Below are 144,179 nucleotides of genomic sequence, written 5' to 3'. Positions count from 1 at the left end.
AAGAAAGGAAGAAAGGTAAGAGAGGGAGAAAAATAAAGAAAAAATGGGTATTGACCTCTGGTTAGACCTGGTTCTGCAGATGTGATTATGAATCATAATCTTTTGACTCATTCATTTTTCTCAGGAGTTTGGGAATTATTTCAGTTCTAAATATATAAATTAAACTTTCAATGTTATCACACCTTCTTACCAAAAATGTAGCAAAATCACACACCAATATAATTTTTTAAAGTGAGATATCTGATCAATAGGCACGAAAAGGAACAAAACATACTAAGGATGCCTATTTTAAGGATACAATTTCAACAAGCAGTTATTTTTCTCAAGGAGAAATGTGCCTTAAGTTTACTAAGTGATAAATTTTATTCCAGTGTCTCCAACTCATTACAGCTTAGCAGGGAATTGTATTATATTCCAAGCCCAAAATAAACTGTATTTCTTTTTTTTTAAATTTCCTTTCATTTTCTTTGTATTTCCTTCAAAGTGACTGAATTCTCAAAAGAGATGTGGAATTCATGGTTCACAACCCTTCTGCTCCAGATAGAGGAATTGTATTTTTAAACTGATCTCTAAATAGAAAGATCCAAAGAAGGAAATATGTGGAATATGAAAATCTCTTCTCAAAATGCATGAGAGTCTCATAAATTTGGAAACATTCTTCTCTCACAAACTGCTCCAAAAAGAAATGTTTAGTATGTACTGCCCATATTGAAGGCAATGAAGCAGGCGGGAGAACATTCTTTCTTGCTTGTGGGAGAGAGACCAGTGAATTATATTTTTAAAAAAGCACTTTTTGTTCTAGAACAAAACAAAACAAAACCTCATGCAAACAATTCACTTAAAAGACCATGATTGCCAACAAATTATCACAGATTTTACTACAATGTTTGTGAAAGAAGAGTTAATAACTAACAGGGTCAGTAATTGCTCCACACTGGTTTTCAATATGTTGCACTGTTTCTGGAAAGCTCTCCTGGTGTGTGGGAGTGTGACCTTGTAGCCCTGCAAAGATGGGTTCAAGTTCTGGTTTGCCATTATTAGCTATGTGATATCCAGCAAATTCTGAACCTGCCCAAGCCTCAGTTTGCTCTCTATGTAATAAAATCTAGCATAACTCACATGATGCAGTGTTTAATATGTGCCAGGTTCTGCACAAAGAACAATCACTACAATCCCTGGATTGTGTGTACTTCTTTTTTTTTTTTTTTTTTTTTTTTTAAAGATAGAGTGAGAGGAGGGAGAGAGAGAGAGAGAGAGAGAGAGAATTTTTAATATTTATTTTTTAGTTCTCGGCGGACACAACATCTTTGTTGGTATGTGGTGCTGAGGATCGAACCCGGGCCGCACGCATGCCAGGCGAGCGCGCTACCACTTGAGCCACATCCCCAGCCCATTGTGTGTACTTCTTAATCCCTTTTTACTGAAGAAGACACTGAAGCTTATTAGTTGAGCCTCAACTTTAGAAGGTTGAGTGACTCAGCCCAGCTGAGACTCAAGCCCTGATCCTGATCCTATGCTATTCATTCCTTTGAAAGTAAGGATAAGTATAAAAACCCCATATGTAGGGTTGTTTTGGATATTAAATGAAGTAACCCAAGGACCTGTCACTGTGTGTATCACAGAACTGAATACTATGCGGCACTGAAAATAAACTGCAGTTCATTTTTGTAATTAAAAGTTTGAATAAACAAGTCCTAGAATGTCACATGTATTTAGTATTATATCCTTTTTAAAGTTCAAAACAACTAAAATGAAACAATGACTTTATTAGCATACTAATATATTTCCCAACACAATTAAAGAAAGAAGCAAGGGACTGACACATGCAACATTCAAGATCATGGTTAGTTTGGAAAGGGGAGTGTGGGGAAGGGTGCAGAAGCAGATGGAAGTGGCTGTCAATGTTCTAGTTTTCCGGTGTTCAAGGGCAAAGACAGGAGAGTTGATAGAAAAACAGAAGAGGACCCACTTTGACCAAAAATGAGTGTACTGTGACCAGACTGATTACACCAATGATGTACTTCCAAAGTTCATTTTAAAAAAGGAGCTTTTACATAGGTAGAACCATAGCACAATGATAACTTCCTATCAATCATTTTTTTCACCTGAAAATGTGAAATTTCCTAGAGTTTGATTTAATATATATCAATAAGCATTGGTTTCTTCTAGCCCCCCCTTCTCTAGTTTGCTAGGTGTGATGAGTTTCCCACAGAATCCCACAGCACCCTGAGCTCATCAGCTTCGCCTGTCCCCAAAATGAGGAAGGCAGGTGGTTTCTAATCCAACCCCAATTACTGATTTCTGAATCCTAAGGGCTCTTTCAAATTGACAGGCTCAGATGGGATGCTGAATAATTGTTGAATTTGATTTCTCAAAATCTCAATGTAATTCAATTAGAAGATTGTATCTAGGTACTGAATAGATACAGGAGACTTATGCACATAAAGGTGCATTAGAAAAAAATCTCAGGACCCCAAAAGTCAGCTCCTCCTAGTCTTTCCCCTTGTAATAAGGAGACACATCTCATTGCTTTAAGGTTTCCTCTATGATACTAAAAGTTCTGCAGACCTCCAAGGACCCAGTCTTGGAATCCACTCCCCATGCCCACATCTGCCCCAAGCCTTCCTGCTCAATCTGGCCGTGGACTCTATCTTTGACCTTTGTTTGAGCTTTCAGTCTCATTTCTGGCATCTGTGCTATGTCTCCGAGTGACAGGAACCTTTCTGTGGCCCTTCACTTACAGTTCTCGGATAGTTTTAGGTCACTGGCATTTCTGAGCTCTACCCTGAACTCTAGCTCTGGCCCCCTACAACTCATTGCCCAAACTGTAATCGGACCAATTTTTCCACAGAACAAAAGTAATCATGTCAGTCCTCAGAATTGAAAAGACAAGTTATCAGCCCTTATCACACTACAAAATGCCGGATCAGGCGCAGGACAAATGACTTAAGCACTACCATTTGGAAGCTCTCTAATAATTCTTTTTTTTTAATATTTATTTTTTAGTTCTCGGCGGACACAACATCTTTGTTGGTATGTGGTGCTGAGGATCGAACCCGGGCCGCACGCATGCCAGGCGAGTGCGCTACCGCTTGAGCCACATCCCCAGCCCGCTCTCTAATAATTCTAAAACTCTGCTGAGCCAACTTCAGGAGTGCTTCCTACACTGAGATGGGGCGAATTCCTTAATTAAGCTCCAATTCTGCCCCTCTTTCCAGTGGGGACTCCTCAATCCGTTTATTTCCATAGCTCTTGAGCAAGGCTTCTGTAAGACTCTTCTTTTTCTGATATCCTGTCTTAGCTTCATCAGAAGTGGGGATTCTTAAATATGTATTCCTCGAGGTTTAGGAAGATTTCTTAGTCCACTTCTCTGTTCATAGAAGGTTGGGGTCAAGAGTTGCTTTAAATTCTGAGCAGTTTCACTTTTTCTAGACTAGTGGACCCTTAAGTAGTTTAACTCTCTCAAAAATTCAGCAACTTCTCATCTGAGTCAGTTTCAATAGCCACAACCACACTTCTTTTCCATGAGTATTTCTTTGTTTATAGGTATAACTCATATACCATAATTGTGTGGTATATGAATTGAGGTATAATTCATATACCATACAGTTCATACAAAGTGTACAATTCAGTGAGCTTTAGTGTATTCACCACTGGATACAGAACATTTTAGTCACCCCGAAAACAAACCCTCCTTATACTCATTAGCGGTCACTCCATTTGTCTCTACCTTCCCCCACCCACCACATCAATCCCCCAGGCCTAGGTAACCACCAGTCTACTTTCTGTCTCCATAGATTTTCCTATTTTGGATATTTCGCATGAATGAGTCACACAATATGTGACCTGACTGGCTTCTTTCACTTAGTGTAATGTTTTCAAAGATTATCCATGTTGTTGCATATGTCTGTACTTAATTTTTTAAATATTTAGTTAGTTAGTTTTTGGTGGACACATCTTTATTTTATTTTTATGTGGTGCTGAGGATCGAACCTAGCACCCCGCTCATGCCAGGAGAGCGCGCTACTGCTTGAGCCACATCCCCAGCCCTGTACTTAATTTTTTTACTGTTACTATTCCAGTGTATAGCTATAGCTAGAGTACATCCACTCTATCTATCAGTTGATGAACATTGGAGATGTTTCTACAACTTGGTTATTTTGAATAGCACTTATAAACATTTATGTACAGGATTTTATATGGACATATGTTTTCATTTCTTTTTAGTCATGCTTCATGAATTTGCCATATTTCTTTATTACTTTTCTCTCCTTCTCCTCCCACCCGTTTTTCAGTTGCAGTTGCTTTGGACCTAACGTGAGTGGGAGAACCACATCTTTAGTTTTTCACTCAGAGCTATTTCAACCTATTAAAAAGACAGAGCAGGTCCCATCTTAATTCATACACAGGTTTTAACTATGTGTTCAATGGCTGCACCTGGACTTGATCTTTGCTACCTTAATCAGACTTTGTGATCAGAACATTTTCCTGTGCTACCTTTTATTATTTGAGGCTCAGAAATTATTGTCTTTTGCAACCCTAATAAATTCCCAAATCTGTGGACATTCTCTATTCCTTTGGCTTGCAAACTGGTTGATTCTTTTCTGAGTTCCTCTTTTTTTATGGAACTGGGAATTGAACTCGGGATGCTCTACCACTTCCTCAAAGAGGAGTGAGAAAGAAAAAATTAGCTTGGACTCTAAAAGTTTGCCCTACCACTCATCAGATTGGAATAAAAGATACAGATAAAGCCAGCTGCAAAGTTAACAGGAAACAATATGTCCCCCCAGGACAGCCTGCAGCTGCAGTGTCATAACAACCCACTTCTTTAAGTGGCTACTGCATTCTTACTGAGAAGCTTTGTTCTCTAAACCCAGAGAGTATCAGAAATTTAAATGATTGGATTAAAATTGTTTGAAATTACATCGGTAAGAAGGAAACATCCCGCTTTGCCTGGGGAAATCTAAGTTCCTTTGACACAGAGGAGCAGTCTCTGTTTACAACCCAGGTGCACAGTTTCAGATAAGGGTTTCTGTACACAGCATTCCACAGCCGTTTTAACTTTCTTTTTTCCAGGGAAGCTCAAACCCAGGTCTTGAATGCAGCCTGGATATGCTATTTACCACTGTACCCAATCCTGCTTTGCTTTGAGCCTATCAAAGTCTATCCATTCCCAGAATTTTATCTATTCTAACTTTGTTGCCTCCTGGTTCCTGTAGTGTGTCTCCTTCATTGCAATGGATCAATGAACCTAATTTTGTCTGACAGACTGTTCACTTTTAGTGGTCTTGAGCTGAATGGGTTAAGACAGGGTATTCAACTCACTGTGAACTTTTGACATTTGAAAATGTGTATTTTATATAATAAAATAATTATAGGTTCTTGTCAGTTCCTGCCTTGACCCTAAACTATCCTAGCTTTTTGAAGATTACTCCTTGCCCAGAAAACTTAAGCCAGATGATCTAAATAATATAAGCTGTCATTCATAAAAAGCTACTGGGTTGAGAAATAACAGTGGCTGAAAGCTGGAGTTCTAAATACTTCAAGGCGATTTAGGTACCAAGCCACCACTAAAGTTTCTGTTGCTATACAACAAAGCTGTCTTTTGAGCCCCTTTCCATCTCTGTCCCTCTAAGACTAATACCCTAGATAGAACTGTGTCCCAAGTAGTTGTCATCTCTCAATAATATTTGAAAAATAAGATAGAGGGGAAAAGAATTGTAAGCATGCCATCTTTTCCCACTCTGATGATGTTGTTATCCCCAGAGACTAAGGAAGGACATCAGAAGTGGGTATTGGGATATGCACCCAAAAACCTTAGGGTTAGAGATACAAAGAAGAGTAGTATATCAGCCATTGTCCCATCAAGAAACAAAGATGGACAGGATGAAAGGAAACTGACAAAGGGTGGTGAAGCATCTGGAACAAGCAATAGCAGTAAGCCATTATCATCCCTTGGTCTGAAAGGGCACAGGCAGGGAAAGGTAGAGGGCAGGGAGAGATGTAGAAGGGGACTGCCTGACAGCAGCTGTGGCACTAGGGGAGTGCTGCTACTGCCAGTATCATACGGGCTGCGACTAAGTCGACGGGAAGACCAGAAGAATAAACACCCGAATCCACCCTCTTTGCTTTCACCCTCCAGTCTGACATGTGGTGTCTCCCTTTGGTCAAACCCCAATAGACTCCAAAAGGTAAGAGAGCCCAGCAGATCTATTGGTGAAGGCCTACCTTCAGAGTCACAGTCCAGGGTGGGGAAAAGGAAAGATAATGGGTTAAATTTGGGAGTGTGGGGGGGGGGACTAATTAGCATGGTTGGGTTGAAGAAAGAGGGAACATAGAGTTGGGCAAATTCATGAAATAGGAGCTAGCTATTAACCATAGCTGATTTTTACATGGAGGCAACCTCTGTCATATCTGGCCTGGTACTTTGCTGGTTCAGAATGTTTGGGGCAGATTGTCTTAGTACATCCTAAGACTTTTGCATTCTAAGACTTTCCCTGGGTAAGAGGCAAATCCCATTTCTTTGTCTAGCCCATATTCTTCTCCGTGAACCAATTGTCAGAGCTGAAGAGCGTGTCACTCACCAGGAGTCTAGCATTTTTTTAAAAAAATTGATACATAATTCATATATCATAGATTCATCCTTTTAAAGTGTATAGTTATATGATTATATTTTTAATGTTGTGCAACTATCACCACTATCTAATTTTAGAACATTTTAAAAAATATTTTTTAGTTGTTGTTGAACACAATACCTTTATTTTACTTATTTATTTTCATGTGGTGCTATGGAATGAACCCAGGCAAGCACCCCAGCCCTAATTTCAGAACATTTTCATCACACCAAAAACACACCCCATATCCATTAGCAGTCATTTCTCATCCTTCCTTCCCCTATCCCTAAGCAACCACTAATCTAGAATCTGTCTCTAAGTTTTCCCTATTCTGGACATTTTGTTTAAAAGAAATCAAATCACGTGTGACCTTTTGTTATCGGCTTCTTCCAGTTATCACAGAGTTTTCAATGTCCATCCATGTTGTAACATATTGCAGTACTTCATTTTTAAAAATTTTAAATTGACATATAATAATTGTACCTATTTATGGAGTCCAAGAGACTATTTGATACATGGATAAAACATGTAATCAAATCAGGGTAATTATCATTTCCATTTCTTTACACACGTATCATTTATTTGTATTAAGACTACTTAATTTCTTTCCAAAGTTGAATATTCCTTGTGTGGATATATTATATTTTGTTTGTCCATTCACCAACTGATAGACATTTGGTTGTTTCTACTTGTTGGATATGATGAGTAATGGTGCTGAGAACATTCACATACAAGTTTTTGTGTGCCACATGCTTTCAATTCTTTGGGGTATATGCCTAGCATTAGGATTTCTAGGTCATATGGCAACTCTTTTTTTTTTTTTAATTTTTTGAGAAACTGCCAAACTGTTTTCAAAAGTTTGAATCATTTTATATTTCCACCAGGAATATATGAGCATTTCAATATCTCCATTTCCTCATCAACAGTTGTATTATCCATGTTTTTTTTTTTTTTAAGTGCTACTCTTTTGGTGTCTTTTTAAATAACATACATAGGTTTCTACTATCAGATTATTGAGGGCTGGGCTCTAAGATATGACAGGAAAAGAGGTATTGGTGGGTAAAGGCATTGGGCAGGGGTTTGATTCAGGATAGTTTCACATAGACTGGGCTATTTGGTTTGGGAAGGTGATGAAGTTGATGACTTCTATACTTTGTTCTTGCAGTTTGGGATTACAGAGGGATATTTGTGTTGGGAGGAGAGTCGAATAGTCTTCCATTTATCTCAGACATTTGTTTTATGCCTTGTGTTCTTTGGACCACTGGATGATATTCAGGAAATTCTCAAGAGTTGTCCATGGTTTTTCCAGATACTGCTTAGGTACTGGAGAAATTTTGATACTGGGGAGTTCAGGAAAGCTGTGGGGGAAGAATGAATAGTAGATGCAGAAGCTTATGCATGGCAGGAGAAGTAGTAACTCATTGGCAAATCCCAGAGTGACTTGGTGCTCAGGCTATCCCAGCTGTCTACAAAGTGTCAAGCAACAAACAGGGCTGCTGTGCTAGGCCCAGGCTAACATGCTCCGTCAGTCTGTGCGTAGTGGATGGTTACTAGAAGGATTTGAAAGAATTTTTTTCAAAACTGGAATGCAAACAGGGCAATCTTGGAGAGATGGAAACTATGAATTAAAAAAAAGTGTGCCTTAAAAGCAAAGTAAAAATAGTGAGAAGGGGAGCGTGTAGATTTGCTCTCTGGGGGAGGAGTGTGTGTATGTCACTTTGGTGAACTAGAGATATTACAATGGTATGGGAATGGCACTGATTTAAAAAAAAAGAAAGTCTACTGTTGTTAGTCCCAGGGTATCAGACATGGGCACAGCATTTCCTTAGGTTCTGACCAGAAGTTAGCCACTAGACAGGTCATCATCAAAAGTGTGCCCACCAGAGAAACTTCAGACTGAGGCAGAAGTTTTAGAACATGCCATGAAGACTTGCAGGAGAGTAGCCATGGGTTCAGATGTCTCTGATCAGGAAAGCATGCAGCTGTCACTGGAGAGTAAACCTCTTTGCCCTTCACTTCCACAGTAGCCCTCAGGCATTGCTGGGCATGGAATTGTTCGGCAATTGTTTGTCAGTTGAAAGGAGGGCTGTTTGCACCCTGGAAGGAATCAGCTCATTTGACTTTAAGAGCTTGTCATGAATTGACTCTGTCTCTTTCTTTTAATTAATTTTTGTTTTATTCTAGAGATTGTGTTCCCAAAGGAGCTAGCAATGGATTAGCTCATTGAGTATTATAGTTAATTTCTGACAATAACTGATAATAATACTGCTTGGCAGGCTAAGAAGATTTATGCTATTATTTCTAATCTGTTTTATAGATTAGAATTTATTTTTCTTAATAAGTATAATTAAATATTTGATCCAAATAAGCTCTGTATCTAATTACATGATGTATTTTTTCCATATATGTAGTTTACTACGGATAATTAAGAAATGATGCCTAGCTTCAAAATATCAGTTGCCATACCTGTAAGATGAAAAACATTCATAACTTAAACCCTGTAATATTATTTCCGTCTACTTCCTTACTTTAGCACATTGATGACACTGTTCATCTTAATCCTTGAAGAGGAACAATGGGGAAAACAGTCAAAAACTCAAATTTGTTTTCAGAGTGCACTTTATCACTGTTTCCCTGTTTCTCAATTTCTGGAAGAATTCATTATTTTATTTTTTTAAAGAGAGAGTGAGAGAGGAGAGAGAGAGAGAGAGAATTTTTAATATTTATTTTTTAGTTCTCGGCGGACACAACATCTTTGTTGGTATATGGTGCTGAGGATGGAACCCGGGCCGCACGCATGCCAGGCTACCACTTGGGCCACATCCCCAGCCCGAATTCATTATTTTAATAAATTGGCCATAGGAAAACAAGACTTACACATACTGGTAGAGAACTGAGGTAGAATTCAGAAGGAGCTTTACTAGGACTCCGTTAGTCAATCTCCTTAATTCTTCATGCCAAATATGTAATGCTGTTTTGGCATCACTCTTAATAATAAGAATTCTTCACCCTCTCCAGGAAACTCTAAATGTTCAGAAAGCAAACATTGCCTCAGAAGCTTCCACGGGTGAGAATAAATAGACAGTACAAATGTTTCCATAATCCTCCAAGCGGGTTTGAGCAAATTGGTTGTCAATGTTCCCTGCTTTTCCAGGAAAACTCTAATTCCCAAGGTGAGGATGTTTCCAGAAAAAGTTGGTTTTATGCAAATAACCTTCAGATTATTTGTTAAAATGCTATAGCTCTTCTATGGTGAAAAGATATAAGAAGAAAGTTAGAACAGTTATGTCAGGGCCCATATATGACCAGCCATGTTTATGTTTTTCTTTATTTTTTTTTAACATCTTCACTGAGATTTAATCAACATAACTAAAAAATTTCTCCCTTCTAAAGTGTATGATTCAGTGGGTTTTACAATATTTGCAGAGGTTGTGTGTATGTATGTGTGTGTGTAAGGGTGGACATAGGCTTCATCTAAAGGGCAAATTTAAAAAATAAAAAGTTATTTAAAAGGGGCTGGGGATGTGGCTCAAGCGGTAGCACGCTCGCCTGGCATGCGTGCGGCCCGGGTTCGATTCTCAGCACCACATACAAACAAAGATGTTGTGTCCGCTGATAACTAAAAAATAAATATTAAAATTATCTCTCTCTCTAAAAAAAAAAAAGTTATTTAAAAGAATTTTAGTTGTAGATATTTAATGTTGTTTTAAAAGTATCTCTTTGATTCTCTGACTTCAGGTCCTTTGGGGAAAACTAGTTTTGCACAACTCAGTCTTGAAAGGCTTTATTTCACCCTTGTTCAAAATAGCCATGTGCTTACTCTGGCCTGGTTTGTAATTATAGGATAAACTCAGGTGAAATAAGCATATTTTTCACTTGCCTATTTCCTACATTTAATTGAAAAATCACTTTCTTTTATAAAATGCATCACAAATTCCCATTTTCTTTTCTATCAATAAAGCAATGCTCTGGGCAAAATTCCCACTCCACATTGCAAAGTGCCCTGGCTGTATTTCACTGATAGAGTCAATTCATCACCAGACAGAATTAGGAAGTGTAAATTCTCTCCCTGTCCCACTGGGACTTCCCAGGATAAGGATAACAACAGGCACTGGTTCTCTATGGGGGTCAGGCACTGTGTTCTTCTTTACCTGTGCATTTTATTATCAGGAGAGACCCCCAAAGGTAACTTACTATCTCTATTTCATAGATTAAAAAAAAAAAACTGAGACATAGAGGATGCATAACTTCCCAAAGTCACTAATGGAGTTCAAATTCAAGTCCAGACATCTCTGAGTTTTAGGTCTGACTCCATTCATAGATGAGGGCAAAGAAACTTATAAGACAATTTGCCAACGGACCCCACCTATTTAGAACTCAGCTATTTGGCAAACTATTTTTCATAAAATACAGTTGAGAGTTGGGGTTGGGGGGAAGGAATTCATAGGTAGTTAAAATAGATTTTAAACTTGATATGCTGAAATTCATACACATGGCTCATAGTATAATTTCTCAAATTCTCACTTGGAGATTTTTCTTTTAATTGTGAAATATATCAAATATAAAATTTATACTTAAGTGTTCAGTTCAATGGTATTGAGCACATTTATATTGTGCAACCATGACCACCATCTCCAAAACTCTTCATCTTAAGAAACCAAAACTCTGTACTGATGAACAATAACTCCACATTCTCCCTATTCCCACCCTGGCAACCACCATTCTATTTTTTTGTCCCTATAATTTTGACTAAGGATCTCATTTAGGTGGAATCATATATTAATTATCATTTTATGACTGACGTAATTTCACTTAGCACAATATCTTCAAGGTTCATCCATATTGTAGAATATATCAGTACTTCATACCATGAAGTGTATTCCTTTCTAAGTATCTAATATTTTGCTCATCTATTCTTCCACCCATGGACACTTGGGTGGCTTCCATGTTTCAGCTATTGTGAATAATGAATATCGGTGTACAATCTCTTCAAGACTTTCATTTCAGTTCTTTTGGGCATTCCTCAGAAGAGGAATTGTGGGATCACATGTTAAATCAATTTTTTACTTATCCACTTCATCCAGGTTAGCCACTAAGTTGCTATATAATTACTCATAGTACTCTCTTAAAATTCTTCTTATCAGCCCACTGACTTCTGGCCTCCAGTTTTGAATGAGAAATTTCCTAATAATCTTAGTGACAAGATCTGGCTATGTGACAAGTCAATTCTCTCTTGTTGCTTTTAAATTCTCTTTTCTTTGTCTTTCAACAGTTTTATTATAATATATCTTGGTGTATGTGTCTTTGAGTTTATCATATTTGACATTTCTAGGTTTTTGGATGCTTATATTCATATCCAAAGTTAGCCAAATTTGAAAATTTTTTGGTACTGGGAATTGAACTCAGAGACACTCAACCACTGAGCCACATCCCCAGCCCTATTTTCCATTTTATTTAGAGACAGGGTCTCACTGAGTTGCTTAGTGCCTCGCTGTTGCTGAGGATGGCTTTGAAGCTCACGAATCTCCTGTGTCAGCCTCCCCAGCCCCTGGGATTACAGGCATGCGCCACCACACCTGGTCTCTTCAAGTGTTTTCTCTGTCCCTTTTCCTCTTGTCCTTCCAGGACTCCCCAGTACACATACTGATCTGCTTGAGTTTGTCCCAGAAGTTCCATACTCTCTACTCATTTTTCTTGAGCATGTTTGTTTCTGTTCCCAAGACTTGACAATTTCCTTTTTCTTATGTTCAAGTCATTGGTTTTTTCTTCTGCCTGCTCAGATCTGTTTTTGAGTCCATTTGGTGAACATTTCATTTTAGTTATTGTTCTTTTCTGCTCAAGAGCTTATTTTTCTTTTTTTCTCTTCCTTTTATTTACTTTTCTTTTATACTCCCTCCCCTGCACCTAGCCCCATTCCTGGGGATTGAACCCAGGGGTGCTCTACCACTGAGCTACATCCCCAGGCCTTTTTATTTTCTATTTTGAGGCAGGATCTAACTAACTTTCCCAAGCTGGCTTTGAACTTGTGATCCTCCCATCTCAGACTCCCAGAGAGCTGGGATTACAGGCATGCACCATCCCAGTATCTTGCACTTTGGGATTTCTTTTGAATTTTTCTGTCTATTAATATTTTAATTTTGTTCATATATTGTTTTCTTGACTTTCCACATGTATTTCTTTAATTCTATGAACATTTAGAAGACAAATGTTTTAAAGTCTTTGTGTGGTAGATCCATCATTAAGTTTTTTCTGGAGAGTTTTTATTGAGTTTTTTTTTTTTTTTTTTTTTTTTTTTTTAATGAGACTTACATTCCTGTTTCCTATATGCTTTGTGATTTGTTGTTGTTTGAAAACCGGCATTTGAATTCAATAAATGTGGTAACTCTAGAAATCAGATCTCCTTCCTCTATAATTTGAGTTTTTAAATTTGGTTTGCTTGTTTAGTTGGTTGTAATATCTCTGTGTTGAGCATCAATCTAAGGCATAAATATGAAGTTTTCCCAGGTTTTTTCTGAGCCTACTCCTGTCCCTGGCATGCACTGTGACTTTCTAATTTCTCCTTTATATGTAGCTGCTTTTGAGAGTTCTAGTCTTTAGTATCTGATCCAAAACAGAAAGAAGAGAAAAATAAAGAGGGAAAAAGTGCTGACCCTTTAAATACCCTGGAAGCCAGGAGGTGGGAGGGAGGAGGGGGAACTTACTAATGAAGGGAGGTGCAACAACTTACTAATGAAGGCTGCCTGCTTCTTTGCACCCACGTGAACAGAAGCATCACTCAGCAATCAGATCCCAAATATTTGGAGCACAGGGCTTCTTTGTTATTGTTGTTTTTGCCTCCATGAACCCCTCAAGTTGTATACAAGCTGCTTCAAGATCAAGGGCACAGCTGCCTGCCGTGGGGCTAAGGGTGGGGGGACAGGAACTTCATTATGTTGAGAACTGCAATGATTGAAATTGACTGCAATTTTCTTTCCAAACCTTGTCCTGGAAATTGCAAGCCTTCAGCAGACTCCAGAGTTCCAAAACAGTTACCAGACAGGTTCTGCCAGTGCACTTGTTGTCTAGGTGGGGAAACAGATTTCCTAGTACTTCCTTTGCTGACATCTTCCCAGAATTCTCTCAGATTCCTTTTATTGTTATTTTACAAACAATTCCAACAAGAATGAGTATCTGCTTTCTAAGCCCATGGTAGCAGCAATTCAGAAAGAGGAAAGCAGACAGCATTAGACCAGCCACTGCCTCAATACTGAGCGGTGTTCGTTACAGCACCCTCCCTGACGCAATGTGTCAGTCATTCTTGGTCCAACTGGTGGCTGTTGCTGTGCTGCCCACAAACCAAGGCCTGTCCTACTCACTGTAGATTGGTTCTCACTTTTCAGCTGGTTGGAGACATCAGCTTTTCCTGATCAGCTCTTCCAGCAAAAGGTTGCCACAGCAGAGATGTGCTTCATGTGATAAAGGTCTTCTACTCTATTAGCACTATCTTCACTTTCTAAGACCCCAGAAAAATACCAACTCCTTCCTGGAACCCAGCTGCTGAACCTAAACCACTATCAGGATATATTTTTACCCAAAGAGAATTTTTCCTCAAAGGCTCCTGAAACTTAATGATTTGTTTTTGTTTTTGTGGGAGGTTCTTTCACTGTTAAAATTTTCTACACATTGGAAACCCCATTTTTTACCTGAATTCTAGTTTATTCTGACTGAGTTCTGGCTTAATGTAAATCAGGAGACATATTGGGGTAACTGTCCTGAATATTCCATGGAAGTTAAATTTCTGGAACTTTTTTTTAAATTTATTTTTATTTTTTATTTTTTTTAGTTTTCGGCGGACACAACATCTTTGTTGGTATGTGGTGCTGAGGATCAAACCCGGGCTGCATGCATGCCAGGCGAGCGCGCTACTGCTTGAGCCACATCCCCAGCCCAATTTCTGGAACTTTTTAAGGGAGTTAGAAAATTGGTTTGCCCAGATTATGCAGATGACCTCTGGGGGGCAGTGCTTCCTAATTCCACATGCCAACCTATCATGCTTTGCTCTGATTTAGCAAAAACATTCTTACATCGTTAGTTTTCCACCAAATTAGTGAGCTTGCACGCATACACACACACTCACACACACACACACACACACACACACACACATTCACTTTAATAGTAAACCCTGACAATGCTGCAATAAAATCATTGCTTTCACATATTGGTAATAATATTATAATTTGGAAAATATTACAAAAGTGATGTAGCAAATGTACCAAGAATTATGAAAACGCTCACTAACATATTTAGATTTAACTATTGAGAGTATATGTAATTCCATCAAATTACATATAGTCTCAATAGATAAATCTAAAATGTGACAAAAACTGTGTCCTGCATTATTTATAATGCTGAAATTATTTAAAAATTAAAGGTCAACAGTAGATTAAAGATAATATAGTAAATTTCTCTGATGGAATTTCATATCAATATTAAAATAACTACTTATAAAGTCTACTTAATGATGTATATATGATACACTAGTCACCATTTAATGAGTGTTTACTGTGTCCCAACCCATAGACTAAATATGTTATGGACATTACTTAATTTCTGTCTCACAATAACTTTGTTAAAAAAGATACTATCCCTTTTTAAGTTTCTTAAAAATGTTCTTCCTTCATGCCTGTGTTGGTCAGATTTCCATTACTATGACAAAATACTTGAGATAAACAATTTAAAAGGAAGAAAGATTTCTTTTGTCTCACCATTTCAGTGGTTTCAGTCCATGGCTGCCTAGCACAATTTGGGCCTTTGGTGAGGCAGAACATCATCTCAAGGAGTGTATGGAGCAGCTAAGTTGCTCACCTCTGTGGTGACTGAAAGCAAAAAGAGAGGAAGGGACCAGAACCTCAATATCCCCCTCATGGGCACACCTCCAAAGGCATAATTTCCACTGGGCTCTGTCTTCTAAAGTCTCCACCATTTCCCAAGAGCACCACAGACTGGCAAACAAGCCTTTAACACATACAGCTTTGGAGGGTATTGATCAAACACAGTAATGCCCCTGCCCATTCTCCACCCACTTTCCTAGTCAATGGCTTCCTTAAAGAAGCTCCTCGATGACTCCACGTCCTGATTTAACAAGTACCTTAAACCGCCTCCCATTTAATGTGAGGCTAAACAGATAGTCAAAAAGGCATCAGAGGGCTGGGGATGTGGCTCAAGCGGTAGCGCGCTCGCCTGGCATGCGTGCGGCCCGGGTTCGATTCTCAGCACCACATACCAACAAAGATGTTGTGTCCACCGAGAACTAAAAAATAAATATTAAAAATTCTCTCTCTCTCTCTCTCCCCCCTCTCTCACTCTCTCTTAAAAAAAAAAAAAAAGGCACCAGATTACGAAGTTCTTTTGGGGGGGGCAGTACTGGGGATTAACTCAGGGACACTGGACCATTGAGCCATACCCCCAGCCCTATTTTATATTTTATTTAGAGACAGGGTCTTACTGAGTTGCTTAGTGCCTCGCTTTTGCTGAGGATGGCTTTGAACTTGCAATCTTCCTGCCTCAGCCTCCCAAACTGCTGGGATTACAGGCATGTGCCACTGCACCTGGCCACTAAATTCTTATATCCACTGAAATTTAAACTTAAAGACACTTCTTCTAAAACAAAACAACAACAAAACCCTCAGAAATGAAATCACAGAATTGATGACCATTGTCTTAGCACAGTGGAATTTTAAGGGCTGGGGTTGTAGCTCAGTGGTGGAGCATTTGCCTAGCATGCGTGAGGCTCTGGGTTCTATCTTCAGCACCACATATAGATACATAAAATAAAGGTCCATCTATAAATAAAAAAATTTTTTTAAAAAAGAATAGTGGAATTTTAAAGGGTTTAATTTCCCCTCAAATTACTTTAAAACCCTAAAGTGAGAATAATTGTGTTCTCAAATGATGGAGTATTCTTTTCTCACTCTAAAACATTATTTATGGTGATTGTGATGTTTCTTTCTCAATTTTAAAATATGCTAGGCTATGAAAAAATACTATTTATGACATTTATGAAATAATAGTGATTGAGCTTTAAAGCTGTAGCACTTACAGAGAAATAATAATAATCTCACATAAACTCATCAATACTGTATTTTGGAGGTCTCAATTATATGTACATGGGCTCACTTGATCTTTCCAGGGCCTAAAAGGTAGAACTTCAACCATTTGACAGTTGCCCAGCAAGCCAGTTCTCTATAGACTCAGTGTGGCCACCATTTTGCCATGTGCACCACCATTACCATATTTACTGGCAAGTCTACCTGCCCTAGGAAAGAGCAATATCCATCTACTCTTGGAACAGCTGGAAATACAGCTGCACACTGCAGCTGGCTGAGTCCTGGGAATAATCATCCCTGAAAAATGCTGGACAGGAAGGCTCCTCTGAAGATTTCTCCTTCACCAAACCCTTTTATGTCTTTGTAAGCTGACTTCCCTTTTCTACTTAATAGGAGGAACTATTTTATTTACTGTGCTAAATAATTACCAGCCAGTGAAGGATGAGGCACCTCACTTCTTCCCTATGCTGAAGGCTCCCCCAAACCAGCTGGTAATACGGCAACTGCAGAAGTCTTCAGGACTAATCCTAATCCCCTGGGCAAAACACTCAGCAAAAACTTCAGCTTTAATTCAGACCAGAACACTTAGGGAAAATGGAAACTCTGAATGTTGCTTGTCATTTGCTTTTTGGGTTTTGTTTCATTTTGGTTTTGGTCTTGGGGATTAAAATCAGGGCACTCTACCAATGACCTACATCCCCCGTCTTTCTTATCTTTTATTTCAAGACAGGGTCTTGCTAAATTGCCCAGACTGTCCTGGAATTTGCTATCCTCCAGTCTCAGCCTCCTCAGTAGCTGGGTTTATAGACAGATACCACCATGTTTAGTACTGTTTATCTTTTTTAAAAGTACAAGTTTTTTTTTCCGATTATAAAATTAACACTTAATGTAAGAAAAATTAAAATGTGTTTAAGAAAATAATAAAGAATAAAATAAAATTGACCCAAATCTTTCACCTAGACATAGGCATAACAATTAAAAAAAAAATTTCTGGTCTTTGGGGAGTGTAGTGGCACACACCTGTAATCACAGTTACTTGAAAGTCTGAGGCAGGGAATAGCAAATTCAAGGCCATTTGGGCAACTTAGCAAAACCCTGTCTCAAAATGAAAAATATAAAAGGAAGGCGATGGTGCTCAGTGGTAAGAGCACCTCTGGGTTCAATCTTCAGTACTGAAAAAAAGAAAAAAATTCTGGCCTTTAAAAGATGAGATACATATGTTGTTTTTTTTTTTTCAAAATGTGCTTATATGCACTTTTAAATTCTTTTATTTGAGAAACATTGGTATATTTGGTTCCTATTTTATTTTCATTTAACATTACTTACACCTTCCCCTTTATTAACTATGCTACAAAAATATCTCAAATGTTTTATGCATGATATCAGAACTTCAGGAACCATTCCCCAGCAGTTTTGCTGTAATATTAGCACCATCTGATTCCTCTTCCTGTATTCCTTAACTCCACTGAATCCTCATGGGCATTTAACACTCTCTGGCTTCAATGAGAATTAAGCACAGGAAGAAGAAAAGCAGGCCATCTGTGCAGGAAGGTAAAACCAGTGTAAATTAAATGGGGTGTGAAAAAAAGGCACTTATGCTCTTTAAATACACGCTACTTGAGAGAAAAGCTTACCTATGTACAGAACTAATCACTGGACCCACAGGCTGCAGGTGAATGGCTAGTTCCGAGTATTCCTTGCTCAAAGAGCAAAGGAAATCCTCTATTTCTAGAACAAATTTGCATAGCTCCAAATTGACCCAAGAGATTTTGATTGAACCTTGAACATGTCAAGGATGTTAAGACAAATGCAAAACACACCTTCTTCTTGGTAGCACTGCCACTGTCCTCTGGGCTCTGTTCATTGATGAGCTCAGAGAAATTGTTGATTTTTTTTTTATATCCATGCCAGGCTGTCTGTTCACATATTGCCACATCCTTCCCAAGCAACGTTTAGTTTCTTACCAATAGGTTTTTTCCCCACTTAGAGTTTTTTTTTTCCAGTTATATGTATTAGTTATACAGATCTGTGGTTTTCTTTGTGGTATATTTATGCATGCATACAACATACTTTGATCATGTCCATCCACCATTACCTACCCTTTCTCTTTCTCTTCTGCCACTGGTAAGGTCGGGCGAGCGTCGGAGGAAGAGACCACCAAGAGACTGTCTCATGCAACAGCAAAGGGTTTATTGGGGGTCCAGCATGCTGGAGCTCAGAGCTCACTTGAAAAGAGCCAAGAGAGCCCCGAGAACAACTTAAGCAGAGCTTATATACATTCTTTGGAGAGGGCAGGGACTTTACATACATCATAGCAAATCATCACACACTGCGGGAAAATCAAACTCTAAAACATGATTAGCACATTCACTGGCGGGAACAAGTTGGCTAGGGATGATTGGTCAGTACAAACAAAGCGGTATACATTCGAACTGATTGGTTCAAACCCTGAGGTGCGTACATGCTGAGCTGCATGGTTTCTGGGAGGGGTTGTTTTTACAGAGCAACCAGATGGTCAGGGGAGATTTCTCAGCATACATTTAACGGTTTTTCCGGGGATTGTTTTGACATCTACATAACTCAACCAAGAAAACAAAACTTAACCTTTACATTCTTAACCTTTCACCCCAATCCCCTTCCTCTTCATTAATAGTTTCCCATTAACAATCATGTGATGCCCCACCCCATGCTAGATTCCGTATGTGAGAAAATATGTGACGCTTTTCTTCTAAGTCTGGCTTAACATGATTATCTCTAGTTCCATCCATTTTCCTACAAATGACATGATTTCATTCTTTATGGCTAAACAATACACCCTTGTGTACATATACCACATTTTCTTTATGTTTCATTTATTGATGTGGCATGTAGGCTGGTTCCATAACTTAGCTATTGTGAATTGTGCAGAGACCACATGCAGGTATATCTGCTGGGTTTTTACTCTGCCTCTTTTCCCTGTTTCTCCCCCAAACACATCTCCTTGTCTTCATTGGAGTCCCTGTAGTGGAATAGCATGGAGATGAAAAGTGTGGCTTTTGAAGTCACACTGAGCCTTTGAATTCTACCTGTGACAACTTCTGCAAGTAATTGATCCACTCTGTCCCTCAGTACTGATCTGACAATTGGCAATGACAGTTTCTACCTTATGAGGATTACCAGCGTAAAGCACTTCTAGAATCTTACCTAGCACACAGTGCGCATTTCATCAATATTTGCCGAAGTCTGGCTGGGCACAAAATCACGAGCCACTCACAGCCTTGTAGATTCAAACAGCAATTCTTTATTCCCGAACTCTCCCCGGCACTCTACACACACGTTCTGGGGAAAATCCACACCTCCACTGGGCTCTGCATCCCAAAATACTCTCTGAATCCCGAGAGAACTCAACGGGAACTCAAGGAGTGGGCACGCCTGAGGCAGCAGGATACGCCCTATTCCCAGCAGGATACACCCTATTCCCAGCAGGATACACCCTAAACCTGGAACCACCCTAATCCAGCAGGATCCTCCCTAAACCCGGATCCACCCTAATCCCTGAGCAAGGTCATCTTTCAAATCAAAACTCTCAAACATTCATGCAATGTCACTGCAAATGACCTGGGTCCAAGGCAAGCCCATTTCCACAATGGAGAGTCCTCCCTCTAAGCAACATGGGGTAGGCTGACAAGGAAATTGCCATGCATCATTCTTACTTGGCTATGGCTCTCAGCAAATATTGCCATTAATTTAGTATAGGTAGATGGAATGTTGGAACAAAACATCATTTTAAGATTTTTCACTGACAAAGAAACACAGTACAGATGGCTGAGGTGCCTATGATGGTTCAGGACAGCACTTCTTGGTGGTGTGCAGAGCAGTCACCTGGGAACCTGTTACTACACAGATTCAGTGGACCTAAGGGCAAAGTCTAAGATTTTACATTTTTAACCAGGTTATAGGTGATGCTGATACCATTGATTTTTGAGTAGCAAGGATTGAGTAGACATTCTCAAGGGAGAAATGGAAGAATTGAGGACCATAGATAGATGTTAATTAATAAAGAGAGGAGGGGCTGGGATTGTGGCTGAGTGGTAGAGCGCTCGCCTAGCACGGGTGGGACCCGGGTTCGATTCTCAGCACCACATAAAAATAAAGGCATTGTGTTGTGTCCATCTACAGCTAAAAAATAAATATTAAAAAAAATAAAATAAAGAGAGGAAAAACAAAAATAATGTACAGAGACAACTTTGGGAAGACCCAAAATTATAAGGGATTTAAGGTATCAGCTGGACTGGATGCACTTCTCTTTAGACCTAACTCTACTCTGTTCTCTTGCACCTCTCCACCACTTATGACTTGTAACCTCCTAGCGCTTTCTGGTCATTCATGTGTTCCATGGTCACCAATATTTTAGAATAATGTTTGGGGTTCTTCAGAAGTCAACACCTTTTACAGGAAGCTGTGGTGGTTTGGACAAGGAGACAAGATATAGGATTAGGTCTGAACTGGACACCTGGAGGGAGTTGGGCAGTGGTCCAGAGCCACATCTCTAAACAAAAAACAAATGTTGGGACATGTGGTCTGACAATGCGATGGCCAAAGTGAGCAGACCACATATGAAATTTTAAAGCACAGGACACCTTGTCAACACCCAGGGAATGGTCTAGGGCATGGAAAGTCCTTATGCTGAGGGTAGGCCTGGGTATATTGAAGGGGAGAGAATGCATGAGGAGCTGCTCCCAAAATGGAATGCCTGTCACGTGGCAGAAGATTGAACTGGGTAGAAAGGGAGGGAAGTGGGAAAGAAGAGAGTGAGGATAAACTGAAGTAACCTGAAATGAAATAACTAGCCTTAAGAGATGAGACCACTTATCAGGAAGTTATGCTAGGAAACTCTCTTGGGGAGCAGTATGTTCTGCGGGGAAATTCCAGCCCTGCAATGCTGACTCCTGTTTTAGCTGATGCCTGAATTGTCACTGGCCAATCCAATCCATTCAGGGACCTCGTCAAACCTCCTGAGGTTCAATTCCCCACTTACATAAACCCCTTTGCCCTTCCTCTTTTTAATGTGTCCTGGGGCCCCTGTCTTCTCCAGCTAAAGTGTGAAAATTTCTTATAGGACAGGAGTGAAGAAAGACATTTTCTAAACCAAAAAAAAGAAGCCCCGCTTTGCTTCAAACTCTGGTAAGGAAGCAGGCAGCTGGCATTGGTCTGTCCCGTGATCCCCGTTCACATAACCTCAGCAGCTCCAGAGAGCAGCAAGTAGGCTGCCACATGCTCACCACCATGAGGCAGATGCTCAGGAGATGGGGAGGGATGGAGGGATGAAAGCAATAAAGCAGACATTGCTCCTTTCTCCTTTAAAAAGAGGAAGACCCCTGTGAGGTTTCATTCTTGAAGTTACCAGTAAATGCCCTGAAGTTCACACTTGAGCAAGGATTCATTGCTGAAATTCACTGAAACCAGAGAGTGGACACAAGAGAGGCCCTGGGGAGGCAACACAAGGTGAAAGAGGCAGAAGGAAGGAAAGGAGCTGGCAAAAGGTGAGGAGGGCTTTGGGACACCCTTTATGCAGAGATGGCTATAACCCAGCCTGGGCATTCCTCCTCTCTTAGCTCATCCTTAGATTCTGTTACAAAAGTTAGCACCCTTTCCCAGGGAAAAGAGCTGAAGTGGAAAGGATTTCACCAGTGCATTGCTGGTCTCCCCAGGGAAGGGGAGCGTCTCTGCATGGACTATTTATAGCATGTGCGTGCACACACCAGGGTGTTCATGTGCATCTGAGGGTTTCTGTTATTTGTAACTTCAACAGATCTGGAGGCGTCCAGATCTCAGAAAAGATGGTGGTAGTAATGGTGGTGGTAGTAGCTAATTGTCACATGGCTCTTCCCCTGTTTAGAGTCTTTAAATACATTAACACACTAAATTTTCTCAACAACACTGTGAGTGGGAACTGTTAAAATCCCCATTCTGCAGACCGGGAAATTGAGAGACAACTTAGTTAAGCAACTTGCCCAGGGTTACATGGCCAGCATTGGGCAGAACCTGGGTTTGGCCCCAGGCCATCTGTTCTAGTGTCCAGTTTCTTAACCACCATGCTACACTGTCCCTCATAAGGATTCTGGTAAAGATATTAATTCTTATTGATAAGTCATAAGTATTAAGCTCTACTCTTAATTGAGCTATATTCTCTTAAATCTTATGTGTTAGATACAAGGTATATAAATAAACCTGTATCTCATGTAATCCACAAAACAATCATACAAGATAGGTACCATTATTATCTCTACTTCACAAGTGAAAAAACCCAGGACTAAGGAGGTTAATTTACTTACCCACATTTGCATTTGGCACACAGGCAAAACTAGAATTTATGTATATTTAGTAGCAAAGCTCATGCTTGTATCCAGGACCCTACGCCAAAGGAAAGAATAACTAACTTACTATTTTAGGTTCTTCGTTAAAGTCAACAAACAAATCAAGAAAGCCTCTCTTATTGAGAATTTTTACTCCCTTTCATTCCTTTTTTTTTTTTTTTTTTTGCCAATATATCCTGCTTTCCATTTCCAAAAACCTACTTCAGGGCATACTCTATGCCTTTCATGTCTCCCAGATACCAACTTGACACACACATTTGTAACTGGACAAATAGTCAAAGGCATTAATTGGATAACTATCTCAGTTACTTTGCCACTTGGATAGGAGTGAAATAGTGAAAATAACACCCCAAAAATGAATAGAACAGATAAGTCAATTGCTGTATATGAGTAAAATTGTATTCTACTTACCTGTTATTAATACCAGTAAATAGTAAAATACCTGATAATCACTCCATGAATGTTTATTAAACCAAAGAATGATGAAAATAAAATTATTCTAATTATTTTGTCCTGTTTTATCACTCATATTACAATATATGGTAGGGAGACATTGAGAGCAGACAATCTCTTTGAATTCTAGCTTAGTGACTGTCTAAGAAATCTGACTAAGTTACAGCCCCTCTCTGCCCTTCAAATCCTCCCTCTGCAGATTGAGAATAACAGATCTATCTCAAAGTTTGCTGTGACAGTGAAACAGGAAATACGCCAACACGTGCCCTAGAGGTGGATGCATGCAGGTGTTCAGTACTCTTCCTGCTCTGCCTTCCCCTGAGACTTTCCTCAGCAGGGACATGTCCACCTGCACCTCTGGGTCTTCCCTCTATCTCTACCTGCTCTGGCCCTTCACCTGGAATCCTTCATCATCAAGGGAAAAAGGAGTTTATTTTTTATTTTTTATTTCTGGCACTGAGGATTGCTATATATACCTCTGAGCTATAGCCTCAGTTCATTTTAATTTTTATTTTGAGTCAGGGTCTTGCTAAATTGCTAAGAGTTTCCTTAAGTTAATGAGGTTGGCCTTAAACTTGCAGTCCTCTTGCCTCAGCCTCCAGAATCACAGCCCGACTGATGTTTTTCTTAGTATAGATATATTACTATCAAAATGACTGTTCTCTACTTAATCTATGGTATATCTTAGTCCCTTGAGATTCCCCCCCCCAACCCGCCCCACCTCTTCCTCTCCTTCTCAGTTTCTCTCTCTAACACAGAATTTGTGCCTGCTAGGCAAGCCCTCTACCACTGAGCTACACCTCCAAACCCTTGTCTTCTTTTTTAATGCTGCTTCACTAAAGAATGGAATGGAGAGTAAATGAAATCAGAGTCAAATTCTTCTACCCTAGATTTTCATTTCCAAGAGTTGGACAAATTAAAAAAAAAAAATGAAAACCCTAGAATCCCTCTTTTTAAAATATATTTATTATCTGCTCACAATACAAAATGTATGCTTTTAGAAACAACTCAATAATTGCGATCTACTTTTACAAATACTAAATACACAATGCTGAAGTCGAAATCGTAAAGACTATTTTAAGTTTATACTCTAGTTGATACTGGGACATGGCCCATGTTCCCCTTGAGGACAGCAGCTGGAATTGCAGAAGGCCTCTTTTAATTGCCCTCTTAGGGAAGTGCATCAGCCAAAGTTAACTGCTTTGCCCAAGGTCACTTTGGCAACCCACACCAGCCACTGGGCAAGATGGGAATAAAATATTTGGCCCCTTCCTCTAACACAGGACAACTGAGCAGCCCCATACTCCCTTTGGGGTTGGATAAGGCCTTCGATGAGACTGCATGCTGACTTCCCTCTCTTCCCCATAAGGCTTTCTTTCCTTCTCTTTTTCAAGTGCAGACCCCAAAGCACTCCCTAATAAATTTTCTGTTTATTAATCTTGACTTCAGAATATGTTCTACAACAGATGCCTAATTGGTTAATTTTCAAACATTTGAGCTGAAACCAAGATTCTCTTTTACTCCATATAGCAAACAAAAATTGTCATTTATGTCTACCTATAAAATGTCAACAATTGTAGATGGTTAAAAATTAAGCACATAAGGAGTTTGTTTTTATGCTTGCCTAATATAGAAATATAACTTACCTAAAAATGGCTGTCTGCTCTACGCATCATGAACACAATTCATTTTTTTAATTTAAAACAAATAGGATTACTTTTCTATAAATTAATTCAGTAAAAATTGATATCTTCAAACTGTTCAGTAGCATGATACATTTTTTCAATGTATTCAGATTTTCATTTACGTATTAGCAAAGCTTTATACTAAAAAAAAAAAAATAGACAGGTGCATGGTACACATCTGTAATCCCAGTAACTTGGAGGCTGAAGCAGGAGGATCACAAGTTCAAAGCCAACCTCAGCAACTTAGCAAGACCCTGTGTCAACATAAAAAATAAAAAAGGGCTGGGAATGTAGTTCAGTAGTTAAGTGCCCCTGGGTTTAATCCCCAGTACCGCAACCTGTCCTCCCCCAACACACACATACACACACAAAAAAAAAAAAAAAAAAAGAAGAAGAAGAAAAGAAAAAGAAAAAGTTAAGAAAGAAAGAAGGAGACTACTTAGGTGTACATTTTTTTTTCTATAAACACTTTATTATAGGTGTTTCAATTGATTTTTAAGCATAACAAAAGCTCAGTTACAATGTTTTTGCTTTATGGCTTAGTCATGATCCTAAAATTCATCTGGAATAATAAATAGATAAGAATAGATAAGAAAAATATGAAAAGGATTTTACCCTCATTGTTAAAACACAAAACAAAAGTGTAATAAATGAATTAGTATATAAAGAATAGATCAGTGAACAAACTAGTTGATCAGGAGCAGAACTTTTTTCTTTTTTCTTAATTAATAACATCTGCTAGAGGAGGTGCCGCCACTGAGTGAGGAGAGAAACGAAGGGTTTCTCACAACTGGCACTAGAATAATTGGTTAGTGATTTGGAGAAAATCAATTTAGATTCTTATCTTTCATTTGAGGGATTCAAGAATTAAATGGAGAGAAAAGAAATCTAAGTCATAAAAACTAAAACCAAATTCTGGGGAATATTATCTCTGTATAAGAAATGAATTGATTGGTTTAAGAAAAAACATTTCATTGACATAACTTTAAACTGTTGAACATAAAAAAATACACGCACATTTTAAAAGTTCAACACAACCAATGAGAAAGAAATGTAAATTAAATACAGAAACTCTTTTTGACCTACTAAATTAATAAAATGAGCAAAATTATAATAGTCAATATAATGCAATTAATTCCATAAGCATCTTTTTATACTGTAAGTGAGGATTTTAATGCATACTCTCTTTCTAGAAAGTAGTTTTATAATTTATCTGAAATATTATTAAATGTTACATTTTTAACACTGAAATTATACTTCTACAAATTTATCTAATGGAAATAGATATGGGGACAAAGTATCATACACATATATAAGAAAAGAAAATCTGGGTCTGGTTGAGCATTGCCTCAAATGCATGAGGCACTGGGTTCTATCCTCAGCACCACATAAACAAATAAATAAATGCAATGAAGACATTGTGTCCATCTACAACTGAAAAGATTTTTAAAAAATGAAAATCTGAAATTAATGAGAACTATTATAAAACCGTGTGATTGATTATCTTGTAGTTATTTTATAATTTGTTTTTGGAAGAATTTCTCATGATAAAGTAAAATGATCATAATTTGATGTCACAGACAAATACATAACTGGACATGATTCTGAATGTCAAAAAGGTGTGAAAGGGTTCCAAAATGAGTGTCAACAGTGTTTATGAATGGTTTTGGTTGTACTGCCTTTTCAAGTTTTCTACAGTGAGAAAACAATTTTGCAAGTATATTTGTGTGTCTAAAGAGAGAATGCAAGGTAAAGAATTAGAAACATTTTAAACAATTCTTCAGAGAAGTTTGCTCTTAAACAAAAGATGATAAAAAAATTAAACAAAAGATGAGAGCTGCTGAGGGAAATGTAAAATCCCCACCCCCACTTCTCTCCTCTTCCCTTCTTTCTTTTTTATTCACGGAAGAGGTTTGAATGCTTTACTGTCCACAAAGGATAATAATACAGAAATAAAAAAATAAAAATAAATGTAGGACTAAGTTTCTTGAGGAGATGAGAACCAAATAAAGAATGCTGCAGAAGAAATTCACTGGGAACACATCCATCAAGTGAATGAATGAATGATGTCAAGTGGTAAGATTCAACACTAAGAAGGAAAGATGAGTGCATTTCTTTTTTCATTAAAGTAACAGTATTGGATACAGAGACAGAATTGTTTGTATTCATTATTAAATTAATATTGCTAAGTGGTTCATATCTGAACTACAGGATTATGCTTAAATACTATTTGTTACAAGAGCAAGTAGAAACAACAGAACAAATTAACTTGTAACTCTTCTCTTACAGCACCACATTTAATGAGACTCCATTTACAAATGTTGGTTTCACACAGAGAATATGGCTTGGAGAATGCCGGCACTTATCCAGATATTTCTGAAACCAAAAAGCACACTTGCTTTTGGGGAAGGGTAATTTTTGGGAAGTTGGGGCTCTGGATTTGTAGGTACTTTTTGTAAGGTAGAAAATGTTAAACCAAATATATTACTTTTTAAATATAGGCTGAGCTATATTCCTTTTTTCTTTTAAAAAATGACATTCAAGGGGCTGGGGATGTGGCTCAAGCGGTAGCGCGCTCGCCTGGCATGCGTGCGGCCCAGGTTCGATCCTCAGCACCACATACCAACAAAGATGTTGTGTCTGCCTAGAACTAAAAAATAAATATTAAAAATTCTCTCTCTCTCTCTCTCTTTAAAAAAATGACATTCAGTAGACACTTAATATTGATGTTTTAAAATTGTAATTTATTTATACAAGATCCCCAAAATAGAGTTCTAAAAATAGCTATTTATTTGATTTGTATATATAGACTACTAAACTTTAAGAACCTCGCTAAATGTAACTTTGATAATTCACATACTTTTTTCATATCTCTTTCATTTGAAGGACTTGAAATGTAAATTAAATATAAACGAATTAGAGCTACATAACTGTAAAGATATATTATCTATTTATTCATCCAACAAGTATTTATTAAACTTCTGTTATGTGCTAGGTACTTGGAAACCAATATGAAGTTGTCATCTGCCCTTACAAAGCTTACAATCTGATAGGGAAGACAGTCTCTGTATAAATAGTTTCATTGTATAGAAACCTTAGCTAATTTGGGTTTCAAAAATGGCTGCCAATGGATTCCACCATATGTGTAATTATAATGCACCAACAAAAATGGCCACCAAAAGAAGTAGTTTCTAATCTGTACTGGAAGGATTAGGTGATCTAGAGTGGGTAGAGAGAGTCCAGTTAAAAGACTCATGGATGCCAAGGCTGAGGCAGGAGGATTGCAAGTTCAAGGCCAACCTCAGCAACTTAGGAAGACCTGTTGCAAAATTAAAAAAAAAAAAAAAGGCTGGGAATGGGAATTTTGCTCAGTGGTTGAGCACCCCTGAGTTCCATCCCTGGGGGAGAGAGAGAGAGAGAGAGAGAGAGAGAGAGAGAGAGAGAGAGAGAGAGAGAGAGAGAGAGAACACAAATGAACAACAAATGACCCGTGAAAGGTTAAAGCAGGGTCACAAAATGGAAGAAAATATTAGAATGCCTATTCAGATTAACAGATTGAAGATGGCCCTGCCTCAGCCCACATTTCAGATAAGCCCCTGTCACTCAGAGCACTTAAGATCTCTCAAGGAATGGGCACAGGGATAGTGATACCTGGTTGATCTGTGACCTTTTGTACTACAGTTTCAGTGTATTTAGTTGTGTCAATTTATAAATCATATTACCTGATTTATCTAGTTGCACTTATCTTTCCAAGATGGTCAATTAGATATAAAAGATTGCTCTGAATATACTGTACATACAAAATAATAGGACTGGGGGTGAGGCTCAGTGGTAGAGCACTTGCCTAACATGGGAGAAGCCTTAGTTCAATCTGCAGCACTGCATCAATCAATCAATCAATCAATCACAGGCATAAGGAAAGAAGCAAAAATAGAGTCAATACGTTTACCCCTAGGAAGAGCTCTTAGATGGGCCACAATGTAAGGTAAAACAATGACCATCTATTCAAATGTGATAAGAAGTCTACCCAAAACCAATTCAGGATTATGAAGAAGGATTCTTGGGTTCATCTCCATTAACGATGGCCCTCAGTTAAGTGCACATTTGTAGACAAATAACAAAAATCATGTCTTAGTAGGTGGATAGGATGGAGAAATAGATGGCTTGATCTGGAATTGGACCCTATGAGGCCCTTTCTCTAATGTGTCTACGTGTCTGTGTGAGGTCTCTTTCTAGCTACAATAGCGGTTAAACTCAAGAATCTAAATAAGCCGAATTTGGAAGCAGACTTGTGAATTGCTGTATCACAGAGCATTAAAGATTTAAAAAATAATAATAAATTATACCAAACCAAATTTATCTCACCCAAACATTAACAATTTAAAAATTAAGAATATATGATGATAGAATAAATTATTATTAACAAACCTAAAATGTAAAATCCTATTTAAACTTTCACATTTTTAAGAATACTTCTAATGTATATAATAAATAGTACTACATACGTATTATTGCCAGTACATGCATAGACATATTATATTGGGCAGGTATAATGAAGATGTTTTTAACCTGGGGTGTGTTTTTAACTCTCTCTGGGGAGTCCTTGCTTGGGAATGAGTTAAAGGAGGTTTACACTAGCAATGATCATGGGCGTGGAGGAAAGGGAAAAATAGATGCCAGAAATATTTAGGAGGTGGGGTAATAGGATTGGTGATATTCCTTTAAAAATGCACATTGGATCATATCTGTCACCTGCTCTCCCTTCACCCTATTTCTTTTTATTTTCAAAGTGCTGGGGATCAAACCCAAGGCTTTGTGCATACTAAATAAGTGCTCTACCACTGAGCTATACCTCCATCCCAATTGCTCACTTTTTGTTAAAACTCAGTATAAATGCAGAGGATAGAGTGCAAACAAGGGTCACTTCTCCGGGGAAGCTTTCCCTGGTTCCCAGGTCAGTACCTAGTCCTCCATCATTACCCCAGAGTCAGACTCCTCCTTTCCTCAGAGCTCTAATCTCCATCTGTAATTAGTACCTTCACTGGCAATATCATCTGAGTAATGTCAATCTCATATTTTAACTCCAAGCTCCACGAAAGACTAGCAGAATGCCTGGCACTTAGTAAATGTTAGAAGAATGAATTAATTAGATGCCAAGAGTAATGGAGAGGAGCCAGGATCCCCCCATATTTCTGGTTTGAGCATCTGTGCCCATGTGGTGCTATTTTCCAAGATGAGGTTTATCAGAGAAGAGGGTTTGAGTTGGGGAAAAGAACAATGAGTTTAATTTTAGACATATTACATTGGAAAAAAAACTTTGAACATCTTATTTTAGAAGCACATAAGTGTGTGTGTGCATAAATAACTATAAATATAGATCAACAGAAGACTATCAATTTTGAATCTGTCATTAAAATTACCCCTTGTGATTTTGTAATAGGTTCATATGCCGCAAATGTAAAAATCAACTGCACTAAAACTTATTTGACGTTTCTTATTTTAAGAATAATCATCTAGAATGAAAGTTTATTTTTGTAAAGCATGTTACTCTACTCAAGTTATAAACAAGATTCTTCCCATTACATACTGTCAGCCATAAAAAAAAAGAAAGAAAAGAAAAAAAACCACAACCTCTTTCCCAACCAAAAGCTACCTTTTTAGCAGAAAATATGAAAACTTATTTCTGCTCAGCAAGATTGTAGTATCAAATAGCACCCCTTGAAATCATGCCTCCCGCATCCTGAAACAGTCAGCCCCATCCTGCCCTGGGATCTCATGTGATGGGTTTCAGATTTCCTTGGGTTTTGATCTTGTCGTTTATTTTTCTGTTTTCTTATCTATATGCTGACTTCCCTTAAGCCATTCATCACTTCCTTGATATCACTTTCAGTTCCTGATCTTGGATGTAGGCTACATTACTTCTGGATGTTCAACCTGGACAGTAAGAGTGATCACATTAGATCAGAACTAAGGAATGGTCAGCCCTGTGTCCTGTTTCTCAAACCCTGTTTCTCAGGGTTTATGGAAGTTTCAGGTTCAAAGCTTTCCCAAGCCTAGACTTCTGAGCATTTAATATGATCTATCATTTATGAATTTGTTATCCTTGTTTTTTTAAAAAATTTTAATTTGTTATATATGACAGCAGAATGCATTATAATTCATATTACACATATAGAACACACTTTTCCATATACACAAAGTAGAGTCACACCATTTGTGTCTACACACATGTACTTAGGTAATGATGTCCATCTCATTCCACTGTCTTTCGTAAGTTATCCTTGTTTTGAATGAAGTATTTAAACATGGTTCTTATCTTTACTTGCCTCATTCCAAAGTCTGTGCCCTTAGCTTCCTTTGTACATTATTTCTAGGGTTCAGATTTCCAGAAGTGATACATATGCTGGCCTCCTTCTACTACTTGCCAAACTGTTTTCCAATAATAATAATTGCTACTTATGAAATACTTAACTATTTAAAGTGCATTTTATGTATTAACATGTATATTTCACAAAACCATGTGAGGTAGGTATTAGCATTCCCTTTTTAAGTGAGGAAACTGAAGGCACAGAGAAGTTAAGTAACTTGTCTAAAGTTCCAGAGCTAATATGCTGTGGCACCAAAACTAGAACTCAAAGATCTGTCTCCAGAGCCCACAGTTACTAAATTTGCTACTTCACAAATGTTGTGTCAATTTACACTGGTACCATTAGTAAGTGTAGATGTTATGCTCTAGTTTGAAACACTTCTACTTTTTAATTAATACATTCTCATGTGTACCCAAAGCTTACTTTGTCACTTTAAAGTTAAGGTTGTGAGTGGAAATGGAGGCCCACCTATTCTCTAATACCTTCTCTTTTCCATTGCCACAGTGGGAAGAGTTTGAGCTGAGATATGGGCTTCATAGTTTCTTCAGAAAGAAGTAAACAGGATCTGGGGATGTGACTCAAGCGGTGGCGCGCTTGCCTGGCATGCGTGCAGCCCAGGTTCGATCCTCAGCACCACATACAAACAAAGATGTTGTGTCCGCTGAAAACTAAAAAATAAATATTAAAAAATTCTCTATCTTTAAAAAAAAAGATAGACTCATATTTGAAATACCTTATTTACATTAAATTAACCACACCATGATTAAAAAAAAACAAAAACGAAGTAAACAGGACAGAATACCTTGTGTCTGTGAAGTTGTGTTTTGACATTTCATTGCCCCCTGCTCATCTCTGCAAAGTGTGCAAATAATGATAGGTACCATTTATTGAGTGCTTATTTTGTGCCAAACATCTGCTTAAGTACTTTGCAGACTTTGAATCGTTTGATTATGAGATGGGTATCACTACCCCATTTTAAAATAGCTAGGGGAGCTGCACTCAGTTGATCTGCACTCAGTTGATCTGCATAATGGTGCATAAACATGCGGCAAATTAGACACTAAACTCCCAGGACTGCTCATTTGGCCTTGGTTCTTTAGTGAATTTGAATGAATGAGATTGTATCACCATACAGTTGCAATAACTAATGAACGTCACCTTCAGTTTCCCCTGACAGACAAACATACGTGATCTAAGAAAGCTAACCTAGGCGAAAACCAGAGATAACAGATTTTTTTTTTTTTTTTTTTTTTTTTGAGGCTCATTCTGCTTTAGGATTTTAGTTTAAATTAAGTTTGGAGGGCTGGGTTGTGGCTCAGTGGTAGAGCACTTGCCTAGCATCTGTGAGGCCCTGGGTTCAAACCTCAGCACCACATAAAATAAATGAATAAAATAAAGCTATAAAAAGATTTAATTAAAAAAAAAAGTTTGGAGTCAGTAAGGGTTGTTGACCTCTTACAGTGCTACCATCAAGGGGGATTAGACCACACAGTGTCATGTATCTGTAGAAGGATGGCCAAGATAGTCGCTGTTTCCTTTCATTGTGAATTTATTTTGTGTTGTGGCTATTCCACCAATTTTAGTGTCAAAATATTGTCATGTATGGATGTGATCCAAAGAACCTTGAGGATGGTAACAAGGATTAATCAGACAAAAAAAAAATGTGATTTCATCAGTCAAGAAAAACCAGGAATTGTAAAAGACCATCTGTTGTTCTAGGGTAGACCATATAAATTGGAACAAAAGAGTGGTCTCAGAATACACAACCTGTTTTTACTGAGGTAGGATTTGGACATCTGGTGGCAGCACTGCTCCTGTTACATACAGGAAATTTGCAGGACACTCATTCCTAAATAACCTCATCAATTGACTTCCCTATTTTTTTCTTTCTTTTTTTTTTGTACTGAGGATTAAACTCAGGGACGCTTTACCACTAAATTACATCCCCAGCCCTTTTTATTTTGAGACAGGGTTTTGCTAAATTGCTTAGGACCTCTCTAAGTTCCAGAGGCTGGCCTTAAACTTTAGACTCTCCCACCTCTGCCTTTTGAGTCCCTGGAACTAAGGTATGCACCAATGAACCCAGCCCTATATTTTTTTTAATATATTGTTAAAATTCAGGTTGCCCTGTGTTAGTCCTTTACAGAAAAACTATATTCAGAAAATAGTTTTGATCCTGGTCTGGGGTTGTGGCTCAGCAATAGAGCGCTCACCTAGCATGTGTAAGGCCTTGGTTCGATCCTCAGCATCACATAAAAATAAAATAAAGGTATTGTGTCCAACTACAACTAAAACATAAAATATTTTTTAAAAATAGTTTTGATCCTGTTACTCAAAATTCTTATACAAGCAATCTACTTAATATCAGATCAGATATATTTGAAAGACTTTGAAAACCCATGGAAGAAAGCAGGTATTTTCTGTAAGCAGCCAGCATGGCCCCTTCTGCAGCTGTCCTGTTGGATAATTCAGGCAGAGAGCAAGTGCAACTGCAGGGAGAACAGGGTGAAGCTGGGATGAGAGCAGATGTGACTTAAGATCACATTCAATCTTTCTTGGGGTACAATTAATTTTCCTTCACAAATCAACTTTGGAAAGTCTCTCTTTCCTAGTGCCATAAAAAATAGCTGATAGGGCTGGGGATGTGGCTCAAGCAGTAACACGCTCGCCTGGCATGCTCGGGGCGCTGGGTTCAATCCTCAGCAACACATAAAAATAAAATAAAGATGTTGTATCCACCGAAAACTGAAAAATAAATATAAAAAAAAATAGCTGATGGTGCTATTGGAGATCACCCAGGTGAATTTATCCAATTTTCCTTTTATGATAAAACTTTTTAATGTCTCCTAAGGATGTTAGGGAAATCTGCTCAATCAGAAAAGGTCTACAAATAACATTCAATACCAGTAACAATGCCCTTGGAGCTCAAAAACCTAATACTGGGCAAACTGACTCCGTGGACTTTGTGAAAACAGTAGTACTTCCTATCAGAAGTCTGAGTGGGTTGGGGCCCTTCCCACCTCCTCACCCTCCAAAGAGGGTTACTCCAGAATTGAGGGACATTTTAGAGTCAGACATAGAAAAGTGGCTTTGGAGTCAACACTGGATTCAGGACTTGCATGTGCCAATTAAAATGTGTGGACTTGAAATAAATCTTTTAACCTCTGAATCAGGGATTAGGATAGTGTGTCCTGATAGAAAGGTTGTGAGGATTAAACTAGAGATCATGGGTAAGATGCTTAACCTGCTGCTTGTCTCTGAACACATTAAGGAGGGGAGCCATGGTCAAGACATCCCTTGAAGACCCCACTTGAGACCACAGCGATTGTGTTCAGGTGCTGAGTTACTGAAAGGGTATCAAAAAGGAAGTTTCACCTACAAGCAGTTCTGAGAAAAGGCTCACAGTGGTGTTACCAGGCACTCTTCCTGAACACTGCCTCTTTCCCCCTTCCACCATAACATCCACATAGCAACAGTCCTTCATCACAGCCTGGGTTTCCTCCAGTTCCAGGTTGTCAATTAAAATCCAGAGGTCGGGTGAAGATTTTTGCCTGATTGCCCAATGGTTGAAGCACTGTGGTTAAGACTGGGCATCGACTTATATTAGACCCAAATGGAACTTGCTTCTCCCTTCACTATTTACAATCTTTTGTAAACATGACAAATTTAACCTCTTGGAACCTAGTTTCTTATTTATCTAATGAGGATAATACCTAATTGAGGGGTGAAAATTATTGAATGAGTAAATACGAACATGTAAAGTGCTTAGTACAATAGCTGGCGAACAGTAGGGCCTCAGGACATAACCACTGAATCCTATTCAAAAGTGCAAGGTAACTGCAGTCTTTTGGTGTATAGGAACTAATAATTAAGTTAAAACTGGAATCAAAAGATATGCTGGGAATCACATTCTTTTAAAAACGAATGTGATGGCTATACATCCTATCTTTATTTTTTTTTTTAGAGAATTATTTATTTATTTATTTAAGAGAGAGTGAGAGAGGAGGGGGGAGAGAAGAGAATTATTTATTTATTTTTAAGAGAGAGTGAGAGGGGGGAGAGAACAGAATTATTTATTTTTAAGAGAGAGTGAGAGGGGGGGAGAGAGAGAGAGAGAGAGAAGGGAATTATTTATTTATTTATTTAAGAGAGAGTGAGAGAGGAGAGAGAGAGAGAGAATTTTTAGTATTTATTTCTTAGTTCTCGGCGGACACAACATCTTTGTTGGTATGTGGTGCTGAGGATCGAACCTGGGCCGCATGCATGCCAGACGAGCACGCTACCGCTTGAGCCACATTCCCAGCCCCATCCTATCTTTAATAAAATTAACATTTCAACAGGCTTGAACTCACAGTTTATCTGCTTTACCTACTTAGGTTTCTTATTATAACAATTATTTGTTCCAGACAAGATACACACTACCTAAAATCATTAATTTCATTCTAAATTAACTTCCTCTAGGAACAGGGTAGAAAGAATCAAGTTTCTGATGACCTACAGATTATTTGTGATGTGTGTACTATTATCTCCTTTTCTTACAAATTAGAAAAACAGCACCAGGACAAAAGATAATCAGGCGAAGGAAGCGATAAGTATCTTCAGAGTTGAGCTCAGGTGGGCTGAGCGAGGCTGAACCTTGGTCCCCTTCAGTTCCCCTTGACTGCCCTTTTACTTTCTCAGGTATAATCAAGAATATGTCTCCTAAACACGGTTCTCAGGAAGCCAATCGAACTAGACAAGAACAACGCCTGCCATCGAAGAGAATGAGAATTTTAATCAATAATGAGAAACTTAAAATCTGGGTGTCATCTCACTTTTCCAGCGGGGATTAAAAAGCGACAGCCCATGCCACACAGTGACTACTCAGTCTGTCCCCATGAACGACTCCAGGTAGATTAATTTCTGAATTATGATTCACCTTCCCTTTCCTGTTTTGATGGAACACGAAGACTAAACCATCTCTGTCAATAAAAAGCTCAAATTTCCTCCCGCAAATTCGCGCTAGAAGGACAGTCTAATTGGCTGACACGCAGGTGGGATTTCCTGTCGCCATTTTAAGGAGACACATCCCTCTGCAAGAAGTGCCCAGCCAGTTAAAAGGGGCTGTGCTTGAAACAAAGAAAAAGCAGGAAAAAAAGGGGGAACGATCTCGGTCGCCCCTGCCTGCCTCCCCCTGCCCCCAACCCATCCCCGATTTGGGCGCTGGGAGGCCCCGGGCGGGTAGGCGGAATCGCATGAGGTCCTCGGGCTCCTCCATACTCGACTCTGGTCTCTTCGCGCCTAGGCAGGTGCGCGCTCGCAGCCCTTCAAATCTTCTGGTGCGCTTCACACCCAGTCCCCAAAACAGAGCTGCACAGAGCAGATCTCAGGGAGGGCTGGCGACGTCTGCGGGTGTAGGATCCGGAAGAGGGAAGGAACCTCTTGGGGCGGGGTAGGGACAAAGGATTTCCAAAGATTCTGCGCTCCCAGCTCCCCCAACCACTCCGGTCCCCTTCCCGCCAACCCGGGCCGTCTACCGGCCACCCAAGGAGCCGACACGCCGCTCCATCCCTGCCCGTAGCTCCAGGCGCTGCCAGCAGCTTTCTGGGCTGCATTCCCGCCAGTCACTCCTGCGTCCATCCTCAGGCTGCATTCTTCCCACAATGCAACTCCTCTCGTTTCTTAGGCCCTGGCTGGTTCTGGCGTACCCCCAAATGTAGCCCTCCGCCCCAAGGGCCCAGCTTTCCTTTCCTCCGCGGATGCCCAGTTGGCCGTTCCACCTTCAACCCCAAAGGTTCCCATTCTCCAACCACTACCGCAGCCGAGTTTGGAGCACGCTGCCGGGCCCCAGGAGGGCGCGGGGCAGGTGTCCTGGCAGCGTGGAGCCTCCACTCTCCTAGCTTTCATCAGTAAGCCCCTCACGCGCGCGCCCCGCATCCTCCCTCATCCCTTCCCCCGAAGCTCAGTAGCCTCCAGCCTCGGTCACTGCAACGTCAGAGCTGCTAGAGGAAGGCAGAAAGGCGCGGCCGCCAGCAATGACACCATGTGACAAGCACCACTTAGTGACACGCAGCTTTGGTTGAAAGCGGGCGCGCAGAAGGGGAGGAGACGGTGGAGGAATGGCCTGACTTTCCCCGTTAAAACATCTTAAGCCCCAGACTGCAGAAGGACCACGCGCCTCCCAGTAGGAAATGACTACGGCTCGAGACCCTGAACGCCAGAGCGTGTCGATGTAAGTGAGAGGCTGGCGATAAGAGTGTGGGTGAGGGTTGGTGGTGGCGGTGGCTGGGGGGCGGGAGGAGATTCGAATTCAATCAGCCAAAAGGAAGAGAGCCAAAAGAACGCGGCCTGGGGCAGCCACGCCATTGCGCCTGAAGGTCGCTGGGAACCTCCGCCCTTCACCTTCCTCCGAAATCTGCCACGCCAAGCTTCTCAGCCCAACCCTCGCTGATTTAGGACCACCTTTTTTCCCTGCCCTGGGAGCCAGACCTTGACACAAAGGACATCAAACAGCAGTTGGGAATATCCGGAAGGGCGGACACTTTGACATCGCCCTTTGCCACCTTTCCCTTTATTTCCCGAGGTAAGGTGATTATTTTCACCCTAGGGAGGGCTGGGGGAGCGGCGGTAGGGAGAGGAGTGATGGTTTGAGCCGCGAGAGGAGGCTGAAACGTAGAAATTCTCCCAGCATGGAAGGAGGCAAAGCGCGGCTGCGCCTGATGTCTTCAGATTTTGCTTTTCGGAAAGGAAAAGTCCTAGTCCCCTGCTCTTCCCTGAGGTGCGGCAATGCGAGGAAGCGTAAAGGTCCCTGATTTCACCTTTGAAGGGGCTGTGGCTTACTTTTTTGATCTGTTTCTATGGTGGCAGAGTGTGGCGTCAGGTCTGGTTACATTTCATTTGGTTCAGCGACCACGCAGGTCTGAAAGGAGAGAGCAGACAATGTGAGGGCGCGGAGTGCCCGAGAAGTATGAATCCCCTTGGGGGGGAGGGTATTTCCTGAGTCGGTAGGGCCCCGAGAAGCGCGTGTGTTGTCCCCAAGGGTGCGGTGGGCGGCTGGCAGGGTCTAGGTACTGGCCACTATTTAGGGAGCCAAGCCGCCGAGCAGAGTAAACAGGAGCACGTTGGCCGCCCCTCCTTCGCGCTTTGCGGGTCTCTAATGAGGACAAGTAGGAAGATGCGGGGGGGGGGGACTATCAAAGGATGCTGGTAGTGACTCATTGTCTTTTCCCGCCCAGAAGAGATTCTTTACAAAATGGAGAGAGAGGGCAAAAGAGGTAGTTCTTTTCCGAGACCGGGATCCGCTGGAGCCGGCGGACAAAAGGCCACCGCTTGAGCCGGGCCCCTCGCGGATTGTGCGCCCCTCCAGGCTCACCTCCTCCCCCCACCCCATCACCTCTCTCGGGTCCCTAAATGTTGCCACAAAAGGCCGTTAAACTCTCAGGCTTCCCTCCTGGAGGAAAACGCGCCTTCGATCTTGCGTGCGCCCCGCCCTTGTCTCCCCCCCCAAATAATCCGCTTCTCTGCGCGCCTGAGCTCTGAGCACCCACTGGGACCCCGCAGGCGATCGCGATGCCTGGGCGCCGCTTGGTTGCCGAATCTCCAGGCCCTGGGTTTCTTCTGAACTGTAGTCACTGAAAGCACGAGTGCATATGGCGGCAAAAGGAATTTCGCGGTAACCGCGTCACGCCGTTCCCAGTGCCTTTCACAGGCTGCCTTTGGCCTGGGAAGGTGGTGCTAACAATTGAGTCCTTTGTGTCTCGCTCTGCGGCGCGGATCTGGAGTTTTTACGAGCCTGTTTCTTCCGTGGAAACCTAACTGCCGCCGGGATCGCGTACTTTTTTCAGATCAGTCTACCGTGATGTACGTAGTAAGAGTGGAAAAACCCGGCCGCTGGGAAACTGTATTCATTTGCATTGGGAAGGGGGTTTGACATCTCTGCAATGAGTTTTTACATTTTTGAATGTAAGGGGGAGTGGGACGTTAAATGTATGGTTGGCAGAATGTGGGGCCTAGCGAGGCTGTAATTTGTCACCTTGATAGAAGAAACTGTGCAACAAACTCGTGCTTTTTCTGACGTCAGAAGGACAACGGAAATAAAACCTGAGCCTGGCAGCTGGCTGGCCTCATTGTCAAATATCTCACACCGGGTGGGTACTCCTGTAATCTATGCAAGACAGTCAAGTGGAGACACTGATCTCGTGTGGGACCCCTGGATTTTGTTTCAACCCCTGCCTCAAAATGGCTTTGCTCTTGAGAGTCTCTTAAGTTCTCAGTATGTTGCTGTGAGCAACTGGAAACCGGCCTATTTTGATTTGAGGTCTTAATCTTGATGAGGTTTATACGCCTCCCCTCCATGTACTGTATGCAATATATTATGAATATATGTTTTCTCCTGAGGGGCTCACTATGTAGCTGGTAGCAACTAACAAGATCAAATTTCTGCTTCTGTGATGCTTCCGTTCTCATGGGGGAAGCACACTATATGCATGCATGTATAGATACGTGTCTGGCAATGAAGAAACAGGTCTTGAGATAGAGTGACCCACTAGAAGGGCCCTAGTGTGTGGAAAGGTGACATCTGTCCTAAGACCTGAGTGATGAGAAAAGATCAGCTGTTTGAATTATCAGGAGAAGTCCAGCAGAAAGAACAGCAAGTACTTCCTTATTATACTCTGCTTTGCTGTAATGTAATTCAGCACATGAGGTCAATAGATTTTAAAGGTGTTTTTTTATTCTTTAAACATATTCTGTTGCATATATATGTGCACACCTGTTTATCCTACTTTTTTCCTCTCTCTGGGTGATACTTGAGGGCAAAACCCATCTTACTCATTGTTCCCCTAATGTCTAGCACATAATAGTTGCTTAATAAGTACTTGCTGGATTGAGACCTTAGTCAAGCCATTTTATCCACCTCTTTATGATATTGTTAATCATCCCTTCCTTTCCATATCCCATTATCTGTTCCTTACTCCTAAGTTTGAAATATTGGGGTTTTGCTTGTTTGTTTTTTGTACTGCTTTTCTTTCTTTCTCTCCATCATGGTCCTGGGGATTGAACTGAGAGGCACTAGACTACTGAGCCACATCCCAGTCCTATTTTTTTTTGTATTTTGTTTAGAGACAGGGTCTCACTGAGTTGCTTAGTGCCTTGCTTTTTGCTGAGGCTGGCTTTGAACACACAATCCTCCTGCCTCAGCCTCCCAAGCTGCTGGGATTACAGGTGTGCACCACCAGCGCCTGGCTTTTTTTTTTTTTTTTTTTCTTTCTTGTATTTTGAACCAGGGTCTTGCCAAATTTCTGGGGTTCTGGGGCTGGCCTCTAACTCTCAACCCTCTTGCCTCAGCCTCCTGAGAGTCTGGGACTATAGGCATGTGCCACTGTGTGTGGTTTTGCTTTGCTTTTCTTTTTCACCAACTCTCCTTTTTTGAGCTGTGGCTAAGCCCTAGCAACTGCCTCTCAAACTTGTCCTCTTGTCTTCATCCTCACTGCCCAAGTATAGGTCCCTGTCACCTGACCTAGATGTAGCAATTCAACTAGAATGTTGGACTATGAGAATCACGAAACAGAATGGAAGAATCCAGTGGTGGAGGGAGTAAGATGCAAATTCTAGGCCTGGTTAGGAGGGAAGGAGCCAACAAGTGAAGAGGAAGAGCTTCCCAGCCGGCCTCCTTCATACTAAGCTCTGCTCCTGTAATTCAACCTGGATACTCCCATGAGATTTGTATTTTTAAAACTCAGTTTACTTTTTTTTTTTTTTTAAGACCTTGCTTCTAAGAGCCTCCAGTGGCCTACAAATAAAATCTAAATTCCTCTAGGAGGCAGGCAAGACCCTTCATGTTCTGACTCCTCCCCTTTCCCTCTCTCTCCCCAGGTTCCCTTTCTCCCAGTACAGGCTCACAGTACACCCTTCTGTCACTTTTCTTCCTCAGTAGCTATGTGGATTCCAGACTGGAATGCCAACTGAAGTCATCATTTGTGACAGCCTAGCCAGATGCCATTCTTCTACCTCTTGGAAGAAGTGTTTGCTGATCACTTCATTGACTTTTTTTTGTTGTTGTTAAGGATTTGTTGATCCTCTACTATTTGCATTACTGTCACCCAGGTCGTGCATTACTGGGGTCTCATCAGGTCTCAAATTACTAGCCCCAAGGACGACCTTAGCATCTCTAAGTTTCAGTGTTTTTCAGTTGTTAAATAGGGATGCAGATGATGGTGGTAGTGGTAGTGCCCATCTTATTGAGTTATCCTGAAGATTTAATTAAGATAATGGATGTGATGTGTTTGGCATGGTGTTACCACTTCATTTATATTAAAGTAGAAAGGACTTCAGGTTCATCATCTTTAAGGAGAAGTGGGGAAAGTTGACCAGTGATGTTCCCCTTACCTTTGCAATTCTGTTTAATCTTTTAAAAATGCTTTTCTGAAAATAATATCCTAATGGAGAACTATCTGAAGTTTTCCAGTCTGTGACGTGTGGGGGTGGGCATGGAGGAAGTATGTACATAGAAGTAGGCACATTCAAAACTGTATGATGGACTTCGGAAAAAGACATCTTGCTAGGCTGACCCTAACTTGAATCTTTTAAAAACACTGTTAAGCTTACTAGTAGAATTTGATTGCATATTCATTGGTTTTCTAGTGATAATTTATGTATCAGGATTAGTTATCAATGGTAATGAGCTCAATGACTGGGAAAGCAGAGTGGCAACATGGTTTGGGGGAACTAGCCCTGGGTCTGCAGTCAAAAGACTGTGTCCAGCTACAATGTGTCCTCCTTGCCAATAACTATCTGCCCAGTCTTGGGCAACTCATTCAACATTTTTATACCTCACTTCCCATCTGCCCAATGGTAATAACAGTATCTGAGCTGCCTGCCTCACAGAACTGTGAAGATATAATGAGAACTGAACAGAGAAAATCCTTGAACAAGTAAAAGAACTATTCAAGATGATGGTCATCTGGAGGTCAAGCACACTGCTAATCTGCAGGTTTGGGGAAGGGTTTAGATATTAGTGATTCTCAGCCCTGGCTTCACAGCAAACTCATCTGGGGCCTTGTAAAAACCTACCAATACTCAGGCTCCATCTCCAGAAATTCAGATTTCATGTAGAGTAAAGCCCAGGCACCAGATTTCAGAAAAAAAGGGGGAAAAAAAAAAGGAAGGAAAGAAGGATCACTAATATGTGGTGGTTTCTATTTAAAACAAAGCAAACAAACAAAATCAGAAATTCAATGAGGACCTCAGTCTGTTGCTTGATGAAGTCTTAGCAATGCAAAATTATGAGCTTGACTAACTTTTCCCCTTGATTTCACCAAGCCACCCAGTTGTTGACCTCATGGAGCCACAGCCTTGGGTTACAATTTATAACCTGAATTTTCCCAGGCGTAAAAGCCTGTCCAGTAATACAGCCAGAGCCACATGAAGATTTAATGTGGATCTCAGTTTCCATCTCTTAGGCATGACGAAGAGGATTAGAAAAGAAGGGACACAATGGAAAGGAGAAGGAAAGGGATATGTTGTGCCAGGCTGTGGAAGGAAGAGACTGGGTGGAAGAGAAAGGGCAGAGTGGGGAAAAGGTGGAGTTTAGTTTATTGAAACGGTGTTTGTTTAGGTTGCAAACTGGTGGTTTAGGGCCAAATTAAACCTGTGGACATGTTTTGTGTGACCTACACTTTCTTTTGAAATTGTTTGGAGTTCTTTGCCAACATTGAAAAATCAGGATTTCACTTAATATCTGGATTTCTGGCATGTTTTGAAAAAAAGAAAATTAAAAGATCTGGCTCATGGTTACTGCTAGCTGGGGGGAAAGAGATGGGATACTTGTTCTTCAGTTCTTATGTCCAGTTGGCTTTGCTCATTTATCTTGCCTGCCCAGACACTAGCTAAATTTGTTTTTAACTTTTTTTTTTTAACTTTTAATCTAAATCTGTAGAGTGGATTTTTGTTTTGTTTTGTTTTTGTTTGTTTGTTTGTTTGTTTTTTGATACTGGGGATTGAATGGGGGTAGGGGCACTTAACCACTGAGCCACATCTCCTGCCCTTATGTTTTTGTAAATTTTGAGACAGGGTCTTGCTAAATTGCTTAGGGCCTTGCTAAATCTCTGAGGCTGTCTTTGAACTTTGATCCTCCTGCTTCAGCTTCCTGAGTTGCTGGGATTAAATCTGTAGATTTTAAGCCTGGTTGCACATTCAGATCCCCTAGAAAGCATTTAAAATACCCATGTTTGGATCTCATCCTAGACCCATTAAGTCAGAAACTGTGGGTATTTGTTGTTCCCTTATCACTATTTAAAAAAAAAAAAAAAAAACTTCCAGATGTTGAAAGAAACATCATTCATTGTTTAGTCTGCACAGGCTTGCCTCAGAATTGAGGACTACTTATCTACTAAGTCAACTATTCAAAAGAGGTCCATCTTATCTTTTTTTTTTAGAATTCTTTTTTTTAAAAAATATTTATTTATTTTTTAGTTTTCGGTGGACACAACATCTTTGTTTGTATGTGGTGCTGAGGATCGAACCCGGGCTGCACGCATGCCAGGCAAGCGCGCTACCGCTTGAGCCACACATTCCCAGCCCCCATCTTATCTTTGAAAGTGAACCATTCAGGAAGAGTCTATATAATCAGAGGACTTCAGAACTGGGGGAGATATTTGAGAAAGCATCATCCATTAATCCAACCTTCCTGAGACCTGGAGAGAAGAAAGGAATTGTTCAAACACTCCATCACTTGGTTTTGAATTATGGAGTGTCTTTTGTTCCTTTTTTTTCTTTTCAATCCGGATACATTTTTAAAGGTTTCTTTTTAGAAATGATCCTCTTGATATATAACCACTTCATAGTGCTTTAAACTTCTCAATATTTCTATTTTTCCTAGAGTATTTTGTAAATGTCATAGCTTAGCTAGGACTTAAAAACTAACCATCAAAACTCTTATTCATTGTTTTTAGTTCTAGAACAGTCCTTGACCAGAAATGTCATCAGGACAAAAACATATAGATACAAAGAAAAAATTTCACAAAGGCTGAAATATTCCATGTTGTTTCTACTTCATAAGTTTTTAGTAATTATTGAAATCCATTTTCAGTTAATGAGAAATGCTTTTAATTTTGTTAGTACATAGACTAATATGCTCCCTGTTTAAACGAAGCTTCAAATGCTATTGATTTTTCAATGTAATATATGGTCTGTACTCCTACATTCAAAGTTATGGGTTGACTTAATTTCTGGAGTTTATCATTATTTTCTCTCTTGAAATCAGAATAGTTCCCAAACATCTCAATATAGAAAGGTTAATTCCCAGATGTCATAGGATGGGCATATTCATAACAGATTTTTCCGAGGAACTTGAATAGAAAAGGAATTTTGGAACAGTAAAAACAGGTATTGGGTCATTGGACAAGATAGGACACAGTGGGCAGTCTGCTCCTGCAAGTTAGTGGCTCATCTCCAGGCCCCTGGCAGAAATAGTCAGTGCTCATCCCCCATAAGTTTCCTATAACATCTTCTCACCCTCAGCACCGCCACTGACATTTTGGACCAGATGACTCTTTGTTATGGATGTTTAGCAGCATTCCTGGATTCTTTCCACTGGATGCCTACTGCACCCTCTCACTTGTGACAAGTAAAAAGGCCTCTAGACTTTGCCAACTATCTCCTCAGTTGAGAACCTCAGCTTTAATACAACTCTGTCTCTGGACTTTCATAAATCATACCAGCAATTCCCAAACGTACCAAGTTCAGTGGCCTGAATATTTGTGACATGTACTTTACGTTTATATAGTACTTTACAGTTTTAAGTGTATTTTTTTCACCTAAATCCCACATGCCCAGGAAATTCAGTAGAGACGGGGCTATCCACGTTGTTCTTGTTTTTGTTTTGTTTTCCTACAGAGATTGTGTTTGAAAGAATTGCTGAATACATTGTCTGCGGGCAGATGATCATAGCTTTCTTTTTAAATTTCATCCTTCTTTTTATTATTAACACATGTCTACTATTGCCATGTGCTAGGGATCCAGGGGAACTGTGGTCCCTGTTCCCAAGGAGTTAAAATGGTAAATAAAACAATTATTAAAATATATGGCAACCCTTGCTGTCAGCCAGTGCGTAATCTGCATAGCAGTGTTGCAAGGTTTCCTAAGTAAACAATCAACCACAGATTGCTCATTGGTGAAAGGCATGATGGAGCAGGAAGAGTAAACAGGGATTGACTGGACATTGTTAGACAAAGCCAACAAGCTAGGCTTTGAAAGAAACGTCATTCGTTGTGTCATTCATTGTTTAGTCGGCCCAGGCTTGATGGGAAGGTGGGAGATGTGTTCAGAAGCAGGAGGATGAGGAATGTAAAGCAGAAAGCTGCATGGGAACAGAATCTCTGAGGGAGTGGAGGGAGCGCTAGGTTCCAATGGGATGTGGTGGGAAGGAAAGGGGAAGAGATAGTGATGAGCAATCTGGGCTTTGCATTCTAGGTTCCAGTAATTAGACTTCACCCTGTGGATGTGTGGAACAGTGATGTTTGGCAAGTTGGGAAGAAAAATGTGCAAGACACTCATTTTCAGGAAGATTTGTCTTCTACAGATGGGAGAGGGCCTGGGATTGGGAGGTGGAATGGAGGAGAGTGACTGGGGCCACGTGAGGGTTGTGGGACTGCAAGGAAAGGGAGGAAGAGATGGGACAGGATGAAGGAAAGTTGGCAGGACTTGGTGACTGATTAGATAGGAGGTTTGTATTAAAGTGTTAGCCAGGTTTCAAGTCTGGGTGACAGGAGAATGTACATTATCTTAAACAGACATAGAAAAGCTGGCGCGTGAGGTCGGTTTTTCACGTGTGGAGTCCAGCAGGCAGCCTGAGAAGGTAAAGAATTTGTGGAAATTTTTTTTCTAAGCAGGAAGAAACCTGAGAGATCATCTCTCCCTCCTGCCCTCTCATGTTACAGATGAAAAAAACACGGGACACGTTAAGTGGTATGATCATTCTCAATGAGTATTTAAGAGGGAGATCCTATATCATAATGCAAAGGAATCCTAGTTGCATAAAATGGAAAAAAGATCTGAAAGATGCCCTTGTGGGATCTTGAAGTCCTAAAAAGGAAAGAATTTGGAATGTGTGGAGCAGGAAGAGTGGAGGGCCAAAGAGCCCTTTATTCTGGGAGGAAGAAGGGAGTTGGCAGAGGAAGTAGCCAGGAAGGATGCAGAGAGAAGCAAGGTGGGAGAAGTGGGGACTCAGAATGAGGACTGGGAAAAGCCACTTGTCTTGGTTAGGTTGCAACAGTAAGAAACATAGTCACAAAAGTAAGTGCTGCCCATGGACTAAATCATGGAATCTTTGTGACTGTTCAAGATGGGTCATACTTCCATTTTACTGATGAGAAAACTGAGACAAAGAGAAGTTAAACTACTTGCTCAAAATGACACAGCTCAGTAGTGGAGGAGCCAGAGAATACCAGTCAAGCATGATTTCAGGGGACAGATGAAAACCAAAGCAAGGAGTTCTGAGGCTGTTGGCAGTAAAGGGGGGGTGTGTGGTTCAAGGTTCTAGACAAGGTTACTTTGCAGATAAGGAGCTCAGAGAATGAAAGACAGGCCAGGGAAGCCAGAGAGGGCAAGCCTTAGGCAACAGGAGATAAAACACTTCTGAGATCGTTTGCTGGCTCCCAGCCTTTTCACCACTAAAGGCTGTTTTTATTATTACTTAACTCCCAGGTTTCAAAGAGTTTGACTAACAACTTTAAGCTTTTAATTGAGGTACAAATTATGTACAATGCAATGTCCAGATCTCAGGTATAACATTTAGTGAGGTTTTTTTTTAAGTAGTTGATGGACCTTTATTTTATTTATGTATTTATATGTGATGCTGCGTGCCTGACACACATGAGGCAAGTGCTCTACCACTGAGCCACAACCCCAGCTCCACATTTAGTGAGTTTTCATCATAAACTTAATATGTTATTTCACTTCCCAGTTTTATTACCCCCAAAAATGTGTGAAATTGCCAATTAGAACCTAAGATTATCACATCAGGCTGATACAATCTAGCTAAAAGTGAGGATACCTGGCATGGTACCCTGTTTAGCCTCTCTGAGGCTTTGTGAAATATATCCATATTAGCACATAGCTATATCTACATAATGTCATCTAAGAGTGCAGATATCTAAGGACCCAACATGTATGAACAAACTCAGTCAGTTATGGGAAGAGATGGCCAGGAAGAACAGGGCCATTTTGGACTTTATGCTTAAAACTGTCTCTTTAAAAAAAAAAAAAAAATATATATATATATATATATATATATATATATATATATATATATATTTCAAATATAAAAAATGACATTTTCTTCTTTTTTTTGTGACAAGAAGATCTAAAGTCTGCTTTTAACAAAAATCCCCAATCTAATACAATATAACTCTCATCCTCCTGTTGTACATTAGATCTCTAGACTCCTTCTTCTTACCTATCTGCAACTTTATATCCTTTGGCCTACATTTTCCCATTCCCCACTGGCTCCTGTAATCATTGTTTAATTCTCTGTGTATGTGTTTTCTTTTTTCTTTCTTTCTTTTTTTTTTTTTTTTTTTTTTACTTTCCACGTGTAAGATCTTGCAGTATTTTTCTTTCTATCCCTGGCTTATTTCAATTAGCATAGTGTACTTCAGGTTAATCCATTTGTGGCAAATGACAGGCTCTTTTCTTCAGGCTGGATCACATTCCACTGTGTGTGTGTGTGTGTGTGGATAACAGTTTCTTAATGTATCCATCCATCAGTGGACACTTTTTTTTTTTTTCTTTTTCTCCATATCTTGACTCTTGTGAGTAAGGCTGGAAAGAACATGTGAGTGCAGGTATCTTTAAGAGGTGGTGACTTCATTTCCTTTGGGTACATGCCCAGTAAAGGGATTGCTGGGTCATTTGGTAGTTCTATTTTTTTTTTTTTTAAAGAGAGAGTGAGAGAGGAGAGAGGAGAGAGAGAGAAATTTTAATATTTATTTTTTAGTTCTCGGTGGACACAACATCTTTGTTGGTATGTGGTGCTGAGGATCGAACCCGGGTCGCACGCATGCCAGGCGAGTGCGCTACCGCTTGAGCCACATCCCCAGCCCCGGTAGTTCTATTTTTAATTTCTTTAGGAATCTCAATTTATGTTTCCTCCAACAATATACGAGGATTTCCTTTTCTCCACACCCTTGCCAACCCTGGTTATCTCCGGAGGTTTTGATGATAGCCATCCTTACAGGTGTGAAGTGATAGCTCCTTGTGGTTTTGATTTGCATTTCCCTGGTTAGTGACCGTTGGGCACTTTTCATACACACTTGGTCACTGTTGTGTCTTGTTTGGAGAAATGTCTGTTGTCTCAATACCACTGGCCAAGCTATCAAAGTTGATTTTGGGGAGTTGAGCCAGGAGAGGTATGGTCGTATCAGTTCTTAAAAAACAACAATGACTCATAAGATATTATAAATTTTAGTCTGTATAGCTACATATGTAGTAATAGTAAGGAACTGTTATTTTTTAGAGGTTTTTTTTGTTGTTGTTGTTGTTTGTTTTTGGTACCAGGGATTGAACCCAGGGGCACTTTACCACTGAGCCATATCCTCAGCCCTTTTTAAATATTTTATTTAGAATCAATTGTCTGGCTGAGTTGTTTGGGGCCTCTGTAAGTTGCTAAGGCTGGCTTTGAACTCATGATCCTCCTGCCTCAGCCTCCACTGGGCTTACAGGCATGTACCACTGTGCACAGCTTGTTATTTTCTAGGTTTGAGAGTAATATGGTGGTATTGTTGAAAATGACAGGCTTACCTTTTAAAGATAATGCTGAAAACTTCCAGGTGATGGTGGGTGGGGATAAAAATGTAGCCAGACTGCCCTGAATTGAAAATTGTTGAAATTGGCAAATGGTTGTTCATTATACTGGTCTACTCTTGTATGTATTTAAAATTTCCCATACAAATTTTAAAAGAGAGGTTGGGAGAGTAATTCAGGGGTAAAGTATGTGCTTAGCATGTACAAGACCCTGTGTTCCAATCCCTAGTACCAAAAAATAAGTAAGTAAGTAAATAAATAAATAAAAAGAAGAATAAAATTAAAGATATCAGTCAGGTTTTAGCTGCATTTAACTGAGATTTTTCTATGATAAACCAAAAAAGTTTAACAAGGAATTAAGAACCTATAAAATTGCAGATAGAGGAGGCGATAGGCTGGGTGTCTAAGAATAGTTACCATAACTGCACCATTCAGCTGGCTGACTAAGGTCAACTGCTAATTGTACCTACATCAGGAAGTCATAAACTAGGAAGCCACTGTTACCATTGCATGCTCCAGGAACACATCACTCAGGCCAGATCTGACAATGAGGAATCATGACTACAGCTGTTGACTCTAGTGCCACCTACTTGCTATACCTGCTAGAATTGTTCTAGCAAAATGGATGCCTTCTCCCGCCACTACCACTCTCTGATGGTGAAATCTAATCACTGCTAGATCCCTGGCTGTAAGAGGGTGTGGGAAATGGAGTTTACTTCTTCCTACATGTTGTGAACTTTACTAGAAAAAGGTGGAAACAACTGAGTTGTCCATCCCACCACATACTACCATTCCCACCACACATTCCCACCACACAGTACCATCCGCAGCTGGTGTATTGGCACTGTTTCCAGTGTAATCTTAACTGTCTTTACACACAGTTCAAGTCCTGTCTCTTTAGAAAGCCTTACCTGACTTCTCCAGGCCCTATTTATTTTTCCTCCTTTTCTACCTTCCTGACTATTTTCCTTCCTTCATGCACCCATGCATGTGTGTCATATGTGTGTGTATGTATGTCTCTGAAACTTTTGTAGACATAGTCTTTGTTCTGCCATGTAATTTGATCTCTATCATGCAAACATTTTTTTGGCATACCATCCGTTTATATGGGATGCCGTGCTTGCTTCAACAGGCGTTAAGTGACTTAAAGCAAGACAAGTTTGTATTTGTTCCTTCCTTGGGTATATAATTCCACATAGAGAGTAAATTTATGTATTTAACATTAGTACCATTGTAAAATGTACCAGCAAGTGTACCCGGATAATCATGCTTACCTTAAGTATCTTACAAGATTGTGGTATGGATCAGAAGTGTTCTGTGCTGAGTGAATTGTAATTTGTAACCTATTATAAATGTTGAGAGATAGTAATTATGATTAGGTTAATGCCAGGATTTTCACACGATGACCCCAGCATGCCTTTTAATTAATTGTATAGTTTGATGATTGTTTCTTATCTTTCAGTGAAAATGTAGTTCTTTGTTTTTTAAATTCAACCTGTACTTTCTGTCTCTCTGGGTTGAAGTCTAGGCTCAGGCCCCATCTCCACCTGTCAGTCTTCTTTCCACCAAGCAGTCTGTCCAGCGATAGTGGGTCAGATGTCCATTTCTGGCACAGTCAATCAGTTAACCAAGCATATGTAGTAATAGCGTAGACTTGGTTTACTGACAGAACTCAGGATAGAAAATGGTATCTTGTCAAGTGAAAAAAATACATATATATTTTAAAAGCTTAATGATTGGCATGATTTCCATCTTTGTAAATGTATATGTTTTTAAATTTATACTCATTCTTTCATTTAACAGATACTTACTGAGTGCCTCCAGTGTGCCAGGCAGCGGATCTATGCGCATAGAGGAACCTTGGAATGCAATACAGCAGTACATATCCAGTGTTCATCTCTTCTTGCTGATTTAACAGGTGACTTTTTTTTCTTTTTACCTGTTTTATTTCATTTGCAAAACCATTTTTTACAAAGACCTATTTGTTTATTAATAAAGAACTAATATATTTTTTGGGGTGGAGGGAGTGGTACTGGGGATTGAACTCAGGAGCACTCAGCCACTGAGCTACATCCCCAGCCCTATTTTGTATTTTATTTAGAGACAGGGTCTCACTGAGTTGCTTACCACCTTGCTGTTGCTGAGGCTGGCTTTGAACTTTCCATCCTCCTGCCTCAGCCTTCTGAGCCGCTAGGATTTCAGGCGTGCACCACCGCACCCAGCAAGAACTAATGTTTTTTTTAAACATACTTCTATTCATCAAAATGCTTATAAGATGCCATTCCATGAAGAAAATAGATTGAAAACAATCTAAAATCCACAATGTTAAATTTAAAAGGGGGGTGGAGGGAGGTGCAGTGGCACCTGTAATCACAGCTACTTGGGAGGCTGAGGTAGGAGGATCCTGAGTTCAGCCAGCCTCAGCAACTTAGCAAGGCCCTAAGCAACTTAGCAAGCTCCCGTCTCAAAATAAAAAAATAGAAAAATGCTGGGGATGTAGCTCAATGGTTAAATACCCCAGGATTTAATCCTTGGTGCCAAAAATAAATAAATAAACAAACAAATAAATAAATAAATGGTGGGGTGTTGTAGAGGTGGATAAATTGAGAAGGAGAAAAAGGTGGGGAAGAAAAGGTGGAGAGGAAATGCATTAAAATCCAACAGTGGCCCATTTTTAGGGAATACGATTTCTTTTATGATATTGTTCTAAAGATTCTCGAGTGAGCCTATATTGCTCTTAGAAAACGATTTTTTTCAATGTTCAGTCCAAAGTTACTTTTCCACAAAGCTCCTCCAGATGCCTGAATATGACACTTTTCAAATTTTTTTGAACCATTCCATCACTTAGCACTCAATAAATACATTGAATGGATAGTGTTTCCCAAGTGTAGCCTCAGACATGGTGATAGGTGTCACTAACTTTGTTTTTCTCTTCATATTCCAGAACAAGTTAGATTTCATACAGATTATTTTATAGCAAAATTTATTCCATATGATTAGTTCCTACTGACATTTGTCTAATATTGACCTGATTTTATGGGCCAGGTTTTCTGTAGTCTTTTGTCTTTAGCTCATTTCTTTAAGTAATTAGTTACATGTGTGCTGTTTATATACTTACACACAAACACATATATTTGATATGAAAGTTTAAATTCAACGCTGAGCACAGAGGCACATGCCTGTAATCTCACTTAGGAGGCTGAGGCAGGACTATTACAAGTTCAAAGCCAACTCTGGCAACTTAGTGAGACCCTGTCTCAAAATAAAAAACAAGGGCTGGGAATATAGCTCAGTTGGTAGAGTGCTTGCCTCACATGCACAAAGCCCTGGGTTCCATCCCCAGCACCACAAAAAAAGGTGGGGGACAGGGAGCTGGAGTATATTTTAGTAGTATAGTGCCCCTGGGTTAAATCCCCAGTACTGGGAAGGAAGAAAAAGAAAGCTTAAATTCAAACAGTAGTCTCCAAATCTATTATTAATCAACCTCTCTTCACCTGAGAAAATTTTTGTCTTGTGCCCTACTTCCTTCCAGTTTGAAGAGAGAAAAAGACTTCTTAACCCAGATTGGAAACTCCAAGCCTGCATTAGCTTTCTGTTAGACCTGTAGCATCACTTCAGTGGCCTTTGAGGTAGTCATGCAAGCACAATCAGTTTGGCAAGAGTCCTAGAAATTACCCGGGCTAGCCCTTCTGAATAGCTTTCATCAAAGGGGGCCAAGAAGTGAGAGTGGGGTTTAAAGAATTTCAACTTTTGCTGAGTAAAGATGGTGGGGACCATTGGTGCTGTGTGAAGGCACTAGAAGCAGTTAGAGCCAGGCTAGTAATGCAGCCAGATCAGTCAGCTTCAGGCCAGGAGGAGCAGGGTTCAGATTTCTCTGTCTTGGCTTCCTGACTTCCAGGAGTGGCCCTGCCCTGTAAAAGGAAGAGGTTCCTGCAACATGAGGGATTAGAAAGTATGTTGTGAAAATTTAAAGGACCCTGAAACCAGGGAAGTCATTCTAGATAGGAGGCCATGTAAAGGAAAAGGAATATTTGGCCTGGATATGGAAAGAGAAGAAGGGAACACCTGAAAAGTATCATTCTAAGGTACTTTCTGTGGGTCCTTAAAATATTATCAATGAGTAAAATGCTTGCTGCGATATACTAGGATGTGTAGATGGGCGTGATAAAGTTCTGACTCTTAACTAAGTTAGAGTCATCTTACGGAATTCAGAATCAGACAAAATATTTTGTTGTTCAAGATGTTTGCCATTTGGAAGTATGAAAAACCAAAATTCCTATTGACATTCTGCCTCATTCGTGGGTCCCCATTATGTCACTAAGAATCCCAGTGAAGCTCCCTAGTGTTTATTGGTATTCACCTCTCTGGCCACCTTCTTTCTGACTTGTGATGCAGTGCCCCAAAACTCTTTCTTCCTCTTCTGGATATTTTATTGGTGACCTTTCAGAAATCTAATCCATGATCATCCGTGTAGGATAAAATGTGAGTTCTGATAGTCTTTCATTTCTGATGAGGAAATAGAGTAGCAGGTGGACTAGCCAAAATCCCCTGAGTATGAGTTTTTAATTCCTTAATTCCCTGACAGTGGAGTGATTTCACTGAAGAGATTGATTTAATCTCTTGCAGTTGATGGATAAACTATTTGCTAAATTTCAAAACAATATCTGTCTTTTGCTTGGTTGGCCACCAGGTTGAGTTGTCTGTCAAGCTTTGTTGATGCCACTTGAATGAGGATTTGCATTTTTATTTAACTGGAATTGCTACATTCAGGGTGCTCTGTGCCTGTGTAGCCTGCACTCCAGCTATATTATGTGCCCTGTGATCTGACACATTAAAATAACTCGGTTTCATTTTAAACACACGATTTCATAAAAGAGTATCTATATTGCCTGGAGCTGATAAGGCATTCCTCTAAATGTGAACATAAAGGTTATAGGATATGACTCATTTTACAGTTAAAAATAAAGGGGAATTTATGAGAGGCATAAACTTTACAGGTAGGCTTCTATGTTTTGATGTGCAAAGATTTGCCTTAATGTATTCTACTAGCAAAATGTAAAAGTTGCATTATTAGTAAATTTACTATTTACTTATAATAGTTCATTTTTCATCAGTGGTATTTTTCACATGATTAAGTCTTTTTTAATTTTGTTATATTTCAGGGGTATCACACATATATATTTGCTGCTATCTGCTACTACATACACTCAAAACGAGAAATTTGGACTAATTGTTTTGACTACAAATAACTTCTAAACATGATGCATTTCAAAAGTGGACTCGAATTAACTGAGTTGCAAAACATGACAGTGCCCGAGGATGATAACATTAGCAATGATTCCAATGATTTCACCGAAGTAGAAAATGGTCAAATAAATAGGTGAGTATTTTTCCACCAATATTTTCAATCCAGTGAAAGAAATGGCTTTTAAAAATTATTTTGGTTTTCCATTATTCGTTTGAATTATTCATTACTAAAGTTATTCTCCATTTGAAGATGCAATTTGAATTTCTGATGTGACATCTGTTGGGCATAGTCTGCAATAGCAGATGAAGCAAATAGGAAAGTAATTTATTCATCTTTTCAAATCTTTCAATTGAGTCTAATAAAAATGTATAAATACATTGGACCCCAACCAGCCCAAACTTTCAAAAGCTCTGTGCTGATGAATTAGACTGTTGGAATTTCACTGCATCCCATATCTGAATATGTACTACACTCATTGGTACACATTTGAATCAAGAAGTGGTCCACGTTGCATTTGCCAGTGAACCTATGTTAAAACTAGAATTATGTCATCATTATGAGCATCATTTATAGTGTGGATTTTAAATAATAATAACAATAATTGTGCCCATTTGCCATTATGAGAGTGTATTGTAGAGAAATGGTACATGAGGAGAAAGAAAAATAGAGGGGCAGGAGGGGAAAGAAGGCTGGCTTGGAAGCTCCCACCACTAGATGTGCCCTTGGGCGAGTCCTCCCAACGCTTGGGTCTCTTAATTATAAGAGCAGAACAAACAGTATGTCTTTTAAATGATTTGAGACATTTTCTGACTTACTGATTTTTTAGCTGGTTTATGTGGATCCTTGGCAGGAAGTGGTACGGCTTGAGAGTTAGTGGCTTAGCCTCCTGAAAGTCTAGCAGAAGGAGAGTGGTATGTGTCAGACTATTTATTAGAACACCAATAAGTCACTTTGGTAAGGTCAGCAGGAAATTGGGGTAGGGGGAGATAAGAGCATTTTGTAAATTAACCAGATATCATTATAAAAATCTTTCTGGTAGTCTGTTCTGTGTTCTCAGTGAGTAACTGAAAGCCCACCAAAGGAATTAGCTGTCACTTAGAACACTTAGAATTTTCATTTTTCCTCTCTAAAATGAATATTAAGTCCTCAACTCAGGCCCTTTTCCTTAATAATCATGTAAGTATTATTTATTGTGTTAGATGATGATTGTTATTATTAGACTCAAGTTTACTTTCTTTCATTTTTTTTTTTTTTTGAGTCATACTAGCTGCCAGTTCTTGAATGCCAGGTATTTTACATGATACCATATACTCTTACAACTGTGATGCAAGGCGAGTTGTCTTCTGCAAATGAGGAAAATTTTAAAATTCAGTTTACAAATAAGGAAGCCAAGGCTCAGAGAAATAAAATAACTTTTGCATGGGCACATACAGAGCTGTCTAGGTCTGTGTCTTTCTGCTCTTCCCTCTGCCTCTGGTTGTACTTGGGTGTTGGTTGAAAAGCTAGGTTAATGGTTCCGTGCCATTTTGTGCCCTTTACTCCTGGAATGTTATGTAGTCACTGCTGACCTTCACTGAACAGTCACAACTGGGACATTTTGGTTTTTAACAAATCTTCATTCTCATAGCAACATAGCCTCGACATCATTTATAACATTCAGTTTAGAATCTGAACTTGATTTTTTTAAGTTTTACTTACTCTAACTGTTAAAGTTTTAGGTGATTTCCATTTGCAGTAGGTGAAAAAAAAAAAAAATACCCATCCTCATCCCAGACTTGGGCCCTTTGCCCACATGAACCCACTTCCCCGTAGACTATGACTCGGCCTGTGAGCTGGTTCAGAGCTGTGCTGACCACTGGTTTTGTAGACTTTGGTTCCACTGTTTCCAATGCATTCTGATGCTTTTCTTTCTTTCCTCATTTTATTTCCCTTCCTTCACTGACATAGTTCACAAATCTTTTTTTTTTTTTCTGGCTCAAAGATAATTAAATTTAAAATAGCATATGATAACACTGAAGCTAATAAAGGTAACAAAGCATAAAACAAACAAAAAACTCTGCCAATCTTAAGGCCCTCAATGGGTGACCTGGCTTATTGCTGGCATATTCTAGTAATCTATGGTTTCTGCAAAAGCTATACCTGAATACTTTTCACTCCTTTTGTAGCTTTCTCACATTTGTGGGAAGAAGGCAGGACCAGTTATATGAACCTAAAAAACCCACCCCTTCCCAAATAGTGAACTGCCAGGTAATAGCGACTCTTTTTAAGATGCTAGAGAAAATGTTGAAAACAGATTAGCTGGCATCTAGTTTGCCTGCAAACTCCTCACGGGGATACAATAAGAATATTATTATTTTTTTCAGTTTCTTTTTTTAATTTATATTTTTTCTTTATATATGACATCAGAATGCATTACAATTCACAATAAGAATTATTTTTAAGTTTAGTTAATAATAGAGTAGAGCCAGGCATGCTCTACTCTGTTATTATAGAGTAGAGCTCTATAATCCTAGAGGTTTGGGAGGCTGAGGCAGAAGGATGGCAGTTTTGGGACCAGTCTCAGCAATTTAGAGAGGGTTCAATCCCTGCTACCAAATTAATGATGATGATGATGATGATGATGTAGTAGAATCCCAGCAGGGTGGTGCACACCTATAATCTCAGCAACTCAGGAGGCCGAAGCAGGAGGATCACAAATTCAAGGCCAGTCTGAGCAATTTAGACCCTGTCTCAAAATAAAAAATAAAATGGACTGGGACTGTAGAGTGCTTGTCTGGCATACGCGAGGTCCTGGGTTTGATTCCCCAGTACTGAGGGGGAAAAAAAAAGTGAAAACCAAAAGAGAGCCATTTGAGCATTAAAATATCTACAGTTATTCCAGTTCAATGTTTTTATTTTATTTTATTTTATTTTATTTCATGCCCTAATTTGGGGGTTTAATCCTAGAAATCTCTACCTGTAATGACAAAGCTTTCGAAATGTCTACTAGATCAGGGCTGTAGATAGTTTGATGTGCACATGAAACATTTAGAAACCTTGTTAAAATGCGGACTCTGATTCAGTAGGGCTGGGTTGGGGCCTGAGATCATGACTCCTGGCAAGCTCCCAGGTGATTCCCAAACTGCTGGTCTATGGACCGTACTTCTGAGTAGCAAGCTTTAGGCTCCTTTGAGATGTGAGCCTCTTGAGAGGGACTGTCTCAGTCATCTCGTTCTTCCTTGTACTGATCATTATACTAGACACAGGGGGGACATTCCAAATAATTACTTTTTGAATGAAGGGTGTGGGGTGGTGGTGGGGGGGATGAAGTAGATGGCTGTGGAATTAGACCTGTATGGAATCCTGGCTCTGTCATAGATCTATGTGATCTTACGTGCTAAGCTCAGGCCCATCCTTGTAAGACAGAAATAATGGAATTGTTGGGGAATGTGTAATGTAGTACTATTTTAGGTTAAGAACATAGGCTCTGTAATCAGCCTGCTTAGGTTCAAATTCTGGCACAACAGTTTTAGTAATTAGCAATGTAACTTTGGTCAAGTTATTTAATTTCTCTAAAATAGCACGAAAACAGTACCAACCACGTGTAATTAATGAAAATAGATGAGAAAATCCACCTAAAGTACTTGGCACTGTGTCTGGCAATAAAGCCTCTTAGTATGAGAAAAGTCTGTCTCAATAAAGCTACAACCCTCTTTCTTTGGCAAGGACTCCTTTTTCCTCCACCCCAAAGAGCAACAATATTGCTTTAGGTTTTGGATGGCTGCTGGTTATTGCTCTCTTAAATTTGTTGAAATATTTGTAGATTATCCTAAGTGTATCCAGAATACTCTTCAAATATTTCCATACTTATCTGCTACTGTTCTCATTTCTATCTGTGGATAATCATTGTTGTGAACCGGGTGTTATTTAACAAAGACTTTCATTAAGATTTGTTCTTAAAAGAACTTGAGGTAACTCCTGTCATCGTACCCTAAATCAACCTTTTTTGGTCTTTATATATTTTTTGGAGTTCATGTAGTGACTTTTTTTTTTTTAAGTCACCAAAGAGGACCCTTGAAAAGTTCTCTCTTCTTTTTTCCTAATATATTTTGTATACTTAAGGGAAGAAGATTCCATAACTTCTTCCCATATTCAGTCAGAATATTCTTCCCTTGCTTCTGTCTTTCCTGTTACAATTAAAGTCTCTTTTCTCCATGTTTAGTGGGGTTCGTTCACCAACCAAGGCTTTCCTGCTTCTCAATCTTCTCTTTAGATGCCTCTGCTATTTCGTTAATTCTTTCTCTTCATTTTTCTTTCTTAGTTTTTTTAAATTTTATTATTTTTTTTATTGGTTGTTCACAACATTACAAAGCTCTTGACATATTATATTTCATACATTAGATTGAAGTGGGTTATGAACTCCCAATTTTACCCCAAATGCAGATTGCAGAATCACGTCGGTTACACATCCACAATTTTACATAATGCCCTATTAGTAACTGTTGTATTCTGCTACCTTTCCTATCCCCTACTATCCCCCCTCCCCTCCCCTCCCATCTTCTCTCTCTACCCCATCTACTGTAATTCATTTCTCTCCTTGTTTATTTTCCCATTCCCCTCACAACCTCTTATATGTAATTTTGTATAGCAATGAGGGTCTCCCTTCATTATGCAATATTCCTTTTCTCTCCCTTTCCCTCCCATCTCATGTCTCTGTTTAAAGTTAATCTTTTCTTCCTGCTCTTCCTCCCTGCTCTGTTCATAGTTGCTCTCATTATATCAAAGAAGACATTTGGTATTTGTTTTTTAGAGATTGGCTAGCTTCACTAAGCATAATCTGCTCTAGTGCCATCCATTTCTCTGCAAATTCTATGATTTTGTCATTTTTTATTGCTGCATAGTACTCCATTGTGTATAGATGCCACATTTTTTTTATCCATTCATCTATTGAAGGGCATCTGGGTTGGTTCCACAGTCTAGCTATTGTGAGTTGTGCTGCTATGAACATCGATGTGGCAGTATCCCTGTAGTATTCTCTTTTAAGGTCTTCAGGGAATAGTCCGAGAAGGGCAATAGCAGGGTCAAATGGTGGTTCCATTCCCAGCTTTCCCAGGAATCTCCAAACTGCTTTCCAGATTGGTGCGGCCGCACCAATTTGCAGTCCCACCAGCAATGTACAAGTGTACCCTTTTTCCCACATCCTCGCCAGCACTTGTTGTTGTTTGATTTCATAGTGGCTGCCAATCTTACTGGAGTGAGATGGTATCTTAGGGTGGTTTTGATTTGCATTTCTCTGACTGCTAGAGATGGTGAGCATTTTTTCATGTACTTGTTGATTGATTGTATGTCCTCCTCTGAGAAGTGTCTGTTCAGGTCCTTGGCCCATTTGTTGATTGGGTTATTTGTTATCTTATTATCTAATTTTTTGAGTTCCTTATATACTCTGGATATTAGGGCTCTATCTGAAGTTTGAGGAGTAAAAATTTGTTCCCAGGATGTAGGCTCCCTATTTACCTCTCTTATTGTTTCTCTTGCTGAGAAAAAACTTTTTAGTTTAAGTAAGTCCCATTTGTTGATTCTTGTTATTAACTCTTGTGCTATGGGTGTCCTATTAAGGAATTTGGAGCCCGACCCCACAATATGTAGATCGGAGCCAACTTTTTCTTCTATCAGACGCAGAGTCTCTGATTTGATATCAAGCTCCTTGATCCATTTTGAGTTAACTTTTGTGCATGGCGAGAGAAAGGGATTCAGTTTCATTTTGTTGCATATGGATTTCCAGTTTTCCCAACACCATTTGTTGAAGATGCTATCCTTCCTCCATTGCATGCTTTTAGCCCCTTTATCAAATATAAGATAGTTGTAACTTTGTGGATTAGTCTCTGTGTCCTCTATTCTATACCATTGGTCCACCCGCCTGTTTTGGTACCAGTACCATGCTGTTTTTGTCACTATTGCTCTGTAATATAGTTTGAAATCTGGTATCGCTATACCGCCTGATTCACACTTCCTGCTTAGAATTGCTTTTGCTATTCTGGGTCTTTTATTTTTCCATATGAATTTCATGATTGCTTTATCTATTTCTACAAGAAATGCCGTAGGGATTTTGATTGGCATTGCATTAAACCTATAGAGAACTTTTGGTAATATCGTCATTTTGATGATGTTAGTTCTGCCTATCCATGAACAGGGTATATTTTTCCATCTTCTAAGATCTTCATCTACTTCTCTCTTTAGGGTTCTGTAGTTTTCCTTGTATAAATCTTTCACCTCTTTTGTTAGGTTGATTCCCAAGTATTTTATTTTTTTTGAGGATATTGTGAATGGAGTGTTTTTCCTCATTTCCGTTTCAGAAGTTTTGTCGCTGATATACAGAAATGCCTTTGATTTATGCGTGTTGATTTTATATCCTGCCACTTTGCTGAATTCATTTATTAGTTCTAGTAGTTTCTTTGTAGACCCTTTTGGGTCTTCTAGGTATAGAATCATGTCATCTGCAAATAGTGATAATTTAAGTTCTTCTTTTCCAATTTTTATGCCTTTAATTTCTTTCGTCTGTCTAATTGCTCTGGCCAGTGTTTCGAGAACTATATTGAATAGAAGTGGTGATAGAGGGCATCCCTGTCTTGTTCCAGATTTTAGAGGGAATGCCTTTAACTTTTGTCCATTCAGAATGATGCTAGCCTGAGGCTTAGCATAGATAGCTTTTACAATGTCAAGGTAAGTTCCTGTCATCCCTAGTTTTTCTAATGTTTTGAACATAAAGGGATGCTGTACTTTGTCGAATGCTTTCTCTGCGTCTATCGAAATGATTATATGGTTCTTATCTTTAAGTCTATTGATGTGGTGAATAACATTTATTGATTTCCGTATATTGAACCAGGCTTGCATCCCAGGGATGAATCCTACTTGATCATGGTGGACAATTTTTTTGATGTTTTTTTGTATTCGATTCGCCAGAATTTTATTGAGAATTTTTGCATCTAGGTTCATTAGAGATATTGGTCTGTAGTTTTCTTTCTTTGAGGTGTCTTTGTTTGGTTTCGGAATCAGGGTGATGTTGGCGTCATAGAATGAATTTGGAAGAGCTCCCTCTTTTTCTATTTCCTGAAATAACTTGAAAAGTATTGGTATTAATTCTTCTTTAAAGGTTTTGTAAAACTCTGCTGTATACCCATCCGGTCCTGGGCTTTTCTTGGTTGGTAGTCTTTTGATGGCTTCTTCAATTTCATCCATTGATATTGGTCTGTTCAAATTGTGTGTATCCTCCTGACTCAGTCTGGGCAAATCATATGACTTAAGAAATTTATCGATGTCTTCACTATCTTCTATTTTATTGGAATATAGGTTTTCAAAATAATTTCTAATTGTCTTCTGTATTTCTGTAGCATCTGTTGTGATATTGCCTTTTTCATCCCGTATGTTAGTAATTTGAGTTCTCTCTCTTCTTCTCTTCGTTAGCATGGCTAAAGGTCTGTCGATCTTATTTATTTTTTCGAAGAACCAACTTTTAGTTTTGTTAATTTTTTCAATAGTTTCTTTTGTTTCAATTTCATTGATTTCCGCTCTGATTTTAATTATTTCTTGCCTTCTGCTACATTTGCTGTTGTTTTGCTCTTCCTTTTCTAGGGCTTTGAGATGAAGTGTGAGCTCATTTATTTGTTGGTTTTTTCTTTTTTTGAGGAATGACCACCAGGCGATGAATTTTCCTCTTAAATCTGCTTTCATTGTGTCCCATAGAGTCCGATATGTTGTGTCTGTATTTTCATTTATCTCTAAGAATTTTTTGATTTCCTCCTTTATGTCTTCTGTAACCCATTGATCATTCAGTAACATATTGTTCATTTTCCATGTGATGTAGGATTTTTCCTTCCTTCTTTTATCATTGATTTACAGTTTCATTCCATAATGATCAGATAAAATGCATGGTATTATCTCCACCCCTTTATATTTACTGAGGGTTGCCCTATGGCATAATATATGGTCTATTTTTGAGAAGGATCCATGTGCTGCTGAGAAAAAAGTATATCCATTTGATGATGGTTGATATATTCTATATATGTCAGTTAAGTCTAGGTTATTGATTGTGGTATTGAGTTCTATAGTTTCTTTATCGACTTTTGTTTGGAGAATCTGTCCAATGGTGAGAGAGGTGTGTTGAAGTTACCCATAATTATTGTGTTGTGGTCTATTTGATTCTTGAACTTGAGGAGAATTTGTTTTATGAATGTCGCAGCACCATTATTTGGTGCATAAATATTGATAATTGTTATGTCTTGTTGGTGAATGGTTCCTTTTAACAGTATATAATGTCCTTCTTTATCCCTTTTGATTAACTTAGTCTTGAAATCGATTTTATTCGATATGAGGATGGCCACCCCTGCTTGCTTACGAGGACCGTGTGCGTGGATATTTTTTCCCATCCTTTCACCTACAGCCTGTGTATGTCTTTTCCAATCAGATGTGTCTCCTGGAGGCAGCATGTTGTTGGATTTGTTTTTTTAATCCATGATACCAGACTATGTCGCTTTATTGGAGAGTTTAAGCCATTTACATTCAGAGTTACTATTGATATATGGTTTGAACTTCCATCCATGTTTGATTGTTTATCCTTTTTTTAAAAAAATTTAGTTTGTTTCTCCATGATTATCTTTCCCCTCGCCCTCTGTCTTTACAGAGGCACTTCCCACTGATGGTTTTGGTTATTGTTTTTCATTTCTTCCTCGTGTAGTGTTTTGCTCAAAATGCTTTGCAATGCTGGTTTTCTGGCTGCAAATTCTTTTAACTTTTGTTTATCATGAAAGATTTTTATTTCGTTGTCATACCTGAAGCTTAATTTTGCTGGATACAGAATTCCTGGTTGGCATCCATTGTCTTTCAGTGTTTGAAATACATTGTTCCATGACCTTCTTGCTTTCAGCGTCTGTGATGAAAAATCCGTTGTTAACCTTATTGGTTTACCCCTGAATGTAATCTGTCTCCTTTCTCTTGTAGCTTTTAATATTTTCTCTTCGTTCTGTATATTGGATATCTTCATAAAAATGTGTCTTGGCGTTTGTCTACTGTGATTTTGTGTGCTCGGTGTCCTGTATGCATCTTCAATTTGTATATCTGTTTCCTTTTTTATTTCTGGAAAGTTTTCTGTAATTATTTCATTCAGCAGGTTACTCATTCCCTTGGTTTGAATCTCTGTACCTTCTTCTATCCTGATGACTCCTAAGTTTGGTTTTTTTATGTTATCCCATAATTCTTGGATGTTTTTCTGGTGATTTTTTACCAGCCTTTCTAAGTTGGCTAGACTCTTTTCAAGATGATATATTTTGTCTTCATTATCTGACGTTCTGGCTTCTACTTGCTCCACTCTGTTAGTGATACTCTCAATTGAGTTTTTAATTTGGTTTATCGTTTCCTTCATTTCTAGAATTATTGTTTGATTATTTTTTTATAATCTCTATCTCCTGATAAAGATGCTTAACTTCTTCTTTTATCTGTTTATGTAATTCATTCTCAATGTGTTCTTTCCCTGCTTGAATTTGCTGTCTTGTATCCTCTTTAAGCTTCCATTCCATCTGTCTAAGGTGTTCCTTGAGTTCTTTATATGACCATTTTTCTGATGACTGTAGGTCCTCCTGAATATTTAGGCTGTCCTGCATTGTTTGTACTCCTTTTCTTCCTTGCTTTTTGAAGCTGCTCATGTTACTTCTTGTTCTGTTTGACTGCTGAGTTACTGTTTACTCCTATAAATTTATTTGATGCTTGGGAGGAAAGGTATTAGAAGGGAAGGGAAGAAGTCACTAAAGAGAATGAGAGTAAGCAGGTAGAATTTAAGGAAGGGGGATAAGATAATGGAAAAGAAATGAAAAGACAAAAGAAGAAAAAAAATAGGAAATAAAAAAAGAAAAAAATTAAAAAAAATTAAAATTAAAATTAGAAGAAAAAAAATTTTTAAAAATTGTAAAAAAAAAATTTAAAAAAACAACAAGAAAGAAAAATGAAAATGAAAGAAAAACCCAAATCAAAAAAAAAGCGAAAAGAAAAAAGAAAGGAAAAAAAACCTAATAAATGCAGTCTTAGAGTTTGATTAACTTCTCTTCCAGTAGGTGGCGCTGTGCCCACCAGGCCAAGTTTCTCCTGTCAGTACACGGGAACCAATCACTGTGCAGCAGCTCCTCCCAGACTGGGCGAGTCTCCAATCCTGAGTGCCTAGGGCCTCCTCTTGTGTCTAGTCACTTCCCACTTTTCCTCTAGCCAGGCTCCTCTCACGGGTGCCGCTCACCACAATACTGGCTACACGCCAGGTCTGCTGCTCCCGGGAGCCCTGTTTTCATGAACGACTGGGCACACTCTCCCTGTTTGCCATTCCCTCAGACCCTAAGTTTGTAGAGCTTGGGGCTGAAAATCCTCAGCGAATTTTACTTGCCCTCCGGTAGCCACGCCCCCGGTAGCTGGTGCAAGAGACCTCAGCTGTCAGCACTGGTGGGCGTGGTAGTTCCGCGCCGCGGGTCCCGCACCACGGGTCCCGCGCCACCTCTGATTCCCTCGGTCTGGCTATCGCTCTCACGGGAGAGCTGGGAGGGGCCCTTACGGGAGAGCTGGGAGGGGCCCTTAAGGTTTCCCCATGTGTGGAGAGGGAAGGCTAGGGAATTACACACCTGTAGCCGCAGGTTTCAATGAAGTTATCTCCTCTGCCGCAGTCTGATGACGTCAGTTCTCTGCCATGGTGGTATCTCTTGCAAATGGCGACAGTTCGTTTCCCTTTGCCAGGTGACCAATGCAACGGGTGGGTCCTTACTGTCTCTCCCAAGCCCCGTTTCAAACCTGTGGCCACTACCTATGAAGGCTCGGTTGGCATTTACCTCCGTAGGATGAGAAGGGCTGACCAGTTGTTTCAGCCGGATGGATTAATGCTGAGTCACAGCTGTTTGTCTGCGGGAAGCAGGCGAATGGGAGTTTGAATTCAGCCGATCCGGGCTCAGTGTGTGTTCTGAGAGGCCCAGACTGTTCGCCCCAGATCCACGTCAGCTCAGCATTGCCTAGTGATCCTGAGCAAACAGATTTAGGTTGTTTACGACTCCCTATGCCTGCACAGCTGAAGAGGTCAGAGACTTGATCTCTTTGCGCCCGCCGCCATGTTGGAGTCTCTTCATTTTTCTGATCCCTTTTTCCTTGCTTGAGGAAAGGTCATGTAAGCTGAGTCACTCAACTCTCTCTTGTCTCTTTTTTGTTCTGAATCCTCAAATGAAGCACTATAATCTAGTAAGAACCTAAGCAATGGAGATTAAAACAGGAAGATTATCTTTCCATTGTACAACTCATCCTTAACTGGATTGTTGTGGTGGTTGATTTATTTTTAGTTTTACATAAGTGCTTTTATGTTGCTTGCTTCTCTTCTCACTACTTACATCCTTCTAAAGATTTTTTTTTTTTAAATTAGGGGTCACCAAATCACCCGTTGTAGGGTTTAGTTTTGTTTTCACAGAGCAATTGGCTACCTAATGGTTGATCAAATTCTGCTTTATGGGAACAGACTGACCCAGTGCAAACTCTTTACTTTCATCATCCTAAGATCACATGTCAAAGGCATTTTATCCCATGGCACATTTTAAGTTAATAAAAAGAAATTTTAAGTCAATTTCATTGTGAGGTCAGTGCTTTTTTAACAAACAGTTGTGTTTTTAAAATGATAACAGAAACTTGTGATGAGCTGCGTGACCTAGATATTTTGAATGGAATTTTCCACTACAAAAAAGGTTGGTTTTTATCCATTTTTAAAAAAGTTTATAGGAACACAAAGATTTAAAACTTTTAAATATTTTTAAAATTCTACCTAGTTGATAGGGCTGAGGCAGGAGAGTCACAAATTCAAGACCAGCCTGGGCAACTTAGCAAGAATCTATTTCAAAGTAAAATTGAAAAAAGGCTGGAGATGTAGCTGGGTGGCAGAGCACCTGCCTAGTATGCATGAGGCCCTGGGGTCAATCCTCAGCACTATTATGAAAAGCTAAAGGGAAGAAAAAGTTGAAACACCACAAAGAGATATTCTTCTTTAGCTAAATTTTCCTGCAGCTTAAACTACTTCCTAATTCCTAAGTAGACAGTACACACTCAGTTTATATTCCCGGGAATTGCCAGTGTGGGGGTGGAGGCATACAGAAGGAGCTGAAAGGCACAGGGTGCACTATATAATCACTATGGATTCAGGATGAGTAAAGCAGTAAGTAGGTTGGAGTGAGAAAACTCAGTTCAAACCAGAGTGTAGGAAGACTTGTGATCGCTAAGGGTTTTCACTTGCAGGAGGGGACTTACTGGGAGGACTAAGGGCCCCTCTGGGGAGAGGGATTCCTGCCACTGCCTTGTTTTTCATTCTCTGTCCTCGGGAATGCCCTGTCTTGTCTCCACCCACACTTGCGAGAATACTCTGATTGCAGGGGGACCTAAGATCTGAACACTGAGGCAAAATCAAATTAAGCAGCACTTGAAATGGCATGGTGAGGAATTTGTACCTGAAGCTTATTCAGTGGGGAAGCCAGTGGAGATTTTTTTTGGGAAAATCTATTAAGTCTTACTGCAGAAAGTGGACCAACAGAGGCAGAGCTGGGGAGTCACTCAGCAAACAACAGGCTTTAATGTATTCCTTAATGGTTGTGCCTTAGAACAGCTCTGTAAATCAGTTTCATCTCCTTCTGCAGTTCCACAGGAAATTGCTGGAGGCCAGGCAGGGACCTTAGTCTTCTGCTCTTCTAGTTGCACAATGTTTGACCCTATTTAATGTCCCCTCCCCCATGTCAGGTTGCCCACATCCTTTTCTTCTCTGCCCACCAGTCCTCTGCCATTGACTCTGAGGAGTGTTGGCCAGGCCTGGTACTGAGATCTGTCAAAATGGTCCATTGATGGGTTTATTTGAAAAAAAAATACTCAGGCTTTTCCCTTAATTTGAAAATAATGGAAATTCTCTTTGGAAAACAAGTTTCCTCCACAAGAAAGGCAGATGGGGGACTTGTTAAGTAAAGATTTGGTAGACTTGAGTTCTGGTCATTCAAATTAGCCTGATTACATTCAGTCTTTATGGAACAACAGGACTTAAATATGAGTCAGTTCCATTTTGGAAAGTCCCGAACCCACACTTCTTTGGGCTGCCAGTCTGGAAGGGAAGGCTGCTTTTCCCTGACCCTCTGCAGCCAGATCTGTAAATCTCAATTCTGTGAAAAGATTTAGAATGTTAAGGACAAAGGAAAGGCCAAACCAGTCCTTAGCAGCAATGCTATACAGCTGTCAGAGTTCAGAAATGCCATGATGCCATGCTGTTGTTAAAAACAAGCAACACTATTTCTCAGGTTTAATGCTTTTAAGTTTCCCCTGGCTAATCCCCCCAATACTTGCTTTTCCTTCTCTGGATTCCTTATCTCATCTTCATTTTGCTCAAGCCAACATTTCTGTACTGGTGTTAGCTGCTATGGTCTTATTTCAAGTGGAGCATGAACTCCTATTTCTGGAGACCAGGTTTTCACTGTGGTCCTTCACAGTGACTGGCAGGGTCTGCGGATTGTGCAGTTTATACACATGATGGCTTCAGAGTGAGTTTGTAGTCTGTATTTTTTCTGGTCTTTGACTTATTCTGGCAAAATAGTATAAACTTGGAGAAGTAATGCCAGGGAGAACCAGATCTCTTGGATTAAAGATGAAGAAGGGAGATGAGTAAAATCAACATCAATGTAACATATGATTCATTTTTTAAAAAATGCCTTATTGTGAAGTACAACATGACTCAAAAAGTGTTTGGAAATATAATGCACAGTTTCAAAATACATGCTTCTTTAATACTTCAGCTTAGGTGGTTTCAAACTTATTAATGAACAATTCACTGTGATTAGTTCTAGCCATGGTCAGATAATTGATCTCCACACCTAGAAGGACCAAAAAGCAGCCTTAATGTGTCTTGAGAATACATGAAGTGGTTTTAAACCTCCTTTGACAAAATTATTTTTTTAACTAGAGATTTTTTTTAAAATTAGAAATTTAGGCCATCAAGTTCTGATATCAACTCTGAATGCATTCAGTGACTCTAATGGTTCTTAGAGCATTTTGAATTTTTTAGTTGTATGTGGACACAATGTTTTTTATTTGTTTATTTTTTTTTTTTATGTGGTGCTGAGGATCGAACCCAGGGCCCCACGCATGTGAGGCAAGCGCTCCACCACTGAGCCACAACCCCAGCCCTGAATTTTTTTTTTTTTTAAGAGAGTGAGAGAGAGAGAGAGAGTTTTTTTTTTTTTTAATATTTATTTTTTAGTTCTCGGTGGACACAACATCTTTGTTGGTATGTGGTGCTGAGGATCGAACCCGGGCCGCACGCATGCCAGGCGAGCGCGCTACCGCTTGAGCCACATCCCCAGCCCCCGCCCAGCCCTGAATTCTTACTACTATATATTTGTATGTATCCCATCCCAACTCGGGCCCCTCCCATGCCGTGGAGAGGGATGACTGATGTGTGTCCCTCTCATGCGCTGCTAGGTGCTGGACCCAGGTTTGATACATGCGCGCTCTGTGAATTCTCCCAGTAGTGCTGTGGGGCAGTGTCATCATGCCACTCCCATTTCACCCTGAGCAGACAGGGTGGGGCATGCCCAGGTCCCCAGACCTGGTAAGGATTTGAACTTAAGTTATGAATCCCGTATGCTTTCTCAAAGCCCTAGCTTTACCCCTAAAGTGTGGACCATGAGCCCTGCCTCCCCTGCCATAACTTTCTGAGTGCTATAGGAATTAGACTATATAGTGCCTGCACCACTAATTACGTAGCCCCAGATCACCCCCATCGCCTCCTCCTGTGACTTGCATGTGGTAGGTTCTAGAAGAATTTTTGATGGTGAGACAGCTTTCTTTTTTAAAAATTTTTATTCTTTTCAGTTATACATGACGGTAGAATGTATTTTAACATATCATACAATACATGGAGTATACTCCATGTATACTTCCCATTCGTATGGTTGTACATGATGGGGAGTTACATTATTCATGTATTCATATATGAACATAGGAAAGTAGTGTCTGATTTATTCTACTGTCTTTTATTCCCATCCCCCCTTCCCTTCTTTTCCCCTTGTATAATCCAAAGTATTTCTGTTCTCCCTCACCCCTGCCTTATTGTGTGTTAGCATCCCACATATCAGAGAGAACACTTGGCCTTTAGTTTATTGGGATTGGCTTATTTCACTGAGCACAATAGTCTCCAGTTCTACCCATTTACCAGCAAATGCCATAATTTCATTCTTATTTATGGCTGAGTAATATTCCATTGTGTATATGTACACACATTTTTATTATCCATTCATCTGTTGAAGGGCACCTAGGTTGGTTCCATAGCTTAGCTGTTGTGAATTGAGCTTTAATAAACATTGATGTGGCTGCGTCACTGTAATATGCTGATTTTAAGTCCTTTAGGTATATTCCAAGGAGTGGGATAACTGGGTCAAGTTTTCTGAGCAATCTCCATTTATGAAACAGGGAGAGGGAATTTCTATTTAGTAACTCTTGGACTCCTAGAGTATGAATGAACTCAGAAGAAAGGTTGCCTCTAGTATTTTTTAAAATGCCAGGTTTATAGTAGTCTTTCTTGTTATCTAATTTTCCACTTAAAGGAAAATCTACATAAACAATTAACTTACATTGTATGTAATACTGTCATTTATTATGAAAATGATTCAAAATATATAGCTGTTTTAACTTAGAGTTGTGTTTCATTTCATCTCAAAATGAGCATCTGTTACAGGTATTTTTTGGTGCCAGGTAGAGTGAGAGATATAAAAATAAATGAGGCAAGGTACCTACTTTGGAGCACTCAGCATTTATTTGGTAACAAAAATGTAGGCAAGTAATTCTGGTAAAACAAACAAAAAAAATAGGGGATGTCAAATAGGGCAATACATTTTTAGGCAACCAGTTGATAAATTTTCATATGTAATATGTTTTGGTAAGCAATAAATTTTTAGTCTTGATGTTAAGCTTGAAATCATTATCATAAGGTTAAATATATTATGCATGTCTTTACAGCAAGTTTATTTCTGACCGTGAAAGTAGAAGAAGTCTCACAAACAGCCATTTGGAAAAAAAGAAATGTGATGAATATGTAAGTGTCATTATAATAAAGTGTACTTATTTTTTAATCACATAAATTGGGACAGTTGTTTTTAATTCATATAGCATGGTACCAAAAACAGAGTTGTCTGTACACTAGGATATTCCTCACATATCCTATGTAATTTCTCCTGAAACCCATTTAAAAAAAATAACTACCTCAACTCAGAAAGGATTTCCATGCTGGTTCCTAGTAGTGCTTTAAAAGCTTTGGCCTGATGGGCTTTCCTGGAGACGGACTGACTTAGTGGGAACTTGTGTTTCTTTGTTCAGATCCCAGGAACGACCTCCTTGGGCATGTCCGTCTTTAACCTGAGCAACGCCATCATGGGCAGTGGGATTTTGGGACTCGCCTTTGCCTTGGCCAACACTGGAATCCTTCTTTTTCTGTGAGTATTGGCATGACAGAACTTTCCATTTTTAGAACTTTTCTGTATACTTATGTTACTACGTAGAAGAAATTGGAAATAATTCTAAATAATTCGTATTTATTTATGTCTAACTTGGCTATGTGACCAATAAGACTTTTATTTATTATCAGACTGACTTTGACTTTCCAAAGGAAGGAAAACCTTTTTATTAATTAAAAAAATTGAAATAGCCTTAAAAAAAAGATTAAAACATTTGAAAATAGCAGTTTTTCTTGTACTCTTCTTGTCTCTTTTCATATCACCTAAATGGGCAAAATATTAAGATATTTAACTCAGCCAGTCACCACTTTGGTATTTGGAGTGCCATGGAGCATGTACTATCGCCAAAGACAATTACAGAGGTGTTTGTAAGAAATGTGCAAGAAGCAGAGATGAGAAATGAGTTGTACCCTTTCTCTGAGATTCAGTGATAAGAAAATGGCAATTTTCTTTTTGAATAACTTCATCTCCAACTGTTGAATGGGATTTTCTGCAAATGTTGTCAGTTGGGACATGATTAAGACAGATCATAGAATTCATACCAGGAAAAGTCTCCCCCAGCCTGCAGAGCCGTCACGTCTCCAGGGAGTGTCAGGGCACCTTCCTGTGTGAGGCAAGGAGCACATGCGTCCTCTTGGCCCTGCCTCTTCCCCAGTTTTGCACTAAGGCTTCACAGACTTTGCTCTATTTGGTTCTCATTGTCATGTCTTTCTAATGGTAGCATCATTTTCTTGGAAACAGAGACTACAACCCTACAGATTGTGTGTGTTTGTGTTGCCAAGTACCAGGTTTAAGAGTGATATGACATATTATTATTATTTTCTTTTTTTGGTATATGTGAAACTCTGAGGATGCTGCAGGCATATTGGGTAGTTACACTTATGATTTTCAGTGCATTGACATGAGACATTTGGTCCCAACTCCTGTTCTAAGTGACGGTGTACTCTTAAGCAAGTGACTTAGCCTCTCTAAGCTTCCCTTTCTTTCTCTTTAAGACAAGGAAATTGTACAAGATAAGATCTCAGAACCCTGCCAACCTCCAAAGCGCTATGGTTCTGTGACTTCTTTCAGTCATTCCAAAGCTAGAAATTCATTGAGTTCATAAATGTGTATTACATTGATTTCTTTCTTTCTTTTTAAAAAGTTATTGTAATATATCAAGTTATATGTTAAAGTATAAAAAGTCAATTACTTGATGGGCATAACAACTCTTGCAGCTCTCGCTTTATTCTGCATCCTGACAGCTCTACAAGGTAGGTACCATACTATCGACAGTTCCCCATTTCACAGATAGGGAACTGAGGCATAGGGAGTAACTTGCAATGGGAATCTCTCTTTGTCACCTTTCTGGGGATTCCTTTCACTCCTCTTCTGTGGTAGAACCCTTGTTTCCTGTATTTCATTTCTTCCTCTTTCTAGTTTTATTTCCTTGCTGTTATTGCTGTGAAAAACATGAATGGGAATAAAGTTTTTGAGTTTCGTGTCTGAAAAATGTTTTGATTCTACTTTCATCTTTTGTTTGTCTGTTTTTTTTGTTTTTGTTTTTGTTTTGGAGGCATCTCTTTTCTTTATTTTAAAATACAAAACTATAGGAATTGAAATAATATGGTAGTGACATTAAAAAAAAAAAAAAAGGCATACAAATTGGTGGAACAGAATACGAGCCCAGAACTAAATCCCATATATAGTCAACTGATCTTCACCAAGGATGCAATATTAGACCAAGGAACAACTCCCAGTAGAATTGGGACAACAGAATATTCACATGCATAATGATGAAATTGGACCCAGATTTTATGTCTTACAGAAAAATAAAGCTTGAAATGAACTAAAGACTTAAAAAAAAAAAAAAAATAAGAACCAAGGCTATAAAAGTCCTGGAAAAAAAACAAGAGGGTAAACTCTATGACTGTGGTCTTGGCAGTGATTTCAAAGGAATGATATAAAAAACACAGATAACAAATCAAAAATAGATTAGTGGAGTTGCATCAAATGAAGAAGCTTCTTTTTTAAAAAAAAATTTTGTTCTAATTACTTATAAATGACAGTAGAATGTATTTTGACACATCACACATAAATGGAGTATAATTTTTCATTCTTCTGGTTGTACATGATGAAGAATCACCAGTCGTGTAGTCCTATAAGTACATAGGGTAATAATGTCAAAGTCATTCTACTATCTTCCTACCTCTCTACCCCTCCCCTCCTTCACTCCCCTCTATCTAATCCAAAGTAACTCTATTCCTTGAAAAGAAGAAATCAATAAACTCAATTAAAAATTCAATGGAAAACATTATCACCAGACTAGACCACTTGGAAGACAGAGCCTCAGGCAAAGAAGACAAAATATATAACCTTGAAAATAAAGTTGATCATGCAGAGAGGATAGTAGAAAACCATGAATTATGGGATAACACGAAAAGACCAAATTTAAGATTTATCTAGCTTCGTCTTTGATTGGCAGTTTGGCTGGATATAGAACTCTGTATTGGTGATAATTTTCCCTCAGAAGTTTGAAGATATTGCTCCATTACCTTTGAGATTTTTCTGTTGTGAGATTCCAAATACTTCTGATTCCTAATCTTTTATATATAGTCCAGTTTGGGGTTTTATTTTTTCTGGAAACTTGCTGAATCTCTTTGTTGCAGTGTTGCGCAGTTTCACAGTGACCTTGTGGAGCCGTGCTGTGGGCCTGTTTTCATTTTTTGTGTGAGCAGTTGATGTGTCCTTTTAGAAATCCATGGTCTTCAGTTTGGGGAACTTTTCTTAAATTATTATGTTAATGAATTATTTCCTCTTGTTTTTCTTTTCTCTCCTGGAACCATTACCCAGATTTTGGACCTTCTGGACTGGTCCTCCAACTTTTAAAATATTTTTTAAATTTTCATTTCTAATAACATTTAGCTGTACTCCTTGGGATTTGTCAATTTTTCCCCCCAGCTCTTTAGTGACTATATTATTTTTGTTATTAGTTTTTTATTTATAGGAGCTTTCTAAAATACTCTGAATGTTCCCTTTCTTAATGTTATTTTGGTTCTGTCTCAGGGTTAGAAGTCTTAGGGTCATTGTCTTCTCTGAGAATTCTTATGATAGTTTTTCTCCATTGTGGAAAATTTCAAACATAGAATAATATAAAAGATTTTCATGTTCCCTCATCCTATGGCCACAATTATTTAATCAGTCCACACCTAGATTGTCTTGAAGCAAATCTCAACCATCATATCATTTCATCCATAAATATTTCCGTATATATAACATATAAGAACTAACATATAACATATAAGAACTCTTAAAACATAACCATAATATGTCATACCTAAAACCACCAATTAACAACAGTTCCTTAATATTGAATATCCAACTAATATTTAAATTACTGATGATTTCATATTTAAACAAACAAAAACAGTTGGATTTTTTCAAATCAGTACTCAAATAAGGTTCATACAGTGCAACTGTTGGTTATTATGTGTTTGAAGTCTCTTAATCTATACAGGGTCTGCTGTCTCTCTCTTTGTTTTCCATGTAATTTGTTGAAGAAACTGGACCATTTGTCTTAGAGATTTTCTAAGGATTGTATCCTTTTGTGCAAGTTGATGTTTGTTTTATTGTTTTGGATTCTTTCCTCAGATGTCAGGTGGCTCTTCCTTGTCTGTTATATTCAAGAATGCGGAAAAATAAGGCTGACTGGAACCTTGTGGGTGCACATGGGGCCAGTTTGTAACAACTTCACTCAAGGTGCTCTTCATAACCCTTTACCTGAGGAGCCACCAGTGTCAGTTTCTCTATCAAATCTTCTTCCTTCCTTCCTTCCTTCCTTCCTTCCTTCCTTCCTTCCTTCCTTCCTTCCTTCCTTCCTTCCTTTCTCCCTCCCTCCCTCCCTCCCTCCCTCAGTGCTGATTCTTGAGACCATGAACCCAGGGTCTCATGCATGCTAGGCAAGCCCTCTACCACAGAGCTATGTGCCTACCCCATGTCAGTTTCTCTAGGATGCTTCCTCTTTAGCTCTTTGGATCACACAGAGAAGATCTTGCAATTCCTGCAGGGTCTGGGCCTGGGTGTTGTCTTTCTGGGGACCAAGTCAGAGGAGGGGGCTGTTGGGACTATCACAGCATACCTGTGTTCCCTGAATCCCTAATTCTCATCACAGTGCCCTATCCCCAATTGTGCCTAGTTCCTCACCCAGAGGTCTGTATTTTAAACTGTCCAGTATCTTCAAACTCTGTTAAGATGGAGAAAAGAGCGACTGCTCAGCTTTATGGAGGAAAAGCCTGCTCTGGGGGTTCTAGCTGCCCCTTCAAGAGCACTCAACATATTCAGCATATTTTAATTTATCCCTTCCATTGTCCCTTACTTCCAGTAATGCCACCAGAGTGTTTTGAGGATTCTGTGGTAAAAATTGGGTTGGTCTTGGCTCTGTCCACTGTCATTTCAGATTCAGTTCTATCCATCTTCCAGCTTCTGAAACAATTGTCTTTCCTCATATTCTTATTGTCTCAGCAGCTTTACACCTTGAAAAGAGTAAAATCAAATCCCTTTAATTTTATATTAAAAGGGAGGAGGAGTAAATCCTTGTATCCAATCTACCATTCTTGGAAATCGGTTAATTTTTTTCCACATTTTTTGTTGGTGCATTATAGTTGTACATATTGATGGGATTTGTTGTTACATATTTGTACATGCACACAGCGCAACAATACAATTTGGCCAATATCACTTCCCTCTTTCCTCACATAAATTGATTTTTAACTATACTGGCTCAGGGATAATTGATCTCGTATCTCATGACTCTTTTGCTTCTGAATGAGCAAAGAATTGGATAATCTTGACTTTTATAGTTGAAAGATTTCCCCTGGATGAAACTATTATAGGTCATTTAGTTCTTCGTAAGACACAGAAATAGCGAGCACAACACACCAAATCTTTGATGAAAGCTCCTGAAGGTAGTAGTATAAAGAGTCAAACTTAAAAAGTGTCTCATGACATACAGGACTCTCCCACCTTAGAACAAGGACTCGCTCTGTGACTGTTGTAAAACCAGCTGCTCCCACAGCTGCTCAAAGCCAAGAAGCATTTGGCAGGTTCAGGACATTTCATCTGGTACAGGGCCCTGTTCCAGGCTCATGGGCCAACAGGGAAACGGAGCCCAAGACTGTGCAGGCTTCTTTAGAGATGTAGCCGGCAAGGCTCCTCCGTGTCGCGCTGGGGCTGGGGTGGAACTCTTTGCTGGGGTCATCTGGAAACTTGTTTGTGTGGTTTCTTGGCTGAGTGTGGGACTGGCTTTTTTTTTTTTTTTTTTTAACCTAGAGTAATGACTGTTATTCCTGTTCAACCCACACATCTAATTCAATTCAGTTTGATTCAGTGAGTTCTGCACATTGTAAGAATGCTGTTAGATTTTGCATTTTCCTAAATTCTGAGGTGTTTTGTTTTGTTGCTTTTTTTTTTTTTTTTTTTCAGTACCAGGAATTGAACCCAGGGGCACTTAACCAATGAGCCCCATCTCCAGCCTATTGTCATTTTTTTATTTAGAGACAGGGTCTTGCTAAGTTGCTCAGGGCTTTGCTAAGTTGCTAAAGCTGGCTTTGAACTCGAGATCCTCCTGCCTCAGCCTCTCAAGTCATAGGTGTGCACTATGGTGCCCGGCTTCTGAGGTCTTATGATGCCTTCTGATAAACAGGAAGTATGCTTCTGCGGAATCTCAATTTACACTTGTTTCGAAGGTATAATTTTCTGTGGGAAACAAATGGGGCCATAACTGGAGGCAGTAGTAAGGGATATACTGAGACACAAGTGCTCAGGGCAAAGGGTTCCTATGAATTGAGATTCCATTTCGATTGGGAATCCAAAGAAAAGGCAATAGGTGCCAAAGAAATCTCCTCCCATGTAACTTCTTTATTTTCCTAAGTATCCCCATAATGCTGTCATCACAAAAGTAGGAGCTAAAAGTAAGTATCGACATGAAAGAATGGTGGGTTATGTTTTGTCATGCTTTCTAAATATTTCCATTAAAGGCATGCATTTTATAGAAAATTTATCTCTTTAGAACATATCGTCTCCTTATAATGCTAGGTAAATGAGGTGTTTATTAAACTATACAGAATCTGATAAAGCGATAGATGATTTTTATTTAAATAATTATCCCTTAAGTTTACAACTATGAATGAAGACAGTGAAACTCATGACACTTCTGAGATGTTAGAGTTTATTGTAAACAATGAGTGTGTAACTGGACAGGATGGTGCATGAGGCCAGCCTGGGAAACTTAGTGAGACCTTGTCTCAAAATAAAAAAACAAAAAGCGGGGTGGAGATAGCACAGTGGTAGAGCAAACCTGGCTTTAATCTCCATTAACACACACACATTTACACACATGCAAAACATAAAAACAAAAGAAACCTCAGTGAGTGTGTAAACAATCTTTTTGACGTAATACATAATATTGTCAAATAGCATTGCAATCTATACAAAATAATAGTTTTTTTTTTTTTTAATTTTGGTTGATTAGAATTCCAGACTTTTTTGTCTCTCTTGTTTTCTACCACACTTGTGTCCTGGTTGTGGAAATGCAAATGTATTTAAAACACACTTTGAAAAGTGACATGCAAGGAGAATTTTATTAATCAGTATTAATCCCTGCTCTGGGGTAAATGAATGTGCGGTGTGTGTGCATGCACGTGCATGCATATATTAATGTGTAAGAGAAAAGAGATGCAGAGGGTACTAGTAGTGCCTGGTATATAGTAAATATTTGTTCAAGTACTGTGGTTATTATTAGACAATAAATAATGGTTAACATATATTGAACTTCTACTGTGTAGGTAACTATGTATACCACGTTATCATATTTAATCCCCCCCAACAGCACAAGGAGGTACATATAGCCCACTCTACAGGTGAACTAAGTGAGGCTTAACAACTTACATATGATCATGAGTTATGATGTAGAGGAGATAGGCTTGCTCGACTCCAGAACCAGTGAGATCAAAAGCCCTGGACTGCCTTTTAGTGTTGCCCTCTCCTTCAGAAACCAGCCCTGCGTGGGTAATGTACAATATGAGAGAAGCTTTATCCTCATCAATGGATGTTTGTAAGTTAATACTTTTAACTTTCCAATATAATTCAGCTTTAAAATCACCTTGCAAAATCATCAGTATTCCGGATTTTTATCTTTTGGACTTATCGTGTTAGTATTCCACCAAGAACCATTTTCATTATTGTAATAAAAACAGCTTTTCAGTATCAAGTGTACCAAACTGTAGAGCAAGGGTGGTCAAGTTCTTGGTCACAGTGAATAGAACATATGCCTACAGTATATTACAAAACCAGTAGAGCAGCTGAACTGCTCAACAGCAACTTTGTATTTTTCATGCTTTTCCTCATGTGCAGTTTAAGGATTTCCTACTGCCTCAGGAGCCCTTGAACTTAATTCCCAGCAAAGAGGTAACTAACTTTTTCTGTTATTAAAAATTGAACACCACATAGTAGCAAAGACAAATAAGACCAAGTTCATCATTAGGAAATTGGTTAAATAATCATGGTAGTTTCATAAAATAGAATATAAGATTATTACTAAGGAGTAAAATAGACATGTTTCCCAACAGCACTTTTACTGTAGATTATAATATTATTATGTGAAAGCAAACTGAATATTGGATGGCAGTGAGCGTGGATGGAGACTGTATGTTTGTGTACCTCTTGCCCAGAATATCTGAGGGGGTTGGACAAGAAAACTATTGATGGTGGGAACTTCTGGAGAGTGAGAGAGTCTGGGAGTGGAGTAGATATGGAAAATTTATACTCTTTGAATTTATTTTTGCAATGTACTTTTAGGAGGAAAAAACTAGTTGAAAAAATTGGTCTCTAGAGAACTTAAAACCAATATAATAAAACTCCTTTTCCTCTTACCTAAAGAAAACTTGAGAAAATATTTTTGGTGTCTGTAGACCACAAGAGCTCAAATGAGAAATCAGTGTGGTGCTGCCTGGTCCAAATTCTGTTTTCAACCTTATGCCTTGTGCTTTGGCCACATTGGTTATCTCCCAATCTATAGAAGCTGAGGTGCCTCCACTTCACCCCACCCCACCTCATCTCTCCATGCTTCTGAATCCTGGCAGTCCTGTAAGACTCAGGGTAGATGCCATCTCCTCCAGAGGTGCTTCTCTGATCCTCAAAAGTGGAAGGGAGATTTCTCTTCCTTTACTTTTCAGTGTAATCTCTACATTTCCAGTAAGTAAGTAACAGGATGGTAATACTTAACAGAATTCATGTTAAATTTTTCCTTGTTCATTCAAATTGTGATCCTTACCCCCAAGAGGATCTAGAACAGTGCTTGCATATAGGTATTTCTCAATAGAGTCTATTGAAATGAATGAATGATTATGTAAGCATTATATTTCGCAAAACAAAAAGCAAAGTTTAAAGCAAAACATTGGCTCTTGTCATTGTTGCACTTACAGAGGAGACACAAAGTCAACCAAAAGGTTTAGTTTACCCTCAGATTTTTAGTTGGCCATGGAGATGAAATGATAATAATCAGAAGGTTCTGGAACTCACTGATTATTATTTACTTTCCTTAAGAATGTCTCCTTCATTTGAAAATTCAGAATAGTTCAAAGATTGTTAAGAAATACAGTGTGAGGTTAGTATTGCAAAATGGCATTTGTTGTTAAATTGCTGTTTGCAAAAAGGACAGTAATTGTCATTGTCAGTTTACAGCAATGACCTTCATTTTGTGGTGGGTTGTTTGCTTTCATTGTAGCTGAATTCTTCCCTTTCTCCTAATATTTGCCTTGGTGGGCCATTTGTCATTATTTTATCAATAAGAGAATACATCATTTTGTTGTCTGTAACTAGTGTTTACAAACAAACCAGTAAATAGCCACCTAGTAAAGATAAAATAAAATAAGGGTGTTTGTCAACTGAGATTAGATTACCAGGTCTCTCTTCTCTTTAAATTCAGCATTTTACAATTGCGCCCACATTAAGGGTAGACAGATAAAATTGGAACTACAGACTCATCAACACATGGCCCTAAGTACCTGTTCCTACATTGTGGGAACTAGTTTGTTGTCCTTTCATAGAAATGTTCTCATTTTATGAGGAGGTTTATATTCATTTTAAACAACTACCTCAGCAGAGCTCTCTGTCTCTCAGCATCTGTCAGCAAACTCCAGATTGGGTTGAGATTGCCCTGTACCTTTGCAAATTTTCTCCCTGTTCTTGAACTGCCATTGCTTGGTTACTTCATATGTATTCTAAAAAGTTGGAGTGACGCCTATCAAGATGATAATTTTTCATTTAGTGGTAACAAAGATGGTCTTTGTGACATTTTCTGAGCTATTCCTTGTAAATGTTAAGTCCTTTTTTTCCTCTGCACAGTTCCAAGGAAAGACCAAATAGGATCTCGTGATATAAAAATGGGGTATTTAAAGGAGTCAGTAAGGAAACCCTACTCTTCCGGATGATCCTAGGAGGTCCTCGGATAATGGGCATATTCGTCTTCTGTCTTGTCAATCAGTTACTTGTTTTTAAAATTCTTTGAGTTATAGTCATGGTTCTTTAGAAATGATCTGAAAAGTGCTGTCCCTCAGCTGGCAGCAAAAATTATTGGCATCGGGGTCTCTTGTTTGGAAATAATAATCCTGGAACGGGAGAAGTGGCACATTGAGGTTTGCCAGCAGTTGAAATACATGTGAAAAAGGACAGTGGCAGTGCCACTGAATTCTATTGAAATTCATTGGATTTAGAAGCTTTTCAGAAATAGGGAAGTGGGAAAGTGAGTGTCATGCTAACAATGAGTGTCTATTTTGTAAACAGAAAGAGTTGGCATGAGTAGGAGAAGAGTCCCATCCATTGTTTTAAAAGTTGAGCACTTAGCTTATGAGTCATCTATCATGCATCTGATAAGGGGTTCCAAGAATTCAATTCTCTTGGCCTGGAAAGATAGGAATGTGTGTGGGTGTGTGCGTGTGTGCGTATGTGTGTGTGCACGTGTCCATGCACAAGAGTTCACTTCTTTTGTGCTCAGTTACCTCAGATACCTTGGTGCTAACCCAAGGACAACGGGGTGGCCTCTGTTTGGGTCCACTGTATTTTTCTTAGCTTGCAAAAGACAACTCTACTGTCCATGATTTTAACAGCCTAATTCATCTCCATGATGTGTAGAATGCCTCTTCCATTCACGTTCTGGCTTGCAGGAGACTGGGTAGGTATCAGCAGAGTAGGGTAGTTTAAATGTAGTTCAGAGAGTTAGATTGGCAAGGTTAGCTTGAACTTTTATTACTCACAGAGTGGTAGTTGGTTTAATAGATTAGGAAACAGCTCCTGTGTGGACTGGTTAGTTTTGCTTTGTTCTATGGCCACAGACTTCTCCTTATATCAAGCACATGGTATCAAAGATCTACATCTATATCAAGGGTTGGTCGGCACATGACAGCCCATAGACCAAAGCTACCCACAGTCCCTTTTTGTGTGGCTTGCTAACTCAGAAGAGTTTTTATTTTTTAAAAGGTTTTTAAAAAGAATAAGATAGTTTTAATATATACATTGTTTCATGGACTCTCTATAACTACCCTATTTATCATCCCCATTTTATAAAGAAACTAAAATTCTCAGAGGTTAAGTGGCTTGCCTAGAATCACACTGATTCCTGGGATAAGGTGAGTATGGCAACATGTCCATTGGGCATTGCTGTTGTACCTCATCTCCTTAAGTGTGCAACATTACCATGGAAATGGAGTGTCAAAGTTTGAATGAAACCCCACATTTACCATTTTACTGGGGAAAAGTCCAAAATACCCACCAAGAACTGCATATTTGTCTATTTTAATGGTATGTGGAATTTTTCCACATATGAAAAGGGGGCATCACTTTAAAGGGTAAGGATGTAGGTTTGAGGAGAAGAGCAACCAGCAGATGTCCTTATGGAATGCAAGAACAGGAAGGAGGAGGTGTCAGCAGTTATAAATGAAGCACCCACAAAACCCACAGTGCTTTACCAACTATAGGCAAAAACAGGAAGTGGTAGTAGCACACGGCTTTCTTTCTTACTAGTACAACTTCCTCATTTAAGCTCAGACTTCCTGCTAACTTTTTAACCCCACAAAGCTAAACTGGTAAGCTAAACTGGTAAGCTTCTATTTCTGCCTTCATACCTCTTTTAAATACTTCTTTCTTTTTAGGATCATATGAACATTAGGTATTATTTGATTTGGACATCAGTGATACTTTTTCTAGACAAGGGAAAGTACCTAACCCACAGGCTAGCTTAAGAGAAGTTTTACAGTAAAGAGTTTAGACTGACTTATAAGAAAAGAAATGGAAGGAATTGTACAAATAATTGATACCTACCTGCTGCTGGGCCAGCATTTTAAAATCATCCCTTTTATTTCCTAGCTCAATTTGGAAATACTACAAATAATTACATGCTACCTAAGCCCGGTGTGCTAATCCTCTGATGCTAGCTGTGTGACCCTAGGCAAAAATACTTAATCTCTCTGGACTTCAGTTATCTGCAAAATAGGAATGTAATAGTCCTACTTATAAGTGAAATATGAAAAAAAAATTTGTGTTGGGCATGGTGGTGCATGTCTGTAATCCCATCAACTCAGGAGGCTGAGGCAGGAGGGTTGCAAGTTTGAGGCCAGCTTCAGCAACTTAGCAACACCTTGTCTCAAAATAAAAATAAAAAGGAACTGGGGATGTAGCTTAGTGGTAAAGTGTACCACTACCAAAGTGTACCAGTACATCCCACCACCAGAAAAAATGCATTTGATAGACCTGACATATAGTGAATACTCTAAAATTTATCATTGCTAATAACCAATAAAGTATTTTATTAATCATACTGAATTCCCATTAAAATAAATTAAAGCTGCTGGCCACAGCGGTGCACACCTGTAATCCCAGCGGCTTGGGAGGCTGAGGCAGGAGGATTGCAAGTTCAGTGAGACCTTGTCTCTAAATAAAATACAAAATAGGGCTGGGGATGTGTCTCTGTGGTCGAGTGCCTCCTGATTTCAATCCCCTGTACCAAATAAATAAATAATAAAATAAAATAAATAAAGTTCAAGAAACTTACTTGATGCAAAAGATAATTTTGAATTTTTCAGAATATCTAAAATATTCATATGAACTAGGGGACTCAAAACCCTCGTCCCTCTCTTCACTTTCAGGCGTCTCCTTCCATTTGAGCTCTCATTAAATAAAGGATTCTTTCCCTGTGTCCTTTGCCTCTTCATGTAAGCCTCCCACCTGGCATGGCTTCCACAGGACAGGACCTGTTCCTGGCCTTGAAGCTCATGGAGAACCTCTGGTCAGTGCCTCTTTCTCTGTCCAGATTAAATATCAAGGTCCCTCACTTGCTCGTACCCTGCTTCCTTTTCCACTGACTGTCCAGCACACTGTCCTGGTTCTGAGTTTTCCAACCAGGCAGACAGACAGCACTTCACGTTCTTGGTCTCCATCAATAGTTGAGTCCTCCACGCTGCCCAGCCCCTCCATGACTTTCAGGAAGGTCTGTCCTCTGTCAACAGTTTTCAGATCTTCATTCTCTCCGTACACATATTTCCCTTGGAGGAATGGGAGGTAGGATGGAAGACGATGAGAGGTAACAAAGATGAAAGATGAATGAAGAGGTGCAGGTGGACAGCAGGGATGGTTGGGAAAGCCGGAAGGTAAGAGGTAGGAACAGGAGAGAGAGAGGCCAGCAGCAGAGGGTCAGGGCTGCAGGAAGATGATCAACCAAAAAGCAACGTGCTTCCCTTGGTTTATCTAGTTCTTTGGTACTGGATTTTAATTTTTTCTCAACCAGCAGTATGTCTGAGTTTTGAAGTGAGGGTTGTGGGTTGACATAAATAAAAACAGAACAAGTATTAAGACCATTTAAAAAATTCTAGCTCAGGGAGTTTTTTTTTACAGATTGTTCTGTTCACTTAATTGAGGATGGTTGAAGTTTTATGCTTCCAACTGGATTTAGAAGAGGAAGAATTAGGCTTTGGATTTTGACTTTGGAGGAGGCGAAGGTGCAACTTTCTTCAGTTGTCATGATCCAGGTTCATCCAGCACCAGCTGCTCCTACTGCGCAACCCAGGTTTGATCCCATTGAGATCAACACTCTGTGCCTGAGGTGGACTATCAGCAGGCAGGTGCCACGTCCACGCTGGATCCTGAGATCGCACCCCTGAATCAGCCTCCAAAACAGGTTGATGATACATTGCCAAGGCAACTGGTGACTAGACAGAGCTGAGGATTGTAGTGAAGCTGACCTTTAGGACAGATAGGCCTGGATTCAGGCTTCTACCTCTACCTTGATCTTCAAAGCCTCAAGGAATCACGAAGAGACAGAAAGAAATAGAAAAACTTCAAACATAGGAATATGACTTTTTATGAGACCTCCAACATTGCCCAACAGATATGGCAATGACATTTAGCCAAAGAACTTTCTGGAACCCTTAAGGAGATCCCAGGGACTGCCCAGTCTCTGGGCTGAGATGCTGATGGCCACCACCCTAGTGACATCCTAGATGACAGCAGTGGGATGAGTGGGATGCCCAGCTAGTTAAGAAGGACAAAGAAAAATATTTCAATATAGGATCAGCTGACCAAAAAAGAAAGAAGAGGAAGCATTATGTAGTGTGGTAAGCCTCAGATCACTTTTAGAAAGAGCAACATGGAGGAGAAGAATTTGAAAATAATGTTTAAATATATATCCTGGTGAAGTAAGGAAAGCTTAAGGAAATCAACCCAAAAATGTGCAATTCAGCTGTGAAGTGCTTCCTTTCATTGCAGTCTGACCTGGGTAACTATGGGTCTATGTTCCAGACAATGGAGCTATCACACAGGCCTAGACAGTGTGGCGGACTACCTTGCTGAGAAACAGAAACAACTGAGATTTATGGGGCCAGAGCTTGAGCCTTTTTTTATTTTATTTTTTTCTCTTGGAACTGGGGGGTGAACCCAGTGCCAGATTGGGCACACTACCAATCAAGCTAAAAAGACTGGGGAAGGCTTTTAATTTAATTTTGAGAAAGGGTCTTGCTAAGTTGCCCAGGCTGGTCTCGAACTTGCAGTTTTCCTGTCTCAGATTGTTTCATTTTTTAAATTTTTCCCCCAAGTAGCTGGGATTACAAGCATGCACCACGGCATCTAACTGGGAGGCTTTAAACCTCAGCCCTCCACGTGTGGTCCATGGACCAGCAAGCACAAGCATTTTTGGAATGCATGTTAGAATGCAGAATTTCAGGTCCCAGCCCATACCTGCCCAATTAGCTCCTTTCAGCTTTGGCAAGGGAGAGTCGAGAGGGCTGGTACGGGTTCTCTGTTCTGTTGAGAGGGCTGGTACGGGTTCTCTGTTCTTTTGAAAACAGCGGGTCTTGGAGGAGTTGAAAGCACTCAGCTGGGAACCAGCCCCCAACACCCCCATCTGAGCTATTTCTGGATCCAAAGCAGTGACAGCTGCTTCACCTCCACCCCTCGCAAGGGCTCTGATGCTGGGTTGGGAGTGTCACTTGAATCTTGCTGTATAACAAGGCTTTTAAAAATATAGTCTCATCTCCCTTAAAGTCTTCTGGGGTTGTTTGTTTTTGTTGTTAGGTATACTTTATATACAATAAAATCCCCAGTTCAAAGGAGAGGATTTGATAAGTTTACCCGATTACACTTGTGATCATGGTGTAGAGCATTTCAGCCACCTTAAATATTTTGGTTCTGTTTGTTGTCAAACCTTTCCATCTTATTCTCATATCGTATTTTAAAAATGAAATTTATTGTAACTTCATCCATAGAATCTTTGGGTAAGTTATGGAAGAATAAAGAATTACATTCCTGTCAATATGATTCAAAACATAAGTGTGTAGAAGTTCATTGTTTGATATGAGTCAAATTTTCTAGTAGCAAATAGAGTAAATGTATCTTAAGCCTCTGTCACAAATATTTAAGAACTCATGGAGAGCAGGAGTATCCCTGAGGATTGGAAGTAGGCAGATTTCATCCCAGCTTTCAAAAGTGGCAAAAAGTGGACTCCAAGCAATGTTATATAGCAAATTACTAAATGGCTTGTTTATGTGCAGTTAACACAGAAAATATTGCTCCAAAGAGACTTAAAACTTCCCTAAATGGCATTAAATTAACTTTTTCTTTTTTGATACTGAGGATTGAACCCAGGGATGCTCTACCACTGAGCTATATCGCTAGCCCTTTATTTACTTATTTTTTTAAATTTTGAAACAGTGTCTCACTAAGTTGTCAAAACTGGACTTGAACTTGTGACCCTCCTGTCTCAGTTCCCTTCTCCCCCAATTAGATGAGATTACAGATGTGCACCTTCTAACTCAGCCTAACATCATCTTTCAACATCTGGATAAACTAGTAGGTCACAGGGACTATCCTAAATAAGTCTTGATTTTACCAAGGTATTGATATAGACTCACCTAACTTGCAAACGAGATCCTAATATTTGTAAATTCACTGATTCTTAGCTAAGAACCTCTTGTTTGTGTGTTTGGTGTTGAGTGTAAACAGATCCTAATATTTGTAAGTTCACTGATTCTTAGCTAAGAGTCTATTGTTTGTGTGTTTGGTGTTTAGTGTAAACAGGTAAGTAGGTGAATTCAGTCACCATGGCCTGTCCTGTAATCTGGTGATGGAGACACAAAAAAGCAATAAAATAAAAAATGATTCTGGCTACTGGGTGAAGGATAGATCTAAGGAGGTACAAAAAGGGAGATGGGTAAAAGTTATCAGAAGTTAAAGATGATAGCTCCTTAGACTGATGTCAGTGGAGATAGGAAAAGCAGCTTATGTATTTGGGATATATTCTGGAGGTAGAAATGATAAGAGCTTTGCTTGTGAATTGGGTATGAGGAATGAGAGAATAGGTAAGAAATCAACAGTGACTTCCAGGCTTCTGGCTTGAGCCGTCAGCTAGACAGTGAGTCATTTGCAGATTGTCTTGTTCTATTCAGTCAGGATCAGAGGCTTCATGAAGGTACACTGAAGATACGAAGCTGCTGAGATGGGTAGAACCAAAAAAAAAAAAAAAAAAAGAAGAAGAAGAAGAAGAATTTTTAAAGATAGCACAAGACTTGAGAGATAAAATGTAATAAAAATAAATGTAGAATTTTACACTTAAAAAAAGTAGACAGGATAGGCTAGAATCAGGCAGACTTGGCCTAGGAGCATTTTATACCAGAGCTCAAAAAGAATGAGAAGTGTGATATGACCGCCATAAAAATGAATCCCCAAATAGTTTGCCTTAAAAGAAATATGATGTCCAACTCAAGAGAACAGAAAATCACATCATGCTTTGCACTATCTGGACAGAAACTGAAGTTGTAGTGTTGTGCTTGTCTCAGCACACAGGCCTTGGAAGAGGAAATCATCTGAACCCTTTCTCACAAGATGAACCGTTGAAAAGTCTGGAGGTGTTTAAGTCACCTTCGGAGGGATTGTTAGGTAGAAGAGGGGTTAGATTTCAGGTAGATTCAAACAGATCTTGAGGGTAAAGTGAGGACCAAGGGTAGAATAGCAGCAGTGATTTCAGCTCAGTCTCAGTTCCAAAGCACAGAACTATCCAGAAACAGAACAAGTTGCCTAATGGGTCCCCTCTCAGAATATATTTTGCAGATCTGGTACCTGTATGTTTGCGTGGAGTGTGGCAGTTTCTTATACTGGGTGTAGATCTAGACCGAGGTCGTCTGGGAAGGTCTGTCCCTGATTCAAGTCTAGAAATCCTCTAGAGTTCCCTAGCAATCCTCCCAGGAGACAAAATTTCCTGATCACATTCTTCACAGTTCTGACCTTCCCACCGCCCCTCGGCCCATCTAGTTACATGCCCTAGATCCCCTCTAGTCAAGGCCAGACACAAGTGTGAAATATCAACATCTCAAAACCCCAAGTATCATGTAAAAATGCCTTTTCCAGCCACCAGTGTTTGTGCCAGCCGTATTAAAACTTTCGGCCAATGGTTAACAGTGTGGAGGCTTAAATGATAATCCAGATAAAATTAAAAAAGGAATTACTCGTGTTCCCCTTTGTTAACTCAAGAATACCAGCTAGTGTTTCTCTTCCAGGAAGCCATAATTATGTGTTCAAATACCTATTTAGACAAATAGGGGCATCGTGCTACTCAACACCAGTGTTTAAATAAGCCCTCACGGTCTCTCCCATTGTTCCTCTCAGAGTTTTCCTTTAAATGTCATGGTTTCTGTTTCAAAGCATCTCCGACTTGGTTTTCTTAAACCATTGTGGGATCTGTTAGAGTCAATTAGACAACATACGGCTTATTTCTAAGAATCTAAATAAAGAGGTATCCTTTTCTAAATTTTAATCTTGTTAATGTTAGTTTCTGATATCCCAGAAGAATTATTAGAATTCTACCTACACAGTTTGCTTTTATAGTGGCCTGACAAGGGGAAAAAAAAGTTTTGTTGTATGTTAGTTTTCAGTCATGAAAGGAAAGATTCATATTCTGTGAGGGATGAAAGAGAGTCTTCATAGATTGAATGGTTAAATGCAGAGGCTCTGGGACACTCGCTATGTGTCCTTTCCTGTGGGGTGCAGTGTTCTGTCCTTTAAACATGGGAGCAGAACTGTTTCCGTCGCTGTGGGAGCACTTCATCCTGCTGTGTTTTAAAGTGGGGAACAAAATCGGGAATCATCCTACTCCAATCTTCTCTGATCGACACTTATCCCATCTGATAAAGGAAAAGGTGTAACAGGATTTTATGAAGAAATTCTTCAATTCTTTGACAAGGGCCAGAGGCCCACTGATGAGCATCATCCACTAAGAGATTCAACTATAGAATGCGGGAAGAGACAACCATGTGGTTCCAGGGGCTATTAGCGAAGAGAACACTGCAAATGTTTTCATAGAATATTTCTTTTGCTATTAGGTATTTAGTTTCTTCCAAGTTTAGAGCTTTTGGTAAATCATTATATAGATGCTAAGTAATTAATACTTCCTGCTAGGCACATCTTTCTGCAAGGCCTTGGGTCTGTAGTAATACCTCCTGTACTGTTCTTATCAGGCCCCAGCAGAGTCCGATTAGGTCACATGATCACCCCAGAATAGCACATGACAAAATCCTAAGATGGCACCCACCCTCTCCTCACTGGGAAGCCCATACTGTTCTGTTTGTGCCTCCAGGGTCTGTCATATGCACATTAAAAGTCGCCACTTAGTGTTCAGGATCCCTGAACTTGAGAAAACTCTGAATAAAACTCAAAGTTTACTTTTTTTAACATAATTATTTATCTTATAGGGGAAAAAAAATCAAGCTACAATTTGATCCTGTATCTTTTTCTCTCACAGAGCATATCAAATCATGTTTCATTACATATGTCAAAGCTACTGGGTTGATCAATAAACACTTGCTCTCAATGTTTTATGTCCTTTAACCAGCAAAGATTGTAAGGGACTTACCTTACCATCTTAGTCACCCCCCTTAATCACTTACCATCTTAATCTCCTCGATCAAGCTAAACAAATATGCATCTTGAAGGTATCTCCTCAGTCAGCATAATTAATCTAAATTCCCCTTTATTGGCAAGACAGTTTGGCCTATACACAAAGTGTTGGGTTTTCTATTTTTCCTCCCAAGTGCTCTGACTCTCTTGTTTTCTGACCAATTTCTGTCAGTCCATCTGTTTAGCTGGTGACCATTCTGTACTTCCTGTTTTCCTCCACAGCATTTTGCATGCAGGAGAAGCAAAATGCTATAGGACCAGAGACTAAGGAACAGTCATTCCACCCAGTGCAAAGGAATGGCCCTATGAGATGGCCTCTGAGCTGGGCCAAGAGCCCCTGGAGTTCAACAGGTGTGCAGTGGGGGAGGATCAGGAGTAGGAGCCCCGCGGAGAACAGCATGTTGTGCCAAGTGCCTCTCAACAGCACTTGCTAGGAAAATAATTGCCTTTATTTACTCAAACATGGAATCAATTGCAGTAATTTATTGTTCTAGGTCTATATTTCCCTACATCAGAGAGTGAGTGGTTTCACTTGGGGAATGGAATATTTTCCCCCCTCTTTTTAATAAATGGGCTTTATTTTTAGTATCATGTCAGTTTTAACCGAAGGATTCAGAAATAATCTATGTAATCTCCCACATCATTTTAACTGTAAATTTTCTTGAGAAAGGTTTCATAATGAGCCAGATGTACTAAAACAAAAACATGAGTTCATCATTGAAAAAAGCCTTTTCATTATGCTTGATTGTCAGAATCTCCCCACTGGAAGAGGTGGGTATGCATCTCAGAGGAACCACATGCAAAAAACAAGGAAATTAGATAAGTGGTACAATGTATAGATTTGAAAATAACCATAGGGGGAAAGGTCACATCTTTTGGCTTGTGTCTTCAATTCACCCATGGAAGCAGTGAAGCAAGTTGCCCAGAGTCACGTGGTCTCTCTTGGAAGGTCACTCCCTGCAAGCTTTTTCTTTCACTCCCCACCCCCAAACCACTTTCTCACCCAGATGTAAAGAGAGACTATCCATACCCTACACTAAAAATGTGTTGTTTCACAACGTGGTCTTACAGTCATCTCAACTGAAATGTTCCCAGAGAGCTGTTTAGGCTTCGAATTACATAAAGAACTTGAACTGGTAGACTTACTCAGATTCTAATGAGCACTTTTTTATTTGGTAGGACATTTTTATTGAGGTTTCTAAAGCAGGGTGACTAACAGTTTCCACATTTTGGATACTATTAACAAATAGTGTTAACCATATAAATAAACCTTTGCCCTTCTAGAATGCAAGATCAGAATATGCTGTTTTCTAGTTATTACAACAGAATTTATTTTCTTTGCTTCAGGATACTTTTGACTTCAGTAACATTGCTGTCCATCTATTCAATAAACCTTCTATTGATCTGTTCCAAGGAAACAGGTAAGCTAAGAAAAAGTCTAATTTTGTTAAGGCTGAGGTGAATAATGTTCATGGTGAATTGTGAACAAACGATGCTCTCTTTGTTCAGCAATTTGATTATTAAAAAGAAAGACTACTTTGACCTACAGTAACTGGAAGACTTATTGTGTTATTTGCGTAGAGAAACACGCACTCAAGTTTAAATTGTCATGAGCAATGAGCAAATAGCATTGTCATTTAAAGTGAACCCTTAGTTGCATCTGTTTTTCTACTTCAAGATGACTTCATTTTCAAGGCTTCTGTTTTCCCTTAGGCCTTCGTAAATCCTGAACAAAGATTGCATGTTTTATATCATAACCTCCAAGGTTTTAAAAAGTAAATAGACCTTTTATCCTCTTTGGTGCATATTCCAAGGAGAAAATGTTACTCCTGAGGCAGTGTGGGAGGGAGACAGCTACCAAGGACTTCAAGTTCTCTGGGCAGTGTAATACCTGAAGTGTTTATTTTCTATTCCTGGGACACTGGATTATGTTTGTAATACTTTGACTTTTACATTAGCTAAAACCACATTGGCCAGCTATTATTGTATACAGATAACTGGAACATTTTGTAATAAATTTAGGATCTACCCATTGTCTAGTTTAAACACCAGTCTTATGAGAGATTAAATAAAGGTTTAATTATAGCCTGATCCATATTGCTTTCTTGAACTGTCATAAAGAAATGTAACAGGTCGTTGTGTTTTGTTTTTTGTTGTTGTTCTGTCTTTTTTTCTTTTGGGGGTACTGGGGATTGAACCCAGAACCACCCACATGCTAGGCAAATACTCTACCAACTGAGCCATACACACAGCTCTTAATTTTTGGTTTGAGACAGGGTCTGTAAGTTGCCCAGGCTGCCCTTGATGTTGCCTCAGCCACCCTATCCAGGCAGTTTTTGTTGTTGTTGTTGTTAATGAATGGATAACAATTTTAGTATCTACTGATATGAGCTTTTTGATCACTTTAGAATTTTGCTACAGCCAGATTAGTCTTGGCTCAGACTTGTCTGCGGCTTTCTTTGAACTAAATTTTATGAATGATCAGAATTCTTATGTGATTACTACTAGAAGCCTATCATTATATTTAGGACAAGAGGGATTGATGGAATGTTATGAAGATAATTCTTTGTTAGCCTGATCTGTTCAGGTAGTTAATCATAAAGGAATCTTTTTGTTTTAAACACCAGGATCTTTTTTTAATCAATTCTTCAGTAGTACATACCAAACCTGAGAAAAAGATGAAAGTGGGAATTGCCCTCCAGTAAGATAGAGATATTTTAAAATAAGCCATATGATCTAGAGTTTAATTATAATGCTACTGTAGCCAGCTTGAAAAAGGAGAAATGGTGATCATGTCTGACCTTTGAAAATGTCAAGATGTTATTTTATCAATGTAATGCATTAACCCTTGCATAGTCAAGCTGGCTGCTATTTGTCTGAGTTTGAGAAAGACACAGAATAATTTGAGGAATGGTCAACAGGATTGTGTCCTTAATTTTGACTCTTAAATAGGCTGCATGGTTTATGAAAAGCTGGGAGAACAAGTCTTTGGCACCACAGGGAAGCTGGTCATCTTTGGAGCCACCTCTCTACAGAACACTGGAGGTAAAGAGAACATACTTTCCATACATAAAGTATGTAACTTATTGCCTTTTCTAATTCTGGTAGTGGGGTATCCACACAATTCAAGTAGTTATCACACATGGAATGTAAGGCAGAGATAGCCGTTCTTACTTAAAGACAAATATCCCACTAGGGCTGCTAAAGCTACCTTTGTGTCTTATTGAAGGTTAGTCTAAGAACAGGCTGGTAGACTTCTAGATAGCTTGCAATATGATCCTTGGTATTATCTTTCTAAAAATGTTCTCATTTTCCTCCAGCAATGCTGAGCTACCTCTTCATAGTAAAAAATGAACTACCCTCTGCCATAAAATTTCTGATGGGAAAGGAAGAGGCATTTTCGTAAGTTATAGACTCTGTGTGTGTGTGTGTGTGTGTGTGTGTGTGTGTGTGTGTAATAAAACTAAAATGTTTTTAATTTAAATGCAGGCTAACCAAAGCTTTTGTTTTATGAAAATTGCAGAAACAGAGTTTTTCCTTGGCTGGTTTTTTTTTTTTCCCCCTTTGTTCAACAATAAATTTCTTTGGGGATATATAAGTGAAAGAAGCAGGGAGAGCCATTTGAATATGAACGTTTAAAGGTAGAATTATCTGTTATGCTGCAAACAATTGATACTACATTTTCCCATGAGCCTGAAATCTATATCAAATTTCTGTGAAATAGAACAGATATAGAATATTTTTACACAGAAGCAGAACATGAAAAAAATACAAAAAATAAGACCCTAGCCTCTTACTTAAAGGCTTATAGCATTTGGGGAGCAAAATTTATATGAACGAACCTCATTAAAGATGTTGCTAACCCTGGAAAATGTTGCCAGCCACTTTTGGCATAGGAATTATGTTTTGACTCTTTCTTGTTTAATAGTTCTTATTAGTCTTAGTTTCTGTTTTCCTTTGGAGAATTGTAGGAGCCAGAGTTCTAGTGCTCTATCCTCGGGATTCAAGGTCAAATCCAAGGGATCAGCGAGAGAGAACTGCCTACCTGTGGTGACTTGATTCTCACTGATACCAGCCAAGCAAAACAAAAAGGAACTTTCTCTTTAAATAATTGATAGGACAAGTTGTAATCTGACAGAATGCAATGTATTCATTCAGCTTTGAAACTACATAAATAATTCAGAGGAATGCCACATTTAGCCAATGAGAGACAAAGTTCATTCCCCTTCTTTCATTACCTGGGAGTGAGGCAGTAGTAAAGGAGTAATGGTTGGGTTAAAGTGTCTGGATAAAACCTGAATAATGATTAAAAATATCAATGGTAAAATTAGTAATAAACATGTATTACAATATATCATGAAATTTTACCTGGGGCAGGCGTGTCACTTTCTAAACAAAACATAGAACCTAGCTGCTTACCTGCCTTTCAGAGCCTGGTATGTGGACGGCCGAGTTCTGGTGGTGATGGTTACCTTTGGCATAATTCTCCCTCTGTGTCTCTTGAAGAATTTAGGTAAGGAAAGATCTTGCCTTTATCTTTATCTTGCCTTTATCTTGCCCATAATCTCTACAGTGCCCACACGATTTAGAAGCCTCATAAAAATGAACAACATTGCCTTGTACTTCCACTTGCAGGGTCATAATTAAGTGAATCATAAATTGCAAGTATTAATCAGGCCCAGTGTTAATGTGTGAGGAAAACACATCAGTATGTGACTTCCTGAGGAGTCCCTCTACTAAGCTGGGGTGAGCAAAGGGAAGGTTTTTGGGGCCGATAATACAGTATACAGGTTGCCCCAAGGAAAGTCCTGAAAATGGAATTCTCTTCTTATGAGGTCATAAATACTCTGATTATTTAGACAGATTTTCATATTTAATATCAAGACAGAAAGTTGCTTGTATTTATACCCCAAAGTGTTATGAATCACTCTTAAATTTCAAGTCTAGCCAATATCAGTGATTTCCCTTGCTGAAAGGAGAGTGAAAAAGTTTAAAGTCAAAAATGACATGATCTCCAAGTCACATCCATTTGGTTTTGACATTTGTTTCTATGCTTGTGAGTTGGAGACAAGTATGCCTGCTGTTAAGAGAATTTCATACATTGAGTAATGAGGCCAGGTTGCTGTATAGTCAAAAACCTCTAAGAGGCATTTTTCTTAAAATCTGGGCTAATTCAAGGCAAAATTTTGGATTAATGTTCTTCCAAAAATAATTATGAAGCAGTTTTTTTCCCCCTGTTAAAAAAAAAGAAAAGTCACACTTCTATAGCTTCTATGAAGTTTATTAAATAGACTTGTTTTCTTTTAAATACTTAATTTTCTACTTTCTGGGTTGGTGTAGGCTTTTCTATGATGCCAGAGAAGGGCCCTTCCTCAGGGATGAGAAGAATGCAGTTCCCAGGAACCCACTTACTTCACCTTCCTAGAGGCTGTGCAGAGAGGCAGATGGAGTTCTTAGAATCCCAGTTGGATTCTAAGGGGAACAAGTAAAGCTCCTCAGATATGCCATTTATCCCTAGAAATTCACATCTTGTGCCTGTCATCTGGGGGAAGAATTGTTATAATTGACACTCAGTGTGCACACAGTGTGCACGGTGAAGAACTACAGAGCATTGAGGAGTAAATGGATTTGCCTGTAGGACTGCCTTAGAGAAAGAACATCAGCACACAGGCCTAGGGCCAAAATTGGGAGGCTCCTTTTCCCTGAATTCTGGGAATCTGTGTTCTCTAGTGTGCCAGGGAGCACTGAAATCAAAACACCTAATATAATGCTTTTATTCAAAGCCCTAATTTTTTTTTTTTTGCCAATAAAGTAGCACTGTCAAATAATAAATCTTGTATTCACATGGGCATGTGTGCATATTATTGGAGTTCCAAGCTAGGCTTCAAATAATGCATTGAAAGAAATGAAATAATTGATGAAATAATAATAGCAATTTATTTTTTTACTTTTTAAAGGATATCTTGGATATACTAGTGGATTTTCCTTGAGCTGTATGGTCTTTTTCCTAATAGTGGTAAGTGCTGATTGAAATGGTTTGATTTTGACATAGTACAATGCCATGTAACAATTATTCATTGTTTGGCTTTAGTAAAATCTATATAGTTTCTCTGGTGTTTTTTTTTAATACCAGGTTATCTACAAGAAATTTCAAATTCCCTGTGGTTTTCGAGAGCTAAATTCAACAGCAAATGCTAATTCAACAAATGCTGACATGTGTACGCCAAAATATGTTACTTTCAATTCTAAGGTAAGTTTCCTTATCCTTTAAAGATAAACAAGAACATATTGATTAAGGCCAATATATTTCTCATACTTGTAAAATTACACTGTTTTGAGTATATTAGTTCTTGTAAGAACACACGGGGTCATTGCTTTTGTATTCCACAGTCCATTCAGAGACCTTTGAGATGTATGGAAATATATTTCCCCTTACTTCTTATCTGCTTAAGACAAACCATGAGCATTTACTGTAAAAATTTCTTTCTGGGTAATTATCTCAGCTTTTCTCTTAGGTAGAGTACAGGGTGATGCTTAATATCCTTAGCCCACTGCATTTATATGATGGTGACAGAAGGAATACCTCAAACCTGTTCAGTTTGCACAGTTGAAATATAGACTTATCACCACGAATTGGCATGTAAAAAAATGTTTATACTGTAAAATAGGGTTGATATTATGGGGAACCATGGACTCTGTGGTCCGTCAGGCTTGGATTTCAGTCCTTAGGCAAGTCATATCCCTTGTGTCAAAAAGAGAATCCTTTTCTTTATCTCCCAGGGTTTTGTGGGACCAGGTCTCCTATAGAACTTCAGCAAAGTAAGAACAGGAGATATACTAACTTTTCTTCCCTTCTCTATCAATTTCCCTTTCTATAACAAATTCTATTGAGTTTGAGAGTTAAAAAAAATCTTATCTAAGAGAATAAATAAGTCTCTCTCTCTCTCTCTCACTTTAAGGATACAAAGTACTGAACTATGGCACTAGCTTTCTTTTTAGATGCTATCTTTTAAGTACTCTTTGATGCACCTGACCTAGCCAAAGAGCTGTCAAACAGAGGTGGAAGTCCTAAACACATTACCTAACCTGTCCGAGGGATTCCAAGAACAGCAAGCAATGGCCTCTCTGCTGCTCAGGGCTGCTGTAGGGATCCAGTGAGAGTGTGATGTAGGAAAATTGCCATGTAACTGACTAATGCCACTTAAGCATGGGTTTCCTGCGCTTGCAGTGCATAAACACCCTGTAGGCAGGCCAGATCTAAAGCCGTTATGTGACAAACGCCTAATGGCTAGAGCTAGATAAGCCCTCTGAGAAAAGCTGCTCCTGTTTTAAAGATCAAAACTTTCCTAATTACCAAATAATCCAGAGATTCTGAAGAGCTGTCAGATAAAAAACAGCTCTGGAAACACTGGAGTGAGCTGTATAATTTTTATGGTAAAGATGTCTTTTTCTTAATGTTTATTTCTTTTTCTTTCAAATAGACCGTGTATGCTTTACCAACCATCGCATTTGCATTTGTCTGCCACCCATCAGTCCTGCCAATCTACAGTGAGCTTAAAGAGTAAGAGATTTCATTTTTATATCTTGATCATTTTATGCCCCCTCATTAGTGGACAAGTTCTATATTAAGATAAAATCTTATGGGCTGGGGCTGGGGCTCAGTGGGGTTCGATTCTCAGCACCACATATAAATAAATAAAATAAAGGTCTATCAACAACTAAAAAATAAATAAATAAATAAAATCTTATATAATGAACCACCACAGATTCATCACCCAGTTTCAACATTGACTGACATTTGCCATTCTTAAGTACTGTATTTAAAAATCCAGAAATCTGCAGTATTCTTTGGCCATAAATATAGAAAGTGGTCAATCCTGTGGGATTTTTAGTTAATTTGTATTTTCAAATATTGTATTAACTTAGGAGAGAGTTCAAGTACTTGTGTTGCTTTTTTGTTCCTTGTGCTTAGTTTTCAAGTAATGATAATCTTCAGACTGATCTGGAAACTGCTAAATGCACTGTCTTTGATTCCCCTGATGGTTGGGGTAGAAAGGGCTGGTAAATCAGACAATAGGAAATTAATATTAAGGCTACAAACTAGAAAGAATAATATATTATTTTTATGGACACAATATCTTTATTTACTTATTTATTTTTATGTGGTGCTGAGGATCAAACCCAGTGCCTGACATGTTAGGCAAGCCCCTCTACTACTGATCTACAGCCCCAGCCCAGAAGAATAATATTGTTGTTTGAAATTATTAAGATGATTCTATGGATTTATTTTTGATTGTCCTTTTAGAGAAGAGTAAAGACCAGCTTATAAATCTCCTCTGGTGTTCTCCTGTTATCAGATTATTCTATATAAAAATAGTCATCAAGGAATAGTCTTAGGTTCAGAAAAGATATACAATATAGTTATTCATCTCCATTTTTAGACAAAAATATTGATGTCATTTAGCATTGACTTCTCTCTCAATTCTTCCCCTTTCATATTTAATTGATAAATGGCCAAATTTTGAAATGTTTCCTTTTATTTAAACTCTGCATATAAATTCGTGATCCTACATTTAGAGAATTTAAATATGTCTTTATCATTTTTCAGTTTAATGGTCTGCTTTTAGTTTATCATTTTCTCAAGTATGTACTGCTCGTTTTCCTCATTTTCCATGCTCTCATGACATCCCAGATTCTGTATTAGGACACAACTAAATGTTATGACTATCTGTGGTCTGTTATAGAATACAGTCTTGTAGATTAATTATTTGAGCAGTTTAAAAAACTTAAAAGGGTCATTCCAACCCCAGAGTAGACTGGACCTGAGAGAGAGCCCACCCTCATCGCCAGTGCTATCTCTTGAGTACCTCCTGCTCTGGAGATACACAGACTTCCAGGTGCATCCCTGGGGTACTTGATGGGCCAACCAGAGCCCACACAGCAGCCTTCAAGACACAACTCCTGAGGTCAAGTTCTAGCTCTGCCACTGATCTCTGCAGCTGGGAGAAAGAGCACTTGAATTTTTTCTGCCTTTTTTTTTTCCTTTGCCCAGTCAGTGTGGAGATAATAAACACAAATATTAAAAAGTACTGTCTGGCCTTCAGATGAGAACTTGATATTCTTTTAAAAGCATGGGGAAGAACACTCAAGGGAGTGTAGTTCATGGATCACTCCCTCACAACATCCATTTGGTATTAAAGGTAGTTATTTTAAACTGGCATAATTGCTGGGGGTTTCTAGCTGACCAGATCTGCCCCAACTTGATGGAAGTAAAGTTAAATGAGTATGTTCCTCAGTGTTAGCCCCCGCACTTCAGTTCAGTAATACATTTTTTTAATTTTCAAATTCATTTATCTTTGTTTTTAGTCGATCACAGAAAAAAATGCAGATGGTTTCAAATATCTCCTTTTTCGCCATGTTTGTTATGTACTTCTTGACTGCCATTTTTGGCTACTTGACATTCTATGGTAAGTAATCTCTGTCGATGCATACTTACAGGTATGTACAAATAAATTAGTTAAAATCAATAACAAAATGACACGGAGACCAAACAGGGCAACCAAGTTAGCTTTTCATTGGTTTTACTGTTTTCACATAAAATGGTGATGGTTTCTTTTACATGTTTATGTAGATTGCAAAATAGGATCATCACTAAAACAATATTCTGTAGTTGTTTTCTTCTCATAGTGTCCTTAAAAGAAATTGCATTTCAGTAAAAGGCGAAAGATTTATACGATCTGAAGAGAAGCCAGAGTATAAGAAATTGCATTTTAGAAGCATGCCGTCTTAGGAAAGTTTGAAACTACATCACAGAAGACTTTCCTAATTGACACTGAAAATTGGGTCAGACTCCATTAATAGAAAAGACAGAGACAGATGCTGGAAGTGAGGAAAAGGAGAGTGCCACACTCATGACACTCTACATTAATTAAAAATAAAACGCTAAGTGTTTACCGGAAGTTGGGGCCTTGCAAAGACCAGAAGGAGTGACATAGAAAGTTAAATGAAATGAAATCTGAAAAAGAAAGCAAGGTTTTATTTGTAACTTGTATTGATCCTTTTAAATAGCTTACCTGCTTTTGCTACTTAATCTCTCCTACTCAAATTATCCTGCATCTTTGTTTATCATGTTTCAGTGGCATATTTTCACAATTATCTCTATTAAGTTATATTTCTTTAGGGCATTTTTCTTTTCCATAAAAAATTGCCTCAAAATTTAAATACATTTAAAGATTAATTTAGCTTGGAGAGAAAGGCTATTCTGATTATACAGTTGTATTATTACCATTTCACAAGCTATAGAGAATAGCATTATCTACGACTCCATAACTAGCACATTTAATTTTGCATAAAAATGGTGTTTCTGCAGTTCCCACAGAGTCATAGGACTAGGGTGGGTGGAGGGAGGGAGAGAGGGAGAAGTAATGTTAATTGAACAGTCTCACTGTTACCTTCTTCAAGCTCTGATTTTTCTTTGTAAATCCATTTTTTTAACATATAATAGAATACTGAACCCTTTTATACTCTTAGAAGAAAGAAAAAAGATGAGCTATTTTTAAGTGATTATGAATTCTGAATCAAGAAAATGAGAACTAATGAGTTGGTTTTTTTTTTTTTTTTTTAATAACCTTTGGTCCTTTTCCAGATTGAGACAAGCTCTATGGTACAGGTTAGAATTTGAACTTCAGGCCCAGAATCTTGAGATTGGTTCAATGAGAAGCTTTTGAAAGGAGACATGAGGGAACATGATTTCTTATCAAAAGAATGAGCATTTCCATGCTGTTCTTTGACTGCTTTCCCAGCATTGGTAGTCTTTGAAATAACACTTTCTGGAATTTGGAGCTGAGAGAAATTCAAAGTAGTACATCAACTGTATGCTTTTTTTTTTTCCTCCTCTTAACAAAAAAAAATTTGTGGAGGAGAAGCATTCTTTCTCAGTGGTCGTGAGGATGGTGAGGTTAGGTTGGTACCTCTGCTCCTTGGCCACTGGAGGTTGAGTTGCAAGAGTGGAGGGTGAAGGAAAAAAGCTCTCGTGGTCTGCAGCCCCCTAGGAAGACTGCAGCTAGTTGTTGTAGCTTGGAGAGTAGCTCTCAGTCAGGGGAGTCTGTAGATTTGGAGGGGCTTGTGCCTCAGCCATGCAGGTTAATTAGTTTCAGTGAAGCAGCCCTGCTCCATGCACCTTCTTCTAGTGATTGCTTTGCATTCTTTTCAGCTAAAGGTACACCTGAACGCTGGAACATGTCTCTCAGATAGGGGTGTTTTTTGTTTTTTTCGACTTTATAAATGGTTTTAACAGATATTTCTTTACCCTTTGGTTTACAAATTCTTGGTAGTTCACAAGAACTCACTCAGCATAACCCTTTGTCTCCTTCTAAAACCCTCTTGCTTTTCCCTCCCTTTAGACAATGTGCATTCAGACCTCCTTCACAAGTACCAGAGCAAAGATGACATTCTCATCCTGACAGTGCGGCTGGCTGTCATTGTTGCTGTCATCCTCACCGTGCCGGTGTTATTTTTCACAGTGAGTAAAAGGCCTCAGTGTCATCTGAGAAAAGGTGGGGTCTTGCCTTTCTTTTTTGCCTTCAGAACCCTGTTCCAGAAAAAGCCTGCCTAGGTGACTTCCCTAGTCATTGAAAGAGCCTGAGAGGCTCCATGCTCTTGGGACAGTAAGTGGGATCTGTGAGCTAGTGTACTCTCTGTAGATGGAATCTTTTTTTTTTTAGTTGTAGATAGACACAATATCTTCATTTTATTTATTACTTAGATTTATATGGTGCTGAGGATCGAACCCAGTGCCTCACCACATGCTAGGCAAGCGCTCTACCACTGAGCTACAGCCCCAGCCCTCTGTAGGTGGAATGGTTGAATGTCAGGCATACATGATGAGAGGGTGTAGAAAGACCAGAAGAGAACACTCAAATCTTAGCTAAAGCAAAGAAATTACCCACCCCAAAGGAAAACTCTTACTGTTCATATATGCAAATACTTGGCAGTTGAAGTCAAGCCCCATACGTCCAAAACTGTTAAGCTATCTCAAAATTCACAAGGCATTATGAAACATTCCACAGATTCCTGTGCAGCAATAAATCAGTTATTCTACTGAGAAATGTGAAGTTTAGTGTTCTGCCTAGGCCTTTACAGAATCCTTACTTTCTTTTCCTACAGGTTCGTTCATCTTTATTTGAACTGGCTAAGAAAACAAAGTTTAATTTATGTCGTCATGTCTTGGTTACCTTCATACTCTTGGTTATCATCAACTTGCTGGTGATCTTCATACCCTCCATGAAGGATATTTTTGGAGTCGTAGGTATGGCTTTATGACTTTCCACCTATCATTCCACAACATACTGCAGCTGTTTAAAGTTAAAATTGCATAAGAACAATCCTAAGCTGTCTTCTTTTTTTTTTTTTCTTTGCAGGAGTTACATCTGCTAATATGCTTATTTTCATTCTTCCTTCATCTCTTTATTTAAAAATCACAAACCAGGATGGAGATAAAGGCACTCAAAGAATCTGGGTATGTCTCTTGCCAACCACTCTAATTTTCTGATTAGCTTTCCATTTGAATTTGGCAACTAAATAGTTCATCTCTCTACCATCTTAAACTACTTTTAGTAGCCTTGAAGGGAGGCATTAGCCCTATAGTTTTCCCCTTGGGGATATGTAAAATTTCAAATCATATCTTCTCCATTCCCTCAAAATATCTTTTCCATTTTTTACTCTTATTGTGCATTAGCTTTTACTCTGATCCAGCTAGCCAGGAGATGGATGTTTCTACTCCTGTGACTCCATAGGTGTGTGATGCCTCTCTTTAGTGAGATATGAAGTGGAGAGACTCAAAGATTGGATGCAGTCTTCTGTTTCTGCATGATTTCTAGTCACATAACTAACTCCTTCCTACAACCCAGGGCATAGGCAGTGACTTGAATGAAATGTCTGAATTAGTTTAAAGAGCCTTTTTGTGACTTGACAGAAATGCTTTGGAGCAAGCAGACCTGGATTCAAAAACTACCTTTCTATATTGGGATTCTTGTTTCCAGGTCTGGTGAAGTTCAAGGGCATCTTGAAGGTGGTGCACTTGGAGACAGTGAGGGAAGCAGGGGTGAAGTGGCTGCTACATGAGTCCCTTCTGGAGCACCATTTTGCTTGGCCTCGAAGAAGGCTTCTCAGCTGCCCTCCCAGATAGTGTAAGCACTGTAATTGCACATGTTACCTGAGTCAACAGACCCAGAGGCAGGAGGGACCATCCCTATGCACTTAGAAACATCATTGATGCTGGTAGAGCATCTAGTTTATCCCTGAAGCCATAAACTCCAAATCCTTCTAGGCCTTTACCTGTAGGATCTACCCAAGGATAGAGAGGAAGGAGAATTCACTGTGGCACTATCATGAAATATCCTAAGATGGAATTGGTGCAAATGGTGAAGGCCTGTTGTCTGTAAATTCTCTGGGCCTCTCCATTCACACTCCCATGATAAAACTGCATCTACCAAATAGCATTAGGCAAGGGCTCCTTGTAGGGACTACTGGGAGTTAGATAGGTCAGCTCCACCATTTGCCTCATCTCCTTCCCTTACCTCTTCTACCCCCAAGTTCCCAGGCTAGCCCTTGGCTCTCATATGGCTTCATCTTCCCCTGCAAAACTCACTTTTCTCAAGGCCAAACAACTTATAATCACCAGTTCTCCAGATGCTGAACTTAGTAACCTGTCCACCTGTGGCCTTCATCAACCCTCCAAGTAACTTAGTTTTTGACACTTGTTTCTGATCTCACTTGATCAAATCTACTTTGCTTTTGCTTATATTTGTTCCATTTTTTCAAACAGAAAGGTCTGCCTGCCAGTGATAATTTAGGTTGGTAGGTAACAAGTACCACAATGATCTGGATTTTTTTTCTTTTTAAGTTATAATTTTACTTTGAGAAAAAAGCTCTAAGGATACCCAGTCATTTGTAGACTGGATACATTTGAGGTGACCATGAAGTTAAAGAATAGAATGTAGAGGACGGCTGTGCTTAGCTTATTTTTCTTATTTTCCCATTCTTGCAGAATCAGATTCACACAATTGTAGATTCTCACCATTCAGCAATGGTTGTAACAAACTCCAACTATAAGGGGACACAAAGGGAGAGGGGAAAAATTTTCTATTTTTTTCCCAGGTGCATATGGAAAAGGTCAACGGCATTGAAAATAATCCATGTCTTTTTATTGCTCCAGGCGGCCCTCTTTTTGGGCCTGGGGGTGCTGTTCTCCTTGGTCAGCATCCCCTTGGTCATCTATGATTGGGCCTGCTCATCCGGTAGTGACGAAGGCCACTGAGACCAGCCGGAAAAGAAAGCATTCCGGTCTGCTGCTCATCAAGTCTCCACACATCAGCAACTCCTCATCACTTCTTTTGCAAGTTCACAGAAACAACAGAAAAGTACTAGATACTTAAAATGGAACAGCACTTTGGTTGCAAATTGGAGACCTGTTTCTGTAACAGTTCGTGCCCCTCCAACATTTGGGATCTCTTTAGAAATGGTGGACCTTTCCCCCTATCCCCAAATTTCATGCACTTATATTATAAAGTACTTTTCAAGTCAGTTATTTTCCATTCTCCTAACTCTGTTTTTGTGGCTTTGTAGTCTCTTAGAACTTTGAAAACATGATCATCAATCGTGTTGACTTATTACATATCCAGGTTCTGAGATAATTTTCCTACTGATGTTCAGCTCACACTATCTGGGTCTTTTTAGAAAAGAATCTTGAATTGTATATATTTATTTTGCTTTATAGGAAAAAAACAGTTTTTCGTAAATAATTTGCCTATTTTGGTTGACATAGCACACCAAGTTAATCATATGGGAGTCATAGGGTACGTGCCATTGCCTAATCTGAGCACGCCCATTGTTTGAGGCAGCTCAGATCAGGGCCTAGCAGGTACAACATACTGCTCCCATGAAAGATATTCCCTTGTGAGTGTCCTCAGATAGGAAGAGGTTGGAATAATACCTTCATAAATATATTAAACTACACATTTATCTAATCTTGCAAATGAAGTGTTTTTTGTTTTTTTTTTTTTCTTTTAGAATCTTAGGTCAGAGTTCCTCTAGGCTAAGTGAGCTTCTACTGGGGGAGACCCCTGGCACCTGGCATAAAAAGATTGTCCAAGATGTCTAAGAAAATACTCCTCTGATGTAGATAGCCTTTAACTCTACACCTGTATCATTGAAGTGAGGGAAATGTTTTATTGAATTTATAAGCCCAGCAGCATTTATTTAGTCATGTCCACCAGCTTTTTGTCATAGAGAATAATGTGTCCCTAACTAAGGACGATCTAGGGTAAGTAATTCCTATTTTATATTGGGTACTTTAGGAGAGTCTTTAATAGACTTGTTTTATATAATAAATCTAGGTTATTACAAATACAAGATTTTTGTACCTCAAATAAGCCTCATTTCTCTTTCTTCTCCATTAACTTTCCATCCAGTCTTGAAAATAAGCTTTCAGAGAGTCTTTGTGAAGAACCTTTGGTGAAATCACTGTGCACCTTCCTTTTCCCTACAGGGAAGACAAGGGCCTCGGTGTCCGCACTCTCTCTCTTCTCATTACTGTTCATCTCAGCATGGTTTGTGCAGCATAGAGTTGCCCCAAACTCTTACTCAGTCCCTCCCCTAAAGGGAGTGGAAAGAAACTATGAAGAGATGAAATGAGAGAGCTTGTGACAAGGTAGCTGGAACAGGAATGGGGGACACAAAGGACACCCAGATAGCAACCCCCAAAGCTGGGCCATCCCATCACTTGTGATTGGCATGTCCCTGTCTTATGAATGGTAAGAAATGTGCATGCTCTGTGAGCTGGTCTCTTGAAACAGGGCTTATGCCTTATCTATATGTATTCTGGTTGCATTTTCTAAACATGTAAGTTCACCGAGCACAGATTTCTTATCTGGAGATAAGTAGAATCTAACCACAGATGGTTGGCAGAGTTTCCAGGCACTTAGCTCTGGCTTCTGTTCCTTCCACCTTGACTCCCCAAAGGACTTTGCTGTCACTGAGAATCAGTCACAGGGAACTGTCCCCCCCCCCCTTTTTTTTTTTTACAAACTAATGTCTGTAGATAAGGCAGGCATCAAAGCACCTGTCACAGTCTTCTTGGAGGAGAATGAAAGGTTATTTCCTGCTTTACACCATCATAGCTTTTAATGTAATACTACAGAATGACATCCATATGGAGTCAGAGTTCAGGCAACTGGATTTGATTGCCTGACCCAGATCCCAGTACCTTAACCTAGTAAGTTCACAGCCATCTTGTCCTTTTCAGAAGTGGTTTCCATGTTAACATGAGCAATGCTAGAAACTGAGCATTTCTATTTCACCAAGTAATGAAATAGTCAGAGAATGGGATGACCCTACATTAAAAAAAAAAATACATGATTTAGTTTGCAAGCTATACTACTATGCATCTTTCTATTTTCTTCATTACTCAGTTCATTTTATATTCACAAAGTGAATTCAGAAAATTATTAATTCTGGGATGTGTAGTGATATTCTTTGGATCTCTGGATTTTGTGTGTCAGTATAAGAAATTTGTTATTTAAGATATTTATTTAGAGGAAGCACATTATTGTTGATGTCTGTTATTCACATTTTTCAACCTTTCTTTGTAAGTTTAGTTGGTTGTTAACTGACTATTATAGACCCTACTGTAATTTGTCAAATATTACTGATTATATGGCTTGTATGGAATTCACTATGAAGTGTACTGCTATTCTTATTCAAAATAGTGCACTGGTATCCAAAAAATAAGATGTATTGCAGATGTTAGGTAGAACTTAAGCAGCACAAGTCAAGTGCTATAGATGTTTTTCTGCTAAATTAGTAGACTAAAGATACTGTATCTTAGCCAGAGGAAGCAGCACGTTTTCCTTTGGTAGATAGGATCTCTATACTAGTGAACAGTGTCAGTTTCATACTGTGGATTTAGAACTGTTCTCTGGTTATGGTAACACAGAATACTACAAATCCCTAATTTACTTCATGTCACTTATTGGAAGTGGGGGTAACAAAACATGCCCAGGAAGAAAATCTACTCTTTTTAGGCATAGGTAGCCACCAGTTATAAGGAATTTATATTGTGAAACTTTGTGGGTTGTTTGCAACCTGGAATGTATTTTCCTTTAGAAATCAGGTTAGGCACCCAGACCAGCTAGAAATGATTATCAGACCCATAGTTTAGCTGAAATGGAATAATTTAATATGACTGCAAAAGGAACCAAGCCACCAAATACGATTGGTTCCTGGGGGTGTTTGTTCAGAGCTGTCAAGAACATCTCTGCCTGTTGCTAGTGGAATCTAGACTGTTCATCTCAGCCACATATCACCTGCTGGACAGAATAATGGTCTCCAGCAAATAAGAGGGAGAAAAAGTCCAGAAAGCCTGGGGGTAGGAGGAGTGGAAGCAGGATGAGGGGCCTCCAGGGGCGGGGGATTGTAAGTGTTCCTCAGCTGGTGCCTTTTCTTTCATCCGGGGTCTCAGGCTGGACTTCTTTTGCTCCCATAGTTCACCTCCTTTCCAGCCCACTACAGAAAAGGACATCGCTGCATAGCTTTTCCTATGTGCCAGGGTGTGGTGGAGGCCAGCACATGACACTTGGAATAGCCTTAGTGCTCTTGATTGCAGTTTAATTGCCCAGTAACCACAAGAAGGGTAAAAAATCTCCACTTTCCTTTTCACATACACCCTGTTGAAAAAAAAAAAAAGAAAGAAAGGTACACATCAGTTAGGGGGTGGAGGTAGGCAAAGGGCAGTGGTAAAATTCCTCAGCATCTTAGAGGACACCTCCCTTACTGCCAAGAGAGACTTCTTCCTGGAGCTGGACTCAAGCCTCCAAGCTAGTGGTTCTCAAAGTGCATCCCCCAGACCAGCAGCATCAGCATCATGCATGAACCTGTTAGAATGCACATTCCCAGGCCTGGCTTCAGACAGTGAAATTGGCCGCTCTCAGAAAGGGGCAGCAATCTGAACAAGGCCTCCAGGTGATGCTAATGCACATCAAGTTTAAGAACCGCTCTGGACTAATTAGTTCTCTCCATGAGTCCTACTTCAGAAGATAGTTTCCAGGCAAAAAAAATGGGAGCCCAGGCAGGGAGGGGAGGAAAGCACCTCAGTGACTCTGCAATGGCAGGAAAAGCAAAGGAATCTCTTGCTGTCACCCGCTGTGCCCCCTCCCTCCAGAATTACCAGTGCAGGTGCACACTCCAAAACTACCCTTAGGGTTACTTCAGGTAAGGCACAGTGAGGATGACATTTTTATAGCTGTGAAGAAATCAAAGTAAGGCTTTTTTTTTTTTTCCTTTTTCTTTTCTTTTTTCTTTTTTTGAGGGAAATTAAAAGAAAATCCCTTTTGTAAATGTAACCTTGGAGGAAATACTGAATTTGTGTCAGAAGTCAGTTTGCCACAGAGTGTGTTCGTGGGGGCATCGATCCTGTCCTCCTTTTAAAGTGAATTCGCAGTCAGTGGTAGAGCACTTGCCTAGCATGCACAAGGCCCTGGGTTCTATCCACAATGTGACAAAAATAAATAAAGTGAATTCTCTCCTGATAGGTCTACACTGCTAAAGGAACTACAAACTGCTCTGAAAAGTAGCAATTTGGCTCCATTGCAGTGTAGCCCAGCAGTGGAGGGCACTAGTAATTGGGGTGGGTAGAAGGTGGTGATAATACTGGATATTTGATTTTGTGCCTTGGAGAAAAACCTTCCCTCCATTTTTCAGTTTAAATGACTTGGGGCTTAGGAAGGGCATAGGCTTTAAGACTAATTCCCTCCCTCAAGCAAATGTCCAGCAACTTTCAAAACAACAATCCAGATGACATCATTTAGCAGTACTCATAAATGGTTTTCCTTAAGGATGGCAGATCTCAAACTTTGTTAGCAACAGAACATTCTTCCTCTGAAATAGAGTGAATTTTTACTAATGATATAAGGCTTTCAGGTACAAATTGGGGGTGGGGTGGCTAACAACTGAAAAATATCAGAATCAAAAGAGAGTTCTTGGAAAACAATGTAAGATTTGCAAGGATGCAGACATCCTCCTTTGGGGTTTTCTCTGAGGAAGGCCCTGAAACTGGGCCTATTTGTATACAGGCTCAAATTTGTGTTTTTAAGGAAGAATCTATGCAGCTGAGGCTTATTGTAGGGATGCTTCATTTGTATATAAATATATTGTAAATAAATAGGAGGCTGTATATTTTTGCAGTTGTTGATCCACACTGAAATAGAAGTCACTAGTATCTGCATATAAAGAATAAATGTTTTCATAGATATTAGTGGTTTTGTTTGAGAATTAGAACAATTTTACTTTCTATCCCAGGTATCATAATTCTCTCAGCATAAACTTGGAACCTAAAACCTTACTTAATTGTTTAGAAAAAGAAATGTCTGAGAAATAGCTGTGTTGATTTTTTTATGCTGGTATTAAAATCACTTGTTTAAATGATAGTTCTCTGAGCTACAAGAATATTTAGACCCCAATCATTGTCATATAAAAATAGATAAACCCCAAATGACAGATTGTTTCTTAATAAAATTCTTTTGCTGTTTAACATTGATGCCACTATGCAGTATTTACGAAAACAGGAGTTAGGAGAATGTTTTTGTTTTTTGTTTTTCCAAAACTGAATTGCTACATTTCCCAAACTTTGGGATGTTGGTGTGGAGAGTATGGGTAGGGGGACTGAATATTAACTATGAGCACAAATTTGAAGGGAAAAAAAAGTTATTTTATCAAGTTTTGAAAGTTGCATGTTTGCTTTTTATTTTAGTATTGAGGCCGACATAGTCTCTTATGTAAGTGTTTTTCCCCAAAACACTTGAATCCTAATTGTTGGTTCGTAATCCATTCTCTGGAGTCCAGTGTATTTTAGACTTCATCTGAGTCCGGTATGTGTAGCACACCACTGTTCTATTAATGTAAAAACCTTGTAAATGAATTTCAGATGGGTCACGAATCACAAAACTTTGCTATTCACAGTTAAGCAAATAGAGAGTTTTGTTTTCTTTTTCAGGGTGTGGTGTAAATAAAGAAATGTAAGGAGTTCTGTTCTATAACTGCTCTGTTAACATAGTTTTTAAACAGTAAAAATGTGAACTAAAAGTACTTAGAAGTCTTGTCTTGGTTCTTTGGGGATGCAGTGCTGAAATGGGGGGCAGTTAAGTATTATTTATCCTACTTAGAACCACTGGAGAAAAGTTTGTGTGTGTGTGTGTGTGTGTGTGTGTGTGTGCACGCGCGCGTGTGCGCGCGCATTCCTCAATGTTTTTGATCATGGAAGCTTATATTTTAAGATTCCCACCTTTTAAAAAAATTAATTAATTAATTTTTAATTTACATATGACAGTGGAAAGCATTACCATTCATATTACACATATAGAGCACAATTGTTCATATCTGTGGTTGTATACAAAGTATATTCATACCAATTCGTGTCTTCATACATGAACTTTGTAAAATGATGACCATCTCATTCCACCATCAAAATAAAAAACTTCTGATAGAAACCCATTTGGTCTGACACATATTAGGTATGTCACATTCTTCCTACTCAGAGTAGTTTGGAGACAATGTTTTCTTTTTTAACTCAGGTTCATCTTTAGGAATGTTCATTTCTGTCCTGTGCTGTAGAAGGAACACTACCCACACTGCAGCTGCCATAAAATGGGATATTCTGCCAACACCTGTGTTTCCCTGGGAACCAGGAGGGAAGAAACCACTGAGTTTTGCCTTTTCCTTCCCATCACCTGTTTCATCCCAAGATCTCAGAGAAGTTTTCTCAGAGGACCAACACAGTCAGGGTCTGATGAACAGATTCTTCTTGTAAGCACAGTCAGTGCAAGACTAGGCTGGGCGTTTCTTGGTGTAACTGGGTGTGAGGCTCACCTTGATTCTCCCTGGGCTGCTCAGATGATGACAGCCCATGGGGCAGGGCCCATCAGCACACATGTGCATCTCAAGGTGGAAACAAGGAACAGAGTCCAAGTCACATACTCCAGTCTAGCTTTATTGGGAATAAAGCTGATATTTTTATCCTTCCATGCCTCTTGTGTCTACTTCTTAATTGATCAAAATCCCAAAGGCAAAGTATGTAATTATCACTTTCAAACCTAAGCAGTGGTAAAAAATCACACATTGAAAAGGTTATTGAGAATCTGAGCATTTTGTTTGAATTCTACATATCTTTTGATCATTCTGGCTGCTTCCACTGTCACTTCATGACTGCCTGCCAATACTGTACACCTTTATTCTGCCCCATGGAACACATACATGGTGGGTAAGGGTTATCCTGCCTCTCCTTATGAAACAAACTATGGGCTTAGTGAGACCTTTGCAATTCAGAGGCCCTGTTTGCTTATTTTTGAGACTGATAATTGTGTTCTGCTTGGTTTAATATGGTCTGAAAAGGGTTAGACTAAAATTGTAGAACAATCTACTCTTCCTTGGGAGGTTCAGTAGAACATCAAAATAACCTACCAAATCATCAAAATGTATTGTAAAGCTATAGCACTTAAAACAGATTTGTACTAGTATAGAAATAAATAGATCAAAATAGAATGCACATAAATGACCCAAATAATACCAAAAAGGTGGCCTTTTAAATCAATGGGGGAAATAAAGGTTACCTAATAAATGGGGACAACATGCCTAGTTTTTGAAGAAAATAAAACTAGATCTCTATAGTGCCCCTAAAGAGAACTCGAAATATATTTAAGATTTTAAACAAGACATGTAATAGATCTACTCTTTACAAGTATGAAAAATTATAATTGTGTCAAGCTTTTTTATTTAGCTTATTATTAATGAAGGAACAAGGTGTTTAAAAAATGGTTCAAAGGAGAATTCAAAGAACAGATATATTATAGAAGCAATCAGGAATGCTGAAACAAATTTGCTAATAGATGCAAAACTAGTTGTCCACAGAGGAAAATCAGCTGCATCTCCAACAGAATTCATGTGTATCTCTAGACAGTAATCTCTATTTCTATCAGTTTGCTATAAAGTATAGGATTATAAAGTAGTTCAAAGGCCTGAAAAGGAAGAGGAGAGATGGAAGGAAGGAAGAGAGGGAGGGAGGGAAGGAGACCTGTGTACAATCAGATGACCCAGAAAAGACACCTAATATTTCATTTAAAGTACATCCAGTAATCTTTTCTTTTCCTCTTTAAAAGCTGTTGGGGTTTTTTTCCCTTAACAACTTCCCCCTTTGTTGCCATAAAAGTCTCAAAGATTATTCTTAGTCATAGGAAGGCTGGTCTCATTAAGTTTGACCTACTTATTTGCATAGGAGCAGTGAGTGTCAATTAACTGTATAGGCTTCCGTGAGTTTGCTTGCAATCTAAAACTATGCAGTATTGAATTGCTGCTGGAGCCACAGAATTGTACATTTAAAAATCTACTCTTTGCTAGTTCAAGGCTAGGAAGACAAGCCCAAGAAACTACCACATTTCAACAGTACTATCTGTAAATTTGAATAAATTCGTCTTTACTTGAGTTCCCCCAAATTTGCTAAATCCCTGGCTTACCAGGAAGTTCCCGTTCTTACTACCTGTAAGGTTGGTACCCTACATTTGGAACTAAGCTATTGGTTATGCCCTTAAGACTTTGGTCCTAGGCCAGTTTTTCTGGGAGTGTTTTGTAGGCATTGGTTTTATAAGTAAAAATCAACCTTTACTCCTTAGGGTTGTTTGACACCGGCTAAATGACCATCATTCTCAAATATGACATTCCAAGTAAGGCCAGGGTTAATACAATCAATTTCATCCAATTATATGCAGGAAAAAGGGGGAGAGGCAGTTGAATGTATGTAACTAAAAACGTTGCTATGTAAAAGTAAGGGGACTCAGTTGCAGTTTTCCAATTCAGGGCTGGAGGAGAGTTCAGTGAGAAACAGAAAAAAAAAGTTTAATTTCACTTTATGAAAGCAAAGTCAGTTGAATCTTCTCAAGATAGTTTAAGAGGAGAGATGGCTTCCTTATATACCCAGAAAATAGAGCATTAAAACATAGTCACAATAAAATATTCCTCCTCAGGTCATTTTGTCCTTGTAATTTTGTTCTGCTAGATCTTGGATTAGCATTCTGCTTTCATAAAGCTGTCTCCTTCTAGATTAAACAGTCCTGGAAAAAAACACTTGCTCCACAGGTACAGACTGAATGTCATCTAAGTATCAGCTCAGAGCTTGTACCCAAGAGTCTTTCTCTACAGTGTCGATTCTTTAAGGTACTTTTACACAGTCATTTTCCATGAGTTTCTGGGGCCCTCTTTCTTTGCTGAAGAACAAGATTTTGGCCTGTAGTTTATAACAGAAACTCAGGCGAGTTTCAGGAAGCAGAAACCTGTTTGATAATGAGACTGGAAGGCTGTAGTTAATTTACTACAGTAGCTCTTGGTTATTCACTCCATCCTGAGCATCCATTATACCATAGGTGTCCTTCAGGTAACCTTGAAGGCTGTGGAGTATTCCCTGAAAGTTTACCCAGTAATTCTCCATCCCCTTCAGAGTCCTTCACAGTTTTTCTGTTATAATCTGTATATCTATAACTATGTCTCACACATATAATGTCTTGCAGTAGAGAGAACTTTCTTGTTACAAAACACAGAACTAACAAAGGAGGTAATTGATAGATAATATTTTAAAACTCTATTTGACATACAATAGTGCTAAAATGCAAAAAAAAAAAAAAAAAAAATCCAGAATGGAAGACAAAGTTAACCTTTGCTACACACATTTTGCAATTGGCGGAATGTGTCTCTCAAGTTTGAAGTTCCAATTGTTCAACAAATCCCTTGGACCAAATTACCAGGATGCCCAATATCATTTCCTTTCCCAACTCTGAATTGTCCAAGAACTCTAAAGATATCTGACTTCAGGGGCTGTGGCTAAAGATCAGTGGTAGAGCGCTTGCCTAGCATGTGTGAGGCACTGGGTTTGATCCTCAGCACCACATAAAAATAAACAAATAAAATAAAGGCATTCTGTCCATCTACAACTACAAAAATAAAAATAAAAAGATATCTGACTGCAGGCAAAGAGAGAAATGGTGAGTTTACTCAGTTCACAGCATCTTGCCCACCTCAGTCACTTCGTTGCTGGCACATAGTGTCACTGCTGAACACCAGCATTGCACAGTTTGTTAACCTATGCCTACCCTGGCCCTGGGTTCTTCACATGTTCAACTCTGAGGGCTGGCCCAAGCCAGGGATAGTTCTTCAGTTTGCCCCAGTTTGCTCCCAATTCACACCCTGCAGCCTGTTGCACAAAGGAGGGACTTCTGTTTATAATATTTTTAAACTGTACACTACAGATGAAGGAATTGGGTAGGTGACAATATAACCCCCTGGAGGCTTTCTGGTGCCTCTGCAAATTTATCTGGCTGTTTCAGCAATCTTTGATTCAACATGCCAAGGGATATGTAGCTTAGGGCAGTCACATTAAACCACAGAAACATTCTTCTTACCTCCTTGCTTTAGTGCCTTGGCTCTGACTTAGATCTTAAGGGGGAGGGCATTGGACTCACTTTTTCTTATTTAAAAGTAACTAACTGTCTTCACAAAGAAGCACTTAGACACTTAGTAAAGTATGGCCTAAGCAGCCCTTGACAATATAACATAATCTCCTTAATAAATCAAGAGTTTCTAAAAATCACCAAAAAAAAAAAAAAGTCCAATAGAAAAATAGACTGCAGAAATACAAAAGGAGCTATTGGTAAAAGATACAATAAATACCCAAAGAGAAGGTCAATTTAACACTAACTCATAAGTAAATTAAAGTGTGAGAATGTCTACATGATACCTTCTTATTTTTTACTTATCATACATCAAAAACTGAAATGGTTACTATTATAGTTCTCGTAAAGATACAAGAAACAGGAATTTTTAGGGGCTGGTATTGTAGCTAAGTGGTAGAGCACTTGCCTAGCACATGTGAGGCACTGGGTTCGATCCTCAGCACTACCTAAAAAAGAAATAAACAGAATAAAAGGTATTGAAAAGAAAAAAAGAAACAGCAGTTTATGAGAGTGTACATAGTTATAGTGTTTTTGAAGAGAAATTTAGCAGTACCTAATAATACAGTAAATACTCCTAACTTTTCCCCCTGCATTCCATGTCTAGATTTTCTAACTCACAAGAAGCTATGAGAATATATGAACAATATAGTATCAGATTCTCTTCTCTCCTTTCATCTTAATTCATATTCTGGTCTCTTTGCAGTTTCTGTTGTCCTTCCAGCTATTTTTATAACTTGTCTTTTTTTTTTTTTTTTTTTTTTTTTTTTTGGTACAGGTGAAACAGAGTCTCCCTGAGTTGTTTAGGGTCTCACCAAGTTACTGAGGCTGCCTTTGAACTTGCTATCCTCCTTCCTCTGCCTCCTGAACTTCTGGGATTACAAGCATGTACCATCATGTCTGCCTCTTGCTTTTTTTTCCCTCCTTTTTTTCATAAGTTCTAGAACAGTCCTCTGTTAACCCTTTCCCCAATTAACCCCAGCTCCTTGCCCTATTTTCCACATTCTGGCTCCAAGTGAGCCTAGCTATATACCACACACACAAATAGATAGTACTTAATCATATGATCAGAAAATATTAATTGGCACTGGGGAATGATTGATCAAATTATGTACATGTACCAACATGGCACAATGAAGTCCACTATTATGTATAATTTTAATTCATCAATAAAAAAGAAAAAATACACAAAATCTGGGAAAAGAGAAAGAAAGAAAAGCAAAATACTAATTGGTAGCTCTTTGTTTAACCATGGCTTGGTTCTTTACAGTTAATTCCAAAAGATCAGCAGATTTGTATTATGAATTTAGGATAGCTTAAAAAATAATTTACCTCAGATCAACTAAATTATAATCTCTCCTGGCTTAAATATATATGTCTTAAAAATTATCCAAAATTTACAATGAAGAAGGACGTAATATTAGACTAGGATATTATTTACTACACCCACCCAAGGATTAGTGGAGCACTGGTGTTTGATGTGCCATATTTGCTATTGACTAAAAGCCCATATTTTGTGATGTTACATATTATTTGTTAACAATTTTTTTTCTGGTAGATACACAAATGATTTTTGTCTACTAGAAAAATTATAACTTCAAAAGTTTTGTGTGTTATTTAGATCTCTTATTCCATAATTCCTTTAAAAATACCTGCTGTTATTCAAAATACTTTTTGAATCAGTTTTACTGTCTTAGTTCAGATTGAGTTTGTATGGTCTTTGGCTGACTATTTTTATTAAGAAAATTATTCAAGAAATGTGAATTTTTTGTCTATCTCTATCTCTGTTGATATTTTATGTTGCCAGACTCACTGTCCCCTGGTATGTTATTATTATTTTTTTAACTTTGGTTTTTAGTCTTTTATTCATACTATGGACACCCTGGACACAAGACTAATCTTCTGAAAGATTCTTGGTGGTCAAAAAATATCTTAGATGAAGACAAACATTGAAATTCCAAATTTTAAACACACCATGCCAGCCAAATAGAACAAGTCTGAGAACAGGTTAGGCATCTGAACGCTCGTTGGTGACTTTTGAAGCAATCCAAACCTGCACGGACAGCTTGGCTCTTGAAGACTGGGCATCAGAGAGAGTATTATGTGCTGTTCTCACCTTTTGAAAGGGTAGCTCTTCTAAGTGCTAACAACAGTCTTCTCTGCAGCTTGCTTTTACTTTTCAAACATCAAAGTTTATATTTGAGGTAAAGGTTTATTTTCCTGTGGAATTTGGGTGGATTGGAATAACATGAAGGAAAGAGTTAGATCTACTTTCCTCTCATAGCTTTCAAAGACCCCTTTGACACTCAGATGATGTCCTTATTCCTGGATCTTTTCCCTTAGAGATTTTCAGCGGTGTCTACTCTGTGATCTACATGCTTGGGCATTTAGCATTTCTCTCCTTACTTAACCAGGTTGGTGTGTGGTATAAATGGCACAGCACCCTTTCCTGTGATGGGGACAGTGTGGAGGTGTGCTTATGGGTCTGCAGAGCTTCCCTGGGGGATGGAGCCAGTTTCCCTTTGGACTGTGGTTGATACTGCATCCTTCCTGCAGGGCTCCTTCCCTTCCTAGTGCCTGTGAATTCTTAGGAATACTTCCTAATAAATCACTTTCACATAAATTTTGTCTTTGGATTTGCTTCTGGGAAGCCTGACCTAACACACAGTGTCTATAGGTTATATATGAAATGATCATTTTCTCCTATTGTCCTCAGACTTCTCAGTAAATCAAAATCCTGATTTGGTTTTTAGTCTTGGACGGGACTGTGTAAGTCTGATGGACATTTTCCCTTTGTTCAAAATCAAACAAATAAAAACTGCTCCCTATCAATTGTCCCTATCAATCTTTCAAGATTCTGAATGATGTATCAAACCACATAGAACAACACATTCTATCTTCAGGGTCTATTCAGGTAGGAACTGGACTAGAACTTCCAAATTGTTCTCAGGAACCCCACAATGTTCTCCTTTCAGACTTCTCTGAATATTCTCCCAGGTCACTTCCTCTCTTTAAATACTGTTTTGAGGGGATACTCACTGCAGCGTTCCTAGGTACCATGTGGAGTGAATGTCAAATGCCATACTACAGTTAACAGGGATTCCTTTGTTGCTTTAAAATGCAAACGATGTGTGCATGTGCACGTGTGTGTGTGTGTGTGTGTGTGTGTGTGTGTTTCCTTTTATGTTCTCTCTTTTTTCTTCCTTTTCTCCCTCTCCCCCTCCTTAACAGCAGGGGAAACAAGATGAACACTTTGCAATCATAGGCCAAGTTACCATGTCCTTCACTCCCTCACTGACCACATTACAGAAAACCAGACCTGGAAACTGGTGCCAGCAAGTTGAGCAACAGCTCTCTCAGGGCCACCAGCTGGACATTAATTATGTTTACTGATAATTACACTTGGAGTATAGTTCTTGTATTTCCTTTAAAAAGTTCTTTATTTCTCCTTGTAAGGGACATGCCATTCTTTGGGACATGAGTCTGCTGGCTTTCCTCTTTGCTAGCTAATCAATAAAACTTCCAGTTCCTTTTTCTCAAAAACCTTGTCTTCATTATTTGGATTGGTGGGGACAAGGACTGAGCTTGTCCTTCGAGTTTGATATGACCAAGAAAATCATCTATATTTCCAATACCAGTTTACTAAGTCATATCATGTCATTGTTTGTCCAAGATTCTCCAGTGGCTTCACATATCACTCAGAGAAAAAGCTAAAGTCTTCCTCAACATAGTCTTCCCATGATCTCTTTCACTTCACCACCTCCACCCCAAAGTGGCCTTCTTGTTTCTTGAACACACCAAGCATGCACTGACCTCAGGGCCTTCAGATTTATTGTTCCCTCAGCTGTCCTACTCTGCCCACAGTTATCAACATAGCTTATCCACGGACAGTTAATCTCATTGCCTTCAGGTATCTTCTTAAATAGTACCTTATCACCAAGATCTTCTCTGACCCTTCTACAACAAATAACTCAGCTAAGCATCACACTCATACCTCTCTGCCTTGTATTCTTTATCTTGTTTTATTTTTCTAGTCAGCTCTTGTCTCCATCTGAAATGCCTTAGTTTGCTTACTTATTTGTTTATAGTCTGTCTATATGTAAACTCCTTGAAGATGGTATCTGTCTCTATTCTGTCCCCTACTATGTCCCCAGCACCTGGAACAGGGATGGTATTCAATAAATCTTTGTTGAATGAATGAACCAATGAGAATGTAATAAGTTACACTGTCATTTTCTCTCATTAAAGTGAAACAATTAGATGTAGTATTCAACATCATGTTCCCTGATTTATTTTCTCCCCCTTAACAATTTCATAATTTAATGTTTAAGTATTTTTCTTTAAGCCCCAGAGATGGTGGCACACACCTGTAATCCCAGAGACTCAAGAGGCAGGAGAATTGCAATTTCGAGGCCAGCCTTGGCAATTTAGTGACACCCTATCTGAAAATAAAACAGGCTGGGAATATAGCTCTGTGGTAAAATCCTGGGTTCAATCCCTAGTACCACAAAGATGTATATAAACATTTATAGGTATTTTTAAAAGTATAGGGTTCTTGCTGGGTGTGGTGGCTCACGTCTGTAATCCCAGCAGCTCGGGAGGCTGAGATAGGAGGATCAAGTGTTCAAAGCCAGTCTCAGCAACTTCAAGGCGCTAAGCAACTCAGTGAGACCCTGTCTCTAAGTAAAATACAAAAAAAATGGGGCTAGGGATATGGCTCAGTGGTTGAGTGTCCCTGAGTTCAATCCCCAGTACTCCCCTGCTCCCCTAAAAAATATAGGCTTCTTGCAACAAGTCAGATATTACAGATAATCATTAAGAAATGATTAATAGTCTGCTCTTTTATAATTCCATCCTCTAAAATAACCAAAATTAACATTTATCCCCTGTGCTCATATAGATATACATAGATGTATGCCTGTCTGGGTTTTTTTTAGGATACTGGATTGATAGCAAATATCAGAAATATGACTTTCAGCATGGTGGTTACACACATATACTACTTTTTTGTTGTTGTAGTAATGGAGATGGAATCTAGGACCTCATGCATGCTAAACAAGCACTCTGCCACTGAGCTACACCATCAGTCCCACACATGGACTCTAAGTCACATGCTCTGGCTTCACATTTATTGGACTGGTAAACTCAGACATGTTTTTGAGATCTCAATGCCGGCTTTTGCCTTTGTAAAATGGTAGTAGTAACAGTAATAGAATTGCTGTGAGGATTAAATGGCTTAATTAAAACAGCCACAACTTAGAATAAAAATGTCATGTTATGGGCTGGAGTTGTGGCTGAGTGGTAGAGTGCTTGCCTAGCACATGTGAGGCACTAGATTTGATTCTCAGCACCATATACAGATATATTAAACAAAGGTCCACCAACAACTAAAAAAAATATTCTAAAAAATGTCATGTTGTAAGCATTAAGTAAATTATACCCCGCCCTCCCACCACACACACACTTAACAATACATCTTGAATATCACTCTAGGACAGTAGCTATAGTTTAACTCTAGAAATTCTATGAATTCTTACATAGAATTCCATGGTATTGATAAATGAGGGATATATATATATATATATATATATATATATATATATATATTTTTTAGTTTTAGTTGGACACAATATCTTTATTTTATTTATTTTTATGTGGTGCTAAGGATTGAACCCAGGGCTTCGCACGTGCTAGGCAAGCGCTCTACCACTGAGCCACATCCCCAGCCCAGGGATATATATTTTTAAATAACCATTTTTTATCTATAAACATACAGATATTTTGCAGTTTTTGCCAGTACATATAGTGTTACAATAAACATCCTTGACCATATGTCCTCATAAATTGGTACTTTACAGGTAGGGATGGAAGTACACTCATTTTATGTATTTGGGAAGACTAGAAATTTTTATTGGTATATTATAATTATGTATAATAGTGGGATTTATTATATCATATTTCTACATGCACTTAATTTGGTCAATTTCATTTTTGTAGTTCCCCTTTTCCTCCCCTGATCTGCTTGTTCTACTTTACAGATCTTTCCCTTGAATTATTATTATTATTTAAATTAGTGCATTGTGTGTGTGTGTGTGTGTGTGTATCAATATATATGTGATTCATTATGGTATACTCATACACAGACATTACATAATTTGGTAGACTTCATTCCCCAGTACTACCCCATGCCCTCCCCTCCTCCCTTCCTCTGGATCCCCTTCCTCTACTTTGCTGGTTTCCCTTCTGTTTTCATGAGACCTTTTTTGGTTTTTTAAACTCCTCTGTCTCTCCCCTCCCCATCTCCCTCCCTTTCCCCCCTCCCTCCCTCTGTCTCCCCCACATATGATTGAAAACATTCAACCTTTGACTTCCTGAGTCTGGCTTATTTCACTTAGCATGATGTTCTGCAGTTCCATCCATTTATGAACAAATGACATAATTTCATTCTTCTTTATGGCTGAGTAAAACTTCATTGTGTATCTATACCACATTTTTTTAACCACTTTATCTAGCCTGTTGATGGGCACCTAGGCTTTTTCCACAGCTTGGCTATTGTGAATTGTGCTGCTATAAACATTGATGTGCGTGTATCACTGTAGTATGTTGATTTTAGTTCTTTTGGATAAATACCAAGGAGTGTGAGAGCTGGGTCATGTGATAGTTCCATTTTGTAGTCTTTTGAAGAATCTCCATACTGTTTTCCATAGATAGGGATGGAAGTACATTAATCTTATTTATTTGGGAAGAAAAGACATTTTTCTTATACTCAGTCTTCCTCTCATACAAACCACGGTGTATCTTTCAGTTGCTTTTTTTTCTTTCTGTTGCAGTAAACTGGGGATTAAAGTCAGGGTGCTCTACCCTTGAGCTACATCCCCAGCCCTTTTTATTTTTTTATTTTGAGACAGGATCTAGCTAAGGTGCTTCAGGCCTCTCTAAGTTGCTGAGGCTGGCCTCAAACTTGCAATTCTCCTGCCTCAGCCTTCTGAATAGCTGGGATTTACAGGCATGTACCACCATGTCTGGCTTAATTTTTGCAGATATTATCTTCTGTCTTTCAGAAAAACTTTACAGTTTATTTAGTATAGGTCCTATACTTTCCTTTTAAAATGTATTCCTAAGAACTTTATAGTTTTTGTCACAATAAACTGAATATTTTTCTCCATTTCCACTTCGGAACTAGCAGACTCCATATTTTTATTTTATTTTACTCAGTGGAAGTACCTCGCCTGATTCTCCCACCAAAATTATCACCAACATTTCTCTTTTTAAAAAAATTTTACCATTATTTTATTTTATTTTTAAAAAATATTTTCCAAAGACTTTCAGAAATTTAATTTAAAAAAAAACGTAACCAACCTGCCAAAGACAAACTAATAGCAAATAGAATAAGGTAAGTAGCAAGTAGCCTGCAGACATATTTGAAGAAATATGCCTATGTCTATAGAACGAAGGCTAACCTTCCTTCTACCAGATAAACATTTGTTTTTCTTCATCAATAGAGATGATCAGTTTCCAAACAAACTCATGTAACTGAAGCAAACATGTGGGTAGTTATTATCCATCCAGAAATGACATCGAATACTTATGAAGACATCTTATGCGGAATTTTTATTTCATCATAGTCATGTTCTCTGTAGAACAGATCCAGATGTTCAGAAATGCATGTTGACTTTTATATGTTTCATATTTGACTGATGATCAGAAAAATCAAAGAATTTAAGAGCCGAAAAGAAATAAACCAAATATCTCTTCATTTTACCTAATAAGTAAACTAGAACACTGTAATATTTATTTATTTGCCCAAGAGGGCAGAATTAGTTAAAGGCAATATTGCTCATAGAAAATAGTTCTGATTTTTGACCCCATGTACAGATACTTATTCATTGTGTTTGTGAATATATCATGCAAACTCTGTTAGACATGAGGACGTTAGCTATGTAGGAATCTCATGGAAAAGCATTCCACATAGAGGGAATAGTTAAGAGGAAATCCCTACTGTGGGAGCCTATTTGCATGTTCACAAAAAGTTTGCACAGCTGGAGTCAAGTTTTACCATTATTTTAGCTCTAAAAACTTACAGTAAGCTTGGAAAGCTATTTCTGCTTCATATTGTGTGTTTTATATATAACTCATGATTTCCCCTTGCTAGAATGTTCAACGTAGTGCCTAGAATTTATCTATGAGCCAAAAACAACAACAACAACAACAACAACAACAACAAACATTTATAAGAAGAAACTCTAGTTGTGCAGGATTTGGACTTGGATGTAGGATTACTTTATAGTCACACAATATAGTTGAAAAGACTGTCCTATGATGAATACCTGCCACTTTATTGTGTCCCTTTATAGATACTCCCTGCAATAGTATTTTCATAACTCAGACTCAAGGCATAACAGCCTCAGCAGCATGAACAGGTGGAGAGGTAGAGAGGTTATGAATGAGGACAGGTTGTCAGCGGGATCTCCCAGCTGCAGAGGCTGACTTTGAAGGGTGGGGAACTGGGGGAGGCTCAGAGAGTGAGAACCACACCAGCTTCGGTGGAGATCATCCATCTGTCAAAGCTACAGATGCCAAGAAAGTGTCCAGGCTCCTCCTAGTGGTGGAACTCTGAAACAGAAAACCAGGGAGATTCCTAAGTCAGGATGGCCATAGCCTTCAGTCAAGAAACTTCTCCAAAGACATTGGGACCACAGACAAACACGACTTAACAGAGAAGGATGGGTTGGAACTTAGAAACCAATTCCGAGGTAAAAATCAGTGCACCATTTGAGGCAGCAACAGCAGGCAGAGCAATACCAGCATCCATCTGATGATATCACGTGGTGGTCTGGGAATAATTCGAGGCCCAGGGCCACCAGTATATCTGAGTCTGGTGTCTTAGTTATTGATTCTCCCCTGTCTCTATGGCTGTCCTTCACCACACCCACTCACTCATATGTAATACGTAGACCTTGTCATCACCACTATTATGGAGTTCCTCCATCGTCCCAATTCCATGCATCCCACTTCCTGACCACCACTTCCTCTCTGTAGAGCTCACTCCCTCTGCTATCTGAATGCTAACTCTCTTTTGCTCTCACCACATGAGTTTTCCCTTAGAGTCTCACTGTCCCTCATGCCCTGGGTGCCCTCTTGACCCATCTTAAATTCCATCATCACTCTAATCACTCCCTTGGGTACTCATTTGACTCCTTTCATTTCATTGTATTCATTTGGTAATATCAAAACCAGTCATCCTGAATACCCTTCCCTGTTTTCCCCTCCAGATCCACCATCTGCTCTGTGCCCCAGAGGCTGTCTTTTGTAGATGCTTCATCAAAACTCCCTTAACCATTAGCTACCCATTGGGTTGAGGCAATGACAGGCAGCAGCAGAAAGTAGGGCAGAGAAAGAGAGATAGGGATATTTTCCCCCTGCTCCCTGCTAGCAGGCTGCAGTTAGGCAGTGGCTGAGTTTCTTCAAGAGAGACCCCTCCCCTACAGCTGCACCTATCTGGAGGAGGTTCTGCTGACTCCTCTTAGCTCTTGCCCTTTCAGCCTGGGGGTGGTAATGGCTCCCTGCTCTAACCAACTCTGGCTGCTTCACTTTCTTGTTAGTTCCCTTGATGTTGCCCATAAATTACCCCTTCATTAGTGCCTTCTCTTTCGTCCTTGGTTCAAATCCACTTCTGAACTACTCTGTGCGTGAGTATCTACATATGGCTACAGAAACACCCCAACCTCCTGGTAAATTGTACATAAACAGATGACCAGAAACCACAACAGAGTCCCTGTTTCCTACAGGCAAAGATACCATATATTTCAAGTTCATTCCTTCTTCTATTCTTTTAAACAACTCTTTCACACCTTCTTTCTTCTTAATCTCCTAGACTTCACACTCATCTTCCTCTTCCATATATGATTTTATTTCCTACTTCACTGAGAAAATTGAAGCACTCAGAAGAGAAATCCCCAGATGCATCATCTCCTGCCCACTAGCTGTCCTCCCTCTACCATAGCGGAACCTTCTGTCCTCTATAGAAAGTCACTCTCTGTACTTGGAGGCTGTACTCCAGGAATGTTTGGGTGCCTACTATGTGTCAGGCACTGCTTAGGCACTTGGAATATGTCGGTGAGCAAAACAGAAAGATCCCTTCCCTTGCAGACTTACATTCCAGTATGGGGGAGAGATAACAAATGATATTCACAAGAAAGACAGTAGTTCTATGAGAAAATGATTAATTTTCCATTGTCTCATTCCAGCATCAATTTTCTCACTCCTTCTATTGGATAATTCTCATCAGTCAATAGGCATGATTATACTTCCCTCATTTTAACAGTAACAATAATAACAGTACCTTACAACCTTTTATTAGTTTCTGCCCCGTTTCTTTTCCTTTGCATTTGCCCCAAGATTCTTAGAAAGAGTTGTCTGTATTTACTGTCTTCAACTGTTTCCCTTCTCTTCCACTTAACCCTCTCCAATCAGGTTTTACCTCCAATAACTTCATTGAAATTGCTTTTGTCAGAGTCATCAATGATGACCAGGTGGCTAATTATAACGAGCAATCCTTGGACTTTTATCTATCAGCAGCTTATGATGCACCTCCTCTACCTAATACACCCCAACATACCACATTCTCTTGGTTTCCGTTCCACCTCTCGGGGTGCTTCTTCTCACTTTCTTTTGCTATTTGCTTCTCTTAACTCATCCTCTTAGTGTTAGGATGTGCCAGAGCTCAGAACATCTTCATCATTTACATTTTGATAACCTCAAGTAGTCCTATGTCTTGAAATAAAATACATAGGCTGATGATTCATATTTACATCTTTCTTGAACTTCAAGTTCATATGCCTAAAAGCCTCAACAACTCTACTTGCATGTCTGAGCTTTCTAAAACAAACCTCTTCATTTCCTAAACTTTCTCACCCTCATCACTCTCTATCTTAGCTGATATCAATTCCAATCTTTTTAAAAAAATATTTATTTATTCTAGTTTGTTATACATGACAGCAGAATGCATTTAAATTCATAGTACACATATACAGCACAATTTTTCATTTCTCTGGTTGTACACAAAGTAGAGTTGCACCATTCTTGTCTTCACAGATGTACTTAGGGTAATGATGTCCATCTCATCTCACCATCTTTCCTACCCCATACTCCATCCCTTCCCTTCCCTCCCCTTTGCCATATCTAAAGCTCCTTCACTCCTCCCATGCTCCCCTCTTTATGGATCAGCATCCACCTATCAGAGAAAACATTCAGCTTTTGTTTTGGGGGGGATTGGATTATTTTACTTAGCATAATATTCTCCAACTCCATCCATTTACCTGCAAATGTCATGATTTTATTCTCTTTTATTGCTGAGTAATATTTCATTGTGTATATATACCACATTTTCTTTATCCATTTATCTACTGAAGGGCATCTAGGTTGGTTCCATAATTTAGCTACTGTGAATTGTGCTGCTATAAACATTGATGTGGCTGTTTCACTATAGTATGCTGACTTTAAGTCCTTTGGGTCTAAACCAAGGAGTGAAATAGCTGGGTCAAATGGTGGTTCCATTCCAAGTTTTCCAAGCAATTTCCATACTGCTTTCCAGATTGATCTACCAATTTACAGTCCCACCAGCAATGTATGAGTGTACCTTTTACCACATCCTCGCCAACACTTATTATTGTCTGTATTCTTGATAGCTGCCATTCTGCCTGGAGAGAGATGAAATCTTAGTTTTGATTTGCATTTCTCTAATTGCTAGAGATGTTGAACATTTTTTTAAATAATTGATTGACTGATTGTATAGCATCTTCTGAGAGGTGTCTATTCAGTTTCTTGGCCCATTTATTGATTGGGTTATTTGGGTTTTTTTGGTGTTAAGATTTTTGAGTTCTTTATATATTCTAGAAATTAGTGCTCTATCTGATGTGCATGTGATAAAAATTTGCTCCCATTCTGTAGGCTCTCTATTCATCCCACTGATTGTGTCTTTGAGAAGAAACTTTTTAGTTTGAATCCATCCATTTATTGATTCTTGATTTTATTTCTTGAACTTTAGGAGTCTTGTTAAGGAAGTCGGGGCCTAATCCCACATGATGAAGATTTGGGCCTACTTTTTCTTCTATTAGGCTCAGGGCCTCTGATCTAATTCCTAGGTCCTTGATCACTTTTAGTTGAGTTGTGTGCATGGTGAGAGATGGAAGTATAATTTCATTTTGCTGCATATGTATTTCCAGTTTTCCCAGCACCATTTGTTGAAGAAGCTATCCTTTCTCCAATATATGTTTCTGGTGTCTTTGTCTAATATGAGATAACTGTATTTATGTGGGTTTGTCTCTGTGTCTTCTATTCTGTACCACTGGTTTACAAGTCTATTTTGGTGCCAATGCCATGCCTTTTTTGTTACCATTGCTCTGTAGTACAGTTTAAGCTCTGATATAGTGATACTACCTGTCTCACTCTTCTTACTAAGGATTGCTTTGGCTATTCTGGGTTTCTTATTTTTCCAGAAGAATTTCATGACTGCCTTTTCTATTTCTATGAGGAATGTCATTGGGATTTTGATTGGAATTGCAATAAATCTGTATAATGTTTTTGGTAGTATGGTCATTTTCTCAATATTAATTCTGCCTATTCAAGAACAAGGGAGATCTTTTCCTCTTTTAAGGTCTTCTTTAATTTCTTTCATTAGCATTCTGTAGTTTTCATTGTACAGATCTTTCACCTCTTTCGTTAAATTGATTCCCAAGAATTTAATTTTTTTTTAGTCTATTGTAAATGAGGTAGTTCTCCTAGTTTCTCTTTAAGAGGATTTGTCACGGGTGTACAGAAATGCCTTTGATTTATGGGTGTTGATTTTATAACCTGCTACTTTGCTGAATTCATTTATTAGTTCTAGAAGTTTTCTGGTGGAATTCTTGGATCCTCTAGGTATAGAATCATGTCATCGGCAAATAGTGATAGTTTGAGTTCTTCTTTTCTTATCCATATCCCTTTAATTTCTTTCTTCTCTCTGATTGCTCTGGCAATTTAACTATGTTAAATAGAAGTGGTAAAAGAGGTCATCCCCGTCTTGTTCCAGTTTTTAGAGGGAATGTTTTCAATTTTTCTCCATTTAGAATGATGTTGGCCTGATGATAGTTTTTACAATGTTGAGATATGTTCTTGTTATCCCTAGTTTTTCTAGTGTTTTGAACATGAAGAGGTTCAAAACACTATTTTGTAGAAAGCTCTTTCTGCATATATTGAGATGTTCATATGATTCTTATCTTTAAATCTATTGATGTGATGAATTACATTTATTGATTTCCATATGTTGAACCAACCTTGCATCCCTGGGATGAACCCCACTTGATCGTGGTGCACTATCTTTTGGGTATGTTTTTGTATTCAGTTTGCCAGAATTTTATTGAGAATTTTTGCTTCTATGTTCATTAGAGATATTGGTCTGAAGTTTTCTTTCTTTGATGTGTCTTTGTCTGGTTTTGGAATCAGGATGATATTGGCCTCATAGAATGAGTTTGGAAGTGTTCCCTCTCTTTCTATTTCATAAAATAATTTGAGGAGTATTGGTTTTTCTTCAAAGGTCTTATAGAACTCAGCTGTGTATCCATCTGGTCTTGGGCTTTTCTTGGTTGGTAGGCTTCTGATGATGTCTTCTATTTCATCACTTGATATTGGTTTGTTTAAATTGTGTATATCTTCCTGATTCAATCTGGGCAAGTCATATAACTTAAGAAATTTATTGATGCCTTCAATATCTTCTATTTTATTGGAGTATAAGTTTTCAAAATAATTTCAATTATCCTCTTAATCTTTTGCTTCCTGTATTTGTTTATGTAGCTCTTTATCAAAATGATCTTTCGCTGCCTATATTTGCTGTCTTATATCATCCTTTATTTCACAGGACATTTTTAATTATATACATCCTGAACTCCTTCTCTGTCATTTCTTCTGTTGTGCTGGCTATGGATTCTAATAATATAGTAGCTTGGTTTGTTTGGGGCACTTTTTTCCCTTGTCTTTTCATGTTGTTTGTGTGTCTTCCCTTCTAGCACTGAAGATCCAAGGTGTCACAGTTTTTACCCTGTAGGATTCCAATACCTCTCCTTTAAGGGGGAGAACAATATTAATAGATCATTATAAAAACATTATACAGCCTTAAACCAAATAGCTTCTATGAAGAAGTTCATGGTTTTGTTACAATATACAGAAATGATAAGTTCAATTATTATCTACAATATAAACAGTAAGTTTGCAAAAGGGTCTACTGTTTCTGATGGTGGACAAGGAACTGGGGGTGAGGTGTAGGATGAGATGTTGAGGGGGTAGGAGATGAGGATATAGAGTTATTATATCTTAGAAAGCATGAAAGAAGTTGGTTAGTAGCAGAAGAGAAAGTGATTTTGGACAGACAAGTGGGAAGACAATAGAGAGTACAAAAAACAAACAAACATAAATATGAAGAGAAATAAAATATGTAAATATAGGAGATAAAAGAATATACAACACCACTGTAATATACTATTCAGACATCCCAGTCCTCAATAGCCTAATTCATGAAAAGTACTTGGTTTCACAAATGTTGGGGATGTGAGGAGAAGAGAGAGAAAAGAGAAAAAAGAAATCTCAAAGGAAGATACAAGGATTGTTTTTGTTGGAGATCAGTATCTTTCCTGCTTCCCTTCTCATCCAATAGCTGGGCTTGTCTGTTGTTTGCTGGTATCTCCACCCTCAGGGTGGTGAAGGTTATTAGGGTGGAAGGGTTGGTCTTGTTGGCAGAGCTCTTGGAGGTGGAGTATAGCACTTGCTGGTCCCGATGGGAGACTGTACCTCAAGGACCTCCTTTTGGGTCCTGCTTATTGATGAGGGTGTCTGGTCTTATCTCCTTATATCTCCTGTAGACCTCACAATTCTCTAATTTGTCTCTAAATTGTATCTCACTCACCTCCTCCCTTTCTCCTTCCCAATCAGGAACCTTTGTCTCCAGAGGTCTTATGGGACATGTTCTGGGGGCTGCCCACCTGTCGTGGAGAGCTGTTTTGTATTGGGCAGTTCAAGACCAGGTTTTGCAAGCTAAGGACTGACCACCTAGCTGCAGGCACTATGCCAGGTTAGTGGCTGCAAAGGAGAGGGGGTCGTGGGGACTGTAGGTACCTTGATTTTGCTTCTACGCTCCAGCCAGTGTCTCAAGCTCCAACTAAATATAGTTACAAAGATATCCCAAGATGGAGGCGGCTGCTTTCAGCAATGGGGTATCAGGTTGGTTGGGCTTGAGTGGTGGCGTTGGGTGGTATGTTCAGAGATGCAGCTCTGTGGTGTGCAGTGTTGTTGCTGGTGGCTGTCTCCAGACCCTGTGCAGTGTCCCCAGGTGCAGGCTGTCGCTCATAGGGGACTATGGCAGTGATTGCAGTATCCCAAGATGGAAGCTACCAGAGGAGCCCCAAGTTGGTAGATGGGGGTCTACACGGGAGTGGCCTTTGGAGGTCCTGCACGTGGGCAGTGGCTAGGATTCTTGAGCCAGTGCTGATGTTGATGGTCCTTCTTGAGCACCCTGAGGTCCTGTGTGGGTGAGCAGCCTGGAGTCCTGCGCTGGCGCTGAGGCTTGGAGACCTGTGTGCCCACACAGTAGTCATAATTCCTGCACAGGAGCATCTGTCAGGGGTCCTCTAATAACTCGCAGAGAAATAGTACTCCCACTACTTGAATCCTGGGTCACAGAAAAACACAGAATGCAGCCTCCCGCTAGCCCGCCATCTTGGATCCTTCAACTTCAATCTTACAGTAGCTGAGACAAAAATGTTGGAGATATTCTTGCCTTTCCTCACTATTACTTCTTCTTCTTCTTCTTCTTCTTCTTCTTCTTCTTCTTCTTCTTCTTCTTCTTTTTTGGTACTAGGGATTGAACCCAGGGGTGCTTAACCACTGGGTAACCCCAGCCCTTTTTTTGTATTTTATTTAGAGGCAAGATCTCACTCTGTTGCTAAGTGCCTTGTCAACTTGCTGAGGCTGGCTTTGAACTCTCAAATCCTCCTGCCTCAGCCTCCTGGGATTACAGGCATGTACACCACCCCTGGCTTCACTCTTACTTCTCATGTCCTTCTTGCTCAAATGGTTCCACCTACATTGGCTTCTTTTTTTTTTTTTAAATGACAGTCTCACCCCTGCCTCTTTGCTCTATTTTATCCCCCCACAAATGTCCTCTGGCTAACTCCCTCCCATCGTTTAAATCATTCACAAGTTTCACTTTTCCAGGAAGGTTTATGCTGACTGTTCTATATAACAATGTGGTTTACACACACACACACACACACACACACACACACACACACACACGGGGTGGGGGGAGCACACTTTTTGTCATTTTCTGACAGAACTTACTGGTTTACTTATGAATATTGCTTTTTGTCCCCCCACACCTTAACCTACTAAAATATAAGCTCTACAAGGGGAGGGATATTTCTGTTGTGTAGATAGATCCTAAGTACCTACAGCAGTGCCTGAAACATAGTAGGCACTCAAATATTGTAGAATGGATGGAAGATGATTTAAATATTAGATCCTACTGGTTTGTGGGGGAGGAATCTTTATCTGTTCATATCCTGCTTATCTCAGACAAGATGGAATATATGGTCAGGTCAGAACTTACAGATTGAATCTACCTGGATGGGCCTGGATAGAGGAGTTCAGTTAAGGTAAGAGATAGGTTCAGGGAAAGGGGGAAAAGGTCAGCAGCTCCCCACCAAAAGGCAGCAGTGTAAGCTCAGCCAAGGGGACCCTTGTCAATGTTGGTTAACGTTTTCATGAGTCAAACATGAAGACAATAACAAAGGCCAAGAGTTCATTCATTAACATGACTAGAGAAAGGCTTTCCTAATGATGAAATAAGCATCTCCACACATATATCTGCAGAAGATACCCATGAGTCCAGAAATTGCAGATTTGTGTGTGTATAGAGTGCTGTTGTGCCCACTTCTCCTGAATGTATCTTATATAATCCAGAGGGGATGAGACAATATGCAAACTCGAGACCAAAGATAAGTTCCAAAGATCCTCTGTTCAAACTTGTCTTCCCAACCCTTCATCAGGTTTCACTCCCCGAGGGAATTCAGTCTGTTTTACTTGCATCTACAGACTTGAATCCCTTCTAGAACAGCTCAGTGCCTTTCAAAGTATGGCCTGAGGATCACTTGAATCAGAGGAGTGGGTGTCTCTTAAAAGTGTAAATTCCTGGATCCTTCTGAGACCTATGAAATCACACAGTGGGGCCAGGAATCTGCATACTCAGAAAGATCTCTAGAAAATTCTAGTGTATGGTCGTTTCAGAATTGCTGCTATAGATGGCGAGATGGGCTTTGTCTGCTTCAATTTGTCTATCCTATTTTATCTTTCGTATTGTGTCTCATCCTTCTTATTTTACTTTTTAAAAGCACAAAAACAAAGACTATTTTGAAAACAATCCACGTTTGGGATTGATTGGGAAATTACAGCTGAAATGGACTTGATTCAACAATTCCTGTGACTCATTCTGTTCTACTTCACTTTACTTTTAGGTGGGGGATAAAAAGCACCAGTCCATGTCCTAAATAGGCACACAAATTACCCTTTCCTCCCTGGTAGATTTTTATTGAAATTTCAAAACCCTTTCCCCCCATTACAGATTGAATCTACCTGGATGGCCCTGGATAGAGGATGATAACTCCTTCTAATTTAAGAGCTACCTTATGGAGAAAGTGGACAGTTTCACACCAAATTTAGGAACAGCAGAATTTCAGGTTAAAACATCCCCTCCAAATATCAATTAACCCAAGATCAAATTGTACTAGGCAGTTGATCATCTGTAACACCATCCATTATTAGAACATTCATGACCTGCAATCTTTGGCCATGTTGTCCTGGCAGGCAAACCCACTGACTGAGCAGCAAATAGGTAGAAAGTCATAGCTAAAGAAGTTTCCAAAAAGTTATCACTCAACTTGATCATGGCAAATAACTGGATGACTTTAAGATATTCCAGAATATTTTTAAAGAGAATATTTTTAAAATAATTTTTAAATATTTTCAGTAGAGGAAATTTAGCAAATAAAATTTCTATCACTCTAGCTTGTCTCCACCATAAAATGATTGTTTTTATCAAAGGGACTTCCAACTTACACTCTGGGCACTTTTTGCCCAGTTCATTTGTTATCATGAAAGCTAAAAAGAATTCAGCAGACATTAGAATAATTCCAAAACACCATTTTGATGCTGTTAGGTATCTTGTTTTCTAAATGAGACCCCACTTCCCCTGGAAAATCAGGTACAGTTCCAAAACCCTTTAAGACAACAGGAAACTTTCAACACACCCCGTCTCTTCAGAATTCAATTGCTTTTAGAAAGAAGAGTTTCTTTACTACCACTTCAGAAGGGCATGCTGAAATGTTTGTCATTTTGGAACTCCTATTTATTATGCATTAATTTTTAGTTTTCTGTTCTTAAAATAATTCTGTGATAGTGATTACTTTTCCTATTTTCTCAATGTGGGGGAAGGAGAAAAATACTTTGGAAGTTTATTAGATCTATGCCAGAATCTCATGACACTATCTTCTGCAGAAAGGAATTTGGTAAGGAGTGTCCATCTTATATGGCAAGTGAGTGAGTAGAAGCATTAATTGACAGTTTCCTCTCTACACCAGTGCTGCAACTGCCTCCAAGCCAAGCCTTTCATCAAACCTCCACATAAAATGGGAATAAGATGGGAAACAGGTCTTACAGCTTGCCCAAGGAGATGTCCAGCTAGCCTTGCCTTTTAGTGAACTGATTTAGGCCTCCCTTTTGAAGAGTGGCCCTTGGGTGGACATGGTAGAGGCAAAGCTCCATTCTCAGAGTGAACAAGCAGCCTGAACAAAACAATGTATCAGGACCCATCACCACCATGTGAGTCTTCGGGAAGGGGCTGTCTTCTGGAGAGCGGCATCCTCGAGAGGTAGAGACTTCTCAGTCGGCTCTACAAGAATGAATCCCAAGTGTGATTGGGAGCAAAGCTAGACTCAGGGATGGGGGTCTGTATGAGTGTGTGTGTGTGTGTGTGTGTGTGTGTGCACATGTAATGCCTGTCCTTCTCTTTCAGGGTTCCCCACAAGACCAAAGGACAGATGATTTATCTAGAAGAAAGTGTAAGGAGTTAGAAATGTGGATTTGGACCCAGATTGACCTTGCTTAGAATCCTGCCTCTGCCACTTACAACTTACAAAAGCTAAGTAACATTGGGCAGGTTTCCTTCATCTTTCTCATTCTCAGTTTCCTCAACCATAAAAAAGTAATGGCAAAAATGGCCTCCCCAGAGAGTGTTTGTAAGGAATAAATTAAATAGGAAAAATACTGTAAATTGCTTAGCATAGTATGTGTCACATAATAAACCTACAACAGAGGCCACCTATTACCATATGGTGATCTTATCTGTGCACCCATATCACATGTTTCCTTTGAGCTGATAGAAGTAAGTAGTGAGAAAACTCTGCTCAGCAAATACAAAATCATTGTTTAGACCAGAGGTTTTTTGAGGCCAGGATAAAAGCCAAAATAATGTTGTAGTTAGAGAGTCCAAATGCAACCCTAGCTCTTCTTACTTCCCAAAGGGGCTACTCAAGGTAGAGCCGCCACAGAGTTTGTGACTAAACCATTGTCTTAAAGCCAAACACACTGCATGCTTTAAAAAGCAGTTGTTTTCACATGGGTAACTGCTTGAGATGAATGCAGCCAAGAGTCAAAGCAGAGCAGATTCTCATCAGGAAAGTGTACTCACAGCAAAGACTTTTGGCAGAGAACAGAAAGTGTTATGCCGTGACATCAGATCTGTGGGCTGCTGAGCCTCATAAGCAAGGCCAACAGGGCAAAAACTCTCCAGTAAAAATTAACACTAGTGGAAGTTGAAGAACACCAGGCCCCAAGAAGCATGAAAAGCCACATGTGCTACAGGGCAGCTGGTTCCATCTGTGCCTGAGATCATGACCACATTTAATCCTTCTCCATAATAATGAATTACCTGCATTAATTTAGAGATTCTGGAGTGAGATAATATGAAAAATACTAGGTGCTGCATGAATGGTCCCTTAACCATAACGAGAAATTATGTATATCGTAACTAATTTGCTATAACTAAAACTGCGAGCTCCAACACGTCAATCTTGTTCTTCGTGTTGTTAGACGCCTGAGCAGTTTTATTTTGTTTTTTTTTTTTTTTAACTGTCCCTGGCAGCAGTCCAATAATACTTGGAGAGAAGCAGTCTCTTGCCCCCCAGCCACCCTCACCCTGCTCCTATTTAGCCTGCTAAACAAGCTGGTTGAGCAATTATGGCAGGAACACTGAAACCTTACTCACCTTCCCTCAACCTTTCCTTAATTGGGCAATCAATTTGCGTACTTCCAGTCCTGAGGAAGGATACAAAGCCTTGGATTCCTGGACCATGCTACTCAGATCGCAATGCATTTATCTATATTCAGGCTTCTTAGTTACACATACATAACACCAAAAAATCCACATATTCTTTCTCATGCTTCAGCTTTCTTGATTTTTCAGCAGGTGGAAATTCAGCTCAAATACAAAAACATTCTTAATATTTACATGCCACCTGTTTACTCATCACAGGGTTAGATTTTTGAGAGAAAAGAAAAACCAAAAAATAGCTATTTGGATGATTAGAATTACATACATTATTGACAGAACAGTAAACTGAAGTGAGACAGGTAAATTGTTCTAAATATTTGATCATACTAGAATATTTTAAAAAGAGAACTTTTGTTCACTTTTGTGTTCCCACATGGTAGGTACTCTGTAAATATCCAATGGGGCTGGGCATGGTGGTAAGAAACTGATGTGACTCCATTTTTGAAACACCAGTCTGTACCTCAGAGCTAAGCCTGTCCAAGGAAGGGGGCATGACCCTTGTCCTTGGAAAAACCCACACAGCCTTCCTAGGCACATATCCACCCTGCTGAGTTGTTTGTCTGTAAATAATAGGAGAGATCTGCGGTGCCTGGTGTCCCTGACTCAGTTGGGCTAGGTGAGGACCCATAGCAAACCCCTAGCAGCCACCAATCAGCATGAGACAGGGAAAATACCTGGGATGCCAGATGACCCCCCAGTAGTTTATGGTGGTTGATAACATGTTGATAAACCATGTAGTTTAGCACGTACACCCCTTGTGGCCTAAACCAATCAGTTCAAACAAATCCCCCTCTTGTACTAACCAATCACCCTTACCCAACTTGTTGCCGCCAGTGAATGTGCTAATCAATGTTAAGATCTATTGTTTGACTTTCCTGCAGTGTAAAATGATTTGCTGTGTGATGTTGTGACACATAGAGTATCCCCCAAAACCTATAAAATCTCTCTGAACAAAGGACCAGGGCTCACTCCCTGGAACCACTGCATTGGAAACAGTTGTGAGTCCAGGCTCGAGGCTGCAATAAAGACTCTTGTGTGATTGCATTGGATTCGGCTCCTGGAGACCTATTGGGGTCCCACGAATCTGGCATTACAGTGGCACATGCCTGTCCTCTCAGGGACTTGGAAGTCTGAGACAGGAAGATTGCAAGTTCAGTGTCAGCCTGGTCACCAATATGACCCTGTCTCAAAATAAAAAACAAAAAGGGCTGGAGATATAGTTCAGGAGTAAAGCACCCCTGGGTTTGATCCCTTTTAACCCACCCCCCTGCAAGCCCCCCCCCCTAAATAAATAAATAAATGTCCAATGAGGATTTAAGGTTGAATAGTTACAGACTACCACTGACTGGGAACAGTAGTTCTCAAACATTTATGTCTAGTGCTGATCCAGAATATACTTTTCATCCGTCAGGGGGGATATGAGAAAATTAAGGTATGGAAGTAAGTTTATTTCCCCCATGGATTTGAAGTTATTCCACTTAAAGAGTTGACCTTGGGCTGGGGATGTGGCTCAAGCGGTAGCCCACTCACCTGGCATGGGTGGGGCCCTGGGTTTGATCCTCAGCACCACATAAAAATAAAATAAAGATGTTGTGTCCACCAGAAAACTGGAAAATAAATATTAAAAAATTCTCTCTCTCTCTCTCTTAAAAAAAAAGAGTTGACCTTTGTTCTAAGATTTGTTAAAGCTTTTATCTATCTCCATACTTACTTTCCCTGTGATATTGGGGATGGAGCCAGGACCTTGTACAGGCTAAGTAGGCACACTACCACTGAGCTACAACCCCAGCCCTTCTTTTATTTTTAATTATACTTCTTGAAATCTAAATCTGGGAACCACTGCTGGTGTACATCTAGAGTATGAGAGCCTATCAGCTGAGAACTGACATATTGCCCAGCCACAGAAAAGCTATTGGCTTTAGGTCAATAACAATCTGGCTCAGCCAGCTGAAAATAGACCCAGATGGTGTCCAGTCTCTTACCCTTATCCTGGTCTAATTAAGTCCACTCCCTTCTCAAATCCTGACGAGCACAAGATGCCTTCATTTAAATATAGGAAGGGCTGAACCAAACACTTTTATTTGAACCAAAGAATAGCGAATGACTGCTGGGTAAACCAGCAGTTGAGTTCTGTGCAATAGAACAATCCCTGAAGAATGAAAATGGAGGAAAATAAATACTCTCATCTCTCTAAAACACAATGATTGCCCAGATTAAAGAAAGAAAGAGAGAAAGAAAGAAAGAAAGAAAGAAAGAAAGGAAGGAAGGAAGGAAGGAAGGAAGGAAGGAAGGAAGGAAGGAAGGAAGGAAGGAAGGAAGGAAGGAAGGAAGAAAGAAAGAAAGAAGAAAGAAAGAAAAGAAAATCTGGAAGTAGGCAGCACTGTTTTGATTCAGCTCACCAGTGTGAAGGCATCATTTTGGAAAAAAAAAATTATTGTAACCAAGAAGTAAAATACAGAATTCCAATCTTAGCTGAGACCACCTGTTATGAGCTAAGTGAAAGCACATAAGAAGGAAATGTCTCTTTATCACTGTATTTATGGTATTACAATTTGACTTCTTAGCATGATGCCCCAAAGTGAGCATGTATAACCACAGCACTCTTGGGCTGAAGTGGCTGAGAAATTTTATTCCCTAGAGGAAAGAAGAGCATGAGAATCCTTTAAGGAGAGTGATCCTGGTGGGGACTCTGGTTAGGACTCCAGCCTGGGTGAATTTTAGATTCTTTGAAATGGTTTATGATTCTATCCAGTTTCTCATCACTGGAGGGCAGGGGCAGAGACTCCATAGCCCTCTCCCAAAGAAGATATTTTCAATTTGGATTTAATTAACTCCAAGTTCTTGTACACAGAGGGGAAGATACATATAAAACTGTCACTTTGATGCACTTCTACGGAAAATTAATACAGTTTTAGAATCCTGTGTATTGAAATTCGATGGCCATCCCTCAGCCCCCATAACCAATTATACAAAATGGGAACCATTATGGTGATTCTTTTGGCTAGCTTGTACACTAAGAGCAAAGCAGAGTTTGACATGGAGAAAATCTTGGTTTTAGGAATTCTAAGGAATTGAGGGCAGTGATTTTCAAACAGAAGTCTAGAACAGGAGCTTGTGTCAACCTCCTCTTTCTCCATGGTGGTGACCTCAGTTGTGTATGTGTGGTACTAGGGATTAAACCCAGGGTGGGGCTCTACCACTGAACTATATCCCAGCCCTTTTTATTTTGAGGTAGGGTCCCCTTGAGGCTGACCTTGGACTTGCAAGGATTAGAAACAGGTGACACCATGTCCAGCCCACCTCTGTCTTTTCTGATGTTCTCTTACTATCTATTTTATTCCCCCTACCTAAGGTCTGATGGAGGCATTACTTAGTAAGATAAATAGTGAACTCTCGGGCTGGGGATGTGGCTCAAGCGGTAGCACGCTCGCCTGGCATGCGTGCGGCCCGGGTTCGATCCTCAGCACCACATACCAACAAAGATGTTGTGTCCGCCGAGAACTAAAAAATAAATATTAAAAAATTCTCTCTCTCTCTCTCTCTCCTCTCTCACTCTCTCTTTAAAAAAAAAAAAATAGTGAACTCTTAGTGCTTCTTTAACTGACCAAGTACTTTCAATTTACTGTTATTCTTCATTACTACAGAACATACAGGGCAAACATTCTTACTCTATTCGATCTTTTTTTTTTTTTTTTTTTTTTGGTGGGGGAGTGGGAAGAAATTGAGGTTCTCAGATGAAAAAGACCATCTAGAAAATGTGGCAGAACTGGAACTCGAATACAGTATTAGCTTTCCTAGTTTCACATCCTAGTTTCCTTCCTGCCCCCATACTGGGGATTGGACCCAGGCCCTTGAGCATGCTAAGCATTCTACCCCTGAGCTACATCACCAGCTCCATATCCTGTGTTTTAAGTAGCATTTGAAGCGAAAGTTAGTAGTATAAAAACTAAGTCAAGGATCTGAGTTTTTTACTTAAACATACTTTCCTTTTTTTCCTCTCAAGAGTCATAGTTCCCTGAGTACCTAAAACATGGTTTAAAACAAACAAACAAAAAATGCCAGAATTGTGGGGCTTACCTGAAGTTCCAGCATCTTGAGAGAATGAGGCAGAAGGATCACAAGTTCAAGGTCAGCCTGAACAACTAAAGTGGAAATTAATTAAAACTAAAAAGCCTGTGGATGTAACTCAGTGGTAGAGCACTTGCCTAGCATGCTTAAGGTCCTGGGTTCAATCCCCAGAACTACAAAACAAAACAAAAGTCCTCCAGACAACCTAAGAGTAGCAGAGCCCTCATTACTCATTTCCCCTTTCTCTTAAGGAAATTAAAACCAACTGCATGATGGGGCAGCCATTACAGTTCTGAAAGAAAAAAGGAAGTATGAAAAACTAGGACAAAAGTGGAAATAGTGTTTATTGTAACTAAATTAGTGAAGTTGTGCAACCATTACCATAATCTAATTTAAAAATGTTTCATCAACTCCCAAAGAAGCCTTGAACCCATCAGCAGTCAATTTCCACCCCATTCTCTGGACTTCAGCAACCACAACTTATAATTCTGTCTTTTAAAATTGGCCTGTTCTGGACATCTCCTATAAATGCTATCATACAGTATGTGGTCTTTTGTGACTGGTTTCTTCCACTTGGCATGAATGAAAGTTGATGCTGTCAGGGTTCATCCATCTTACAGCTTGCACCAATACTTCATTCCTTCCATAGCCAAATAATTTTACATTGCATGGACATTTGGATTGTGTCCACTTTGGGACAATTATGAAAATGCTGCCATCAACATTCTTTGTGAGGACATGTGCTTTTGTTTCTCTGAGAATAATACCTAGAAGTGGAACCACTGACTCATATGGGAACTCTATGTTCAATTATTTGAAGAACTGGCAAACTGTTTTCCAAAGTTGATGTGCCTTTTTACACTCCCAATAATGATGTATGAGGGTTCCAATTTCTCCATGTCTTAGCCAACAGCTGCTATGTTCAAATTTTCTACGTAAGAATGGATTTGAAGTGGTATCTCAAGGTAGTTTTGATTTGCATTTCCCTCATGACTGATGATGAGATTGCTCCAAGTCCTTATTAACCATTTATATATCTTATCTGGAGAAATTTTTATTCAAATCCTTTTTAATTGGATTATTTAATTATTGAGTTATAAGGGTTCTTTATGATACCAGTGTCTTACCATATATGTAATTTGCAAATATTTTCTCCCATTTTGTAGATTGTCTTTTCACCATTCCAATGCTGTCCTTTAGTTCAGTTTATCAGTCTTCTCTATCACTTTTGCTGGTGGTGCCAAATGTGAGAGATCATCACCTAACCCAAGGTTACAAAGATGGACTGCTGCTTTCCTCATCAGGTTATTTCTTACATTTAGGACTATGATCTACTACAGGTTATATTTTAAGTGTTGTCACACAAACAATTTAGAAATTGGGGAAGAGGTCAGCTGGGTTTTGCCAGGGTAACAGGACGCCAGTTAGCCTGGCCTATTTGTTTTCATCCCACTTTAATTGGGAAGGTGAGGAAGCTGCTAAGATAGTTATGTAATGACTATGGAACAACCCTTGTTTTCATGGTTCTTTATACAATGCCTCACTACAGAAGTCAAAATGCTTTAGGATTGGGAGAGGGAAACAAACTCAGATATCACTCTAAAACCCAAGTTTTGCTAATTCTTTTCTACAGACCAATAGGGCTTGTAATTGATCAAGGTTTCATCTCTGATGTATTGCTCTTCAAAGAAACTTAGTTTTCTTTTTGTGTGCATATCTTACTCTGTGACTACATAGACTAAGTGAAATCTAACTTCACTTAGACTCTGAGAGGCAAGTGTGCTATTTGTTATCTTCTTTCCTATGAGTCTCTGTTGCTGGAGAGGAGCCTGCTCCTGTGAATGTCTTTTGCTGGACTTGATGATTCCACTTAACCCACCCCAATCATTTGGCCTTGATATTCCTATAAAGCACCAGTTTGACACCCTTCTGTAAAACTCAAGTTTGAATACTCCTGGAAAGCATTTCACATTATCAGATTTAAAAAAAAAAATTGTAGATGGACATAAGACCTTTATTTTATTTATTTATTTTTATGTGGTGCTGAGAATTGAACCCAGTGCCTCATATATGCTAGGCAAGCACTCTACCACTGAGCCTCAACCCCAGCCCCTTATCAGATATTTTTGACATATGTTAGATGGTTAATTTTTTGGGGGGGGGTATTACCAGGGATTGAACTCAGGGGCACTTGACCACTGAGCTACATCCCCAGCCCTATTTGTATTTTATTTAGAAACAGGATCTCACTGAGTTGCTTAGTGCCTCACTTTTGCTGAGGCTGGCTTTGAACTCACAATCCTCCTGTCTCAGCTTCCCGAGCCGCTGGGATTACAGGCATGAGCCACTGCACCTGGCTAGATGATTAATTTTGGGCTCTGAACTTTTGAAATCTTCTTTCCTCAAGCCTATGTGCATTCTAACAATGCTTAGCAATTTCTTATTTGGTAATAAAAACTTTTACACTATGTAACTTCTTTCCCATAAAGTTCCTGCTATATCACCTTAGCAAAATATATTATTTTCTGTTATTCAGAATTCAGTCCAGGGTGACTTTCAGAGCCTCCCAAGAGACAAAACTGATTAGCAATGGAAGCAAAAAAGTACCCAATTCTCTTCATCCTTTCTGTAACATCATTCCTTAGTTTTGGTTTTATAACTCTGCTTTAGAAAAACATCTACTATTCCATCTGGCTGGTCATTCCACTACAACAATTTTTCTACTTCTATTTCTTTTGCTTTGATGTTTACCAAGTGTTTCTCATCATGTTGTACTCTAAGTTCAATGTTATTCAACAAATATTTACTGAGTCTACTTTTTGCAAAGTACTACTCTGAAAGAAAAAACATTCATCTACATATAAATATGTTAGTTCTTGGCCTGGGGATGTGGCTCAAGCGGTAGCGCGCTCGCCTGGCATGCGTGCCGCCCGGGTTCGATCCTCAGCACCACATACCAACAAAGATGTTGTGTCCGCCGAAAACTAAAAAATAAATATTAAAAAATTCTCTCTCTCTCTCTCTCTCTCTCTCTCTCTCTCTCTCTCTCTCTCTCTCTCTCTCTCACACACTCTCTCTTTAAAAATAAATAAATAAATAAATAAATAAATATGTTAGTTCTCGACATACTTCTACCCTTTACCACTTCAGGTCCTCCTCCCATGTGATGTTGAATAGCTGACTCATGACAGAGACAAACCATGATTGATTAATGAGACCTATTATGAGTACAGGGTGTTAGCACTTGTGTAATATATTTTGGATCCTAACCTATGGGCATGATGATATCAAATAATTATTCTTTAGCAGTGTGTAGACTCTTGGTTGCCTACTCAATAGTTGTCCACCTCCATTTTTTCTTGCTAAAAGAACTGAAATTTTAATGAGATAGGGGTATAGAGATCCCTCCTACTCCTGAGGATGAATTTTTCTTAGTCTAAGACAATCATGGTCATATGATGTTTTATTCTCGTAATAAAATGATATGTAATATATGAAAATGGGTCTGCTGAGGTAGAAGTGGGAGCACTTCAGGGAAAGATGTCCCTTTTTATTAACATGAGACCACAGAGTGGAATGGCTCCTCTTTATTCAATTTGATGTGCTTGCATCTACATGTGTCACCCAGAATGTCACATGAGAGATGGCAGTTGTCATCTTGCAACCACAAGGGGACAAACCTAAGGACAAAATTCAAGATGGTGAAGATGACAAAGCAGAGAAATCGAAACATAAGCATCCTCGATGATGTCACTGGACTGCTAATTAACCAACACAAAACTGTGCTATCTCCTGTTTTGTGAGATAGTGCGTTATACTTACTCTTTAAATATATGTATGCATTAGTGTGTGTTTCTCTCTTTATAAATTTCTTTGATTTAAAATTGTGGTTACATATTTGAATGTGGCCTTAGAGGTAATCTATATTCTAGTTCAACTTTTTCAGTTTATTTATAAAGAACAGCTTAGAAAAGTAAAGCACCTTGCTCAAGGTCAAAAGTGAGTGGTTGATTAATTCTAGAATCCCAGTCTATGGGTTTCTTTCTGATTCCACGGTGCTCTCTATTCCCCTGAGAAGAGAATATAATTCAAAACCTTTCCAGACATTTTGATTGAGGAGAAATGACATGGGGTATCTAATCTTCAGACAAGGAATGACTGATTTTCCTACAGTGAGAGTTTCATTCAATCATTTTCATGTGGGCTTCTGCCAGGGGAAAAATTTCCACATTAGAGACAACCCCTGTCCAGCTTCACAGGACTGCTGCAGACCTTTCACCACAAACATGTGGCTTTCATCTAATTTAAGTAAATATGTGATTTTATTTTCTTATTAAGCATCCACAGGTACTCAGAGAGCCACATGTAGATATTTGGGCATTATTTCTATAAAGGAAATTTTATAGAAAGAAAGAACCTTTATTTCTTAGGAAGTGACTTCTGGGAATAAAAATATGTAAGCATTTACTTTTCTATGTTTATAACTTTCACACCAAGGAGACCAAACCAGAAAAACAAAACCACAACAAAACATTATTTAAAATAAAAGCATATCTGCTGGTGCTTATATATGGCATGGCTTAGTGGTTTGCTCCTTGTTTGAATCTGAACGGTGTTTCCATTTTAACCACCTTAGTAATGGTTTGTTTTGAATTTTGCTCCTTTTCTACATGTTTTTATACCTCCATGAACACAGCACTGTGTTTTGCAAAGATAAGGGCATTCTCTGGACATTTTGCTGTCAAATACAAAGAATGGTGACCCATATTTAAAATTTTATTTTATTCTATTTTGAAACAGGCTCTCACTAAATTGCCCAGGCTGGCCTCAAACCTGTGATCCTCCTGCCTCAGCCTCCTGTGTATCTGGGATTATCGGTGCATGCCACCCTTCTTGGCAGTGCTGTACACTTTCGCATTACTACCCACCATAAATAAATGTACAACTATCTTTTTACTAAGTACATTGCTGATAAATCACTATAGATTAAATAATCCCAGGGTTGGGGTTGTGGCTCAGTGGTAGAACATTTGCCTAACATGTGTGAAGCACTGGGTTCAATTCTCAGCACCACATATAAATAAATAAAGTCCATTGACTGCTAAAAAATATTTTTTAAAAATCCCAAATTTTAAAATAACAATATTTAAAAGTCTGATAGATACTGTATTGTATTGCTTTGTCATATTAACAGCTTATTTTCAGATAAAGAGTAATTATAATATAATAACTTATCTCTTAAAAAAAGATTTATAGAATGTTTTCCTTCATGAAAATAGCACCACCACCTGGAATCCTATGGTTTGTGCAGTAAATAAATTTATGAGGTTTTTGTTTTAGGTTGTAGAAAAGGAATTTGCATCTTATTGAGAGGTTTTACAGATAAAAATAATGCACAGACAGCACTTTTTTTTCCATGCTAAAAAGAATCATATCCCTCCTCTTCTGCAATAGATTCATATTCTTTGTGTCCTACAGAAACAGACTGATTTTAATGGTATCAAATGCTCCCAGGATATCTTTTATGGCTCATGTTATTGCAAAATTAATATTTCAACAGGGATTAATTTTATGTTTC

The 144,179-nt window shown here is 39.1% G+C and overlaps 1 protein-coding gene across 5 annotated transcripts; it reads left to right on the top strand.

The window, feature by feature from the left end:
- Positions 1–37,619: 37,619 nt before the first annotated feature.
- On the top strand, positions 37,620–109,714 carry SLC38A1 (solute carrier family 38 member 1). 5 transcript variants are annotated; one of them, XR_014024243.1, is made up of 18 exons: positions 37,620–37,775; positions 51,146–51,260; positions 54,505–54,722; positions 70,617–70,692; positions 70,974–71,089; positions 90,926–90,999; positions 92,531–92,623; positions 92,899–92,980; positions 94,009–94,091; positions 95,536–95,594; positions 95,712–95,828; positions 97,060–97,139; positions 98,945–99,045; positions 100,981–101,099; positions 101,744–101,885; positions 101,998–102,095; positions 102,619–102,765; positions 103,794–109,714. XR_014024243.1 is itself a non-coding variant. In XM_081311722.1 (18 exons), exons 4-18 carry the CDS (start codon positions 54,601–54,603, stop codon positions 103,893–103,895), a joined length of 1,464 nt encoding a protein of 487 aa, XP_081167848.1. In that variant the 5' UTR covers positions 37,628–37,775; positions 38,031–38,126; positions 51,146–51,260; positions 54,505–54,600; the 3' UTR covers positions 103,896–109,714. The 5 variants fall into 5 exon arrangements, 4 of the variants coding, with proteins under 4 accessions (XP_081167846.1, XP_081167848.1, XP_081167847.1 ...); XM_081311722.1 differs by lacking the exon at positions 102,619–102,765 and adding an exon at positions 38,031–38,126 and having other exon boundaries at positions 37,628–37,775; XM_081311721.1 differs by lacking the exon at positions 102,619–102,765 and adding an exon at positions 38,000–38,126 and having other exon boundaries at positions 37,632–37,775.
- Positions 109,715–144,179: the final 34,465 nt, after the last annotated feature.

This window comes from Spermophilus citellus, assembly GCF_964194105.1.
Source record: "Spermophilus citellus genome assembly, chromosome: 10".
Taxonomy (NCBI): domain Eukaryota; kingdom Metazoa; phylum Chordata; class Mammalia; order Rodentia; family Sciuridae; genus Spermophilus; species Spermophilus citellus.
This window is presented reverse-complemented; position numbering and strand designations above follow the sequence as displayed.

What these genes read in the sequence shown, in the direction of transcription:
- SLC38A1 (XM_081311720.1), top strand. Translation starts at nt 54,601, where the DNA reads ATGATGCATTTCAAAAGTGGACTCGAATTAACTGAGTTGCAAAACATG. An exon ending in GATCTGTTCCAAGGAAACAG is followed by an intron (nt 91,000 to 92,530) that starts GTAAGCTAAGAA and finishes ACTCTTAAATAG; the next exon opens with GCTGCATGGTTTATGAAAAG. An exon ending in GGAAAGGAAGAGGCATTTTC is followed by an intron (nt 92,981 to 94,008) that starts GTAAGTTATAGA and finishes CCTGCCTTTCAG; the next exon opens with AGCCTGGTATGTGGACGGCC.